General features: G+C 40.2%; 3 protein-coding genes across 4 annotated transcripts; all 3 read right to left on the bottom strand.

Moving 5' to 3' along the window:
• Positions 1 to 5,910: 5,910 nt before the first annotated feature.
• LOC114643462 (zinc finger protein OZF-like) lies at positions 5,911 to 25,874 on the bottom strand. Its single transcript, XM_051925946.1, has 3 exons — positions 25,726 to 25,874; positions 18,967 to 19,400; positions 5,911 to 8,709 (listed from the first exon to the last, which is right to left on the bottom strand). Exons 2-3 carry the CDS (start codon positions 19,367 to 19,369, stop codon positions 7,490 to 7,492), a joined length of 1,623 nt encoding a protein of 540 aa, XP_051781906.1. The 5' UTR covers positions 19,370 to 19,400; positions 25,726 to 25,874; the 3' UTR covers positions 5,911 to 7,489.
• Positions 25,875 to 50,398: 24,524 nt separating this feature from the next.
• LOC114667618 (zinc finger protein 665-like) lies at positions 50,399 to 83,597 on the bottom strand. 2 transcript variants are annotated; one of them, XM_051925194.1, is made up of 3 exons: positions 83,511 to 83,597; positions 64,398 to 64,825; positions 50,399 to 52,981 (listed from the first exon to the last, which is right to left on the bottom strand). In XM_051925194.1, the coding sequence occupies exons 2-3, from the start codon at positions 64,786 to 64,788 to the stop codon at positions 50,946 to 50,948; spliced, it is 2,427 nt and encodes an 808-aa protein (XP_051781154.1). In that variant the 5' UTR covers positions 64,789 to 64,825; positions 83,511 to 83,597; the 3' UTR covers positions 50,399 to 50,945. The 2 variants fall into 2 exon arrangements, with proteins under 2 accessions (XP_051781154.1, XP_028678824.2); XM_028822991.2 differs by lacking the exon at positions 83,511 to 83,597 and adding an exon at positions 78,517 to 78,670.
• Positions 83,598 to 84,761: 1,164 nt separating this feature from the next.
• LOC114666738 (zinc finger protein 721-like) lies at positions 84,762 to 126,126 on the bottom strand. Its single transcript, XM_051933307.1, has 4 exons — positions 125,589 to 126,126; positions 118,733 to 120,110; positions 92,823 to 93,253; positions 84,762 to 86,658 (listed from the first exon to the last, which is right to left on the bottom strand). The coding sequence occupies exons 1-4, from the start codon at positions 126,028 to 126,030 to the stop codon at positions 85,463 to 85,465; spliced, it is 3,447 nt and encodes a 1,148-aa protein (XP_051789267.1). The 5' UTR covers positions 126,031 to 126,126; the 3' UTR covers positions 84,762 to 85,462.
• Positions 126,127 to 131,146: the final 5,020 nt, after the last annotated feature.

Below are 131,146 nucleotides of genomic sequence, written 5' to 3'. Positions count from 1 at the left end.
AACTTTGACAAACTCCTGTGTTGCCTCAGCAGTATGTTTGGTTCATTATCTAGTTGTAGGATGAAGTGCCGTCCAGTGAGTTTGGAGGCATTTACTACAACTTGAGCAGATCAGATGCTTTTACACACCTCAGAATTCATTGTGCTTCTGCTGTCAGCAGTTCAATCATCAATGAAGAGAGGGGTGCCAGGACCTGTGGCAGCCAAACATGCCCAAGCTGTAACACCACCAGCAAAGGAAGAGTTTCCCACAATAAAAACTCTTTGTGCTTTTACACTTGTATCCTACCCTGTTTGTGTCAGGTGTTTGGGCAGCTGGAGTGCCTCCTGGTGTCCACAAGTGGTACCCGACATCTATGTGCTTGGACCTCTGTCTGTTCACTGGGTTCCTACTTTGTACAAAAATCAATGGTGAAAATGAAGAAGCTATTGCACTATTAAAAAATCGCTGTCCATACCATTTAGCCACTGGATTAAATATATGCTTTCTTGAGTTGAGGATGCTATCTCTATGTATTCAGCCTCACATGTGGATAGTGCTACAGTGGCTTGCTTCTTAGACTTCAATGAAATAACAGGGCCGTGATTGGTCAGACTGAAACAACAACCAGTAGTGATGCAACTGCACATTGTATCAGATTCCCAATCTGAGTCATTGAAAGCAATTTGATTCAAGTTCTCTTCAGATTTCCTGAAACAAAGCTTATAGTCTATGGTGCCCTTTAGATAGCTTAGCACACGTTTAGCATCGATTGGGTCTCCTGTTTGGGGGTTTGCTATTGATTATGAGATCCTACTGACTATACACCAAATATCATGTCTGGTACACGTCATAGCATATATTAGGCACCCCACAATTTCCTGGTATTCTTTGTGACTGACAGTACCCTGGATGTTATCTGTTTTCGGCTCACATGGGGTAAACCTTGGCTTGCAATCTGTCACACCAAATCCTTTCAAGCATTTTAAGGATATAGTTCTTCTGATTCATTTTGATCCCACCGTCTTTTTGCTCAGAATGAATGCCTAGGAAGTATAAAATGTTTACCAAGTCTTTCATGCTGAATTGACATTTCGTGTTCTCTTTGAACTCACTAAGTAGTTTGTTGTTGTTTGCTGCTATGATTAAGTCATCAACCCAAATGATCCGTATGATTAATTTATTTCCAATTTGTTTGTTTTTTTTTATATGCACAATAATCTGCTTGATTTCTGCGGAAGTTGTTTTGTACTCGGTGACCATTCAGAACATGGGACCAGTTTCTGGCAGACTGTTTCAGACCGTAGAGAGATTTCTTCATCCTGCACATGAGTTCCTTTCCTGTCTTTGATTCAGTCATGAGGCCCTCAGGTTGTTCTGTGTAAACTGTTGGGGTGTGTGAGTATGCTGTTTTAGTGTCCATTTGATGAACTGTAAGGTCATTCTATACTGCTAACTGCTTTAATGCTCGTACTGATGATGTGATGCTGGCTGAGGGAGAGAAGGTTTCTTGATAGTCTATTCCCTCCACTTGATTGTAGTTCTTAGCAAACCACCTTGCCTTAAAGATTTTTACCACCTGTCCATTTCCTTCTATGGCAATAAATCATCTAGCCACACTGCGTCTATACCCTCAGGTAAGGCGGTTAACTCAAATGTATCATTTTCGTTAAGCAAGTGGAATTTTTCACCATTGCATGTGTACCCACGTTTGTGATTTGGAAGAATTTAGGGCCTCTCAGTAAGTCTGAGGAGTACCACATATCATCCCATAGCAGTAGTCAATTGTGATGTTAACGGAGTCTTCTTCAAAATCAAAGGCATTAATCATTTAAATGTTTTGGAGCCGTTCCCCTCCTTCTTGGATAAGCAATAGTTTTCAATGTGATTTAGTCTTAGGTCAGAATTCCCCCCCAACACTTTGCACTGCCTTTTCCCCCCCCCCATCACATTTTGTTGTAAATTATCAGTCCTCTCCTTGGCTCCCTCTGTTTTGGTTTCTTCTACTATTGCGACAATATACATATTCTTAAGTCTCTGAATTATAGTCATCCGTTTGTGTCCGTTTCACAATATCATTTGTTCTGATGAATTTCATGAGTCTGCGTCTGAACACTTCTGCTTGACTGGGTAATAAACTAGATAGGTCAGTCTGTTCTTGTCATACCCCAAGAATATACTCTTTCCACATCTGGAATCCAGTTTCTTGTGATCGTGTTTATACGTTGTCGCAATATGGCACAGGAAACATCAAAGGTTTGGGGCAGTCACCCATATGATATCCCTGGCTGCAAAATGGGTATTTTTTCCATGAGTTGTTAATGGTACAATGTCCAAAACAGAACTGATTTGAGTTGGGTAAAATGGCGGTTTTAAAGGCCGTGACTGGAAGTGACATCATCTGGACTGGAACTGGAAGTGATGTTATTGAGACCGGAAGCGACATCCAGCGGAGCGCCGGTACTGGAAGTGGCGTCTTTGGGACTGGAAGTGATGTCATACATGGCGCCTAGTGGTACCTAGTGGGATTTCCCGAGGATAGTCTACAGCGAACGAAGAGAGAAAGTTAGCGCAGCTCGCCACCCCCAGTCTGGCATGATACTACTAATACTTAAGCCCTCTAGCTGCCTCCCATTCACATATGCATGACAATCCCATATACAGTACTGTGCAAAAGTTTTAGGCAGGTGTGAAAAAATGCTGTAAACAAAGAATGCTTTCAGAAATATAAATAATGATTGTTTATTGTTATCAGTTTACAAAATGCAAAGTGAGCGAACAAAAGAAAAATCTAAATCAAATCAATATTTGATAAACTGAAAAATATACATATCAAAATAAAAGATAACATTTAGATAACTTCCGTACCACTGCTTTGTGTCAAATGAGCGGTTGCTGGCAGAGTTCCAAATGAAGCCCATTACCTGCAATGTTAGGGAGAGTCAGTTACTGCACAGTGGCCATGTGGCATGATTCCCTGAGGGTGATCTGGCTCACAGGATCCTCATTGTTGAGGACCTGAGCGGCAGGACCACCAGGTCAAGGGGATGCCCACGTAACACCTGGCTGTGGCAGATAGAGGGTCATTTTCAGATGGGGCGACTGGACCACGTGTCTTCCCTAGGGGGTTGCCAACCAGGATCCCGAGCTGTTTCATCATGTGGTGGGTGCAGCAACGCATCATACCAGTACCTGCTCCCAGACCTGCCCTGCCCTAAAAAGACCTTAGATAACAAAGCAACAATAGAGAAAATCAGGAAGGGGTTAAATACATTTTCACATATACTGTATAGGTACAAGAAACAATCATGCATTAACCAGTATGGTTGGCTACTAAGTGACTTTATGACCTTTGGATCAAGACTGTCATGCAGAGGTGCCACTTCTACTACTGCCATTTGAAGTCTGAGTGGTGCAGAGCATCACTCCATGTTTATTAATATGGAACTTTTCCTCTGTTGAAGTGAATGCTGAGCAATGTTTTGTGTGCTAATGCCACGATACGAGAAATAAATTACAGATTGAGAAATGAAGCCCATAACGATATATTAATGACATTCAGGCTGGTGCAAAACTCTTAGCATTTCTCTTTAGCCAGGTGTTCAGAATAGACAGCATGTCCTCAGCTTAGATGACAGTGCCCAGCGGCAGGACATGCTTCATAGAAATGAGCTCTTTTCCAGTTGCAGTCATACTAGAAACAATGCATATTCTTCATAAGGAACCATGGCAGAAATACTAAAAAAAAATAATAGGAAGGATAGATAGATAAGATAGAGAGTATATGTCACAGTGGCTGCACGGGCATCCCTCGTTTGCCACAGAGGAGGGGATGGTTCCTTACCCAGACAGGAGACTCCTAACAGGCATTCCCATTAGGGATGAGAAAGCGATCAGTCCCAGAAGAGAGGTCTAGACAGGATGGACAGACAGCCCACCGGAACTGGTAGATGTTGCTGGGGACGTTTTACTCCCCCAGTGTGTTTAATGACAGCAGCCCTGGATATCAGTGCCCAGTATGGAACCAATAGAGCATGCCAACAAGTGTAGTCCAGCAACATAGCTCTGCTGGGGCCCCTGGGTGCCACAAGGGGGCATTGCAGGGAGATGAGCTCCCTAAAATGGGACTTCTGTATGACCCGGAAGTACTTCCATTGGGCAGTGGCCCTGGTACTGGAAGTACTCCTATGTCCTTAATAAAAGGGATTGCACTCCCTTGTTCAGGTGATTCAGAGCTGGGAGGAAGGAAGGCAACACTGAACTGGAGGAGGGCAGTGCAGTGGTGAGAGGAGTTGGAAGGAGAAGAGAAAGAAAGAAAAAGAAACATGTGCTTGTGCCATTAATAAACAATACTTTATTTGAACCCAGGACACTTTGTGTGTTCATGTTGGGATTTGGGGCTCGCTGTTGGCCTGGTTTCCATCACAATAGATAGATTTTGATGTCCATTTCGACTGACGTAGCTTCCATGAGTGTGGGACGGTCATTTAAACCCTCACCACCATCCTTGGTTCCATTCAGTTTCTTTTGCCCAGTGCTACATGTGGATTAGGCTTTCTTCATAGCAGTTTAGCACAATCGTTGACCATCTCTCTCTCAAAAGGTAAAGCAGAACAGACCACCAACCCAACAAGTCTGGAGACCTTACAACTGAAAAGGTGTCCAAACTTTTGCAAATGCCACATGTCCTCTTAATTCTTCAAAATGTTAAGCTCATCAAATACAATGCACATTAACATTTTAATAAAAAAAATGAATGTTTTATTAAGCTCGGTTGCTGTCCAAGATGCATTTACTTTTTTTTTTTTTATCATTATTTCAAATTTCAATAAAAGTTGTACTTTGGCCAAGGCTATGCAAACTTTTGTCTGGGACTCTACTATATGTATACTAAATACAGATATATTTAGAGAGGTCTACCATTATTGCATATTTTACCCTCAGTACCTTTTAGTTCTTTAAAGGTAGCAAGCGGAGTGCTGCAAAAGATTCTTCTGCTTGTGGCCTTAGAGTTGTATTTATGTTTCTAAAATGTACAGACTCCATGAAAACGTCACATACGTTGCACTAAACATCACCCAACTCACAGCTCACCCTGTCACATACGGATCACTCAACTCCAATGTTTCAGTACATAAGACTACTCTGTTAAATCTTCCTTTGGGGCATTCAGTCTTTCAGCCAGCATCTTGTCACTCTTTAAATTGTCACTTTGTCGATCCAAATGGAAATGACTTATCTGCAGTTGTCAAACTTGAGTAGCAGCACCATCCAATATAAACATAGGTCAGCTTCACAAGTGATTTTTACATACATTCACCAATCATTAAATTAAACAAATCCCAATCCACAAACAAATCAGGCTCATTTAGGACGAGTTTTTTTTTTTTCCCTTTTTAATCTGTCTGTTATCAACTATGCTAGAATGAGAGTTTGTGGAGTAGCAACATAAAGCTGTCCACCTGCAGGAGAGCCGCTGATGGCTGGTTGAGATGTCTCTGCTGATCAAGTGAGGAGACAGCTTGGAAGACTATGCACAAACAAGGCTTCAAGATCCAATGAAATCGACCCCCAAGGTGCTAAAAACACGTGCCGGCCAGCTCTGCAGGGTCTTTTGGCACCCATCCTCCATTTCCTCGAATTCCCCAGCTGTGGAAAACACCCCGTAGGGTCCCAGTGTCAAAGAAAGGGCGTTCTAGTGAACCCAAGAACTTCAGACCAGTTGCTCTTCCCTCATACAGCATTAAGATCTTTGAGAGGCTGGTCCTGAAACAACTAGCCGGCTCTGCATGAGCATGTAGACGAGAGCATCCTATGCACCTGTGTGTGTGTCTGGTAGGCAAACTGCAGAGAATCCAGATGTTCTAAAACTACCCGGTTTCAGAACATCTGGATTCTCTGCAGTTTGCCCTACCAGATGCATATAGGTGCGGAGGATGCTCTCGTCTACATGCTCCTCACAGTCAGCTCCCACTTGGACAAAGCTGGCACCACAGTCAGGATGATGATCTTTTGACTTTTCCAGGGCTTTTAGCGCCATCCTGCTTCATCAACTTGGGAACTAGCTTAAGGTGTCGAATCGTGATGCCACCCACAATCTTCTAGAGCATGGAGAGCAACAGACAGTGGTTTGTGAGACTGAGGGACTGCGTGTCACAAGTGGTGGTTTGTAATACTGGAGCACCCTCAGGGAACTGCCCCGTCAGCCTTCCTGTTCATCCTCGACACAACACACTTTCAGATGACTCGTCCAGCGTAGACCACATTAAAAATGGAGACGAGTGAGAGTACAGGAAAGTCGTGGAGAACACTGTCTGGTGGAACTGAGTTTATAAGGCACTGTGCAAAATGTATATTTGAAGAGAAGTGGAGATTCAAAATTCTGTTTTTGTCTTGCTTTAATTGCTCTAGCACTTGCTGTCCTTATTTGGATGATTGTCAATTAATCAATTAGCCCCGCCATCTTTTATACCAAATGCAGAACCGTCACCGGCTTGTCAAGCTAGTAAATGGTGTTATTACTAACAACAACATGGCGACGGATAGTATGCAAGCTGGTGGTCTCTCTCAGAAAATGACACAGTGGGGGGAAAATCAGTAAAATAATGGAAAGGATTATCAACGCTCACAATAAACTCCAGTTAATTGACTGAAAAGCAACCAGAAAAATGCAGATTTCCAAATAAAATTCCAACTACAAACAAAATTCTGCATTTTCCTTTCTGCTAATTTTTTTTTTTTTTTTTTTAAAACAAATTATTAAATGCAAACTACTGGCATCATGACAAATACATAAACAACTTTATGTAGTCTTCAGTTTTTTTCTCAATAAAATATAGACAGACTACAAAATCAAGTAATATTTCACTTGTAGGCCCACTTTGCTATTGGGGTACCAAGTGGGTGTCTACCACTGTGTAAACTGTCTGCACCAAAGAGGTACAATTTATACAGAATAATTCTTTTGTACTTTCAGAAGCAGAGCTGCGGTGGTCAGTCACCGTGCTGCTTGTCCACACTTGCTGCATTCCCAGATTTTCATCCCTGGCCAGATTCTTGTGAATAGGCGTTAGATGGTCAAGTCCATAATTTTGCAATGGTGTCGACCTGCAGTCTTCTAGTTTGCTGCAATATGGAGTCTGGCTGATGCCTCTTAATTGATTAGTTCTAGTCATGAGAAATGCACTATAGTTGCCCTTTCCTTTCTGCTTTAATGTTCCTCAGAGATTTACGTCAAGAAGATGTCAGTTTGCTACGTAAGGTGGTACAAGTTATTGCTAGCTCCAGTGTCCAATTAGTTTGAGTGGGCAAAAAATTCCTTCTGCATCACCTGTCTTTATCCAATGGACTTCTTACTCTTGCTAGGATTCTGAATGTGAAGTTTCTGTGAAGTGCAGACCCTTGTGCTAAAACCCAGCACTGCAATTTTACTTAGTATGGATTCTTCCGTGACTCTGAAGGCCTCTACCGTTAAGAGAATTTTTCTCAAATTCAGAACAGCGATACACACCTATTTGGCATGATTCCTTGCATGGTAAAGAAAATTCCGCCGATTAGTGAACCGTTTGCCACATTCCGAACAGCAATATGGTTTCTCTCCAGTGTGTACCCTTGCGTGACTTTGAAGATGGCTTGCTGTAGAACATAGTTTGCCACAGTCAGAACAGCAATATGGCTTCTCTCCAGTATGAACTCTTATATGCGTCTGAAGACTGCTCTTGACAGAGAACCGTCTTCCGCATTCAGGACAGCAATATGGCTTTTCTCCAGTGTGAACTCTGGTGTGGATGTATAGATGGTAACGACTCGCCCATTGTTTACCACATTCAGAACAGTGATATAGCTTTTCCCCAGTATGAATTCTGGCATGGGTTAGAAGATTGGTCTTATCAGCAAATAGTTTACCACATTCCATGCAGCTGTATGGTTTTTCTCCAGAGTGAATTCTTGTGTGAACCTTAAGATTGTATTTTAGAAAGAATCGTTTGCCACATTCAGAACAAGAATATGGCTTCTCTCCAGTGTGACGTCTCCTGTGACACTGAAGATTGCTCTTATCAGAGAACTGTTTGCCACATTCAGGACACGAGTATGGCTTTTCACCAGTGTGACATCTGTTGTGTTTTTGAAGATCTCTGCTCTCATAGAATTGTTTTCCACACTCAGAACAGCAATATGGCTTCTTTCTTGTATGGACTCTTGTGTGGGTTTGAAGGTGGCTTGCTTTCCTAAAACATTTGCCACATTCAGAGCAGCAATATGGCTTCTCTCCAGTGTGAATTCTTCCATGGTTCCATAAAGTACTACTATGTGAGAATCGTTTGCCACACTCACAACAACAAAATGGCTTCTCCCCAGTGTGAACTCTTGCATGGCTCTTAAGGAGGCTCGGTTTTGAGAACAATTTGCCACATTCAGAACAACGGTGCGACTTGCGTTTCATAAAGCTGATCGGTACACTTTTGGATTTAGATATGTTTTTAGGGTTTTGTTGTTGCTCCTGACACACATCCAAAGGCACAACATTTGCACTTTTCACACAATATTCAGAAATGATAGAGTCTATCCTGGTTAGTTTCACAAAAGGCAAAAAACTGACCCCCAAAGAAGCTGGTATCAAATTCTCAGATCCAGACGTCGATTTCTTCATATTTACCGCAAGTGGAATTCGCTGTGGTCGTTGCTGAAGAGAAGCCTGAGCAAATGTGTGCCTGCCACGTTCCTCTGATCCTGTGATAAACAGATGCATAAGAAAATGAAAATTTAAAAATGCATCAGATACAAAAGGTATAAAACACACTCCCTTTTGTTTGTTTTACACTTTGCTTACTTATAGATAGGACTTGAAAAACAACAGTGAATTAATGAAGACTAATACATTCGTTGGGTTCTTATTGTATATATTCACTTCACTTTTCTATCCTACCTTTGGGGAAAAATTCAAAATGGTTATGTTTGTGTGTGCCTTTGGTTAGGTGGTTTTGACTTCACTCAGCGTATTTAAAGTAGACCCGTACCGTACCCACTCCCCCATAAGTACTTTAAATTAGTTTGGTAGATCTCACTTTTGGACTCACCCATTATTTGCATTTAAAAAAAACAATTTCTATCCTTGTGATAAAAGTTAGAACTCTCACTTTTCATTTAATGATCTGCTTCAGTCAAAGTAATTTCTATGTTCAGGTTTTCATTTTATCTAATCACACCATTAAATAGAAAAAAAGTTTAGTTGAAATAGTCATTTGACAAGTTGGCTTGAAACCACAGTTCCAACGAAGTAAACCATCAGACAGACAGACAGACACAGAGAGAGAGAGAGAGAGAACACAAGAACTTTATTTGTCCCCAGGGAATAATTGCTTTTAGCTGAAGCTCTGAGGCTACAGTCTCTTACACCCTGAGTGGCCCGGTACTGTGAGGAGTGATTATTTAAAAATCTTTCACCAACATTCCAATATACATCAATAAATAATTGTTTAAGCAATTAGATTCAACCAGATTTGGAACTCAAAACATTCACATAGCTGAAGAGCGACCCTACAAAGACATCAGGCAGAAGGTGGCATAGCTCTACCTAATTTTCAGTTTTATTACTGGGCAGCAAACATATAAGCTATAAAAACCTGGACACAAATAGATGAACATACACAGGCCTGGTCCGCAATAGAAATAAAATTCTGCAGTACTTCTCTATATTCCCTGCTTTGTGCAGTTATCGCAAATATACTAATAACCCAATTGTGCTTCACTCACTCAGGACATGGAACCAATTTAGAAAGCATTTTAAGATGGAAAATCTTTTATCTGTGGCACCCCTGCAGGAGAACCACCTCTTTTCAACCCTCGCAAACATCTAGTTTTTAATACCTGGAAAAGATTTGGGATTAAATTGCTCAGAGATCTTTATATTGACAACATCTTTGCATCCTTTGAACAATTACATTCCAAATTTAACCTCCCAGCTACACATTTCTTTCACTATCTTCAAATTAGAAACTTTGTTAAACAGAACCTGCCCAATTTTCCTCATCTCGTACCCTCCACCATGATGGAAAAAATACTGCTCAATTTTGAGGACTTAAGACACCATTTCTGCAATATATAAAATTTTATTAGAGTCCCTTCCTTTCAAAAATCCAAGAGGACATTGGGAAAAAGATCTCTTAATATATCAGAAAAGGAGTGGAAGGTAGCAATGCAGAGAATTCACTCAAGCTCCATATGCGCAAAGCATACAATTATTCAACTCAAAATTATATATAGAGCTCATCTGTCTTGCTTAAAACTGTCCAAAACATTTCCAGGGCAGGATCCATCCTGCGAACGCTGCAACCAAGCTCCTGCCTCACTAGGTCACATGTTTTGGGCCTGCACCAAACTAACAGCATTTTGGACCAAAATTTTTAAGTGCCTTTCAGACAGCCTTGGTATCACAATTCCTCCTAACCCATTAACAGCTGTGTTTGGTGTTCTTCCAGACGGACTTGAAGTGGAGAAGGACAAGCAAATGGTGATTGCATTCACTACACTTTTGGCATGCAGACTTATTTTGTTAAATTGGAAGAATCCTAACTCTCCTCTAATAAGTCAGTGGGAAACCGATGTTTTATATTATTTGAAGTTGGAAAAAATCAAATTCTCAGAGGATCTGTACAGAACTTTTTCAAAACTTGGCAGGATCTAATCAATAATATTTTAGAAGAAGACGAAATAATTATCTTCGCATTTCTTTTTCTTCTCCATTTATCTTTATTGCCCTATTAAACTCAACAATTTAGGTATGTTTACAAGCTTTAAATATTACTTTTTTGGCCATGCTCTCCTTCTCAGGGGTGGGGTTTGATTTGTTTTCAATTCTATTTTTTGTAAAAATTGATCTATTTGTACAGAATGATTACAATAAAATATATATATATATATAAAAAAATCTTTCACCATGACATATAGGTGAACTATGCTACACACAGACAAGCAATACCTTGTCTGCCAGTGATGGGTGTTGACTTTACACTCCTGGGGCCTCATGTATAAACGGTGCGTACGCACAGAAATGTTGCGTACGAATGTTTCCACGCTCAAATCGCGATGTATAAAACCTAAACTTGGCGTAAAGCCACGCACATTGGCGTATGCAGTTTCTCCGCTTGGTTTTGCAGACTGGCGGCACCCAGCGTCAAAGCAGTGCTACTGTTCCTGTGTGATCACCCTTTCTTTCTTAGCTCCACATTCCTGACGCGGCTTTATAAATACACTGAAATTAACTGCATATTGTTTATTAGTGTAATGCATCGGATTGTAATTAACCTGTAGCAATATAATGGTCCAGGGAATAGCCATAGTATTCCAAATACCATAACTGCTTTAGTGTTGTTACGCTCACTGCATCTTGTTCTTCTTTTTGCTGCTCCTGTTAAGGGTTGCCACTGCGGATCATCTTTTTCCATATTACTCTCACTGCACCACTCGGAGTATTTATATCACTGTATCTGAGTGTGAAACACAGTAGCAGCTGATCAGAAAGAGAATTATCGGTATACAGTTTCAAGTACACACTACCTCAACCACGGCAAAAAGCGTCAAAGCCTTTCCTGTACGGACCTCGCGTTTCAGAAACAGTTTCATCCCAAGAACTATAAACGCACTCAATCAGTCCATCAAGTGCTCCTTGTAGAACTGTTTGTACTTATAAGTACAATTACCTCACTGTAAACTTTCACTACAGTTATAATATTGCACAACCTGCGCTACTTTATAAAGCGCGTATGATGACAATATCATTTTTAAGATGAAATGCAGCAAAATATGTTGCTTGTAGTATACAGATAAAACTAACTTCATTTAAATAATCTGCATTGTTAATAATTAAACATGTGAGGACACGGTGCCGCAGCGTATAGCTGGTTCACGGATAGCTCCTGCCTTGCGCTGTATTATTGCTGGTGCTGACGCGACACTGGAAGGATAGACGGATAGAATAATTAAACATGTACTAAGAAGATATTTCAATGTTCCTTAAAAGTTTTGAAGAATCGGCGTTCTAAGCTTACAGATGGCTTAACGTCTATTACAGAGCTGATTGTGTGGCGATTGGGTATTTGGAGAAAGAAAAGTATGTTTGAAAGAGACAGTACTTCTGTAATAAATTATTTCATTGAAGGTCGCACATGGCGCAGCAAGTCTCTTGCGTGAGATATGAACAATCACTGCGCCACCGTGTTCCCATGTTTAATAACATGCTTTCATTCCTATCATCATGAAAAAGATATCACGTATACATCTCAGTATTTTAATTATTCAGAGAGCTGTAATATCTCGAATGTAATGGATTCTGTGTCCTGTCGGAGAAAGAGAAAGAACGGAAGCACGTAGTGATTCACACACAGAGCACATAGAAGATCAAATACAGAACAAAGCATTTAACGTGCTACTTGAGAAACTAGTAAAATAAACAATTTTAAGATGAAGTTTATGATGTTCTACTTTAATGGCAAAATAAACTACGTGATTAAAGTGGAAATTCCGAGATTAAAGTTGACATTTCGTGCTTTTTTCCCCACTGTGTGCCTATTTGTTTTGTCTGTATCCTAATAAGCTTTCATATGACACTCAGACGGTGGGCTATGACTTGCCTTTTCACGGCAACTTTGATATGTGATTTCTTTATTTCGGGCACTGTGCGACTTTGTGAACTTGGATCTTTCCAGTTTCTCCGACACTCTGTCACTCGATCAACTTTCTTTTGTTGATTATACCACTGTTTAAACCAACAAATAGTACGTTTTTCCTTTGCCTCCACTTCGTATTCGCTGAAATTCTTATATTTTCCCCTGTGCTTTTCCCATTGTCTTTTCACAGAAGGCTATTTATATTGATTTGCATATTCAAAGAGGCGTAATTCTGGGAGGAGTTGGGGCGGGACAGAAGGCGCGTGCACGTGCGTTACTTTTCACGCTGATCGGGATTTATGTAGTGGAAGAACATGAAATTTTGTGTGCACACAGATTCCTGCATCTGGATTTTTCTGTGCGTACGCACAATCCCGCTTTTGTGCTTACGCCATGTTATAGTGTGAGTTCTACGCACGGCGTTATACATGAGGCCCCTGGTGATCAAATTGTTATAATATTTATGGTTGACTTTTAATCTGGTATAAAATCAGACACTGACACAAAAAAAAATGAAAAAAATTCATAGTAATTATTCTGTATAAGGAATACCCACGTGTTCTACATCAATCAAAAAGTTCCAACCATTAAATCTTAACCAATGCGATGAAACCTCCCACTGGATGAGCAAACATGCGCTATAGGCTGAAAACTGGAAACAGCAGTACACTAGTCTTCGGATTTTTCGTGTGCTCTCGCATATTACTTTACAAAATGACAGCAAAAATCTACAAGCGACACATCCGTACTTAGAGTAGGTTCTCCTGAACAAAACAAGTCCAAGCACATTATTGTACAATGCATCAATCATGAGGTAGCCTCCAAATAAGGAGGAGGTGCAGGCCATCTTTGCCAAATACCACTTCACATTTCTGGTCATTAGCTCAGACTCAGCAGGTCACACACACTCGCAAAATTTACCATTGAATGGCAGTGACGTCTCCATTGATATGCAGATGTCCACTGTGGACCTCTACAACTGGGCACCCCAACCTGGCACAGACAGACAGAGCGCAGTTTTTTTTTTTTTTTTCCCATCCATCCATCCATTTTCCAACCCGCTGAATCCAAACACAGGGTCACGGGGGTCTGCTGGAGCCAATCCCAGCCAACACAGGGCACAAGGCAGGAACCAATCCTGGGCAGGGTGCCAACCCACCGCAGGACACACACAAACACACCCACACACCAAGCACACACTAGGGCCAATTTAGAATCGCCAGTCCACCTAACCTGCATGTCTTTGGACTGTGGGAGGAAAGCGGAGCACCCGGAGGAAACCCACACAGACACGGGGAGAACATGCAAACTCCACGCAGGGAGGACCTGGGAAGCGAACCCAGGTCTCCTTACTGCAAGGTAGAAGCGCTACCACTCGCCACCGTGCCACCCACTTTTTAAATTTTATTTTCCCTTGTGGGAAGTGCCTTCCTCATTCCCCACAAATAACACAGTCACAAAAGCACACACACCCCACTCTTCTTTTCCTCTCTCTCTCACTCCACCAATCAAGCTTCGTCTCCCTCCTCCTGGCTCCTTTTATAAGGCACCCAGAAGTGCTCCAGGCACTCATTGGTCTACTTCCTGCAGCACTCGTATTCCCAACAGGGCTGCACCAAACTCCAACTCCCATAAAGCCCTGCAGAAGTCCTAGGCACTGCTGCAATCTAGGTGGGCTGCCATCTAACACTCCGGGGGAGGCAACATTCTGAATAGGCTGGCTCCCTCGGGCCTTCCAGTGTGGAGACGTCCTGGCCGGGCAAGGGTCCCAGCCATCCACCACACCATATAGGGACTTAATCAGACACAGCTGAAGGTGTGTAGAATGTTCCTGCTTCAAATTGTGTATCTTTCCCAAACAATGTAAATAGTTTCATGCAAATGTGGGGGCGGGGATGGTAATTGGGTGTAAGTGTATTAGGGGATGGGGCTCAGAGTTTTTATATGATTCACTGTTATGTGCAATAAAATTGTTCTGAACCTGGATCCCCATTGAGAGAAGTTTTGGATAGCGGAGGGGGACCCATGGTGCCAAATGCCGTAACTGTGAAGGTCTTTGTGTTAGCAACATGAAACTTCAGACAGGTACAGCCGACATGTCTGGGAAAGCCACAGTGCTGACAAAACTGCCCTGGCATTACTTGTATATGAGATATACTGTATCAGAAAACAAAAATACAAAATATTACTGTGAACAACTTTTTTTCCCTAGTTTTGTAGTAGTTTCTAACTAAAGGAAAATGTTTACATTTAACACAAACACAGAGTTTCACATTTGATAAAACCTGCCAGACAACAGATAACTAAAAAAAGAATTATCTGTCCTGCCTTTATTTTTTGAATAATAAGGCTTTATTCTGGGGTATCCCCCACCACCAGGTAGAGATTGCTGAAAAGTGCTAATTTATTTTAAAATAAATAGGTAGATAAGTAAATAAACAAGCACACACATTTTGCTCTGAACATACAGTGGAACGAGTATAAAGCTAGACAATTAAAAACAAAGAAATTCTGACTTGGCAGTCCCAGTGAGGCATTATGCAGACGTATTGGTGTTGGCATAAAGGGACCCCGGTGCATTTCTTCACACACTTCTGCTGAGTAATTCAATGGCTGAAAGTCCTCAGTTTTGGTGTGTCAGAGTGAGGATGTGCTGCATTGTTCATAATGGCACTCAGTTTGGTTTTAATTCTCTCTCTTTGCTACAACCTCCAAGGGGTCCAGAGCATGTCCCATAACAGAGCCCGCCCTTTTAATCAGCTTGTTTAATATAAGCATTTGGAATAACAAAGTTGCACGTGAAAAGTAAAGCTAACTGAATATTGTTGCTGCATTTATTAACTAAACACTGTGGCCAAGAACATGCGATACTAACCCAATGTACGACGAGATTTTTAGTGAAAGTGGAAGAAACAAGCTTCCCTGTGGCATGGGACAGAGCGCTGTATTCATAAAACATACTAATAAGCTGTGGCTCAGCGTCGAATGTTAGCTCCACAAATGGACCGGGGTATGTGTTGAGAAATGAACTGTGTAAAAGGTCCACACAGCTACTACTATGACAAGTTAACCACACAATCACAACACCAATAATTTTATGTTCAGCTTTTTTAAAAAAAAAAAAATCATTCAGCATACATTCAACATCAGACTCTGAAGGGAAAAACTCATTTGAAATTTCAGCAGAATAAACCCCATTGCATTCACCTTATACGATTTCTCTTCTGAGGGGGATGATAATCTGGTCACTTTGAGGATGTCAGATTACTTGACAAGGAATCACAGGGGATAACACTTCACATGACTGTGTGCAGACAACACAATTTCACTTGTCCAAACTTGTGTGCGCTTGCTGCATTCTCGTAGCCAGTAACATACTGCCTGTGTGAAACTCCCCACTTCATGCTCAAGGTGGCCAAGACACGCCCCATAGGACTAGCGCACATGCACTGCGTTTTGGTTCATCCATTGTAAGGCACCATACGACTCTGCCTGCTTGTTTGTGTTTTCGAGTTAAAGTTTGCTGCTACCTTTTCTAACTGTGTGTACTTTGGACTTGATAAGACACAGTGGCGCAACACCAGCAGATGACATGGCTCCTCAAATCATCACTGACTGGAAACTTCACACTGGACCCTCAAGCAACTTGGATTCTGCGCCTCTCCACTCTTCCTCCAGACTCTGGGACCTTGATTCCAAATGAAATGAAAAATTGAGTTTCATCGGAAAAGATGTCTTTGGACCACTGAGCTGTTAACAGTCCAGTCCCTTTTCTCCTTAGCCCAGGTAACACACTCCTGACGTGGTCTCTGGTTCAGGAGTGGCTTGACACCAAGAATACTGTGACAGTTGTAGATCATGTCCCTGATACACATGTCTGTGTGCGGTGGCTCTTGAAGCACTGATTCCAGCCACAGTCCACTCCTTGGGAATCTCCCCCAAAAATTCTCAAATGGGTTGTGCTTCACAATTCTCTCAAGGCTGCTGTTCTCCCTGTTGCTTGGATACTTTTTTCTGCCTCACTTTTTCCTTCCACTCAACTTTCCATTAATATGTTTGGACACAGCGCTCTGAACAGCCAGCTTCTTTAGCAATGACCTGTTGTGGCCTACTGAACCGACTGAGAGACCATTTCAAGGCTCAGAACACCTTTGAGGTGTTTTAGGTTAATTAGCTGAGTAGAATGGGACACCAGGAGATTACAATATTGAACTTTTTCACAATATTCTAATTCTCGGAGATACTGGATTTTTGGTTTTCATTAGCTATAAGCCATAATCAGCAAAATGAAAAGAAACACTTGAAATATATCACTCTGTATGTAATGAATCTATACAAGTTTCACTTTTTGAATTGAATTACTGAAATATAACTTCACGGTGGTTCAGATCTAATTATGCAACTGTTCAACTGACAACCGTCTCCCCGCCATTTTGGAATGCAGGGCAGGTTCTGCCATCTATCGGCAACAAAAAGAATTATAAGTGAAATCTCTACGTGCAAGGCAGGTGATGTGAATTCTATATGTAATAAACTTCGTAAGTTATAGCATAATGAAAATTACATAATTAGATCTGCACCATCCTATATATGATGGTATTCTAATTTATTGAGATGCATCTGTATACAAAGGCAGTCTTGGGCCTTATACCACACCTTAAATCAGAAAGTAGGGTAATGGTGCCATCTACTGGTTGGCTTAAAGTTTTGAGGAACTGATATTTTGCAATTGCTCTCCCCCACTAATATATAATATTTCATTCCGACATTTCATTGTTCTTATATCTATTTCATCTGTACTTGTATACTTATTGTAATTTATGTCTTTCTGTTTAGAGACCATGCATACACATACATGCACAGACAACAACAACAAGTACTTGACACAAGCCAGAAAAGAGGCCCAAACTACTCGCTGGTATGTCTGCTATCCTTTCTAACTAAACAATTAGGCCAGCAGGGATACATCCAGCCTAGTAACGTACAACTGTCCATCACACTGCCAGACAGCACCAGTGCCTGTATGAAGGCTTCTCAGGAAAGTGTAGCCACAGATGGATGTGTCTCTTTTCCGTTTCCACTTTCCCCATTTCCTTAGGGTTACAATTTCTGAGGCTAAGGATCCATACTGGTATCTGAAAAGTTGCCGGTTCAAATCCTGTTACTGACAAAAGGGATCTTTGAGCAGGGCCATTAATCTGAAAATTGCTCCGGGGTACTGCACAATGACTGACCCTGCAATCAAACCTCTAAAAAGTCATTCGCAAAAGACCATTTCCCCTTTGGAATTAAAACAATGCACCAAAAATATGCATTGTACTTCTGGCTAAGGGCTCACTATATATCAGCTCTCTCTACAGAAATCATGTTAGTCTCTTTGTTATACAAATCAATCTAACTTTAAGATAACCAGAATATATTTTAAGATATTAAAGATTTAATCTATTAAAGATTAAGATAACCAGAATATCTTTTCAGGGAGAACCAGAGCCTAATATGGCACAATTTCCACATCTGGTGACCAGCAATGGGCAAGATCAACACAAAATGGCAACACCCATATTACAAAAAGTGTATTGTTACAAATATTAAATCTATCAAACCACCAATTTAGTTTATTGGTGTGGAAGAATAATTTTAGGGTAACACAGCATTCATCTTAAAGAAAAATAGCATAAAGGCTTAATAAATGTGGGAAACCAAATAAAGGTCAAGTGAACAACAAAATGTACACTGAAATGTAAGAATTGGTTTAGGAAAAATACTGAGATGGTCAAGTAAAAGAATGTACCAGAACAAAGGTAGATGTAATATACAAAATGTACTGAAGGATGACGAAGAGATGACTAAGAAATCAGCAGATGTCCTATAAACACTGAGAATGGACAATTGTTATATGCACAGATATTTCAAGGGTGGTGTCTCATCTCAAAAGGTACAAGAAGAACCAGAATATAATAGACATTTATTTTATATAAATATATGGGTGTAAACCAACACACCAACCAGAGTAAAATGTATGCACTGATTGACACTATGTATATTTAACAGTTTATAAATTGAACCTCTATCCTTTGTTTCTCTGACCATTCTGACCAGGCTGTAACAGACTGCTTTTGAAGAATGCTTCCTCCGAGGCATTTTGCTGAGGAGTAATTAAACGATACAATGAAGAGCTTTTCTCCAGCCTGATAACTGAATGTCCTATTAGAGGACGTTTCTTTCTTTAACAAGATGTTAAATTTTGAACACAATGGGCACAAGGACTCTCTTTTAGGTAAAAGCAATGACTGCAAAACATTCATTTTAATGTTACACTTACTTTCTGATGGCTGATCGTCTCGTTTCCTAATTGACAAGACTGTCTCATTCTTCTTCTGTGTGTCAGGTAGCACTGTTCCAGACCTCACCTTGATAGAAACTTCCTGAGATGAAGAGTATCGATCCCGAGACGAGTCAAATATGGTTAGATCTCCATCTTGACGACCATACTGAAGGATGGACAGCGACTTTAAGTCCTCTTCCTTGATGTTTTCTATTGTTTCACGGTTTTGCATGTCAGAGATAGACATTTCCACAGGCTCGTCTTTAATGTCCACTGAGCCCAGCACACAGTCTTCACCATTAATGTACAGACTCGCCTGTGTCTCATTAATATTTATACTCTTTTCTTCCATATGATGCTTGTCAGCCTGATGCATCTCTTCTGTTGCAATCATCTCCATGTAACTGAAATTGGCAGCTATGTCTACCCCTCTGTTAAAACAAAAATATACACACAAACTCCTGGTCAAAAGTTTTAGAACACTTCAGTTTTTTTCTTCAGATTAAAACAGTTGAAATGCAATGAATGACTTAAAATGGCGAAAAGGTGAGCAGTAACCTGCCAGAGGTTTAAATTTTAGGTTAGGAAAAACTGAAAAAGGGAAATTTCAGAATATTACAGAGGGCCTTCTTCAGGGGTCAACTAATCGTTTACAACCTACAGATGTTCTGCAGCAATTCAAGTAAATGAAGCCTTGCAAGTTGAGGCAAATAATTTGCACAGGTGTCCCAACTTCTGTTGATTACTTATAAACCCTCGGTCTGTCTTTCTGTCTTAAAAGCAGAGTTGGGGCAGACTGTGTTAATACACCCTCTGAAGTACTACTTTGACAATATTCAAGTGATAACAGCAAGAAAGCTGCAAGTAACAAATGAAATGAGACAGAACATTATTACCCTAGAAGTGTAGGCCTTTCATTTAGAGAAACCGAAGGGTTGGGGGTGGCAGGTATTTGGGGATCAATCAATGTGTCAGCGAGTACACTGGTGTCCTATACAATCCAAAGGCCTTGGGAAACTGGAAGAAACTCTGATAGGAGGGGAACTAGCAGAGCCGAAGTCACAAGCCAACCAGAAGACCGGTTTCTGAGGGCCAACAGCTGGAGTGACAGGCGCCTCATGGCACAACAGCTTCAAGCACAGCTGAACAGTGCAGGTCGAAACAAGCAAATGTTAGTTTGTCCTGTGCATAGGAGACATTGTGCTGCAGGTTTGACAGGGCGAGTGGCAGAAAGAAACCCATTCCGTAAAGGAAAAGATAAGTCCATGAAATACCAGCTGTGGACTACTGCAGGCTGGAAAAAAGTCTTATAAACTGATTAATAACAATTTGAAATCTTTGGTTCATCACACAATGTGTTTGTACGTTGTCGAGTTGGTGACAGGATGGTTCCTCAGTATGCGACACCAACTGGCAAACATGGAGGAGGAAGTCTGCTGGAGGCCAAACTGGCAACTTACACAGAGTGACTGATCTTCTGATTAAAAGGGTTATCACAGTTTGGCCTGTTTAGCCACCTTTTGTTGGTATCTTTTGAGGAATAAAAAATTTGAATAAAATTGTTTGCACTCATTTATTCCTTAACTTTTATTTGCCATTGTTTATTTTTTCTATTCCTTGATTTCATGAAAAACAGACATTAAATCACATGTATTTCCATAAAAACTGAAGTAACTGAGGTGTTCTATACATACACACACATACCAGAAAAGCACCAAAAACACAAAAGTTTTTAATTGTTATGGTATCTTCTTAGTTAAGGAGTCAAGTTTGGAGAATATTACAACAGTTTTAATGAGAACAGACCATTCAGCCCAACCGACTAATAAATCCTACGCTCCTCATTTCTCTAAAGTAACATCAAGTTGAGTTTTGAAGATTCTCATTGTAGCTGTGGTTCTCTGGGTGAGGAAACTACACTATAGCACATTCACATTAATTCATCACATTTCACACCAAATTAACAAACTTACAAAGCTTTAGTAAAAGGTAAGATAGACTGGAAGGAGAGTGGGCCACCAGTGGTTACTACTTGGTATTTCCTATAATATTGGAAAAGTACGCTATGGCAGGCCGCCAGATCACAACATGTATTGCTTTAGGGGTGTCATGAGTATTCGTGTTATTCAATTAACTCGGTCTAGGAAAATTCCACAAACATTTGGGGAGCCAAGGCTCCCTGCTGGATGCAAGTGCTGTTTTGTAGTAAGCAGGACTGCAAAAACAGGATAAATTGTATATGATCAGCAGAATGAAAAAAATTCAAAAACCCCAACACAAAAATGTGACACACATCAGAAGGGATCCACTTCACACCTCACAAATTTCAACAAGAAAGATCACCTTTAATTATAATCTTGCCTGAAGAAGGGGCCGGAGCTGCCTTGAAAGCTGGCATATTGTAAACTTACTATTTAGCTAATAAAAAGGTGTAATTTTGCTTGACTTTTCACTAGAACAATAACGGTTAACACAATACAACACCCTAGTACTACAAACAAGAAAGATCAAAAGGAGTTAATACACAGGAAATCATTTTCAATTCATTTAACTTGACATGTTACTTGAGCAGCTGCTGCCTACTACATGGGTGTATGAATTTTTGCTACCCGATCCCAATTCCATAACCTGAGATTTCATAAAACCGATCAGACACTTCAGTGAATTGACTGCAGATTCCACAGCACTAAACTTGTTTGTGTGTACCTTTCAGTTGCATACCCCAAGTGCAATGGGGGTGTGGTTCTAGTAAACAATAGGGGTGTAATATTTGTTATGTGTAGGAGGCAAAAATGAATGTATAACTCCTGTTTTAAAATCAACACTGTTAAATGACTCAGGATAAATTGTCCACAATAAGAGCAATTCTGGGCAGCACGGTGGAGCAGTGGTATGCTGCTGCCTCACAGGAGACCCGAGTTCGCTTCCTGGGTCCTCCCTGTGTGGAGTTTGCATGTTCTCCCCATGTCTGCGTGGGTTTCCTCCCATAGTCCAAAGACATGCAGGTTAGGTGGATTGGCAATTCTAAATTGTCCTTGCTGTGTGGGTGTGTGCCCTGTGGTGAGCTGGCACCCTGCCCGGGGATTTGCTCCTGCCTTGCACCCTGTGTTGGTTGGGATTGGCTCCAGCAGACCCCTGTGACCCTGTGTTAGGATATAGCGGGTTGGATAATGGATGGATGAAGAGCAATTCTGACCTAACTATCAATACTTATGAAACTGGGCTTTGAAAGTGGTTTAAAATAGAACCATTTGAAAAAAAGTGCTTAATGATAAAAGGCAGTAGCTAAATTAAATGAGTTCTCAATAAAAATAAAAATCCAATTTTTGTAAAGAGTGACTGAATGTTTTACCAGTGCTGGGTTTAACATGCTAACCGAAAACCACCCACTCATTTTACGAAAGGACAAGAAATGGTTTACGTGACATTTGACTTCTATGTGATACAGATCTCTTCTTTTCAGGAATACTTTTATTATAATCTACAATTCTGCACTTGATCTTGTTCCATTTCACTCTTTAAAACTAACTGGGCACTAAGGATTCTTTTTAAAATTGTTTTAATGCTCCTTAAAAGTTTACAGATGATGTATCAAAATTTGTTCTTTTTTTTTTTTTTTAATTGAAATGGAATTTAAAAATATTTTGGAGACACACCCCTATTGTATACACTAAAACACTAGGAGATATCAGCTCCATGAGGTGTTTGCCTACATACACTCACGAGTCCAACACACAAAGTTATTTGAAAATCTTTTCATTTGAAATCATGCAGAAAAAAAAAGTATCAGAATTTGAATTACTTTAACACTGTTAATGAAAGTATGCTTCAATACATTCGATAAATTTTGACGAGAACAGGCCATTCAGTCTATCAAAGTTGCTTATTCTATTCACTTAAGATTGTCCAAAATAATATCAAGTAGAGATCTCCACCACACTGCTTGATAATTTATTCAATGCATTTAAGGTTATTTGCTTGAAGAAAAAAAACTAACATTTTTGTAAAATCTGCCTTAAACAAGTCTCCAACTGTGTCCCTTCTTGCAGAACTCATTGTCAAGTAACAACTGGTAACCACTGTACTAATATTAAACACTGACCATCTCACCTCTCAATCTCCGTCACTTTAAAAATGTGACTCTTTTGACATCCATGCACACATTTAACATTTTGACAGCCACCAGTAAATAACATGAATGCATGCCCATATCAATTCCAATGAAGCCTTTTTGCACGGACACACTTTTCAGGTTGATGGTGAGACAGTGTGTGCCAATCCAATACAGCCCAAGTAGGAGCTTTTAGACAGAGATGGCAACACCTTGAGCATGGCAATGGCACTATATAAATAAAATGTTGTATTACTATTAGACACACAACTGGTTACATTTCTTTTGCTTTTCCAATTGGGGCACAGGCAGGTGAAGTGTCTCACAGTAAAAGTCATACAATGTCTGTAGCTGGATTTGAGCCCACCTGGTCAGATTTTGTTGAGTGCGAGCCATAGCAGTAATCGGATATCTGCATGCACAGATTTGGGCAAGCCGTGTACATCACCCTCTCAAAAGGCCTCTTTCACAGTTTGCTAGATAGCTGCCATTATCATTTAAGGAGGTGATTCATCTTCCAATGAAAAGGTATGTTGTAACTGACTACATAGCGAGTTCAATTAGTTAACTAAATATGTACTCCACTGGTGTTAAAAGCTACAAAGAGCCTCTTTTGCACTAATTTTAACCTACATTTTAAATTTTAGATTTATACTGGCCACACAGTATCTATCAAAGCCCGAGGAGTTTGTTAATGTGTCTCTCTATCCCCCAAGCATGTTCTCTTAAAGCCCATTTCTCAGACTTATTTTCGAGAAGCCTTTCCTGCCTCCTGTCCAGTTTTATGCTTTCCTTCTTTAAAGGTGACTCTCCCAATGTGCATCTTTACTCCACCAAAGCCAAACTGACCAATTTAGATTGCTCGGAGGGTCTGGACACACAGACCTTAGTGTTTTATTATATAGTAGATAGATAACAGTCAATGTTGTGATCTATTTCTACATTGTCCCAACAAAAGCGTCATTGCGTTTTTCTTTTTGTGCTTAACTTAGAGAAAAGAGGTCGTTCTGAGACAGAATCGCAGGCAAGGACAACTTTAAAAACAACAAGTAGGCCAGATCACTCGTTAATTTAGGATAAGACGGAGTACTACTTTAGTTACCAAGGGCTTTGGGGAAATACTCGTAAATTAACCAACGATCATAAGTATGAGATAACGAAATATTAGGCGTTACGAAGCTGTTGGGAAATGCATCACTATTGGAGTTTATCCTAGCCCAGGGTTGGCAAACTCCAGGCCTCGAGTGCTACAGTGGCTGCAGGTTTTCATTCTTACCACCTTCTTAATAGTGACGAGTTTTTGCTGCTTATTACTTCTTTTAATTAACTTGACTCTGGCTCCATAGTTGTTTCTTTTTCTTTAATTAGCAGCCAAACAATAATGAGACACAAAACAAGCCACCACGTGACCAGCTCCCCTGTGTCCATTACACAATATCTGAAATTAAAGAGAGGTGATGGTGTTGGTAATGTTGATCTCTCAGGTCACCATAACATTTTGACGGTGCTCTTAGAACAGAAAAACAGTTGTCGAAATGTGTGCTGTGGCAGAATGAGTGCAGCAACAAGCCATTGAATTAAATAACGGGTTTAATTAACAGCAAGAATTGGCTTCTCATTAAAGAAAGTGATTGGAGTGAAATTGGTTTGAGTTTGAAGCCCCAGTTTAGCTGGTCATCTGTTAGCTTGTTTCACATCTCATTTCTGTTTGGCTGTCATTTAATGAAGAAAGGAATCAATTCAGAGGGCTGAACTCTTCTAATAGGGCTATTAAAGTGATGGGGAAAAAAAGTTAATTTGCAGTGAAAACTGGTCACCGATTAGGAAAAGGGTTAGAATTAAAACCTGTAGCTGCGGCACTCCAGGCCTGGAGTTCGCCACCCCTGTCCTAGCCGGTCGCAGTCGCTGGGTATATCACATTAGACTATCAGCTTCAGGAGAGCAAAACACCCACTGCCTAAGATTATGTAAATGAAGGCTATGACTCATTCTTTATCTGACTGTTTGGTGTTTTAAATGGAATGAACATATGTTTAGTTGAATATCTGCCGCTCTGTATGCATTATTATTGTTCCATTGGTGCAGAGTTTTGTTTCCGTCTTTGCCCCTGGCTAAGGTGGCCGATAAGTGCAACGAGACTGCGTGCTTATAAGAGAACAAAATGGCTAAGCAGATTACAAACAGGGTGGATGGATCATGTCCACTATGACTCCCACCCAGACACAGAAGATCTAATGCTTTCACGTTTATCGCGTTCTAAAGGTAAAAGTGGGACGCAGGACTCCTTACAGGCCATCTAATGAACAGGAGAGCTCCACCGGACAAAGAAGTTGGAAGACTCCAGCGAAACCCAGAAGTTAAAAGGCCGTTTTAGTAAAGAAATTACGCTTTCGCGAGATTGACATGTGCAGCAATGCCAGGTAAACCACGAACGCAGAAAGGGCGGTTACTGTCCGTCTGAGCGCCACGTACATGAAATGGGTCTTGACAAGCGCAAGTAAGCCGAACACGAGACATGCGGGCCGCGGCTGGCAGACCAAGAAAAGCAAAGAGGCGCGTGGCTGAACGTACCGCTCGTAGTTTGTGGAGTAGCTCCAATTGGAAACCATATAAAAAACAAAAGTTAAAGAACTAGGAGTACTCACCTCTTTTTCTCTCTACCAAATAAAACTCTTTACGGGTGTCAACCCTCCAAACCCGATCTGCAACTACCAATGCATACAAAGTCGCATGCAGCGTTAAAGACTCGCGGGCAGTTTTAATACCTGCACGAGGTACAAGAGCGTAACAGCTACTTCCGGCGCGCGGTGATGTGTCAAAGTAAAAGCCCTATCAAATCCTCATCATTACAGTATTTGGCGTGGAATGACCTGATTAAAAGTTCGGATAATTCAAACTAGGGTTGCGCAGTGGTGACGCTGCTGCCTCGCAGTAAGGAGACCTGGGTTCGCTTCCCGGGTTATCCCTGCGTGAAGTTTGCATGTTCTCCCCGTGTCTGTGTGATTCCTCCCACAGTCCAAAGACATGCAGGTTAGGTGCATTGGCGATCCTAGTGTGTGCGTGTCCTTCCCGGGATTTGTTCCTGCCTTGCGCCCTGTGTTGGCTGGGATTGATGTTTGGATATTGCAGGTTGGATAATGGATGGATAATTCAAATTCCCCAAAGGAACAGATGTACGAAGATACAAGGACAGTGCGTTTTAGAAGAGCAGATTTAGTCAGTAAGATTTATTAATTTATGGTTGTTATGAATAAATCATACAAGTAAATGGCAAGTCAAAATAACACGTAGTTATCTCAAATTGAATGCAAGGTGCTTCTGAAAACACTTTTTGGCATTTAACGTATCTGAATCTCAATTCAAGATATCTCAGAAATAAATTCCATTAGTTTTTAAGCTTTTATAATATTAGAACAATTTGTGCATTCAGTCAGCTGAACAAAATCCAACAATACTAATCAACTATTTTGTCAGTAGCAACATATTGAGATCTGAAGGTCCCTCAAGTTCTGGTGTCTACCATGGTATTCGGTCTCTTATTCCACGTGTGTGAAGAAACAAGTTAATATAAGAGCTTCTATAAAATGCCAAATTTCCCATGGGGACCAATAAAGATCTGTTTGTGCCACAGTTACCATTAGGTTTAGGTTTTATTTATTTATATAGCACATTTAAAACAATTAGAAGTTAACCAAAGTACTTTACATATAAAAGGTAACAGCATGAAATAAAACCCAGATAAAGAATTATTAAAAAGAAAAAAAGAAAACATTATACATAAATCAACACACAAACATAAATAGTTTATGTAACCTAACCCCCTTGCACGCTCCGATCACCCCTGCTCCAGTTCTCCTCCTCTCCCGACTATCTTTGTGTTCTGGACACTTTCTATCCGATAGTGCCGGTTTCGGATTTGCGTTCATTTTCGCCCCCCTAAATCTTTTAACAACTTATGTTTTCTCTCTCTCTCTGCGCACCAGCGTTTTGCCGTACGTTTCTTTTTTTTTTCTACGTTTCAATATATTACAGTTTTATCTTCCTCGTCAGCGTTATGCTGCCACTTCTCTATTAGTTTAGTGTTTCGCTAAAGCTGCCTTCTGGTACTCGGTGTCTAACTTTTTTTTCCTGCTCTTACGGCGTTCAACTCCACTCCACGTGTCCTCTGTCTCTTCTCTTTACTTCCGTGTATCTCCAGGGCTTCCTTTTTCCTCCAATCGCGTCCCTGTATCTACCTGACACTGCCTGAGGATGGACCAATGAGGGAGCACTGTCAGGTATTAGGCTTTATGCCTATGCTCTGTTTTGGGTTACTATTCGCAACCACAATTATTTTAGTTATGGGTTTAACTTTCTGCCCTGTGTTTTTTTTTTATCCTTATCTCTTAAAATCTACCCTGGTTACACTTAGATAAAATTGTGTAAAATAAAATGCGGGTGGCGCAGTGGGTAGCGCTGCTGCCTGGCACTTAGGAGATCCGGGTTCGCTTCCCGGGTCCTCCCTGCGTGGAGTTTGCATGTTCTCCCCGTGTCTGCGTGGGTTTCATCCGGGAACACCGGTTTCCTCCCACAGTCCAAAGACATGCAGGTTAGGTGCATTGGCGATTTTAAATTGTCCCTAGTGTGTGCTTGGTGTGTGTGTGTGCGCGCCCTGCGGTGGGCTGGCGCCGTGCCCGGGGTTTGTTTCTTGCCTTGCGCCCTGTGTTGGCTGGGATTGGCTCCAGACTATAGTTAGGGTATACCGGGTTGGATGATGGATGGAAAATAAAATGCATAGGTAAGATGAACACAGTATAAACAATATACATAGAAAGATTTAACCACTCAAACTCATAAGCTAAAAAGAAAATGAATAAAAATGCCTTTTTAGCATAAACTTAAAACTATGAAGTGTGAGAGCTGACCTTATTACAAGGAACAAACCGTTCCACAATTTAGAACTAGCAGCCACAAAAACGCAGTGGCCCCTCAGCTTCAACCATGTACAGTGGTGTGAAAAACTATTTGCCCCCTTCCTGATTTCTTATTCTTTTGCATGTTTGTCACACAAAATGTTTCTGATCATCAAACACATTTAACCATTAGTCAAATTTAACACAAGTAAACACAAAATGCAGTTTGTAAATGGTGGTTTTTATTATTTAGGGAGAAAAAAAAAATCCAAACCTACATGGCCCTGTGTGAAAAAGTAATTGCCCCCTGAACCTAATAACTGGTTGGGCCACCCTTAGCAGCAATAACTGCAATCAAGCGTTTGCGATAACTTGCAATGAGTCTTTTACAGCGCTCTGGAGGAATTTTGGCCCACTCATCTTTGCAAAATTGTTGTAATTCAGCTTTATTTGAGGGTTTTCTAGCATGAACCGCCTTTTTAAGGTCATGCCATAGCATCTCAATTGGATTCAGGTCAGGACTTTGACTAGGCCACTCCAAAGTCTTCATTTTGTTTTTCTTCAGCCATTCAGAGGTGGATTTGCTGGTGTGTTTTGGGTCATTGTCCCTGTTGCAGCACCCTAGATCGCTTCAGCTTGAGTTGACGAACAGATGGCCGGGACATTCTCCTTCAGGATTTTTTGGTAGACAGTAGAATTCATGGTTCCATCTATCACAGCAAGCCTTCCAGGTCCTGAAGCAGCAAAACAACCCCAGACCATCACACTACCACCACCATATTTTACTGTTGGTATGATGTTCTTTTTCTGAAATGCTGTGTTCCTTTTACGCCAGATGTAACGGGACATTTGCCTTCCAAAAAGTTCAACTTTTGACTCATCAGTCCACAAGGTATTTTCCCAAAAGTCTCGGCAATCATTGAGATGTTTCTTAGCAAAATTGAGACGAGCCCTAATGTTCTTTTTGCTTAACAGTGGTTTGCGTCTTGGACATCTGCCATGCAGGCCGTTTTTGCCCAGTCTCTTTCTTATGGTGGAGTCGTGAACACTGACCTTAATTGAGGCAAGTGAGGCCTGCAGTTCTTTAGACGTTGTCCTGGGGTCTTTTGTGACCTCTCGGATGAGTCGTCTCTGCGCTCTTGGGGTAATTTTGGTCGGCCGGCCACTCCTGGGAAGGTTCACCACTGTTCCATGTTTTTGCCATTTGTGGATAATGGCTCTCATTGTGGTTCGCTGGAGTCCCAAAGCTTTAGAAATGGCTTTATAACCTTTACCAGACTGATAGATCTCAATTACTTCTGTTCTCATTTGTTCCTGAATTTCTTTGGATCTTGGCATGATGTCTAGCTTTTGAGGTGCTTTTGGTCTACTTCTCTGTGTCAGGCAGCTCCTATTTAAGTGATTTCTTGATTGAAACAGGTGTGGCAGTAATCAGGCCTGGGGGTGGCTACGGAAATTGAACTCAGGTGTGATACACCACAGTTAGGTTATTTTTTAACAAGGGGGCAATTACTTTTTCACACAGGGCCATGTAGGTTTGGATTTTTTTTCTCCCTAAATAATAAAAACCATCATTTAAAAACTGCATTTTGTGTTTACTTGTGTTATATTTGACTAATGGTTAAATGTGTTTGATGATCAGAAACATTTTGTGTGACAAACATGCAAAAGAATAAGAAATCAGGAAGGGGGCAAATAGTTTTTCACACCACTGTATGTGGGACAGTAAAAATAGCTGACATGAAAACCTCAGCTGCCTGGCTGAAGAATATGGAACAATAAGATCAGCTAAGTATGGTGGAGCTGACCCATGTAGAGCTTTAAAAACAAACACTAAAATCTTAAAATTCACCCAACAGGAAGCCAGCGAAGACAAGCCAACACTGGAGCGATGTGATCTATTTTATTTCTGCTGGTCGAAACTCTAGCAGCTGCATTCTACATCATTTGCAGGCAAGACCGTGTCATATGGGATATCCCAGCATAATGGCATTACAATAATCCAAATGAGGCATAACAAAAGCATGAATGAGCTTTTGTAGGTCATTGAATGACAAAAACGGTTTGGCTTTATTAATCACCTTGAGGAACAAAAACACCTACTCTTCACCACATTGATGAGTTTCTATCCTTGTCCATGCTTTCCTGTTGAAGAACTCATTGGTAACACTTTAGTTTAGCTACTGCAAAAATGCATCAGTTGTTCATTTACTCTTATGTCACAAGACCTTAACAAAGGCTTCTTTTGGTCTTCCCGACACTTTTATAAAACATCAGTAGATGGGCTATTCATGTCTGTGCAGTGTGAGATACTGACACCATGTCAACATGACTTAATATGAAGGATTCACAAGTCTTATACTAAATATTTAATGTTAAGAGTAATGTGTCTCACTTAAGCCACCACAGACCACTCCAAAGTGAAGGTTCAGTTACATTTCAGAGATGAATAAACACTTTACTGATGCATTGAAAGTGTTAGTTTGCATGTTCTCCCCGTGTCTGCGTGGGTTTCCTCCGGGCACTCCGGTTTCCTCCCACAGTCCAAAGACATGCAGGTTAGGTGGACTGGAGATTCTAAATTGGCCCTAGTGTGTGCTTGGTGTGTGGGTGTGTTTGTGTGTGTCCTGCGGTGGGTTGGCGCCCTGCCCGGGATTGGTTCCTGCCTTGTGCCCTGTGTTGGCTGGGATTGGCTCCAGCAGACCCCCATGACCCTGTGTTCGGATTCAGCAGGTTGGAAAATGGATGGATGGAGTCTACCAGTGTTTTATCGGTGAAATGGGTTAAGTATCTTGGGGCTGAATATAGCACAGATTTGATTGTTTGCACTGAAGGTTCTTACGAAATTCCAGTGTTTCACAAAATAAAAGCTATTGTAGTAATAGATGAACAAGTATTAGTTGATACAGCTTTGGAGACTATATGTTTTAATGAACATTTGCATGCATTCCATGTTGAAATACCCAAAACATTGTTAATGTTGAACAAATTTTGTTCCATAGATGTTTTGATTTGCAAATGACATATAAGGCAGATGAGTATAGCTGGTTTGTTGTGCCATATTGTCATTTATTTTAACTCTTTCAGGGCGGATGTCGACCTTTGTCGAAATTCAGGGGTACAGGATGGTAATCAGCTAGCTGTAAAACTTGCTGTAATGTTTTAGTTTGACCCTTTTTTCTAAAAGGAAAGTTAGCTTCATTAATTTGACCTCGATTGTGCATGTGTGAGCAGCGAAGAGCAAACAACCTCTATAAGATGGCATCGACATCTGGCGAGAGACAAAAGCAAATGCACAAAGCAAAATACTCTGTGGATGACGTATTACGTATTATTGCCGAATCGGACTCTGAATTGTTGGAGTCCGATTTTCAGGCAGGTGATCTGGAGGTGGAGATTGAAAACGAAAGTGAGGTACCAGCTTCAGCTAATCGGTCCCCAGCTGATCATGGTGCTGACCGCCACTTACGATGAAAAAAGGTACTAGCCAGATTGCGTTGCACTGCCACACGAAGACAGCCAGGTAGCCAGCCCGCCACACATTCCTACCGCCCATTGAGCTGCCCCTACACAGCCACCAGAGACCCTGAACAGGCGCCAACAACAGCTGCACTAACAGACGTTTTACATTGATTTACATGTGAAAACTTTGCTTTGTGTGCTTTTCAGAAAAGTGAGTTGCATGCAAAAAATATTCAGCCCTCGAAGAGTTAAATAAACAAAAGTTGGATTAAAAAAATGTAATATTTGCCAGGTTCCCATGAATAGTTGCCATTTTTGAAGGAGAATATGTTTTTCAGATCAATTTATTTTTAAGGTAGCATTAATGTTACACAAGATGAAGAATGAGCCAAATAAGTGCAATAAAGATAACATCCCACACCGGCAATGGTAGGCTACCTGGACATTCCATTCTGCATGGTCTTTGAGGTGTGTGGTACTGTATGTTAGTACATGTCCTAGAAATAAATTGTCTCTGTGCTTCATTGTAAACAGAGGTTATGGATGGCAGGCAGGAGGTCAGTGAAACCAGTATGTGCTGGTAGGTGACAGTAGTTGGCTGTCATATGTAAAAAAAGGTAGAACTCTAACCAGAAGCTGCCACCAAGATCATGGCACCCATTTTTTCCAATGGTAGGGTCCCACATGTAAACTGCCAGCTGTTGGCCAAAAGGGGTTTCCCTGCCCACCTTTCATGACCTCTTACCATGGTGCACAAAGAGCACTTACTTTTGGGACACCTACTAAATGTACAGGACATTCAGCCCTTTGGTAGTCCGTGTATGTCTGAGCATGTTGTGGTGGTATCTGCTGTTGGTGTTTATTGTGGTCTTGCCTTTCTTGTACTGTGTGTGTCTCTGGTTTATATCTTTACACACTAAATGATGCATGATTTTATTGCAGCTTGTATGTGACTTTGCATTGAGGGAAAAGTTAATTTTTTGATAAAATGAATGAAAATGCGTTCTTAGAAGCAGCATATTTTTTTGTTTTTATCAAAGGTTATGACATTCTTTATGATAGGCCTTCATTTATCTAAAGATGTTAAGCTCCTATAAATTTATTTTGTTTCAAGATATATAATTTAAGTAAAGAGCGTGTTTCTTTTTGAATAACAAAGGAGGATTTTCTTTTTATCAAACTGCGTATATGTGTGCACATATTTATGTATATAAATATAACACTGAAGAACAAATCATATTTTTAACAATTTACATTTTTGTATTTCACTTTAAATGAATGGATAAATCTTTGTATATGTACATCTCAAAAAGCAAAATTTCAATTAATAGTGCAAAATTAAGTTAAAGCTGAACATTATCATTCATTAGATACACTAATAATACATTTGATTTTTATAGCGCCTTTCCCATGCTCTTGCAAGAGCTACATTTTCAACTCATTACAAGGAGCTGAAAAGTTAAAAAAAACACTTGAAAGAGTTGATTTAACTGGAGTAAAATTGTTCCAACACCAGTCCGTGTTATGCAGTGTTAATTTTTAACACTATCTGGTGTTGAATTAAATCTGAAAGTTTAACACTGGAGGTAGAGTTCAAGTTACACTAGGAGGAGTGGGACCATATGTTATCTGAGGCAGTGTTGAAAATGACTCTGTGGGAGTTAAACCAACACTTGCATTTTTACTGTGACAGGGTATTGAGTCATGAGCTGTGCTTAGTGTTTCACACATGGCTTCAGTTTTGTTAAATAAAGAATGAGATGGTGGAATCTGTGGTGTGTTGTTTTACACCTGAGGTCAGATTGAAATAATTGTAGAACCTGGGATGGATGGATGGATGGATGGATGGATGGATGGATGGATGGATGGATGGATGGATGGATGGATGGATAGATAGATAGATAGATAGATAGATAGATAGATAGATAGATAGATAGATAGATAGATAGATAGATAGCATGCACTATATCAAAGAAAGAAAGAAGTATAGGCCACAGGGACTGTACAGGCATCCAGGCCAGAAGAGGGGATGTTTCCTTACCCAGACAGGAGAGTCCTAACAGGCAAACAGGCATTCCTGCTTGGGATGAGAAAGTGATCAGACCCAGAAAAGAGGTCCAGCATGTTCTATACTCCCTCTTCCAATCTTGGGAGCCTCTTGAACCCAACACTGTCGGTAATGTAACCAGATGAGCTGGCAGATGAGGACAAATCACACTTGGAGCAAGGGGATGGTGTAAAAGTGTCCCCTGCTTTTATTATTAAAAAAGAAACCAAAACAGTATTCAAATAAATAATGCTGTTCTCAAAGATCTAAATTACTAAACGAAGGTTGTATATATGCACGGATGCCAGAGGCCAGACGCACCAAAGCGCACGTGCACTGCGCCTCAGCGCCCCAGAGTCAAACCCAGTGGCTTCCCAGACTCAGTAGGTGGCTCCCAAACAACACAACACAACCTGCAAACTAAACTTCAGGTCACAATACAACCGCCTCCCAAACGCGAACACCACCGCATATACAACCTTCGTTTAGTAATGTTTACAAAGGTTGTATATATGCATGGATGCCAGATGCAACCCGTGCCGAAAGCGCCCACGCACTCACACAGCGCCTCAGAGTCAAACCCAGCGGCTTCCCAGAGTCAGTAGGTGGCGCCCAAACAACACAACACAACCTGTAAACTAAACTTGAGGTAAAGCGTGCACGTCAACAAGTTGCCATGGTGATATATTTAAACATAGACATAGAATAACTAGACACCTCATGACTAGCAGAATCGTACGTCAACGCCGCCGACATATTGTGAGTGGCACTGCTGTGGAGTGAAGTAATGAATAATGTGCTGCTTGGGATTGTACAAACCGCTGTACGCTCCAAAGCAGATCTCAGGGGATTACATTTCATAGGTAAGGCTGAACAATTGTTTTGGTTATATTTGGACATTAGAAAATACCATTTTATAATCTTAACTTTAGCTACGCCAGGCTAAGATAGCAAAGCTATGCATTTATGTGCTCAAGTGAGCCTCCAAACAACGTTTTGGCTAAACGTATTTAGTCACTAACTATGCAGATTGCTGTTAGCTGTTAACATTTCTCAAACTTAATGATGTGTTTTTTCTCAAGGAGCACATTGAGGAAACACAGTTTGAAATTGACAACCATCATTTTATGCTCATGTCTTTAGTTGTGTCTGTCTTCCACAAACTAAGGCTGCACTATATTGCCAGACTGAATACTCTCAAATTACAGGATCTGAGTGAGCGAGAGGAGTGTAAGTCTGTAGGAGATCAGTGAGGCTGTGGAGAGCTTTAAATGTTAAGAGCGGTATTTAGTATTGTATTCAGTAGTTAACAGGGAGCCAGTGAAGTTGAGAGAGAATCAGTGTAATATGTTCAGTGGATTTTGAGCAGCAGGTTATTATCCTGGCAGCAGAATTTTGAAGAAGTTGTAAGTGATGAATAAGTTTTTGTGGGATGCCAGATAGAATAGCATTACAGTAATCTATACGTTAGGTGACTAGGGCATTAACCAATACTTCAGTACTGTGTTGCATAAGAGCAGGACAAAGTCTCGAAATGTTTTGGAGATAGAAGAAGGCAGTCCGAGATTAATTAATAATTAATTAATAATTATTATTATTTAATAATTGCTATTATTAGTGTATAAATACAAATAAATAATTGCATTTAAACGATTTTCCAAAATCTGTTGTATGTAAACGATACTGTTTTAAACGTTATTGTTTTTTTCATCAGAAAACCCCGGTTTCCACGTCTACCTGTATTAGTTTAAATGGCACTTTTGCCACTCACAATAAGGCTGACGCTCTGACGTATCGTGTCTACTGGGAAACACAGTGAATGCGCCGTCTATCTATATATGTATGTATTTAAACTTGAGGTAGTGGTGACTACTGACAGTGCCAGCAGTCAGTGTTCTTCACTCTACAGTACCACCAGTGCTCCACTCCACAGTGCCAGCAGTCAGTGTTCTCCACTCCACAGTGCCAGCAGCTACTCCACTCCACAGTGCCACCAGTCAGTGTGCTCTAATCCACTTTGCCAGCACTCAGTGTGGCAGCTGTCAGTGTGGCTTATTTGAATCACATTAAGGTAATTCAGTGTTAAAAGTAAGTTCAATTATGAATCCTGACAGCAAACAACTTCTAGCTAACAACACACCCATAGAAAAACAAAAACAAGACCGCATGGATAAAAACAATGAATGAAGGCGCCTACAACACGCTTCTGAAACACCAGAACCAAAGGAGTCACGGCTCCAAAAAGAAACAGCTTTAGTACAAATATATTTATTTAATTAAATGAAAACTTTCCCACGACGCTCCCACCCTCCATGATTTTTCATCCCTACAAAGATCAAAGGGAACAGAAAGTAATTGCCATTCTTGGATTTGCGATTCTTTAGAGAATCTGGGGTTTACTAGTTAATAAATAAACCATTAAAACATGTGCAAAAAGTGGAAGTTAAAATCCATAATAAATAAATCCTTTAAAAACGAGGATAAAAGTAACAGGCTGGAAGCAATTCCTTTTTAAACACCCTTTGCTTTCTTCCTTCTAACTGGCGGCTCCCCTGCTTATCCCTAGCGGGTATTGCAACAGGGGAGTCACCCTACCTGCAGCTGCAGCTGAACTTCTCCTGGTCTGGTTGCCTTCCATCCCTTGGCTATGTACAGCTGTCTCACCGGACCAGGACTTGGGTTCCACCAACAGCCAGGGAGCTCATGCTGGGGCTCATCTTCCCAAGCCTCCCTGACTCCCACGGCCTTATGCGGCAAGCCATCAACCTTCTTGGTCACTCCAGCTCCTAGAAAGGGCTCAGCTGGAGCTTACAGTGCCGGCCACACACTCTTTCCGGGGCTCTACTGTCAGCTGCCTGCTTCTCTGCAGGGAGCCTGCTTTCTCCCTCACTCCAGCACTGGCTCTCTGCACCTCCTGCCTTCTTCTTCCTCTAACCTTCACTCTCTCTCTTTCCTTTCATTTTTTTCCTTCCTCCCGCTTCTTGTTGTGGCAATTACCAACTCCCAGCAACAATTGCGGACATGGGTGATCTTGTATCAAGACGGCCTAGTGTGCATCAAGACGGTAAATTTTACACTTCTAGGCACAGATTGTACTAAAGGTGGAGAACTGGGCAGCAAACATCATGTGTATGCAAATTATGAAATGGATTTCTTTATTTGATATCATAACAATTGTGCTTTATCAGTATTTCTTATTGCTCCTGACCTCTCAACCTGTTTTTCTCTCTGTGCACAAACAGATGGCCCTCTGAGTAATTTAACGAGCCAGTGCTTCCGATTCTGTCCAAGGACACTCTTTGCTGGTTAGTGGATGGGATCACTTTTTATCATCATTCAAAACAGCATTCACTAATGCATTCATTTATAAATTCACTTTAGTAATTTTCAAATTGTTTTCACTTTTTTTACTTTACATTTTTTTACTGCACATCATCTGCATGATTTTCATTTTATAGTGTGATGGACAGCTGGCGTTTCAGTCTGGCCGGGATGTCCCTCAACAGAGGAAAGGAGGAAAAGTAGCCTTTTCAGGGCACTGCATCCCCCAGGACACTAGATGGCAGCTTCCCTGGACGGAAATGGTTCCCCGGATTCCCTCAGAGCATCATGGGACATGGAGTCCATTTCATCAGCCCTGTTGGATGCCGTGGGTGCCACCAGGGGGAGCTCACCAAGAACCTGGGGACTATTATTGGTACAACAACCCAGAAGTACTTCGGAGTCATGAGGACGGAAGCCGCAGTACTTCCGGGATACTTGAAGGATGATGATGTGGCGTTTGACCTGGAGAAGGAACACTTCCGGGTCATAGACTATTTAAAGAACTCCGGGAATACCAGCAAAGAGCCGGAGTTGGGTGGTAGAGAAATGGGAGGCTGCTGGGAGTGGAGGATTGTATTATTGATTTATTATTGGAAGAATTGTGGAGTGTGCGTTGCTTTGTGCACTATAACTGAAGTATCCATCCATCCATTTTCCAACCCGCTGAATCTGAACACAGGGTCACGGGGGTCTGCTGGAGCCAATCCCAGCCAACACAGGGCACAAGGCAGGAACTAATCCTGGGCAGGGTGCCAACCCACCACAGGACACACACAAACACACCCACACACCAAGCACACACTAGGGCCAATTTAGAATCGCCAATCCACCTAACCTGCATGTCTTTGGACTGTGGGAGGAAACCCACGCAGACACGGGGAGAACATGCAAACTCCACGCAGGGAGGACCCGGGAAGAAGCGAACCCAGGTCCCCAGGTCTCCCAACTGCGCCACCATGCTGCCTATAACTGAAGTATGAAAGAAATTATTATTGATGTTTTAAACGTGTTTCTTGGACGTCTGTCTGGTGGGTTCAACGGGGCAACAGCGCCTCTAGTGTCCACAATAGGAAAACTTAACATTTTCAATCATTGTGACATAATTAGAACAGATGTAGTGGGAATTCTCCATAAACTGACAAACAAATAAACATCCACTTGTAATAAAGAAGCTAAGGTTGGCACCTGTCTTATGCTCAATGCATGGCACCCAGTCGTACCAACATAAACTGGGCAAAACAGGTGCAGAATAGGGGAAAAATAGATGAGTGGATGTAAAGAAAGATCTGTGTAATTATTCAACTTGGAGAGATTTATAGGGACCATTACAAAAAAATATAAAAAATATATATTTTTTTGCACATGCAATAACATACATACAAGTCCTTCAACATCTGCAATAAGATGCTGCAGATGTTCTATCAGACGGTTGTGGTGAGCGCCCTCTTCTACGCGGTGGTGTGCTGGGGAGGCAGCATAAAGAAGAGGGACGCCTCACGCCTGGACAAACTGGTGAGGAAGGCAGGCTCTACTGTTGGCATGGAGCTGGACAGTTTGACATCTGTGGCAGAGTGACGGGTGCTCAGCAGGCTCCTGTCAATCATGGAGAATCCACTGCATCCACTAAACAGTGTCATCTCCAGACAGACGAGCAGCTTCAGTGACAGACTGCTGTCACTGTCCTGCTCCACTGACAGACTGAGAAGATCGTTCCTCCCCCAAACTATGCGACTCTTCAATTCCACCTCTGGGGTAAACGTTAACATTATACAAAGTTATTGTCTGTTTTTACCTGCATTATTATCAATCTTTCATTTAATATTGTTTATTGTATCAATATGCTGCTGCTGGAGAATGTGAATTTCCCCTTGGGATTAATAAAGTATCTATCTATTTATCTATCTCTATCTACATGAGAAACTGTTGACTTGTGTACTGTGTTAGAAGTACAAGGGGAAATGAAAATATTACATTTTAAATCTCATTTATAGAGTTATTAGTGTATACACACAAAAACTGACATCCTGGATATAAAAAGGGACATATTTAGATTTATTTTGCGGCTCGGGGTAAAATCTTACTTATCCTGGCAAATCGCAATACCAGTCTATTCCCGGCCTAATACCCCTCGCGCTCCCTAGTCACGCGCCTGGCCTAAACGTTATCTGTGCCGACTGCGCTTACGTGTGCGACTCTCCGCACCACGTCCTTCTCTTATGCCCGCGATCGGCGTCGGCCACGCGACTGTCTGTTACTCCGCAGCGCCGCGGCCTCCAAACACTACAGCCTCATCAGAAGAACAGCGGACACGCGCCCCAACCCGTGGGCCGTTGGCATGGAAACACACGGCCGTCCCACTAGTGTACCCGAGGAACAAACCGGTAAGTAACATTTTCATTTAAGGACGGTGCCTGCAAACAAACAAACTTGGAGATTGAGAGGCGTTTCTTCACAGGAAGCTGATTGCATTCCAGTGAAACATTCAAAAATGGATCCAATATGGACGCTTCCAGGAAAACCTTTAATAATAATAATACATTTTATTTATATAGTGCCTTTGTTGTGTTTGTTCTATCGGAATCAACAGCAGTTTATAACAACACATCACGCGGTATCCAAACTCTGTAGCAACATGTCCAGAGCTATAAGCCGTAAGCACTGTGTGTACGATTCAGTTAATGTGACACAAATAGACCCAAGTGCTAATAACCAGTGTAATACTACAAAGTAACACAAGGGGGCGTTCCAATTGAACATTCTGACTGGGATCTCGGAAATACCGACTTCCCCCTGCAAATGGAGTGCAGCATTATTATAGCTTTACATTCTTGGAAAACGTCAAATCTGCAGTACAGGAAAATTAACCATTCGTCGTTTAATAAATGGGCAGTTGGTACCACTTGATCATAATTTGCCGCATATGCCGTTTTATTTAATTTTTAATTGACTACTGCTTTGCAAATGAACTAAAACGTATTTATGGAGGACTATTTCGGACAAAATTAAATAAATAAATAAATGCGCAAATAAATTAAAGTTCTGTGAAATGTGAGCATAAATAAATAAATGTATCATGAAATGAAGCCTTAATAAATAAATGTGCCATGAAATGAGAGCATAAATAAATAAATGTGTCACGAAATATGTTTTTTGTTGCTTATTTATTTATTTCATTTTGTCCGTAACATTCCTCCAAACCATCATGAAATACGACTTGAAATAAAACTGTCACTTTCACTCGTCAAAGTTGAGAGGGTGGGCTCTAACACACCCTCTAGTTATTGATTTGTTGCGTGTTACCTTCAGCCTAGAGTAATCGAACTATGAGCCATATGATTCTCAAGGTACCAAAGCGCATGCTTAAAGTTGTGCTTGTGAGTGTCCATGGCGAATATGACTGCTACAAAAAGTTGCCCAGAGTTGCTACGTGAAGCGGCAGTTTTAATTCAGGAAGCTCTAACCTCTTCATCCCCTCAGGAATCAGCACATGAGGTTTCAGCTGTAAGTGCCCCACTTGATAGCCGAAGACCTACCCCCACTTTGTCGAGTACTCACTCTACTCCTGTTCAAGATATACTACTGTATTTTAGGTGGCTGTGCTAATAGCGCTGTAAATTTGCAATAGTTATTTGTCTGCAAAATACAAACCTGCCTACAAGTAAACAGAAAGACCTGACGGTAGCCACATCACAAACGAAATATCAGTTGCTGAATACTGAAGAGCTATTAAATCTAACAGAAATATTTTGTGAATGTCGCACAATAGTTGAGTTGGAGCCATCATTTTATAAACATACTCGCCTCTTTATATTCACTTTGTTACACTAGCCAGGTTTCCATCCAAGGAGTTTTTGCGAAAAAATATTTAGCGCTTCAAATTTTTTTACCGATATAGCCGATGGAAATGCTAATTATCGATAAAATGTTGTACATGTCGACATAATATTTTTCCGTTTAACTTTAGCGCATAAATTCTATATCGATACTTCAGATGTCGCAAAAACTACATTGGAAACAGTTTTTGTCGGAAAAAAGGGCTTTAACGCAAATAAATGTGTCACATTTTCATCATCAAAACAAGAATGGCGGAGCGGTTCGCATGGTCTGATGAAGAGAGTTTTTTTTTTTGATTAAACGTCGTTATTTTGTATTAATTCAAATTTCAGTTTTAATTAAAAACCTTAAGGGAAGCAGGTTAATTCAGTTGTTATCGCACTGTGAAGGGATGTTGAAAGGTAGGCTCACCTGTACAGATCCGATGCTGCAAACACAGCTGCATCATGGGCACTTCCAGGAGTGCCAACGCAAATGTCTCGTATCATGCACCTGTCATCAACAAGGGCCTGGAGAACAATAGATGGCCACCCTTTGCGATTAATGTAATCGCGGTAGCCTTCCGTCGGGGGAAGAATAGGCACAAGCGTGCCATCCAGCGCACCGTAAATCTGTGGCACAAGATGCACCAAGGAATTGCGGTATGCAATTTCATTGGTCTCCGCTTCAGTCGGAAGTCTGATATAACGCCGCATTAATTTTTCTTTAATAGCGGTGCACACAGCATATACACATCGATGGACGGTAGTTTTACTAACCCCGAAAGTTTCTCCAACTACTCTATACTCGACGCAGGTTGCCAGCTTGTAAAGGGCGATGGCAATCCGCTTTTGGGTTGGAACCGGTGGTCGGTGGCAACCTGTGATCAGGACTGATGAATCCACACAACATCTCAAACATCGGCCGTGTCATTATAAAATGTTGCAGCCAGAGATTTTCTGTTAAGTCTCTCCACCACCTCCTCCCAGAAGGTCTTATTCCGTCGTCTCTCCCATACCCGTGGGTTTCGTCGCACTGGGGTACTTTCTTCGAGCTCTAGGGCTATCAGACAAGCAACTGCTTCATTCTGCTGTCGTCTTCGGATATTATGTACAATTCCAATTATTTGTGAAACTGAAATAACAGTAAGCTGGCAAATTTCAAAAAACTGTCTGAATAATCTCTCCATTTCTTTGTTTCTTTGTTTAGTGGAGGGGTGTAACGTGGAAAACAAAAGGTAGATAATTTGCGACATATGTATGGAAACGGCTCAAGGGCAGATTTTTTTCGCGATACAACAAAAGTTATGCGACAGTTCGTTTTGGGGGGGATGACGTCATCACGCACACCATTTTATCGATAAAAAGCCAGTTTGATGGAAACAGGCTGGAGACAGCAAATTTCGTAAATTTTTTTTACGTATATTCTGTTTGTCGATAACAAAACCTCGCAAAAAACTGGATGGAAACTTAATGAGTATAATTGAACAGTGGTTATCTTAAAATGCAGTTTTCACCTACTGTCAAGTGATTTTGGTAGACTGAGAATGCAGAAATTAATTTGATGCAAAGGATGTGGAGGAAACAAAACAGGTTTATGTGCATTTTTAGGATAATAAACTTTAATATGAACAGTTGTTTTTCTTCTCACTTAACGGTATGTTATACACATATATTGTTGCAAGTGTTTGTTTTAGTACATTCAGTAACCCACAGCAGAAAGACTGTGGAAACAATTTTGAGTTAATTTTTCATGCTATTAAATAGCTTTCCGTTACTAATTTCCTATGTTGTTATGCATGTATTTTTCCTTGATTTCTCAATATGTGACTGTATTTCATTTTTTACTTTTTTCTTAATTATTTTTCTATGTTTACCAATATGTTCTATTTTCTTATATCACATTGTTTATATTTTTCATGTAATTGTATTTTTAATTTTTTATTCTATGTAATTGTTAGTCTACTACCTTTGCCTTTTTCTGCTTTTTCTACCACTTTTTATATATAAAAATTTGATTCATTTTCATTTCAGTTTGTATTCTTCATACAATTGGTTTCTGGGTTTTTTTTTTGTTGTTGTTCTACCTGTTTTTTCCCCCCTTTTCGTAATTAAACAACACCTTTCTTTGTTTTTCACCACCCCCCATAATTACTGTTTAAAGTAGGTTTTAAACATTTATTTATACTCTCTCTCTCTCTTTCTCTAAGACCTGTGGTTCCTTGCAGTTTAGTGAGCATATTTTTTATACAGTGTTTCCTGGTATCCTGATTCAGTTTCACCCTTCTGTAGTTATTTGTAGTATGTTGCTACTTCTAGCTTTCCTAAACAATCCTCAAAACATGGTGCCCACATTCCAGAAAGGATGATTCTCCTCTACATTTAACTGGGCTTTCAGTGTTGCAGTGAAAGAAATACAGTGATGAGCACATTTATTGAACACATTCAATTTTATCTTGTTAAAAACTATATTGCTGCATGTCAAAAATTAAATGTGTTGCTTCTTTTAATTAACAGCAGAGGTAGCACGGCTATTTGCCCCGTATGGGGGCTCAAACAACCCAAGGAGGCAATTTAGGTCTACTAGAAGGATGCCTTCTCCAAGCATAGTACATCACATAATGTACACACATAATTTCTGTTGTCTAAGTGACCAGACTTCTACCAAAATACCAAGTGTGTTTGTCAAAGCAAGCCTTGCTGCCTCTGGACTTGGAGAAAAGAGGATCTCCTTCACAGGTATGTAATATTATTAGACCACAAATAAGTAGCCCAGTTAACATAATGTAAAGTATGGAAGGAGAGAAATAATTTTGGTTTTGCAGAATAATGTCAGCAGTGTGAAAAGATCATAAATGTGAAATTACATGGTTAAGTAAAATGTGTGATATTTAATTCAAACTGGAACGTCGGTCTTCTTGCATTCTTCCATTTCTCTGCAACAATTCCATCCATCCATCCATTTTCCAACCCGCTGAATCCGAACACAGGGTCACGGGGGTCTGCTGGAGCCAATCCCAGCCAACACAGGGCACAAGGCAGGGAACCAATCCTGGGCAGGGTGCCAACCCACCGCAGGACACACACAAACACACCCACACACCAAGCACACACTAGGGCCAATTTAGAATCGCCAATCCACCTAACCTGCATGTCTTTGGACTGTGGGAGGAAACCGGAGCGCCCGGAGGAAACCCACGCAGACACGGGGAGAACATGCAAACTCCACGCAGGGAGGACCCGGGAAGTGAACCCGGGTCCCCAGGTGTCCCAACTGCGAGGCAGCAGCGCTACCCACTGCGCCACCGTGCCGCCCTGCAACAATTCTCTCTCTGAAATATGTGATATCTTCGGCAGAATCCATTTCATCGGCAGTAGTAAGCATTTTTCTAATTAATTCTTGTGCTATCTCGTTTACTTCCATCTCACACACAGCCATGTTGAATTAGGCATAGCCAATCTACAGAAGTCGATTAACCAATCAATAACTAGATGGTGTGTTAGAGCCCACCCTCTCAACTTTGACGAGTGAAAGTGACAGTTTTATTTCAAGTCGTATTTCATGATGGTTTGGAGGAATGTTACGGACAAAATGAAATAAATAAATAAGCAACAAAAAACATATTTCGTGACACATTTATTTATTTATGCTCTCATTTCATGGCACATTTATTTATTAAGGCTTCATTTCATGATACATTTATTTATTTATGCTCACATTTCACAGAACTTTAATTTATTTGCGCATTTATTTATTTATTTCATTTTGTCCGAAATAGTCCTCCATACGTATTATGTTATCAGGCCGTTAATTAAATGGGGCTGTCGTTCCCTCATTTACTTCATGAAAGCCTTTGTAGTTCAGCAGTGCTCAGTTATCTGCACAGAACACTAAGCACTCGTCCATGCGGGCGGAGTGGTGGCTCTGAGGCTAAGGATCTGCGCTGGTATACACTATAGTAAAGAAAAAGCCCCAAACGCCTTTCCAACAGATCATACACAGTCTTCAGGGGGCAGATGTGTGTGTGTCAGAGATGACTATCTGAAGAAGACTTCATGAACAGAAACACAGAGGCCACACAGCAAGATGCAGACCACTTCTTAGCCACAAAAACAGGTTGGCCAGATTACAATTTAAGAAAAGAGCTGGCAGAATTCTTGAAAAAGGCCTTGTGGTCAGATGAGACAAAGATGAACCTTAGCAGAGTGATGGCAAGAGAAAAGTGTGGAAACAACAAGGAACTGCCCAAGATCCAAAGCAGACCACCTCATCTGTTAAACATGGTGGTGTGGGTGTTACGGCTTGGGCATGTATGGCTGCCACAGGGCCTGACACACTTCTCTTCACTGATGATAGAACTGGTGATGACAGTGGCACAATGAATTCTGAGGTGCAGAGAAACATCTGATCTGCTCAAGTTCCAGTAAAGGCCTCCAAACTCACTGCTGAGGCAACACAGGAGTTTGTCAATGCTACAAAATGGAAAATTCTTGAATAGCCAAGCCAGTCACCCGATTTCAATCTAACTGAGCAGGCCTTCCATATGCTGAAGAGAAACCTTAGGGGGACAAGCCCCCAAAAACAAGCAGGAGCTGAAGATGGCTACATTAGAGGGAATAACCAGAGAAGACCCTCAGCACCTGCTGATGTCTATGAATCGCAGACTTGAAGCAGTCATTGCATGTGAGGGATATGCGACAAAGTGCTAAATAAGACAACGGCTTTAATAGACCTGCCATTGCTGTGTCCCAAACATTATGGTGCTCTGAAATGGGAGGACTGTGTATGAAAACTGTCGTCATTTCTTCATGGTGTGACTGAAATGTCTGTAAATACCCTTAAGTGAAAGTCTGCAATGTGCACTTTAGTCACGGTGTCTGAATTGTTTGATTTGTAATTGAAAACTGTGGAGTAGAGGGGTAAATCAAAGAAAAATGCGTGTTTGTTCCAAAAATTATGGAGGCCTCTGTATGACCACCAAATATTTTCCAAGAAGCAAAACCTTTGAGAAAAATGGTTGCCCTTGATTAGCCATATCCAAGACTGTAGCTGCAGCGTTCCCCCCCCCCCCCCCCAAGCACTTTGGGTCACGATTTCATTGCCTCACTGGATTACAGCTTTTGCCTAAGGTCGGGTTTATACTTCACACGACACGAGACATGCTCCAGCGGACGCTCCTGCTACACAAGTGTTTTACTGTTCATACTTGGGCGCGTATTTTATGTAAATCTGGAAGAATCCACCAGGTGGCAGTGCAAGATATTATCATGGTGAGAGCAGGTCCGACTTCACTGTGTTGTGAATTACCTGGAACACTCATTAAATTCCGATGACACCTTACCACAATATTTCTGAAAAGGATGTTTAATGATTAAATCCATCAATCCAGGGATGTATCCATTCCAGCAAGCATCAAGCGCGAGAAAGAAACAAAATCCCTAGATGGGGCATCAGCTCATTGCAAGGTGAATACAAGCGCGCGCACACACACACACACACACACACACACACACACACACACACACACACACACACACACACACACACACTAGCATCATTGTAGCTTCACCAAATCCCCAAACCTTCATCTCTTTGAAAGGAAACCAGAGCACACTGTGGAAACACAGCAGGAAAACACGTAAACTCCAGGCAGGGAACACCAGGCACGTGACTCTCTGAGAGGCAGACCGTGCTGCCAAAACGTGTAATTATTAACAGTGTTCATTATTTAAATGAAGTTAACAACTTATCTGTACAATGTCACATAAATACTTTAATGCATTTCATCATGAAAGTGATATCAAGTATAACTAAGGATTCTAAATGTGCAGAGAGTTGGAATATCATACATGTAATGTGCTCTGTGTGGTGATCTATTGCTGTTTGCTGCTGCGGTCAGGTCAGGAGGAAGCCCCAGAAAAAAAAAGTTGGCAAAGAAGATGGCAGGTGAGATTTTAATAATGAATCATGTCATTATGATGGGAAATATGTGATGCTTGAATATAAAAGCACCAAAGAATGCATCTGTATGTCGGCATTTTGCTTCACCACATCAAACATCGAAGCGCGCACATCGATCCCGTAGGATCTACAGTGACTTTCTGTCACATGTAGGTGGTAAACAGACACTCAGACGTCACATTCCAATTTTTATCACACTAAAACCCCTGACTTTTTGTTGGTACTGCAACTTGCACACGTGTCACGTTAATTTCTGAGGACCTGCTCAGAGGACACGTCAAATGAATGCTGGGAGCACGTGGCAGCCATGATGTGTGCGCGTACGCATTCTGCGCGTGAAGTATAAATGAGCCCTAAGAGGACGTTGTGTTGTCAGTTCTATCAAGTCATGTGGCATTTCTTAAAGACAGACACTTTTTCTGCTTGTTTCCATCTGAGAAATGTACCGGTCATCCAAAAGAGGAGTATGCTAATGTGAAACCCTTAGTGAGTAATGTTCTTTTCTTTCCATCCCTTAAAAACCTCAAAAAGTAATCTTTCTACTGATTGTGAAAGTGCATGTGAAATAAAACTGTGTGTCAATTTTCTGGAACTCTCCTGTTTCGCTCATCACTTTCCATTATATTTTGTGAGGTGATGTTATATTTTCCATAATCTAGAGAGCAAGTTCTGTGCACCAGCTGGTTGCGGAGTGAGGTCTCCATATTACAAACAAGATGGCGCAGTGGAGAGCGACTAGGGAGGACTCCAGGACGGAGACGTTTGAGCTAGGAGGAGAGATTCAGGGAGGTGAACTTTTTGGGTTTAAGCAAACAGAGATAAAAAGGGGACATACTTGAACTTATGAAAATTATGAAAATAATTACAGCAGTGAATGAGGCTGTTACTTTACATGAGCTCAACAAGAACTCAGACACAGGTGGTTATGGGAACATTTATCACAAATAATGGAAAGTTTTTCTTCACGCAAAGTGCCATAAACACACAGCATACAGTTCATTATCAAGTACGGTGGTAAACAGTAGAACTTCAGGGGTCTTCAAAACCTGACGATGTTATCTTGGTTAGTCTCGGCAAAGGGGATGGGTGAGCTTGTTGGGCTGAATGATCCAAAGGTGTCTAATTTTAATTATCATGCAGATGCCCGTTAACCATAATTCCACAACATTACAAAGTTTAAGGGCATTTTGGAAATTAATAAGGTAATTCTAATGAGATAAGCCTATCTTCTAAATACATACAGTAGGAGGACACAGGACGCTAAAAGTGAAATGCTCATTTCTAATATTTATTAGTTCATTTCTATCAGACTCTTCCTTATTGCTGTCATATTATTGTTAATTTATTTTGCTTTAACTGCCTGGTAAATATTCAGTCGTCATTTCTTGAGAACTGTGTGTGTAAGAACTGTGGCACTGCTCTGCACATCATCTCCTAGGCCTGGGGGATGGAGGCATGTCCAGCAGGGGGCATTAGCTCTACAAACAGAGCAGGGACGATGATGGGGAATGTGTTCATTCTGCTGACAGCACCACTTCAAAGTGACAAAATAACAAGAACAAAAAACAATCACACTAAATCATCATCTTATACTTAGCTTGCACTAAAGAATCATTCAGCAAAATTAATATGTTCTGGCAGGAAAACTCCACTGAGTATCCGACAGAATGAAAAGCAGGCACTACAGTAAAAACACTCGCTTTCTCTCAGGGGCTTCATCCACTATCTTCTCCCATGCAGACATTTGGAAGGTGGAAAGTAATGGAGGGCAGCAAAGAGTTGAACAAAAAAGTGGTGGTGGTGCTCCATCAATTGTGGGACTAGAAGCGAGGATGTGGTAACATTTGTTATACATTTACAATATTTTGGTGCAATAAATACATTTATGTTTAACTTGGAACATCTCGCACACACACACACTTTTTTCTAGAAATCTCTGGAAACAAAGACCTCATTCAGCATTTCTCATGGCACAGCCCAAGAAATGTTAAGGCTGAAACAAAACAATATCAAAAGCAATAGATGATAATGTACAATAAAAATGAAAAGCAAGAAACGTAACAAAATTAGAAAAATGTATGGTATATAAAAGAATAAAATGTTGTCAAAAGCCTGTAATGAGTGCAAACCATACAGAATCCAGAGAGTGCAGTTACATAATGAGTACTGAATGACCTTCATAGCTGCCTGCGTCACCACATCTGGACCTGAAAGGCTCCTGGGGTCAGCTCTTCTACATTTGGTTTCTACTTCTATTACACCTGCCGCTGTGATTTCTATGCCTGCCCACTCTGCTTCTTCAACATCTAGTCTGCTGTGTCCATAGGTGCACTTGTATCAATGTTGCCCCCACATCCACCATTTACTCTTCATTCCTATAAGTGGTGTTCTCTACCATCTCTCTCTCTATTTTGTATATTTACCTCCTTAACTTCAGGGCTTTCCTTAATTTTTTAAGTTGTCTGAATCATAGAACCATAATTGGCTGTTTGCAGACTGTACTCATTGGTATGTTGTTCCTTTTTGCTTCTTTTTCATGGATTAGAGAAGCCACATTCAGCTGGTAGCTCAACTATTCAGGCTCTGTCAGAACGTTTCACTTTAGATGATCAGATCTGCACTCCGAGTCAGACTTGACCAAAACCTAAATAGCCTAAATACTTTAAAAAAGGCTTGAGGCCCAACGTTCACCAAAAGCAAAACGAAAGCATAAAAACCCTTGCCCACAAATAAAGCCTCGACTTAACAGTTCAGTTTCATTTTATTAAACAAAATTAAAAGAGTCCAATCAATCAATCAAAAAAGTCAAAACAAGTGCTAAATATCAAAACAGATTGTTGTCTGAAATCCACAGAAGTAACCTGCAACACAAAGCCAAGAAGTGCAAAATCAAATCAAAAACACAAACCTAGAAAGAGCACCAGGAACACTCCATTTTCTTTCATTTACTGTATGCGTTTTCTGTTTCCATTGGTAGTTCGCTCATCTACGTTGCTTCTTTGTGTTCTTGGACCTCTTCCTATACGTTACTCCAAAGTGTTTGTTTCTATTTTGTCAGGTGGTGGAGTTATTTCCAGGTTGCCCCCTGCTCATCATTCTACGGAACTTTTTCAGACTGTCTTTGTATATCCTATTCTGTACCCCTTTTTTGTATTTCTCTCTTAACTTTTAAGATTCTGCCAGAATTCCGAGTTTGTCGTTAGCCACTGTAGATCTTTCAGGTGTCATCATGCGATTCTACAATTTCTGCTCTTCTACATTTCATTAAGATTTTGTGATTCCACTTCTTTCACTTCTTTAATAAATGTCACCTCTTTGCATAGATTCTTTACTTTTTCTTCACGGCTTGTTTCACCAATGTGGTGTCTAATTGTGTTGCTATTTCCTTACTTTGATTTTCTTCTGTGCTGTTACTTTAGAGCTGATGTGTTGTGATGCACAATATCAGATCCTGTTTTCTATGAAATCAAGTCCATTATATGTGGTTAGTGTTGCTTTCTCTTAGTTATAGCTTATTAAATTTATTTGTAGTACTTCATGTGGTATGGTTTCTATACATATGTCCTGGGGCTGCTCTTAAATTTCTTGGACCCTTTAGTCCTCTTACGATGTCATTCTCTTCAGTTGGTTTATTCCTTTTTGGGTCAGGGTGATTCTCAGTTGATTTTTACATTCCTGGTTGCTCCTCTTCTTAAGCCATTGGGGTGGAGCTTCTTACGAAATTTCTGGACAATTTCTGTTAATTTCAATGTTTGTTGTAACTTTCAGTCTGCTGTATCTTCATTCCTTCTGCCATAACTTCTCTTTAAAGATGTAACTTTTGAGGTTATTCCACTTCTCAGTGATAATCACCTTGATTGTAGATTGCTGATGGCTTCATTAATACAGCACCATTCGATGTCTCTTTTATCTCATCCTCCCAGGTCTTGTCCCTTTCTATTCTCACATCTACTGGGTCTTGCATGTTTATCATGTATTTGCCACCAAACAAAAAAAAAAAGACAGCTATAATTTTTCTTGACTTATTTTCTTTTTATTTGATTATTTCTGGACTAGAAAACTACCCATCCAGACTGACATCAAATTAGATGTCTACACCTGAAGATTGTACACCATTACAAACACCATAACCTACTATAGTGTAGAGGCAGAGTGTGGACATCTTTCTATCCTGCAGCTAGCTAATATGATGGTCCCTTTTCACACGGTGCAAACAGACTCATATTATAAGATTTGGTAGTGATCTCACACAATGAAGCTTATCCTGTAGAGGTACTAATACTGTATCTAGACCTGGAATTAGGAGAGTTACTTTGGACTCCTTCCTCCCTTTTTCTCCTTCTAACCTACTCCTTCGGGGCTTCTCTTAATGGTGAATTCTTTTGTGTCTCCGAAGATGACTGCTGTCAGAGAATTGTTTCCCACATTCAGAACAAGAATATGGCTTCTCGCCAGTGTGAATTCTTATGTGGGTCTTAAGAGTGACCCTTTGTGTAAACTGCTTGCCACATTCCGAACAGCAGTAACATTTCTCTCCCGTGTGAATTCTTTTGTGTTTCCGAAAAGAGCTGCTGTCAGCGAATCTTTTCCCACACTCAGAGCAGGAATATGGCTTTTCTCCAGTATGAACTCTTATGTGGGTCTGAAGAGAGTGCATTTGGGAGAATTGCTTACCACAAGTAGAACAGCAATGAGGTTTCTCACTCAAATGAATTTTTAAGTGGGTCTGAAGACTGCTCTTGTATGGGAACTGCTTACCACATTCATTACAGCCGTATGGCTTTTCTTCACTGTGACTTTGCTTGTGGATCTGAAGACCACTCATTTGTGAAAATTGCTTGCCACATTCATTACAGCTAAATGGTTTCTCCCCAGTATGAATTCTTGTGTGAACCTGAAGGTGGCTTAGTTTTGAAAATAGTTTGCCACATTCTGAACAGCAATATGGCCTTTCTCCCATGTGTGTTCTTGTGTGATTCTCTAGACTCCTTAATTGTACAAACTGTTTTCCACACTGCTGACAACTATGTAGTGTTTCTCCATTGTGAATTCTAGAGTGTCTTTGAAGACTACTTCTGTCAGGAAATTGTTTGCTACATTCCGAACAGCAGTAACATTTCACTCCCGTGTGAATTCTTTTGTGTCTCCGAAAACAGCTGCTGTCAGAGAATCTTTTCCCACACTCAGAGCAGGAATATGGCTTTTCTCCAGTGTGAAGTCTTGTGTGGGTCTGAAGAGTGTATATTTGGGAGAACCGTTTTCCACAAGTAGAACAGCAATGAGGTTTCTCACCCAAATGAATTTTTAAGTGGGTCCGAAGACTGCTCTTGTAAGGGAACTGCTTACCACATTCATTACAGCCGTATGGCTTTTCTTCACTGTGACTTTGCTTGTGGGCTTGAAGACCGCTCATTTGTGTAAATTGCTTTCCACATTCATTACACTTAAATGGTTTCTCCCCAGTATGAATTCGTGTGTGAATCTGAAGGTGTCTTAGTTGTGAAAATAGTTTGCCACATTCCAAACAGCAATATGGCTTTTCGCCCGTGTGAGTTCTTGTGTGCATCTGTAGACTTTTTAATTGCACAAATTGTTTTCCACACTCTGCACAACCATGTAGCTTTTCTCCATTGTGAATTCTAGAGTGTCTTTGAAGACTACGTCTGTCAGAGAATTGTTTGCTACATTCCGAACAACAGTAACATTTCACTCTCATGTGAATTCTTTTGTGTCTCCGAAAACAGCTGCTGTCAGAGAATCTTTTCCCGCACTCAGAGCAGGAATATGGCTTTTCTCCAGTATGAAGTCTTATGTGGGTCTGAAGAGTGTGCATTTGGGAGAACCGTTTACCACAAGTAGAACAGCAATGAGGTTTCTCACCCAAATGAATTTTTAAGTGGGTCCGAAGACTGCTCTTGTAAGGGAACTGCTTACCACATTCATTACAGCCGTATGGCTTTTCTTCACTGTGACTTTGCTTGTGGGCTTGAAGACCGCTCATTTGTGTAAATTGCTTTCCACATTCATTACACTTAAATGGTTTCTCCCCAGTATGAATTCGTGTGTGAATCTGAAGGTGTCTTAGTTGTGAAAATAGTTTGTCACATTCCGAACAGCAGAAATGTTTCTCCTTTGGAATTAATTTCTCTCCAGTGTGATTTTTGCTGTGCCTCTGAAAATGGCTCCTATCTGAGAATTGCTTTTCACAATCTGAAGAAGAATATGTTTTTTTTTCACTGTGAATTCTTATGTGGGTCTCGAGGGTGACCATCTTTGAGAACTGTTTACCACAGTCCAAACAGCAAAATGGCTTCTCTCCAGTGTGAATTCTCGTGTGACACTGAAAATTTCTTAAACTATAAAATCGCATGCCACATTCAGGACAGCAATGACGTTTGTCTCCTGTATGAAGTTTAAGAGGAAAAAAATAAAAGCTTATTTTCTAGCCTCTATTATTTACTTTAAATCTTAATATATAAAGCCTTGTTAAAATTATGGAAATGATTTTAAAAGCATAAGCAATTGGAAAAATTAGGTTGAATATAAAAAGACTCTCAACCCCCATACTCACCGCATGACCACAAGTCTGTAGCCAAAATGTTAAAATGCAACATTCAGAATTAGACCACGTGTAAAAAAAACTAAACAAAAGTTTATTGGTCACATTTTCTCAGTTACACTAAACAAATGCATTATTATTTTGCCAACAAATTCTTAAAAAGTATGCTATTCAAATTTTTTGTTGGTCTCGTCCTTTACGGGAGGTGGACGTCTGAGGTGGAACTCTGTTAGCAGCGGTGTTATTTTTTTCTCTGTTTTTAATACTTCCGAGGTATTCTATATTTACTCAACCCGAGGTTGTTCAGTTACTGTAGATACAAGCATATATAAGCACTAGCAAAATACCCGCGCTTCGCAGCGGAGAAGTAGTGTGTTAAAGAGGTTATGTAACCATATATATACATAAACATATATACATATATCTACATACATACATTCACATATATATAAAATTATATATATATATAATTTTATATATATATATATATATAAAAATATATATACAGTGATCCCTCGCTATATCGCGCTTCGCCTTTCGCGGCTTCACTCCATCGCGGATTTTATATGTAAGCATATTTAAATATATATCGCGGATTTTTCGCTGCTTCGCGGGTTTCTGCGGACAATGGGTCTTTTAATTTCTGGTACATGCTTCCTCAGTTGGTTTGCCCAGTTGATTTCATACAAGGGACGCTATTGGCAGATGGCTGAGAAGCTACCCAGCTTACTTTCTCTCTCTCTCTCTTGCGCTGACGTAGGGGTGTGTGAGCAGGGGGGCTGTGTGCAGCTGCTTCCTGAAGGACATGCTGCTAGGTGCTTCGCATACTTAAAAGCTCAAAGGGCACGTATTGATTTTTGACTTTGTTTTTCTGTGGCTCTCTCTCTCACTCTCTTCCTGTTCCTGATAGAGGGGGTGTGAGCTGCCGCCTTCAACAGCTTTGTACCGGCGGTGCTTCGCATACTTAAAAGCCAAAAAGCCCTATTGATTTTTTTTTTTGACTGCTTGCTTTGCACTCCTTTGAAAAGGAAGATATGTTTGCATTCTTTTAATTGTGAGACAGAACTGTCATCTCTGTCTTGTCATGGAGCACAGTTTAAACTTTTGAAAGAGAGACAAATGTTTGTTTGCAGTGTTTGAATAACGTTCCTGTCTCTCTACAACCTCCTGTGTTTCTGCGCAACTCTGTGACCCAAGCATGACATTCTAAAAATAACCATATAAACATATGGTTTCTACTTCGCGGATTTTCCTATTTCGCGGGTGGCTCTGGAACGCAACCCCCGCGATGGAGGAGGGATTACTGTATATATATATATATATATATATACTGTATATATACATATCTACTTATTGGCTCCTGTATTTAGGATATAGCGGGTTGGATAATGGATGGATGGACATCTGTATGCATAGCCCTATTTGCCCGTTTTCGTTTTTTTTCTTTCTTCAGTAATATTTCAGTAAACCCGGAGCTTGTCAGTTCAAATCCTGGTACGGACACCACTGTGTGACCCTGAGGAAGTCACTTCACCTGCCTGTGTTGCAAGAAACAAAACAGATGTTGCAAGTTGCTGGAATAAAGGCATAAGTAAAATAGATAAATATGTATTATACACATAGGAACTATTAATTTATTTTCAGTTAAGTCATCTGCAGCAAACCTTTATAAATGAGGGTTTCTCCTTTTTAGATAGTGCAAACTGTTTCTTCTTCATTGACGTTTTCTCTTGGAGAGCTTTTTTCATTTCATTGAAAATTAAAGCAGCAGCTGCCAAAATATGTAGCTTTCTTATTAATTTTTCAACATTGTGTAAAATAAATTTATAAAGTAACATAAAAGGTTTAAATACTGGTTACCCTTTTACACTAAAATATTACTAAAGAGATACAAAAAAAGAAAATGCATATGTTCTTTTTCTTTAAGGAGATTAAATATTACTGAAGAAAGAAAAAAAAACTAAAACAGCCAAATGGGGCTATGCATACAAACTTAAAAGGTTTAAATAAAACAGAAATATATACTTTTATTTTTACTTGCTTAACTTGTGGAGGGTGTTTCCTGTAGCAAAGCCCTAACTTTTTTTGTGAAAGCCCGTTTCAGTCAATAAGTCTTAAAAAAAGGTGTAAAGATATTGACAATAAGCTACGCAAACCCAGCAAGACATGGAATCGTTTAAATCAAGTATCATTACATCTTCCTTTCTTAAAGAGAAGTAAGGCAGTACTTATAAGCTTACACACATATATATATATATATATATATATATATATATATATATATATATATATATATATGAGAGAGAGAGAGAGAGAGAGACATACATACATATCTATATCCGAAGCCGTGCAAGCACACTCTTGAGAATGCAACGTATAGTTGTACAGGAGAAAAGCAATCTTGCCTCAAATCAATGGCAACCTTTTGTAGGTCTATGAACTTAATTTAAACTTTAGGTTTACACGGTGCTTTCTTTCCGATGTACCTGCACTCATGAATATGTCTGTATGTGTCAGTCGGTCAAATCCACACGCTTCGCACCGGCGAAGTACCGCTTTTAAATTTTTATTAAGAAGAAAAGAAAACCTTTTTACATTCAGGGAAAATATACTAATAACAGTTTGTTAAGTATCTGTTTTTTTGTGAAGCTGCCTTCACTTGAGTGTTCACTTCGAGCTGACTTGCTGGCCAACTATAAGCGTTACCTGGTAGGTAACCACCCATACAATCAGATTGTGAATCAGACTACGAATGCCGTGAATGTAATTACCCCGATCTACATGTTGTCAAAATAAACGAACCACACGCCGTGGTGCAATTTTAGGGGCTTCGCCTGTAGCGCTGACATCCGAGGTTCGATTCCCATAAGGGAGTGAAGTGAGTGGCTGGTTACCTACCAGGTAATGTTTATGGTTGGCCAGCAAGTGAGGTAACATCAGCCACAGTGCCTTCAGTTGTGAGAAGCAGATCATAGAATGGTTGAAAATAGTTTACTGTCAAATAATGCAAAGAGTACGCGACACGTCTTTCCCCCTTATTCTTGGCTCATCAGGTGTACACACTCACTGCACTCACTTACGGTAATCAAACCTCGGACGTCAGCGCTAGAGGGGCTTCGCAGCGGTGAAGTATTGCTTTTAAATTTTAATTAAGAAGAAAAGAAAACCTTTTTAAATTAAGTCTTAAAAAGAGGTGTAAAGATATTGACAATAAGCTACGCAAACCTACCAAGAAATGCAATCGTTTAAATCAAGGCGCGAGTCGAAAAACACCATCCCATAATATTAGTTAACGATTAACACATTTCTATATGTATTGTAAGCATACAATACAACTGATAATATGTTGCGCTTATTTATCTGGTGTACCGACATTTTTGCGCGTTTAACGTCTGAAATCTAACGTGGTTTGTGCCCTTCAGAATGAAAACAGTTTGCATTTACCTTTTTAATAAAAGGTGAGCTTTTAAGCCTGAGAAATCACCCCGTAAACGCACACGTTTAATTGCACATGTGTTAATATGTATGCTTACACAGTATTAAAAGACACTCAAAAATTAACGTCATTTACCTTCGTTCCCGCGTTTGACTCGTGCTGTAAATCTCTTCCTTGTTTTTAGTTCACGTGATACGTAGGAGGCGTGATGACGCGATACGTGACTCCGCCTCCTCCATTAGAGTATATGGACAAAAAACAGGTTCCAGTTATGACCATTACGCATAGAATTTCAAAATGAAACCTGCCTAACTTCTGTAAGTAAGCTGTAAGGAATGAGCCTGCCAAATTTCAGCCTTCCACCTACACGGGAAGTTGGAGAATTAGTGATGAGTGAGTGAGTCAGTCAGTCAGTGAGGGCTTTGCCTTTTATTAATTAGTATAGATTAATGGTAGAAAAAAAGGCTCAAAAAGAAATGGAAGAGACAGCTAAAGCTTCATCCAAGTCTAAACAGTTATCAAGTTCAAGCTCCAGGTACGGCCTGCCAGAGACTGACCTGGAACAGATAGACAATAGCACAGATGTCCCAGGACCTGATGCTGCTGCATAGTCTCTAGCCGTGAGCAATGGTGGGAGCGAATGTGCAAGCGAGTCAGGTCAGGATAACAAACCAATTCCAGAATGCTCATTTAAACTGAAAATGGCTTTACCTTTCGTGTTATCATCTATCCCTCGCAAGCCAGTAACACTGAATCAAACTGGGCTTGCTACTTCACCTGTGGAGCTTGGAGAAGACCAAAACGATCTGTCCGAGCTGAAGGCAATGATCGCCACAATGGCCACCACTCAAGACATAAAGGAGCTGAAGAATAATATAAAGAAGGATATAAATGATATAAAAAAAGAAATAAAGGACATACACAAGACAAACGAGAAGATGTTTCAGGATATTAAAGACCAGGAAAAAATGTTTAAGTACTCACTTTGAGGTAACCTTTAAAAGGTATGCTAGAAAAAAACAGGAAAACTTACAGGAAAATGCATTTCAGTTTGAGAATAAACTTAGAGCACTTGGCGCTCAGTTTGAAGACTTTAAACAAACGTTCATGACTCATATTGAAATAGCTGAACAACTGGCATCTACCGCTGACGGAAAAGCAATGGCTGCAAATTCCGAATGCAAAGTGCTTGGAGACAGACTAGCTGCACTAGAAGATGGATGCAGAAGGAATAAATCAGAATCGAAGGCCTCCCTGAAAATCTTGAAAGTCCAAACCTAGTGAAATTTATAGCTGAACTATTCTCTAAGATAATTCGAGAAAACTTTAAATCAGACACCGTGATAGCAGCAGCTTACCACATACGTCGATCGAATACCTCAAAACCTAGGACAATCATTGTGTGCTTTTAAAAATTACACATAATGTTACTTCTCAGATAGAAACAAGAGTTTATATTTGAAAATAACCACATTCATATTTTCCCTGATTTCTCACCTTCAACAGCTGTTAAACATGCCACATTTTACAGAATTAAAAAGCACTTACGGAAAGCAGAGATCAGATACAGCCTCTTCTATCCTGCCAAACAAAGTGGACATTCAAGGCAAGTTCTTAATTTTTACTTTTATGGAGGAAGCAGAAAAAGAGCTAAGAAAACTGATCCCGACACTTTTTGAAATACGATCATGAGTCGCATTTGGTCCTGGCATGGCAAAGAAGATTTTACCTCGCTGGCAATGATATGGGTACCGTAATTATACATCCAATTTTCTTCTCAGCCACCTCTTGTTTATGTTTTAATTACAATTATATGCATGTATGTATGTGAAATTTTTCTTTATTTTTTTAAAAAAAATTTTTCATAAGGGACAGTTTAACATCACACCCTTGGTTTATTGTATTAGGGCTTACTGTCAAATGTTGCTTATCCAGGGCTACTGTTTAACCTCATTCCCTGGGTTTGCTGTCTAAAACTGTTTAAGATTACATTTTATGTTTATAGTATTTGGACTGTACTGTCAATAGATATCTTTATTTCAATCCTTATAAGCCACTGCTGGGGGGGTGGGCATGTTTTGTTTTGGACGTTCTCGGTCTCTAGGTACGTCAGAGAACTGGGACTTTGTGAACTGTGGTCCAGCCTCACATGGGGAGGCAAAAGGGCAGGGGGAGAAAGACAGCACGCTATATCTATGCTCACCTTTTATGGAAATGTAACAATAGGCTTCACGGCAATAACTCATTTGGAAATTAATAATCAAAGCTGTCTTATTTTCAGTTAAGACTACAAAATGACAACAAAAGTTCAGCAGCAATTTATCCAAGACTGGACAGTTAACTTTGTGAGATAGAATGTTAAAGGTCTCAATTACAAATCGAACAGAAAGAAAGTATTCTCTCACCTAACAGGTCTAAACGCTAAAATAGTATTTTTACAGGAGACCCACTTATTAAGCAAGGATCAGTTTCAGCTGCACAGAGACTGGACTTGCCAAATATTCCATTCAAGCTTTACAAAGAAAACTAGAGGTGTGGGAATTCTTATACATAGAACAGTCTCATTTGTAGTATCAGATGCAATATCCGATCCTGAAGGGAGATATGTGATTGTCATGGGTAATTTATTTAACTGTAAAGTGATTTTAATAAATATCTATCCATCCAATGTGGATGATAGGGACTTCATCCAAAATGTATTTGCATCCATTCCAAATGTGAACACTCATAAAACTATAATGGATGGGGACTTTAATTGGGTTTTAAATCCAGACCTAGATAGGTCTCCTGCCACAGGCGCGATGACGTCTAACACTGCAAAGACAATTACACAGTTTGCAACTGATCAGAACTTATCAGACCCCTGGACATTCATAAACCCAAACTCAAGAGCATATTCCTTCTACCCACCAGGGGCCTCATGCCTAACATCGTATGCAGAATTCACACTATAACATGGCATACGGACAAAAGCGGAAATGTTTGCACGCACAAAAAAAATCCAGATGTATAAATCTGTGCAAACGCCAACTTCCACATTCCTCCGCTCCATAAATCCCGGTCACCGTGTAAAGTTACACACGTGCACGCGCCTGCTGTCCCACCCCAACTCCTCCCAGAATGATGCCTCTGAATATGCAAATCAATAGAAATAGCCCTTAAGCTCAGCCTTCTGTGAAAAGACAATGGCAAAAGCACAAGGGAAAATAGAAGAATTTCAGCGAATACCAAGTGGAGGCAAGGAAAACCGTACTATTTGTTGGTTTAAACAGTGATATAAACAACAAAAGGATGTTGATCAAGTGACAGAGTTTATTTTGTCATTAAAGTAGAACATCATAAACTTCATCTAAAAATCCTTTAATTTACTAGTTTCTTAAATCCCATCGTAACTAAAGTAGCATATGTTAAATGCTTTGTTTTGTATTTGATCTTCTATGTGCTCTGTGTGTGTGAATCACTATGTGCTTCTTAAACCGGCTTTCTCTTCTTTCAACAGGGCACAGAATCCACTACATTCATGATATTACAGCTCTCTGAATAATTAAAATACTGAGATGTATACTTGATATCATTTTCATGATGATAGGAGTTAAAGCATGTTATTAAACATGGGAACATGGTGGCACAGTGATTGTTCATGCCTCAGGCAGGATGCTTGTGGCGCTGTGCGCGACCTTCGATAAAATACTTTATGGCAGCAATACTGTCTCTTTCAAACATACTAACCTCCAATTCTTGTCCTTCCTTTTCTCTCTCCAAATACCCAATCACCACACAATCAGCTCTGTAATAGACATTAAGCCATCTGTAAGCTTAGAACGCCGATTCTTCAAAACTTTTAAGGAACATTGAAATATCTTCATAGTACATGTTTAATGCGCCAGTCCCAGCAAGAATACAGCACGAGGCAGGAACAATCCGTGAACAGAGTGCATGTCCTCACATGTTTTTCTATATTAACAATACAGAATATTTAAATGAAGTTAAAGTTTTATCTGTATATATAATAAACATATTTGCTGCATTTCATCTTAAAAATGATATCGTTATCATATGTAAATACGCGCTTTATAAAGTGGCTCAGATTGTGCAATATTTTAACTGTATGGCAAGTTTACAGGGAGGTAATTGTACTTATAAGTACAATCAGTTCTACAAGGAGCACTTGATGGACCGATTGAGTGCATTTATAGTTCTTGGGATGAAACTGTTTCTGAACCTTGAGGTCCGTACAGGAAAGGCTCTGAAGCGTTTGTCATATGAGAGCAGTTCAAACAGACAGCATGGCTGAGGCAGCGTGTGCTTGATGCTGTATAGCTGCGATTCCACACTCAGATACAATGATATAAATACTCAGTGGTGCAGTGAGAGTAATATGGAAAAAGATGATCCGCTGTGGCAACCCCTAACTGGAGCAGCTGAAAGAAGAAGGTGCAGCGACAGTAACAACGCTAAAGCAGCTATTGTATTTAGAATAGTTTGACCATTCTGTGGACCATTATATTGTTACACGTTAATTACAATCAGATGCATTAAACTAATACAAAATATGCGGTTAATTTCAGTGTATTTATAAAGCCGCGTCAGGGATGTGGATCTAAACAAGAAAGGGATACCACACTGGAACTGCAGCACTGCTTTGACGCTGGGTGCCGCCAGTCTGCAAAACAGAGCGGAGAACTTGCGTACGCCAGGGTATGAGCTACCGTGGAAATGTGCGTGGCTTTATGCCAAGTTTAGGTTTTATACGATTTGAACGTGGAAACGTTTGTATGCAACATTTTTGTGCGTACGCACCGTTTATACATGAGGCCCCAGTTCATTATTGCTACACAAGAATTATTGCTTTATAGATAACAACTTCTTGCCTATTATTAAATCTTGTAAGTAAAACACTATTGTTATCTGTGACCATGCCCTTTTGATCATGGAGTTTACTTCATTATGCCCCACATACTCATTTTGCAGATGGTGTCTTAACCTATAGACAAGAACTGTACAGAATTTATATTCAAACAAATCGATTTTTTTTTTTTTTAAACATTCTCGGAGGTCTCTGCAGGAATACTCTAGGAAAGTCTGATGGCTTTCTTAAGAGGACAGATTATTTCGTATCTTTCTCACAGAAATAAATTGGAAACCAAGAAGGTATCAGAGCTAATTAACGAAATTACTAGAATAGACCAAGAACATGCCAGGTGTCCAAATGAGGCGCTTCATAGGAAAAGACAGGCTCTGCATTCACAATTCAACTTCTTGACAACAAAAGAAACTGAACAACTCATTTTTAAATCACAACATCATTACTATGAACATGGAGAGAAAGCTAATACAATCTTGGCTCAACAAATCCACAAGCAGGAAGTTCGCAATGCAATCACCAACACAGAGACAAATTCATTGACCATAAAAATATAATGCACACATTTACAGACTACTATAAATCCTTATATTCTACTCAGTTTAAAGAAGACAAGACACAACCCAATGCGTTTTGGATGCATTACAGACACCACAACTAGATACTCTCAGTGCAGAGGAATTGGATAAACCTCTGGCACTATCAGAATTACCAGATGCTATCAAGTCACTTCAGAGTGAGAAACCAGCAGGCCCTGATGGCTTCCCTGCTGAGTTTTATAAAACAAAATCTCAATTAAGTTAGCTTCCCTTTAATTAGCAACATTTACAGATGTTAGAAACAATAAAATTCTACCAAGCATTAATTACTGTCTTTCCTAAGCAAAGTAAGTTCTTATTACAATGTGCATCATACAGACCAATCTCACTTCTGAATAATGATGTTAAGATACTCTCCAAAGTCCTTGCTAGAAGGAAAGGGAAAGTGCTTCCATCAGTAATATCATAAGACCAAACTGGATTTATTAAAAGCAGACACTCAGCTTCAATATTCGACACCTGTTTAATGTAGTATATTCACCCACAAAGTCTAACACCCTGGAGATATTATAATTGTTGGATAAAGAAAACGCATTTGATATGGTTTTCACTGCATTTTGGCCCAAACATTTGTGCATGGATGAAACTACTGTATACCAGTCCTGAAGATTCAGTTTGTATTAACAACATTAATTCAGACTACAGTGGAACCTCGGTTCACGACCATAATCCGTTCCAAAACTCTGGTCCTAAACCGAGTTGGTCGTGAACCGAAGCAATTTCTCCCATAGGATTGCATGTAAATACAATTAATCCGTTCCAGACCGTACGAACTGTATTATATATATATATATATATATATATATATATATTAGTTTTTAAGCACAAATATATCGTTAATTATACCATAGAATGCACAGCGTAATGGTAAACTTAATGTAAAAACATTGAATAACACTGAGAAAACCTTGAACAACAGAGAAAACTAACACTGCAATAGTTTGCGCTATAGTGCTAGGAACCGCTCACTAAAAACACTTTTTTTAAATGAGTTTTAAGCACAGGGGAAAAAATGAACATTTGAAAAATCCGTAATTTAATAAAGTAACATTGCAACAATGCAGGCTACGAACCGATCACTGTAAATAGAACTGAAAACAAAAACAAGCCTTCTCTACCTTATGTGTCCCTCGCTCTCTCTCTCTCTCCCGCACCTGTGTGTGTGTGTGTGTGTGTGTGTGTGTGCGTGCGTCTCTCTTTTGCGAGCCTGGAGCGCCTGTGTGTGTGTGCGTGCGTCTCTCTTTTGCAAGCCTGGAGCGCAAAGAGCACGTGAGCCCCCCCACCCCTCTCTCTAACAATGCAGCAGTATAAACACTTTTTAAATGAGTTTTAAGCACAGGGAAAAAAAGGAACATTTGAACATATCTGAACTTTATTTAAAAGCCAACCAAGTTCACACGAATAGCATTACAACCCGATTGCTGTAAACACACTTTTTAAATGAGTTTTAAGCACAGGGAAAAAAAGGAACATATCCGATCTTTATTTAAAAGCCAACCAAGTTCACGCAAATAGCATTACAACCCGATTGCTGTAAACACACTTTTTAAATGAGTTTTAAGCACAGGGGGAAAAAAAGGAACATTTGAAAAAAGAGAAAAGTAACATTGCAACACTTCTCATAATTAAGTCTCAATAATTCTCACCACTCTTCACTTGCTTAGAAGCCATGGTTAACTGCAAAAGCACACAAAATACTGTATAGCACAAAGAGTTCACAGGTAAAGCACGCAAGTCTGACTGAGAACAATGAACAGGGAGAGGCTGAACACGTGCTTAAATACAGTAATCGGAGCGTACGAACCGGAAGGGAAATGAAATAGAGCACAAAGACTTCACAGCGAAAGCACGCACGCACAGAGAACAATGCGACATGTCCGGCGCACAAACCGAAAGGGAAACTGGCTTGTTTGTATACCGAGTGTGTGGTCATAACCGAGGCAAAAGTTTGGCGAACTTTTTGGTCGTAAACCGAGTTGTACGTGTACCGAGACGTTCGTGAACCAAGGTTCCACTGTACTTTAAACTAGAACGTGGTACTAGACAAGGACTTGTCACCACTGCTTTTTCCAATCACCATTGAACCACTGGCAGTTCACTGTTGTAATGCTTCCGAGATAAAGGGGATTATCAGAGAAAGACTTGAACAGAAAGTTTCTCTATATGCAGACAATATGGTACTGTACATATCAGACCTACAAAATATCATGCCTGCGAAGCTGCAGGGGATGGCTAGTTTAATAATAAAAATATTAAAACTCATTATATTTCAAAATTTTACATAAAAAGTAAGAGACTTCCCTTTCAGGCCTATACCCCTAACAGTAAAACATGCACATATTTTTAAATTGTACACTTACTTTCTCCAGACTGTTTTGAAGGTGATGGTTGAGTGTCCAGAGTTTTACTAGATGAAAATTCCTCTTTCACCCTTATAGTGTCAGAATGTAATGATTCAGGACTCTGTTTGATAGATGGAATCATTAACCCAGTCACGGCTTCATCTTGACACTCATGATGAAGGGTCAACTCTGAATGAAGGCGATCTTCCTCACCATGCTCCATAATTTTATACTTGGGCATCTCAATAGCCTCTTCTTTAATGCCTGAAGTTGCCACTTCACAATCTTCATCTTTAATGCAGAGGCTGCCCTGTTTAGGCTCCCATTCACAGTCCTCCTCTTTAGTATTTACAGTTGCTATCTCCATGGTATTAATGTCAGTCTCGCACGGCTCCTCTTTCACATTCATTTTGGTATTACAGTGAATGGTAGCTGCCTCTTCCTGGCTGTTGAAAGAAGAAGAGTTAATTTAGTCAAAAACTGAACAATTCAAAGCTAACAACATGTGAAGGTCCTTTCACACCACCCTCTCAATTAAATCTGACCACAAGTCAGACAGTTTAAAGAAATCACAGCTCAGCATGTACACAGTAGTTCATCACTCTTTCTATCACACTTGTGTGTGGACGGCTGGTGCAACAAGCTTGAAGAGGACCATCTCACAGAGGTGTGGGTTGTCAGTATTCAATACGTGGCTTACACAAATTCCATTTAAAAGTGCTGCAACGCAAGCCACTAGATTAGCTGCATGTTGAGGTTTTAACTTAAGATGTGATTATTGAATCTCTATGAAAACTTGGTAGAAGCAAAGTAGTAGCATGGGCCATAGTAAGTAAACTTTATAGGCTGACAATCAATTTTATTTTAAACAGAATCACTAAGAGCAGCTGCCATCATAAACATTTTGCAGAGTAAAGATTCTAATGCAAGGTGAAATAAAAATGATTGGAACAACAACATCAAAACAGGAAATGGGAGAAAAAAAATTGCAACAAATGTAGACATCATAAAACATTGGAGGTTAATGTCACAGATTTAAACAACAAGTAAGAAAGGTTTTCAATATCAGCCTGGGACAAAGAAAGAAAGAAAGAAAGAAAGAAAGAAAGAAAGAAAGAAAGAAAGAAAGAAAGAAAGAAAGAAAGAACTCCTTTCATTTTTATATTTTATGTTGTAGTCTTATGCTAAAACCATTTATTTGCATATTTATTTTTCTACACATCAAACAACACTGAATTCCCCAGAAAGAGAAATTGAAAATGGGATTTTATACAATTATGAAAATGTATTAAAAATAAAGACGTGAAATCTATTCAGACTAGTGTTCTATAGATACGAAAATGCTGAATTCAGTATTGGTACCAACTCTTGGAACTTAGTAGTTGCTACTAAAGCAAATAATGGATATCTCGGCACAAACATCCTGTGTATTTTGCCACACAATTGAACAATTTGGTCAACCTACGTCCACAAGACAAAAGGGGGGTGTCTTACACGATGGCTACTTAGTCACAACCCCTTATTCACTACTCAATATTCAACTCCAACCAGCTAATTCTGACACTTTGTGCAAACTTTGTCAAGCTGCAGTTGAGCTTTTCCTGACTCAACATGGGTACCTGTGGCAAATGGACTGGCAACCTGGCAAACTCCTATATCAAATGAATGGAATTTATTGTTGATGCTTAATGGGCAAAACAAAGGGTTAAAAGTGTTGGGCCACTGCAATTGTCACATGTTTTGTAAAATGACAGATGCCTTAGTTAAATTTCAGTTGAGTTTTGCCAGGCCCAATGTAGGTACCTGGGTCAAAAGGACTAGCAAAGCTGGCACACTCCTACGGGATGAACCGAGATGTTTGAATGGCACTGAAAAGGGTTACAATGCATTAAACAACCTCCTTTGTCACACTTTTGTAAAATGTAGTAGTCACATGGAGCTTCTTGGAATAAAATGTTGTACATTCAGCAGTAGATATATGCATGACTAAATAAATATTTTAAGTACTAAAATTTTTGTTCAATGAGAACTTATATATATTATTATATTGTAAAGGAAGATAATCCTTTGGTTTGTGTAAAAAAACATTTACACAGCAAAATTGTTAATCGAGTAAAAGATTTAACAAAACATATCTGTAAAATTATGCATAGCTACACAGGCCAGAATATTATTAATCAAAATCTAAATGGCATATCTAATAATAATAATACATTTTATTTATACAAGGCGCCTTTCAGAGAACTCAAGGACACCGAACAAACAATAAATAAATAAATAAAAGACACAATTATAAACAACTTAAAACATCAGAAAATCTAAAAATGAAAACCAAACAAAACCACTATAATCAGAAGGAAAAAGAAAAAGCCATTTTAAACAGATGCGCTTTAAGTTTGCATTTGAAAAATGAATATGATTTGATGTTTGGAAGTCTGCAGGTAATGAATTCCAGAGCTTGGGAGCAGAACGGCTGAAAGGGACGGTCAGATGGGTGGAGGAAGAGGATCTAAGGTTACGGGAGGGAATGGCAACATGAAGAAGGTCAGATAGATATGGAGGGTCAAGGTTATGGATGGCCTTAAATGTTAACAGCAGAATCTTAAAACCAGTACGAAACTTGATCGGGAGCCAATGAAGCTGCTGCAAGACCGGAGTAATATGGTGAATAGATGGGGTTCGAGTGATGATACGTGCTGCAGAATTCTGGACTAACTGAAGCTTATGAAGAGATTTATTAGGGAGACCAAAGAGGAGTGAATTGCAATAGTCCAGCCGAGAAGTGACAAGACTATGAACAAGAATGGCAGTGGTATGAGGAGTGAGGGAGGGGCGAATGCGATTAATATTACGTAGGTGGAAGTAAGCAGACCAGGTGATGTTATTAATGTGACATTGGAAAGATAGAGTACTGTCGAGGATGACACCCAGACTCTTGACCTGAGATGATGGGGAAACAACAGAGTTATCAATAATAAGAGAAAGATTATTGGTTTTGGATAATGATGAATTTGAACCAATGAGGAGAACCTCAGTTTTGTCACTGTTTAATTTAAGAAAATTCGAAGAAAACCAGGATTTAATTTCAGAAATGTAGTCAATAAGCGAGGGTGGTGGAAAAGAGGAGGTGGGTTTACCAGCAAGGTAGAGCTGGGTGTCATCAGCATAACAGTGAAAATTAATGTTATATTTGCGTAAAATATTGCCAAGGGGAAAAAGGTAAATAATAAAAAGAAGAGGCCCCAGGACAGAGCCCTGGGACACACCAGAAGTAACAGCGGTGGGTTGGGATGTGAAGGTTTTAAGCTGTATGAACTGAGTGCGACCTGAGAGGTAGGATCTAAACCAATCAAGTGGAGTGTGAGTAATGCCAATCAAAGATAATCTATTAAGGAGAGTGGTATGACAAATAGTATCAAAGGCCGCATTCAGATCCAGGAGTCAGCAGCCATAAGGAGGTCATTGGTAATATTAACAAGTGCTGTTTCTGTACTATGAAGAAGCCGAAAACCAGACTGGAACTTTTCATATAGATTATTGTGACATATCTGACAAAAATATCTGATTATTGTGATATATCTGACAAAAACCTAAACTTGTTACCAAGCCCAGTTACTTAGCGCTTGCAAGGGGTCCTTACACCATATCTACATGCCAGTTTGAAGGTGGTCTGCCCTGTGTTGTTCATTACACTTGTGTCAGTTGGAGATGCCACAGCTCTTGACAGCCCCTTAAGCTCAATATCACTACCATCTTCACTTGGTATTCTTGACAGAAAGTAAACTTTTTTTTATAATAAAACTAGGAGGCTCTGCCCCCTGCTTGCTTTGCTCACCAACCACCAGGTTTAGTTAACTGGATATACAATTTAAAGTTAAACAATATTTGGAATTAACTTTTCATCAATATTGCATTGAATTTTGATTCTGTAATTGGACTTACATCGCGACAATGCAACGTATAACTGCCTGTGAGTGAATATCGTTTCTTTCTCTCTAATAAATAAAACTACTTTTACAAATGTTTGTCCATGCTTTTTCTTCTTCTCTTAGTCATTGACGCGTCATCTAGAATGTATAAAATTATTGTCCTGATAAAATTTATAAGAGCTGAGAGCGCATGAAGTATGTCTGCCAAAAACATTCACACAACTGAGAGGTTAGATGCCCGTGGTCTTGTTTGAAAATGGTTGTAAGTATGGCATGACTTGAAAGAATCTCATGTTAAAAGTCTCCCTCTCACAGGACTAAATACCGCAACAACATTTTTGGAATCTTAATTCTTGTTGGCAACATGAATTAGACGATTTACAAGTCTCTAACTTAAAGTTTCAATCCAAATATATTTGATCTGTTTTCGCTGTTCCATTATTTCACCGAGTAATAATTTCCATTTGTTTGCGCTAATGCAAGATAGATAGATAGATAGATAGATAGATAGATAGATAGATAGATAGATAGATAGATAGATAGATAGATAGATAGATAGATAGATAGATAGATCATACATACATACATACATACATACATACTAAATTAAAGAGTGATAACAATACCGGTATACAGACAGAAGGACGCCAGCCTTCTAAGGAAGTATAGTCGGCTCTGTCCTTTCTTACACAGAGCATCAGTATTGGCAGTCCAGTCCAATTTATCATCCAGCTGCACTCCCAGGTATTTATATATTTTTTTTTTTTTTTTTTTGAGACTTTTGAATTTTCGTACTTCCATTATCTCTAACCTGCTGTGCATGTGTACCATGCCTCATCTCACGGGATGTGTATCTGTCTTTCTGAGAAAATCACGTCTTGTGTCCTTCCAAGATTTTTTTTTTTTTTTAATAATAAAGAGATTTGAATTTTCTATATTTTCTTGCAGTTTGAAAAAAACGAATGAAATATTTCAACATCTTTATTATCAGCCCATGAGAATTTGTTTTATTTTTTGTTCTTGTTGCCTTCCCTTTAACAAATCATATTTTGCATCCAGAGTGGGATGTGAATTGACTGAAAAAAAAAAAAAAATAAATAAATAAATAAATAAAAAAAACACATATCAAGTGTGTGATTTTCCTCTCTACGATTGTAGGCCAAGCAAAGAGTAAGAGGTGTTTGTCTGTATGTTGAAAACTTACATAAAGTAAAAGAAAGTTAATTTATTTATTTAACAGTGGTAAATTCAGATCAAATAATAGGAAAAGTTGTTTTGTCATGGGGGTGTCACAAGGGGTGACCCACACATTATAAAGTCCCAAACCCTATCAATTACCCGTTTGTGGGGGTGGTTGACGTGTGTGTTTGATGCCAGGCTGTGGCTCTTCTGGGACATGTAACCGCAGGCAGACCAAACCAGGATTGCCTGCACTTATTTCTCATTAACTGACAGAAAAACAGTATGTAAGGCAACCAAGCTGGGCAGCAGGTACAACTTTTTATTTACTAATTAAAAATCTTAACATATACAGTAGAACCTCGGTTCACGAATGTCTTGGTACATGTACAAATCGGTTCACGACCACACACTCGGTATACGAACAAGCCAGTTTCCCTTTCGTTTTGTACATGTTCAGTCTCTCCCTGTGCATTTCCTGTGCAGCGAGCGAGAGAGCGCGCGACACACACACACACCACAGGCGCGCAAGAGAGAGAGAGAGCTGGACACATTAAGGTAGGAAGGCAGTTAAAGAATGCACTGGGCTTGATTTTGTTTTCACTTCTGTTTCCAGCGATCGGTTCGTAGCATGCATTGTTGCAATGTTACTTTTCTTGGTGGTTTATTAAATTACAGATTTTTCAAATGTTCCTTTTTTCCCCTGTGCTTAAAACTCATTAAAAAAAGTGTTTATACAGCGATCGGGTTGCAAGGCTATAGCGCAAACTGCTGCAATGTTACTTTCTTGGTTGCTTGTGGTTGGTTTTTAAATAAAGTTCAGATTTGTTCAAATGTTCCTTTTTTTCCCCCCCTGTGCTTAAAACTCATTTAAAAAAGTGTTTATACAGCCATCAGGTTGTAAGGCTATAGCGCGAACTACTGCAATGTTACACAGAGAGAGAGAGAGAGAGAGAGAGAGAGAGAGAGTGCAGCTGAGCAGGGAGCCTGGGTGTTTGTGTCAATGTTATTCAATGTTTTTACATTAGTTTACTATTACACTGTGCATTCTATGGTGTAATTAACTATATTTGTGCTTAAAAATCTTTAAAAAATATATATTTACATACAATTAATCCATTCCAGACCGTACGAACTGTATTTACATACAATCCTATGGGAGAAATTGCTTCGGTTCACGACCAAATCAGTTTACGACCAGAGGTTTGGAATGAATTATAGTCATGAACCGAGGTTCCACTGTATGTCACTAATTCTCTTCGTGTCAAAGACTGGATAGTCAGTTTATCAAGTTTTAGGGTGGCATTGTCGTGTGTTTTGAAGTGTGATGAACCACATAAGTAATTAAAACTCTCCTGCTAAAGTACCAAGTCAAAGTATACACTGGGTATAAAAAAAAGAACACCCCCCCCCCCTTTGAAATATTCTCCTTTATTTTGCTTTACAGTCTTAAATGAAGATGCACACACAAAATATTTCTTCCCACCTTTACAAACTCAATGCAATCTATAACATCCAAGTGAAAGATATAACAGCTACAGTTCAGAAAAAAATATAAAAAATCAAAAACAAGACATAATGAAATTAATAAAGGATCGTCACCCAATGTCAATGTCATTTTGTTGAAGCACCTTTTGCTTTAATGACAGCCTTGAGTCTGTTTGGATTCTTTTCCACCAGCTTTGCACATTTAGATTGAGCTATTAATATTTGCCCCCCATTATTCTTTACAGTTTAACTGTTCAAGTTTGGTCACATTGGATGGTGAGCGTTGGTGGTCTGCTATCTTCAAATCTTTCCACAGATTTTCACTGTGATTTAGGTCTGGGCTCTGACTCGGCCACACCAGGACATTCACATTTATCTCCTTCAGCCACTCTGTGGTCAATGTTGCTGTGTGCTTCGGGTCGTTGTCATGTCGACAGGTGAACATTCAGCCCATCTTCAACTTTCTGGCAGAGGGTAGTAGGTTTTCCTCAAGAACTTGACGGTATTTTGCCCCATCCATTTTTCTTTCTACCCCAACGAGAGCCCCAGGACCTACGGCAGAGAAACCCCCACACAACAGGACGCTGTCACATCCATGCTTTACTGTAGGCGGAATGGTGGCTCTAAGGCTAGGGATCTGCACTGGCAATCGGAAGGTTGCCAGTTCGAATCCCGTAAATGCCAAAAGAGACTCTGCTATGTTGGGCCCTTGAGCAAGGCCCTTAACCTGCAATTGCTGAGCACTTTGAGTAGTGAGAAAAGAGCTATATAAAGGCAAAGAATTATTATTATTAAGAATTATAGGTATGGTGTGTTGAGAATGGTGGGCTGCATTGGTGTACCGTTTCTTATTGAGGCCAAATAGTTTGATTTTGGTCTCCTCTGACCATAAGACCTTTTTCCACTTGGCATCAGAATCTTCAAGGTGCATTCTGGCAAAGCTCAAACAAGACTTAAAGTGGCCTTTCTTGAGAAGCGGCTTTTTCCTTTTGACCCTCCCAAAGAAGCCACAATTGTGGAGTGCTTGTGAAATGGTTGTTACATGCACACAATGACCACTCTTTGCCATAAAATCCTGTAACTCCTTCAAAGTGGCCATTGGCCTCTCGGTAGCCTCTCTTACCAGTTTCCTCCTTGCTCTTTCATCCAGTTTGGAGGGATGGCCATATCCAGGGAGGATCCTAGTTGTATCAAACACTTGCCACTTCTTTATTATGGACTTTACTGTGCTCAATGGGATTGATAAGCCTTTGAGATTTTTGTATCCATCTCCTGCCAGCCTTATTTCTGTCCACAACTCTATACCCGAGATCTTTTGAAAGTGGCTTGCCACCCTTAGTCAGTTGTTTGGTGTCAGTTGCACTACCAAGCAAGGGAATGAATGCTCCAGGAACAGCTTCACTAATCACACTCATTACAATTGATCACAGGTGGAAGGACACCAGTAACCATGGTCTGCAATAGAAATGGTGGGCACTTACATCTGATTGAGTTTAGGAGGGGGGTGATCCTTTATTAATCTCAGTATTTCTTGTTATTGATTTTTTAAATTTCTTCTGAACTGTATGCTTTCACTTGATGTTATAGATTGCATTGAGAAAGTAAAGCTGGAAAAAATATTGGTTTGTGTGTTTTCATTTAAGGCTGTAAAGCAAACACAAAAATGGGAATATTTTCAAGGGGGGTGATTCTTTTCTATACCCACTGTACATGTTTCCTTCCTTTAAACCCTAAATTTGTCTTTTTTTAATTTTATTGAATTTATTAAAATCAAATATCATTCCATACAAATAACTCAAGTTTAACAAAAAGAAAAAAAAAAAGGTTTGAAACAAACCAACCCTAAATTTTTCTAAGCATACATTTTTATCACTTTTTGAGATACACATCTAAGCATAAAATATCGAAGATAAAATGCAAAGCAACACAACACATAATTGTTTGATGTCAACTGTGAGGGACCGGCATCTCAGTCGGAATTGGTTTGGGACCCTTGCCTGGCCGGGATGATAATATAATAGAAGGACAGTGGAGAGCCCTATATTCAGGTTAGTGTCCTCACCCATATGCTAGGTGGCAGCATCCCTGGGCTCTGCTACCCTTTCAGACACCCACAGGGATTTCAAGGAATTGTAGTCCAGTAGCACAACCCTGCTGGGGTCCATGGGTGCCACTAGGGGGTGCTGCAGGGAGCTACACTCCCTATTCTTTGGGACTTCCAAATGGCCTAGAAGTGCTTCCAAAGGAGAAGCCCTAACCCCAGAAGTACTCCTGGGTCTTTAATACAACAGGATGCACTGCCTCGTTCAGGGGATCGGAGTGGGGAGCGGAGACAGGCAACACTCACCTAGGAGGAGTAGCACATATCGTGATATGAGAGAGAGAGAGAGAGAGAGACAGAGACAGAGTGAGGAGAAGAGACCACTTGTATATTGTTATACAGAGATATTTTGTAATAGTACCCCTTTGACTGAACCCGGGACTCCATTCTTTATTCCATAGGGCATGATTAAAGACATTTTAAAAAATAAAACCAATGAAAATGGCATGGTTAAAAATTACCAGGACGTCATTGGAGTTAAAAGCCACAGTTGGACTGCAGTGTCATCTCAAGCAGACCAATGACGATAATTAGCATCACAGGCGTCTATAATTGATCACTCTGCCAATATGAATGGAGATCAGATGCAGTGTCAATGTGTGCATCACACTGAACATGGTATACTGCAGACAGAGTTCCTCCACATACGGAAGCCAAGAGAGGACGTGCAATATCGTTATTTTTTTAAACCGTTTTCTCGAGAAAATGGAATAATTGTATTGAGATCTCGATAAAGCTAAAGATCTCATTTTCTCGAAATTATGAAATAATTGTATCTAACATTTAATGTTTAGCTTATTGAAGCCACATCGTGTTTGAAATGGCCAAAGAGCAGAACTGTATTGATCAGCTTGTCACATTTTTGTTCAATCAAGGGCTGACGCAGGCTGAAATACGTTTATGCCTTAGTTAAGAAAATAATAACGTTAGTGTCCATCATTTAAGAAGACAGTTAGCAAGGCTTCAGCTGTATAGGCGTCGCAATCTAAGTGAGCCTGATGCCAGGAGCAAAGGTTAAGTTTCGTTTTCTCAAGGTCACGATAAAGTTATTCCGTTATCTCAAAAAAACAAATTTTCGTTTTTTGACATCACGATAAAATTAGTCTGTTATTTCGAGGAGACAAATTCAAAAAAACAATGATATTACATGTTCTCTCTCGGCTTCTGTATCCACCGTATCTCTCACTGGTGAGTTATTTTTGCTATTTTGAACTTTAAATATTTGGGTTCTCCATTTCTGGGCCTTGTCAGACTACAGCTTACTACAAGCAAATGGAGTTACGGTAGTTGGACAGGAGGATCCTGGCCTACTTGTATGATCTTTTGGAAGGTGGGAACGGTGGGGAAAGAACCAAGGAAAACCTCAAGATGGATATAGACTGACCTCCAAGATCAAGATACAATTGTTTTCAGGTTGTACCGCCCGTTGCTGTCTGAATGAAAGTGGAATTCACTTCAAAGAGACCCCCACCTGAAAGACAGACACTAAAAAAAAGGGAGAATATCCTTGGGATGGAGGAGCTTTTGGCAAGTCCCAGCATCTCTGTGTCCACAGAACGCCAGGTGCCTTGCATCAGTGTGGGGCACAATGAAATTAGAAGAATATTAGGGTATTTTGAAGCAAAATGGACAGCCCAGTGTCAGAAAGACAAGTCTCAATTCCAGGTCATGAGTCTTCCATCAGAATAATGACCCAAAATACAAGGTAAGGCATAAAGATCTCCCACATTGCGAGGAAGAACTGTGCAGGCTGTAGTGGGGTTAGAGGGGTGGGGTAGGTGGTCTCATTTGGTAGGTTAGGCTCTACCATTTTCAGTACCCATCATGAATTGTACCGGTGAACATTGGGGCTTTGTTGTTCAAGTGTATTAAGAGAACCACCGTTCTGTGATAGCGACGCAGACAGCGTTCCGTACATGCTTCGCACTCGGTCGAAATGCATCTGTACCAGATCAGAAAATGATTTTGCTATGGATTTCCTAACCTTTCGGGCAACTGGGTCCACAATGAAAGAAAAAGAAAAAAAAATCACCTGGCAGACTTCAGACAGAACATGTGTGGTTTTAATAGGATAGGGCCACAGCTCACACAGGACGATGTTCGCTCGGAGTGTGGACAGAAATGTACCTAAAGGTACAAACCAGTAGCCATAACATACAACATTGGAATCCTTTTTGTGCGTTTCCTCCACTTATCAGCCAATAATCAGTGGTGTTTGTGGTAGAAATGACCGATAAGCAAAGACAGGCAAGAGGAAGTTTAAATCATATACCACAATCTTTATTACACAACTCTTCTACTAGCTCTTTGTTCCATTACCTAATGTCCTTACCCTGTGAAAGGGTCCAAAACTTATTCATTGATCAATTCCCACCATTAAAGTTGAATTGGCCTTACGTTTTTCTTACAGTGCACTGTCCTTATCTTTTCATTCTCTCACACTGGCGCTTTAAGCAAGCAAAAAAATAAAAGGCCTGCAAGCCTTATGTAGACAAATAAATGGTGGCTTTTCAGTTACTTAAAAATACAGGCATAACCTTTTCATGTTTTACTCTAACTTGACCTAAAGCAAGCTATTACAACATGTTTTGCTTAAACCTGTTTAGGAATGTAATGTTCCTTAAGTTTAAATTCTCTATAAAAGCAGCAAATACTAAGACACTCTTATCATCAACACCAAAGATTAATCATCAATTAGGTGAATTTCACACATTTTATGATGGATAAAGAGAATTAAACAACCCTGGCAGTGGAGACGTGGTCACTACACCTAAACTACTGAAGGACGTTCTTAAACCAGCAGTCACAATGGGACACATGCTTCCGATACATCAAAATGACATTTCAGTTGACGTCATAAAAGTTTCACTCCTTAAACTTTGCCTGTTTGTTTATTCTAATTAACAAACGTACATTAACAAAATACATATCTAAACTAAAGTTGTGCAATATATATACAGTGGTGTGAAAAACTATTTGCCCCCTTCCTGATTTCTTATTCTTTTGCATGTTTGTCACACAAAATGTTTCTGATCATCAAACACATTTAACCATTAGTCAAATATAACACAAGTAAACACAAAATGCAGTTTTTAAATGATGGTTTTTATTATTTAGGGAGAAAAAAAATCCAAACCTACATGGCCCTGTGTGAAAAAGTAATTGCCCCCTTGTTAAAAAATAACCTAACTGTGGTGTATCACACCTGAGTTCAATTTCCGTAGCCACCCCCAGGCCTGATTACTGCCACACCTGTTTCAATCAAGAAATCACTTAAATAGGAGCTGCCTGACACAGAGAAGTAGACCAAAAGCACCTCAAAAGCTAGACATCATGCCAAGATCCAAAGAAATTCAGGAACAAATGAGAACAGAAGTAATTGAGATCTATCAGTCTGGTAAAGGTTATAAAGCCATTTCTAAAGCTTTGGGACTCCAGCGAACCACAGTGAGAGCCATTATCCACAAATGGCAAAAACATGGAACAGTGGTGAACCTTCCCAGGAGTGGCCGGCCGACCAAAATTACCCCAAGAGCGCAGAGACGACTCATCCGAGAGGTCACAAAAGACCCCAGGACAACGTCTAAAGAACTGCAGGCCTCACTTGCCTCAATTAAGGTCAGTGTTCACGACTCCACCATAAGAAAGAGACTGGGCAAAAACAGCCTGCATGGCAGATTTCCAAGACGCAAACCACTGTTAAGCAAAAAGAACATTAGGGCTCGTCTCAATTTTGCTAAGAAACATCTCAATGATTGCCAAGACTTTTGGGAAAATACCTTGTGGACTGATGAGACAAAAGTTGAACTTTTTGGAAGGCAAATGTCCCATTACATCTGGCGTAAAAGGAACACAGCATTTCAGAAAAAGAACATCATACCAACAGTAAAATATGGTGGTGGTAGTGTGATGGTCTGGCGTTGTTTTGCTGCTTCAGGACCTGGAAGGCTTGCTGTGATAGATGGAACCATGAATTCTACTGTCTACCAAAAAATCCTGAAGGAGAATGTCCGGCCATCTGTTCGTCAACTCAAGCTGAAGCGATATTGGGTGCTGCAACAGGACAATGACCCAAAACACACCAGCAAATCCACCTCTGAATGGCTGAAGAAAAACAAAATGAAGACTTTCGAGTGGCCTAGTCAAAGTCCTGACCTGAATCCAATTGAGATGCTATGGCATGACCTTAAAAAGGCGGTTCATGCTAGAAAACCCTCAAATAAAGCTGAATTACAACAATTTTGCAAAGATGAGTGGGCCAAAATTCCTCCAGAGCGCTGTAATAGACTCATTGCAAGTTATCGCAAACGCTTGATTGCAGTTATTGCTGCTAAGGGTGGCCCAACCAGTTATTAGGTTCAGGGGGCAATTACTTTTTCACACAGGGCCATGTAGGTTTGGATTTTTTTTTCTCCCTAAATAATAAAAACCACCATTTACAAACTGCATTTTGTGTTTACTTGTGTTATATTTGACTAATGGTTAAATGTGTTTGATGATCAGAAACATTTTGTGTGACAAACATGCAAAAGAATAAGAAATCAGGAAGGGGGCAAATAGTTTTTCACACCACTGTATATATATATGATATTCTTCATTCTTCTATATCTCACCAAATATGCCTATTTGGACAGGAATGAACAGTGCTGAAGGACATGGAAAGGGCAAGTCAATGGATGGACAAAAACAAAGATTTATTTACAGGTAAAATATGTAAGCATTCAGTGCTAGAAATGGAACATCAAGATGCTGTGCATGCAGTTACAAAATTGGAAGACGGCAAAGACTGATGAAGAACAAAGGGAAGAGAGTTTAGAGTTGTGAAAAGTAAATGGAAAAGGCTCTAAGAAATGGAGCCATTTCTTTCACATACAAGGGGCCACCTATGACTTTATGTTTTCACATCATTAACCATGTGTGTAAGTACATTTATGTAGTTTTACACATCATAAAAATGTTAACCTATAACTAAAGTGATGTTTGTGAAAAATGCAGCATATAGTATGTTTAGAGTTAAGTCACTTTATTTTAAAAAAAATACCAATACAAACTCTGCCACCTAACTTGAATTGGCCCGTGCAAAACTGGGCATCGGCCTTTTTCCAAAAGTGCGACAACTGGGGTGGCCCGGGGCTTTTAATCCTTTACGTTCCCCTTTGAACATCAACGATAAATCCCATTCATTAGAAATAGGAGTGTGTCAATTTTGCCAGTCACTTTGACCCAGGTACCTACGCTGGACCAGGAAAAGCTCAACTGCAGCTTGACAAAGTGTCAGAATTAGCGGTCTGGAGTTGAATATGGAGCAACGTATAAGCAGACAGGCGACTAAGGAACTACGAATACAGTAGCCATCTTCAGCCGCGTGTGTTTTACGCACCTGCAACCGTGACTGGAAGGAATTAAAATCCCACATCCATAAAATGACAAGAGAATTTACCTTCTGACTCTGGATGATGTGATATTTTTCAAGGCGGACTCACTCGGTATAAAGTGCTTCTACTATCTTTCACTGCTCACAACTCCCCGCAGTCACCGGCAGCACGCCGACTGCAGTTCCGGCGCCCTCGATGACGTCACACGACACGTTGCTGTGAGGACTAAGTTTGAATTAACTTTAGTGTTGCCTAAACACAGAGAGTGCAAAGTCATAAAGTGAAGTGACTGGACTTACTTACCCATGACTTTCTTAGGGACGTGATGCTTCAAAGTGACTCGCACTCCTGGCTCACCGCACACAGCTGAGCTGACGTCCAGCGGGGTTTGGTAGTAAAGCATTCGCGCCAAAGAGACACGAGTCGCACTCAGTTATCGTCATTCTGATGACGACACGCACTTTCATTTGACAAAAATGTTAAAATAAAAAAAAAAAAATTAAAAACACACACGCTTTTGTTGTTGCGTTGCAGCACTCATGGAGCCAAGGTTTTGTAACTGGGAGGTGCAAATCTTGTTAATGGGACCCCTATGGGTCCCACCATCCGTCTCAAGCACTATATACCGGTAGTAGGCAGGTAGTTGTTGTATTGGCCGGTGATTTCCATGATGTGGTGCAGAGGGAGGTTGATTGGGCAGTATGGTTTCCAGTGTTGTGGGATGTCAACTGTGGAGGATAGTTTCTATTCAATGTGGGTCGGGGAGATAGTTGATGGTTGGTTGCAGAAAACTGTTTCCAGGGGTGTATGACAATCTGGGGATGATGTTGCTCCTCAATATTTTCTGTCATGTTTGTGGCCCCCAGGGTCAGCAACCCATCCCCACTGTTGGCTCTGCCACTGTTTTACATTAATTCCTTGACATTCATATGTCTGCTAGGTGCTACATAAGACTGCAGGACCTACAGTGGCATGCAAAAATTCAGCCCCCCTCCCTTAAAATGTCTGTTACTATGAATAGTTGAGTATTAGTAGAACTAATCACCAAAAGGCATACATTTAAAGAAGACACATTTCTTTTCAGCATTTTATGCAAGGTTAGTGTAATGTTTTTGCTTTTTATAATTGTACAGTGTAAACAAGAGAGGAGCAAAAGTTTGGGCACCCCAAGATATTTGAGATCTCAAATAATGTTTATCAAGGTCCCGGATGTTCATTAGCTCATTAGGGCTATGGCTAGTTCACAATCATTGTTAGGGGAGAAACTCCAGCTGATGCAAATGTCAAAGCTGAATAAATTCTCTGACTCCTCAGACCTTGTCCCAAAAATCAGCAGCCATGGCCTCCTGTAAGCAGCTGCCTAGCACTCTGAAAAATAAAATAGTTGATGCTCACAAAGCAGGAGAAGGCTACAAGAAGAGAGCAAAGCATTTTCTGATAGCTGTTTTCTCAGTTTTTAATGGTATTAAGAAATGCCGGCTAACAGGAAAGGTGGAGGTCAAGTTGACGTCTGAAGACCAAGGGAACTTACTGAAAGAACTGCTCAGTGTATTGCTAGAAAGGCAAATTAAAACCCCCGTTTGACTGCAAAAGACCTTCAGGACGATTTAGCAGACTCTGGAGTGGTGGTGCTGTGATTGTCCTACTGTGCAGTGACACCTGAACAAGTATGGTAGAATCAGCAGAGGAAAACCATTCCTGTGTTATCACCACAAAATTCAGCACCTGAAGTTTGCAAATCAACATCTAAACAAGCCTGATGCATTTTAGGAATAAGTCCTGTGGACTGAAAAAGTCAAAATAGAACTTTTTGGCCACAGTGTGCAGAGGTATGTTTGATGAAAAAAGGGTGCTGAATTCCAGGAATTGAACATGTCCCCAACTACTATGCATGGCGGTGGATCAATCAGGCACAGGGAATGTGGCATTGGTAGAGAAGAATTGATTTGAATAAATACCAGCAAATTCTGGAAGCAAACATCACACCATCCGTAAAAAAAAAAAAAGAAGTTAAAAGAGATCTACAACAAGATAATGATCAGAAACACCCTTCAAAATCTACAATGGAATACTTCAAGAGGTACAAGCTGACGGTTTTGCCATGGCCCTCACAGACCCCTGACCTGAACAACACTGAAAATCTGTGGATTGATCTCAAAAGAGCAGTGCATGCAAGATGGCCCAAGAGACGGTCTAATTGTAAGGACGAATGGGCGAAAATACCCCAAGTAAGAGCTGAAAGAACCCTTAGCTCACTACAAAAAGCGTTTCCAAGCTGTGATACTTGCCAAGGGTGGTCTTACTAAGTACTGACCATGTTGGCTTTTGCTTCAAGCCCTAAAAAGGAAATCTTGCTTGAAATTCTAAAGAAATGTGTCATCTTTGATATTATACCTTTCGGTGATCAGTTCATCTTCTACTTACTTAACAATTCACAGTAAAAGACGTTTTAAGCAAGGGGGTCCAACATTTGCATGCCACTGTATATTAAGTCTATATTAGTCATGAGGAAAGGATTTAAATGACCAAGAAAATTTGTGCTGTGACACACCATGGCTGACGGTTAGTAGTGATAATGCAGGAACTACACTTCCTGTCAGGCACAAAAAAACCCCTGCTGAGGTTGATGTACAGCAAAGATTTTGATTGCTAAGCTGTAATAGGCGTATCACAAAAATCACCTTTAAACTTTCCTATAATACTAATAATAGTAATAATAACTTTCCTTAATCAAGTGTTTTGTTGTTTTTTTGGTTTCCTCTCATATTTAAAGTCTACTAATACAGTATGTTACCCACAAAGTAAGCCCTTTTGTTTAGTCATGGCATGCATTCAATTCAGGTTGCCTAACCTACAGTGGATATGCAAAGCTAGGTGTGCCTTGCAAAACAGACTATATACCGTATGTAGGAAGTAAAAATGTTAGGTTTGAATACACAATGGGAGGTCTGAAAATCGAGAGCACACCTTATGAGAAGGATTTACGAGTCTTAATGGACTCTAAGCTATCAACTTCCCGACAGTGTTCAGAAGCCATTAAGGAGGCTAACAGAATGTCAGGTTATATAGCGCCTTGATGTGTGGAGCACAAGTCACAGGAGGTTCTGCTCAAGCTTTATAACACACTGGTAAGGCCTCATCTGGAGTCTTGTGTGCAGTTTTGGTCACCAGGCTACAATACGGACATAGCAGCACTAGAAAAGGTCCAGAGAATAGCGACTAGGCTGATTCCAGGGCTACAGGGGATGAATTATGAAAAAAGATTAAAAGAACTGAGCCTTTACAGTTTAAGCAAAAGAAGAATAAGAGGTGACATGATTGAAGTGTTTAAAATTATGAAAGGAATTAGTCCAGTGGATCGAGACTGTTATTTTAAAATGAGTTCATCGAGAACATGGGGACACAGTTGGAAACTTGTTAAGGGTAAATTTCACTCAAACATTAGGAAGTTTTTCTTTACACAAAAAATGATAGACACTTGGAATAAGCTACCAAGTAGTGTGGTAGACAACAAGACTTCAAGGACTTTCAAAACTCAACTTGATGTTATTTTGAGAGAATTAGGTGGATAGGAATAGTGCGTTTTGTTGGGCTGAATGGCCTGCTCTCGTCTAAATTGTTCTGATGTCCCAATAAAATGGGACGCTGTATTCAGACTATAAAATGCACTGGGAAGACCATATCTGGAGTAGTTTGTGTCAATCTGCTCTCTACACTACAAGAAAGGCATTGATAAAGAAGATCCAGTTGAATTATTTTGACTGAATACTAAATTGTGTACTTGAGGACCCTAGTGTAAACAATTACGAATGGAGTAATTCTATTGAGGCAAGGCTATCTTTTAAATTCATGAGGACACGAGATTACAAAAGTTAAACGCTCATTTATTTCTTGGATAACATTTATGAGTTTATTTCTGTCAGACTCTTGCTTATTGCCGCCATATTATTGTTCATTTATTGTGCTTTAACTGCCTGGTAAATATTCAGTCGTCATTTCTTGAGAACTGTGTGTGTAAGAACTGTGGCACTGCTCTGCACATCATCTCCTAGGCCTGGGGAATGGAGGCATGTCCAGCGGGGGGCATTAGCTCTACAAATAGAGCAGGGAGGATGATGGGTAATGTGTTCATTCTGCTGACAGCACTGCCTCAAAGTGACAAAATAACAAGAACAAAAACACAATCACACTAAATCATCATCTTATACTTAGCTTGCACTTATAAAATCATTCAGCATAATTAATATGTTCTGGCAGGAAAACCCCACTGAGTATCCGACAGAATGAAAAGCAGGCACTACAGTAAAAACACTCGCTTTCTCTCGGGGGCTTCATCCACTATATTCTCCCATGCAGACATTTGGAAGGTGGAAAGTAATGGAGGGCAGCAAAGGGTTGAACAAAAAAGTGGTGGTAGTGCTCCATCAATTGTGGGACTAGAAGCATCAAGTCTGCGGTGTCCACAGGTGCACTTGTATCAATGTTGTCCCCACATCCACCATTTACTCTTCATCTCTATAAGTGGTGTTCTCTATCACCTCTCTCTCTATTTTGTGCATTTACCTCCTTAACTTCAGGGCTTTCTCTAATATTTTAAGTTGTCTGAATCATAGAACCATAATTGGCTGTTTGCAGACTGTACCCATTGGTATGTTGTTCCTTTTTGTTTCTTTTTCATGAATTGCAGAAGCCATTTCAGCTGGCAGCTCAGCTATTCAGGCTTTGTCAGAACATTTCACTTTAGATGACCAGATCTGTGCTCCAAGTCAGACTTGACCAAACCCTAAACAGCTTAAATATAGGCTTGAGGCCTAAAGTTCACCAAAAGAACAGAACGAAAGCATAAAAACCCTTGCGCATAAATAAAGCCTTGACTTAACAATTTCATTTTATTAAACAAAAGTCCAAAATGAAAAAAAATAACAATAATGAAAAGAAAAAATCCAAATAAAAAAAGCAAAACAAGTGCTAAATATCAAAACAGATTGTTGTCTGAAATCCACAAAAGTAACCTGCAACACAAAGTCAAGAAGTGCAAAATCAAATCAAAAACACAAACCTAGAAAGAGCACCAGGAACACTCCATTTTCTTTCATTTACTGTATGCGTTTTCTGTTTCCATTGGTAGTTCACTCATCTACGTTGCTTCTTTGTGTTCTTGGACCTCTTCCTATACGTTACTCCAAAGTGTTTATTTCTTTTTTTGTCAGGTGGTGAAGTTATTTCCAGGGTGCCTCCTCCTCATCATTCTACAGAACTTTTTCAGATTGTCTTTTGCATATCCTATTCTGTACTCTTTTGTGTTTCTCTCTTAACTTTCAAGCTTTTGCCAGAATTTTGAGTTTTTCGTTAGCCATTGTAGATTTTCAGGTGTCACTGTGTGTTTCTATGATTTCTGCTCTTTTGTTAAGATTTTGTGATTCCACTTTTTTCATATAAGCTTTAATTAATGTCACCTCTCTGCATAGATTCTTTACAGTTTCTTTCACCAGGGTGGTGTCTAATTGTATTGATATTTTCTAACTTTGATTTTCTTCTGTGCTGTTACTTTAGAGTTAATGTGTTGTGATGCACAATACCAGATCCAGCTTTCTCTTAACTCAAATCCATTAAATGTGGTTAGTGTTGCTTTCTCTCAGTTATAGCTTATTAAACTTATTTGTGGTACTCCACGTGGTAGGTTTTAATTTTATTTTTGGTCATTTCCTCTTCTATACATATGTACACAAAACTGCAGTCGGTCAATTACGTTCTGGGGCTGCTCTTAAATTTCCTGGACCCCTTAGCTTCTTATGGTGTCATTTTTCCCCTCATTGGGTTGTTCTCGTTTAGTTGAATTAGAGCTTTTTGAGTCGGGGTGACCCTTAGTTGATTTTTCAAATTCTAGTTGCTCCTCTTTTTAAGCCATTAGGATGAGCTTCTTATTAAATTTCTTGACAATTTCTGTTGAATTGACATTTTTCTTGTGACCTTCAATCTACTAAATCTCCAATTCTTCTGCCATAACGTTTCTCTTTAAAGGTGGTACCGTTTGAAAATCTGTAACTTTTGAGGTTATCCCATTTCTCACTGATAATCATCTTGATTGTAGTCATTTGTAATTTAGTGCTTATTCCCAAATTTCCTTACGGATAGGTCTGTTTTTTTCTTTTTACTCAGTTTTGCTGTTGATGGCTTCATTAATTCTGCACCATGTGATGTCCCTTTTCTTCTCATCCTCCCAGGTCTTTTCCCTTTCTATCTATTCTTTCTACATCTACCATGTCTTGCATTTTTATGATATATCTGACACCATCCCCCCCCCCCCCCCCCCCCCAGTTTATTTTGGTAATAGAAAAAATGGCCATCCAGATGGACACCACAGTAGATGTCTTGTGTTCTGTATCTAATGATTTTACACTATCACAGACCCCATAAAGGGTTGTGCAGTGGCGCAACTGCTGCCTCGCAGTAAGGAGACCAGGGTTCACATCCCAGGACCTCCCAGCATGGAGTGTGCATGTTCTCCCTGTGTCTGTGTGGGGTTTGCTCCAGTTTCCTACCACATTTCAAAGACATGCAGGTGAGGTAAGCTGGCGATCCTATATTGGCCCTAGTGCATGGTTGAGGTGGATGTGTGTGCATGTATGTGTTCACCCCTGCAATGGACTGGTGCCCGGTCCAGGGCTTGTTCTTGCCTTGTGCCCTATGCTGGCTGGAATAGGCTCCAGCAGACCTCTGCAACCCTATTCAGGAGTAAGCCAGTTAGAAAATGACTGACTGACTGCCTGACAAACATCATAATCTAGTATAGTGCAGTGGCAGCGTGTGATCATCTTTCTATTCTGGAGCTAGCCAGTATGGTGGATCCTTTTCACACAGTGAAAGACGGCTGACATTATGAGAAAATTTGGTAGAGATCTCACACAATGAAGCATATCCTGTAAAGACCTAGAATTAGGAGAGTTACTTTGAACTCCTTCTTGCCTTCTTGCCTTCTTCTCCCTCTAACCTACTCCTTCGGGGCTTCTCTTAATGGTGAATTCTTTTGTGTCTCCGAAGATGACTGCTGTCAGAGAATTGTTTCCCACATTCAGAACAAGAATATGGCTTCTCGCCAGTGTGAATTCTTATGTGGGTCTTAAGAGTGGCCCTTTGTGTAAACTGCTTGCCACATTCAGAACAGCAGTAACGTTTTTCTCCCGTATGAATTCTTTTGTGTCTCCGAAAACGGCTACTGTCAGAGAATCTTTTCCCACAATCAGAGCAAGAATATGGCTTCTCTCCGGTGTGAACTCGTATGTGGGTCTGAAGAGTGGCCATTTGGGAGAACCGTTTGCCACATGTAGAACAGCAATATGGTTTCTCCACTACATGAATTTTTAAGTGAGTTCGAAGACTACTCTTGTAAGAGAATTGTTTCCCACACTCATTACAGCTGAATGGCTTCTCTGCACTATGACTTTGCTTGTGGATCTGAAGACTGCTCATTTGTGTAAATTGCTTGCCACATTCCTTACAGCTAAATGGTTTCTCACCAGTATGGATTCTTGTGTGACTCTGAAGGTGACTTAGTTGTGAAAAGAGTTTACCACATTCCGAACAGCAATATGGCTTTTCGCCTGTGTGAGTTCTTGTGTGCTTCTGTAGACTCCTTAATTGTACAAATTGCTTGCCACATTCTGGACAACTATATGGCTTTTCTCCAGTGTGAATTCTTGCGTGCGTCTGAAGATAGGCAATTCGTGAGTAACGCTTGCCACATTCTGGACAACAATAAGGTTTCTCTCCATTATGAATTCTAGAGTGTCTTCGAAGAGTACTTCTGTCACGGAATGGTTTGCCACATTCAGAACAGCAGTACGGTTTCTCTCCTGTATGAACTCTTATGTGGTACTGAAAATGGCTCATTAACAAAAACTGTTTACCACATTCTGAACAGCAGAAACGTTTCTCTTTCGGGGTTAATTTCTCTCCCGTGTGAATTTTTCTGTGTCTCTGAAAATGGCTCCGATCTGAGAATCGCTTTCCACAATCTGAACAAGAATATGGCTTCTCTCCAGTATGAATTCTTATGTGGGTCTTAAGGGTCACCATCTTTGAGAACCGTTTACCACAGTCCAAACAGCAATATGGCTTCTCTCCAGTGTGAATTCTTGTGTGACACTGAAGATTTCTTAAATTGCAAAATCGCTTGCCACATTCAGGACAGCAATGAGGTTTGTCTCCTGTATGAAGTTTAAGAGGAAAAATAAAAGCTTATTTTCTACCCAATTATTCAGTTTAAGTCACACTATATAAAGCCTTGTTGAAATTACAGATAAGGTTTTAAAAGCATAAGCATTTGTAAAAATAAAGTTGACTATAAAATGGCTTCCAACCACATAATCATCACATGAGCACAATCTCTGTAGCCAAAATGTTTAAAAAGAAAACTAAAAAATGTAGAATTATATCATGTGTAAATAAACAAAATTTTATTGGTCATGTTTTCTCAACTTTACTAAAGAACTGCATTACTACTTTGCCATCAAGTTCATAAAAATGATTTTGCTCAAATTTAACGGGGTTAAATCTTCAGTTACCACAACTATGGTTGCATTCCAGGGCTACAGGGGATCAGTTATGAGGAAAGATTAAAAGAGCTGAACCTTTTTAGTTTAAGCAAAAGAAGATTAAGAGAAGACACGACTGAAGTGTTTAAAATTATGAAGGGAATTAGTCCAGTGGATCAAGGCTGTAATTTTAAAATGAGTTAACCAAGAACACGGGGACACAGTTGCAAACTTAGGAATACATTTCACACAAATGTTAGGAAGTTTTTCTTTTCACAGTGAACCACAGACACTTGGAATAAGTGACCAGGTAGTATGGTAGATAGTAGGACTTTAGGGACTTTCAAAACTCAGCTTGATGTTACTTTAGAGCAGGGACCCCCAACTCTGGTCCCAGAGGGCCCCAGTGGATGCAGGTTTTCATTCTAACCTTTTTCTTAATTAGTGACCTGTTGATGCTAATTAACTTCTTTTGAATTAATTTTAATTGACTTGTTTTTAAAGATTTGTTCCCCTGAATGTCTTCATTGTTCCTCTGAATTGCTTCACTTCATACTTTAAGTGGCACCCAAAGAGAAATGAAAAGTAAAGTCAGTGAATCAAAAGAAGACCAACTAAGTCAGGGCCTCAAACTCCAACCAATTTCACTCCAACCAGCTGCTTAATTAGGGTCCGATTCTTGTTGTTAATTAAACCTGTTCTTTAATTCCATGGCTTGTTGTTGATCTCATTGTGCAATAGCAGACATTTCTGAAATTGTCAATTTTCTCTTTTCTAAGAGCACTGCTCAAATGTTTTGGGGACCTGAGCAGATCAGCATTCCTGCATCCTTCGCCTTTTCTTTATTTTGAGATATTGCATGATGGACAACAGTTTGCTGGTCAAGTTTGTCTGGCTGCTAATTAAGGAAAAAAAGAATCAATTAAGAGGTTTGAGTCTTCAAGAGCAAGTCAATTAAACTTACTGTATATGTGGTTACTCACTCTATGGAACCTGTTAAAAATGTAAATTAATAAATAGTTCTTTCTGGAACCTTCACGTGGCTGGGTCTTTTGGCAACCAAAAATGGTTCCCTCATGGTATCACTCTGTATAACAACTTTGGGTCCTTTACTTTTAAGAGTGTGTGTACAAATAGGTAAATTGGAAATATTACAAATAAAAGCATATCATCAAACAAAGTGTCTGCTCTGATTTGAACTCTGCTGTCATGCAGCAATCAATTAGGCATTCTAAACTGTGGGTCATAATGAACAGTTCAAATTGTCCTGCTTCATACTGGAGAGAAAAAAAAAAAAAAAAAAGATTGGCTTACATATGGAACCGTTATTTATTGTTTACTAGCTGTCCCCTGTGGCTGCCCCCACGTAGTAGTGAAACAGGACAAACGTTAAAAAATAAATAAACAGGTATAGCTAGCTAAGTGGAGGCAAGTTATGCTCCAAAACGCAGAGGTAGACCGACTCAAACGGAAGCTGGCGTGTGCCTGGCTCTTGATGCCGCGCTTCCCCCTTCCCTTGGCCTGCAGCCTCTGTCTCGGGTTATTGCAAATAAATCGCTCCTGCAAGCGAACGAAGATTCTTAGCGCAATCAGAGAAGTCGCAAAATCAACCGGAATGTTCAAACAAATTCTAGCAAAAAGTCTGATCTAAATCCGTTAAGTAGTTCTGTCATTCGCTAGCTAAGCGGAGGTAAGGTACACTCCCCAAGGCTGCCGCGTGAGTGAGGAGGGTTCCGCCCCCCTCCGTCTATCTCTGATTCGTGCAAATAAATCGATACTGCAACCGAACTATGATTCTTAGCGCAATGAGAGAAGTCACAAAATCAACCGGAATGTTCAAGCAAATCATAGGGAAAAAAAAAAAGAAACCATCTAAATCCGTTAAGTAGTTATCTCATTTGCTAGCTAAGCGGACGTAAGGTACACCCCAAGGCTGGTGCGTGAGTGTGGTCTCTCTCAGATTCGCACAAATATATCGCTCCTGCAAGTGAACTATGATACTTAGCGTGATTAGGGAAGTCGCAAAATCAACTGAAATGTTCAAGCAAATTACAGAAAAAAAAACCATCTAAATCCGTTAAGTAGTTCTCTCGTGAAAAGCAAACAGATAGACAGCCACTGGATTTTATCTTTCATTCATTCATAAATTCATACATTCATACTTTATTAATCCCAAGAGGAAATTCACATACTCCAGCAGCAGCAAACTGATAAAGAACAATATTAAATTAAAGAGTGATAACAATGCAGGTATACAGACAGACAATAACTTTGAATAATGTTAACGTTCACACACACACACACACACACACACACACACACAGTCATATGAAAATGTTTGGGAACCCCTCTCAGCCTGCATAATAATTTACTTTCAACAAAAAAGATAACAGTGGTATGTCTTTCATTTCCTAGGAACATGTGAGTACTGGGGTGTTTTCTGAACAAAGATTTTTAGTGAAGCAGTATTTCCATCCATCCATCCATTTTCCAACCCGCTGAATCCGAACACAGGGTCACGGGGCGAAGCAGTATTTAGTTGTATGAAATTAAATCAAATGTGAAAAACTGGCTGTGCACAAATGTGGGTCCCCTTGTAATGTTGCCGATTTGAATACATGTCACTGCTTAATACTGATTACTTGCAACACCAAATTTGTTGGATTAGCTCGTTAAGCCTTGAACTTCATAGACAGGTGTGTCCAATCATGAGATATAAAGGTATTTAAGGTGGTCAATTACAAGTTGTGCTTCCCTTTGACTCTCCTCTGAAGAGTGACAGCATGGGATCCTCAAAGCAACTCTCAAAAGATCTGAAAACAAAGATTGTTCAGTCTCATGGTTTAGGGGAAGGCTACAAAAAGCTCTCTCAGAGGTTTAAACTGTCAGTTTCAACTGTAAGGAATGGAATCAGGAAATGGAAGGCCACAGGCACAGTTGCTGTTATACCCAGCGGGTCTGGCAGGCCAAGAAAAATCCAGGAGCGGCATATGCACAGGATTGTGAGAATGGTTACAGACAACCCACAGATCACCTCCAAAGACCTGCAAGAACATCTTGCTGCAGATGGTGTATCTATATATCGTTCTACAATTCAGCACAATTTGCACAAAGAACATCTGTATGGCAGGGTGATGAGGAAGAAGCCCTTTCTGCACTCACGCCACAAACAGAGTCGCTTGTTGTATGCAAATGCTCATTTAGACAAGCCAGATTCATTATGGAACAAAGTGTTTTGGACTGATGAGACAAAAATTGAGTTATTTGGTCATAACAAAAAGTGCTTTGCATGGCGGAAGAAGAACACCACATTCCAAGAAAAACACCTGCTACCTACTGTCAAATTTGGTGGAGGTTCCATCATGCTGTGGGGCTGTGTGGCTAGATCAGGAACTGAGGCCCTTGTTAAAGTCGAGGGTCAGATGAATTCAACCCAATATCAAGAAATTCTTCAGGATAATGTTCAAGCATCATTCACAAAGTTGAAGTTACGCAGGGGTTGGATAATCCAACAAGACAATGACCCAAAACACAGTTCAAAATCTACAAAGGCATTCATGCAGAGGGAGAAGTACAATGTTCTGGAATGGCCGTCACAGTGCCCTGACTTGAATATCGTCGAAAATCTATGGGGTGATTTGAAGCAGGCTGTCCATGCTTGACAGCCATTAAATTTAACTGAACTGGAGAGATTTTGTATGGAAGAATGGTCAGAAATACCTCCATCCAGAATCCAGACACTCATCAAAGGCTATAGGAGGCGTCTAGAGGCTGTTATATTTGAAAAGGAGGCTCAACTAAGTATTGATGTCATATCTCTGTTGGGGTGCCCAAATTTATGCACCTGTCTAATTTTGTTATGATGCATATTGCATATTTTCTGTTAATCCGATAAACTTTATGTCACTGCTGAAATACTACTGTTTCCATAAGGCATGTCATCTATTCAAAGGAAGTTGCTACTTTGAAAGCTCAGCCAATGATAAACAAAAATCCAAAGGATTAAGAGGGGTTCCCAAACTTTTTCATATGACTGTTCACACACACACACACACACACACACACACACACACACTAGGGGGCTGCTGCTGCCGTCGAGGTGCATGTTCAGCTTGTTGCGTTGCGTGTCGATCATTTAAAACCCTGTGCAGCAGCTGTCCTTTTCTCTTGCAGGACGTTACGTGATTTTTCTTGGAGACACTTTATCATGGGATGTTAAAGTGTCTCAGAGAAAATCACATATCATGTCCTTCCGAGATGTTTTTTTATAATAGTATTATATTTATATAAGGGCAGCATGGTGGCGCAGTGGGTAGCGCTGCTGTCTCGCAGTTGGGAGACCTGGGGACCTGGGTTCGCTTCCTGGGTCCTCCCTGCGTGGAGTTTGCATGTTCTCCCCGTGTCTGCGTGGGTTTCCTCCGGGCGCTCCGGTTTCCTCCCACAGTCCAAAGACATGCAGGTTAGGTGCATCGGCGATTCTAAATTGGCCCTAGTGTGTGCTTGGTGTGTGGGTGTATTTGTGTGTGTCTTGCGGTGGGTTGGCACCCTGCCTGGTATTGGTTCCTGCCTTGTGCCCTGTGTTGGCTGGGATTGGCTCCAGCAGACCCCCGTGACCCTGTGTTCGGATTCAGCGGGTTGGAAAATGGATGGATGGATATTTATATAAGAGAAAGAAGAAGGCCTGAAGAAGGGGCCCGAGTTGCCTCGAAAGCTTGCATATTGTAATCTTCTTAGTTAGCCAATAAAAGGTGTCATTTTGCTTGGCTTTTCTCTACATTCATAATGGCTAACATGGCACAACACCCTAGTACTATAAGAGAGAGAGAGAGACAGGCACTGTAATCCTGGTTAAGATATTGCCCAAATGTCAAAGTTCAGGATGCACCAAGTCACAACCCAGTAATAATAAGAATTGTCACACTGCAATGACATGTCTCAGCTTGACAACAACAGAAAGATGTACTGCTCCAAAAACAGCTTGCATTTTAGGCTGTTAAAACATATTTAGATTTGAATGACTAAGTTCTGTCAAGTTTCTGTTCAGTAAAATGTCTTATTTGAAAATGGTTGTAAGTAGGGCGTGACTTGAAAGAACCTCATGCTAAAAGTCCCCACGAAACGGTCCGGGGACAACAACAATCTCGTCTTTTAATGGGGACGGTCCGGGGACAACAACAATCTCGTCTTTTAATGTGTCTTTCTGTGAACATCACGTCTCGTCTCTCTATCTCCAAGATTTTATTTTTTTTTTGATAATAGAGAGACAAGAAAATTATCACTGGTATTAATGCTAATTTTTCCACACTCTCAGTGGCCAATGATGACATTTAGCCCTTTTATTACGCAGACTAATGACATTGGAGCGTTTTGAAAAACAATGACTCCAGAAGATTACTTGCCCACGTAAACAGAGATTTTTGGAGAAAACCAGCTTTCTGCCTCAATCCAGTCATTCGCCTTAATCCAGTTATGCCCGTGCATGTAAACGCACAGAGCTAGTGAGCGTTCTAAACCCCTCCTAGTCTGGCACTCTTGCCGCTCTCTATTACCATAAATACACTCTAATAAGAGCTGAGCTGAATCTTGAATGTTGAATCCCATGCACGCCAAATCTCTAGTGTGATTTTAATAAAAACCGGCAGCTCTTACATTGCCCAAAAACAGTATCTATTCTGCCTGTTAATTTACAGTAAAAAACATGTGTCCCCACTTTTAACTATTAATACATTAAAACTCATTATGATTCAATTTTTTCCATAAAAAACTAAGGGACTTCCTTTTCAGGTCTATACCCCTAACCATAAAACTTGCACACATTTTTTAAATTGTACACTTACTTTCTGCAGACTGTTTTGAAGGTGATGGTTGACTGTCCCAAGTTCTACTAGATGAAATTTCCTCAACCCTATTGGTGTCAGAATGTAATGATTCAGGACTCTGTTTGATAAATGGACTCACAGATGAATGGCCTCTGCTGTGACAAAACGTTAACCCAGTCACGGCTTCATCTTGACACTCATGATGAGGGGTCAACTCTGAATGAAGGTTATCTTCCTCACCATGCTCCATAATTGTATGCTTGGACGTCTCGATAGCCTCTTCTTTAATGCCCACAGTCACCACTTCGTAATCTTCGTCCTTAATGCAGAGCTTGCCCTGTTTAGGCTCCCATTCACAGTCCTCCTCCTTAATATTTACAGCTGTGATCTCCATGGTATTTATGTCAGTCTCGCACGTCTCCTCTTTCACATTCATCTTGGGAGTTTGGCTGTTGAAAGAACCAAGAGTTAATGGAGTCAAAAGTGCACCATTCAGACCTAACAACATTTGAAGGTCTTTTCACACCATCCTCTCAATGAACTCCAGCCGCAAGTCTGACAGTTTAAAGAAATCATGGCTCAACACGTAGGTGGTAGTTCATCACTTTTCCTATCACATTTGTGTGTAGAGTGAAGGTGCTACAAAGCCTTGAAGAAGACTATCTCACAGAGTTGGGGGCTCTCAGCACTAAACAGAATGTGTGTAAGCCAAGAGTTGAAAAGTACTTAAAGCAGGCCACCATATTTGCTTCATGTTGAAGTTTTAACTTAAGATACAATTACTGAGTTTCTATGAAAAGTTAGTGGAAACAAATTTAAAGTGTGACCATTCTTATTTTAAACAGCATCATTAACAACATAAGGAGCTCTGCCAAGTAAAGATTATTATACAGGGTGAAAAAAAAACTGATCAGTACAACAGAATTAAAGCAGCAAATGGGGGGGGGGGGGGGGGGACAAATGTAAACATCAAGATAAACTGAAATTAAACCTCACAGATTTTTAACAGCAAGCAACAAAAGGAGTTTTCAAAATCACATATGGCTGCTTGCCTGAGACATGAGGGGTATTGTAATCAGAACATAAGTTTAATATGTCACTGTGCTCTGTGCAAATATTTTAAATCTGCTTTTCTTTTCTTTCTACATGCACAGCTCAGCCAGATTTAGTACAAAGCTCAGCATTTAGAACTGCTAGGCCAAGTACAGAACAAGATAGACAAAGACAAATGGGCAACATGCACTATTTCTGTGTGTTAAGAGTCAGCATGCCTCTCTTTGCCTTGTTTGGAATGGCACGATTTACCTAAGTAAGGGCCTGCACATGGAGAAAGAGTATAAAGCCTTGGTACATTGCCCGGCACACCTTGGAAGCCGACGGACAGATGGGAGATTACGTCATCCGATCCTGAAAATCCTTCCAGCGCAGCGACGAAAATGGCAGACTATATACATCGAGATCCCACTTCAATAATAGTCTTGCTGTGGCTTCCTCGTCTGTTATGCCGCGTAAATCGTCATTAAAGGAAGCTAAGTTATTTTCTCTTGTGTGATTTCTTACCGCCGTATCACTATGGGAGGGATATCGCCTCATTATAATATATCTATTCAGGTTCAGGTTACTTAAAACGCCGCAATTAAAAAGAACTTATTCTAACCAGGGAGCTACTGCTCCCTAGAGGAATACAGGTATACAGCTACTGTGTCGAGTTTCTGTAGTGGAATCAGAAAGTATTCACACCCGTTCACCTTGAAAATGTTAAATGTTATGATGCAGTCTCAGGCTTAATCCATTTATATTAACTCTTTTAGGGTGGATGTCGACTTTTGTCGACAGGAGGGGTTGAAGGCGGATGTCGACAATCAGCTGTTAATGGCGACAAATCTCACTGTCACGTCACAGGCATTCCCTCTGTGCTTGGAGGAATGCTAGACTCGTTGACTTGGCAAATAAACATTGCATGTGCATGAGTTGTGAAAGGCAAGATGGCACCGACATGTGAAAAGGCAGCGCAGCAAGTGCAGAAAAGAAAACACTTGGCAGACAATGTTTTGCGCGTTATCGCGGAGTCGGACTCTTGATTTTTCAGAATCGGACTTTATTGGCAGTGATCAGGAGATCGAGCAAGAGAGTTAGAAGCAGGCATCAGCTGATCAGACACCAGCCGATGCCGCGCCAGCGGATCTGCTGCCAGTTGAGTGCCTTCGCGCAGCCGATGCATCTACGGCAAGGTTCGCATGGGATAAATACACAGACATTGATCCGTTGAGAGCCGATCTGGCTATCAGAGTTTACAAGATGGCATGGCTTGCTGTTGGACGCGACAGATCACCAGCTGCTGTACTTCAGGCTGCTCTCTCCTGATGCTGCTTTTCAGCTACTGTCAGACGAGACAAACAGGTAGGCACATATTTTTTTTGAATCGCGGGCTGCGTTTGCATCGCATTCTCGTTTTTCAAAGTGGAAACCCACAACGAAAGACGAGATGAAGCGTGCTGTGGCATTACAAATAGAGATGGGACAGAACTGGTGATATAACTTCAGGGAGCATTGGTCCAAACGTGTTTTGTCCCCTGGTGGCTTAGGTACGTGCTGCTGCAAAGTTTTATTCACTTCTGTAATAAACGGAAGCAAATCCCATGGGGTGAGCCAGGCTATAATGTCATACATAAAGTTCATAAAGTTTCAGAAGATGAAAAGAGGTGACAATACGGTTTTCATGCAGGCAGAAAACTTGGTGGCAGTGGCATGGCACGATGGCAAATGGGTGACTTGTCTCTCTACAGTACACACTAACAATATATGTGAGAAAGTGCAGCAACAGACAATTGAAAAATAGGCACCAAAGCAACACATAATATTGTAAGGAGTGCAATGTGGCAATGACTGAAATTGGCTGCTTTGAGCGAGATCAGACTTTGCTGTGTAAAATGTATGTGATATGTATGTGAAATCATAGAGTATACAGGCTCATACAACATGCAAGACAGTAACATTTGTCAAAAGTAAATATTTTTTGTTGATTTGATATGTTAAACAATTGCTTTGTCTTCTTTTTTAAAAAAATGTTAGTTTTTGGAAAAATATTCAGCCCTGGGAGAAAAGAAACAAAAAAAAAAATTAGCCCTAAAAGAGTTAAAGTTTCTCCACAACACTCAATTCACCCAGAATGACAAAGTAAAAACAGGATTTTACTCCTTCTTGAAAATTTATTAGAAGTAAAAACCTGAGGTCTCCCATTGACACAAGTATTCAGACTAGTTTTGGATTGGTACAAAAAAAATTTGACTTTGGTATAAATACCAAGTTTTCAAACTCAGCATTTGGTTATTTTACAGTAACTGTTAAACAGTGTGTGCGTCAAACTGGTGTGTATGTGGCACCACATCCTAATCCTCGATAAAGTAGGCCAGAATGAATGTAGAATGACTCCACCGCTGAGCGTTGCAAAGGAAGGATTTGTTGCAATGGCTTTGTAAAGGTAAATATTTATTTGCAGGTAAATGTGTGTGTGGTTTCTGAAACAGAACAAATACAATAACATAAAATAACTGTCACAAAAATAAAAACTCACAGAATGATAAAAATAGGTAATACCCAAAAAGGTCACTAGATGGCGGCAGAAATTAACAGAGCGCTATGACGTGCCGACGTTTGCAAAGGCAATGAATAAAAGTTACTAAATGCGTTGGCACTGTACAGACTAAAACAAACCGCTACTTAAAACAGCCATTACCAAGTCTGTTTTCTAGAAACTCATATATTAATAAAGAAAAGACATTTCTAAACGTATTTTATACAGTTGTAAACGTTAAACTGAACACACTTTATGTCTGATATAAAGGGTTACCTGAACACGTCAGTAAAACATCGCTAAGAGCTTAATCATGATTGCAGAAATATTTCTAATAAAATGAACAACAAAGTGTATAACTTACATCAAACAGATGCACACAAAGTCAACAAACAAATCAACATATGCGGCCACGTGCAGACTCCTGGGGGGTATTTTCCGTACGTCGCTTAAATCATCCGAGATCAGGTGCCTCATTTGGATAAGTTAATGTCGGTGAAACTCATCCGGGATAAGTCGGTTTTTCAAACGCAGCCGTGTATTAGATTAGTCGAGCTGGATCTAATCATACGAGATGAATGCGCGTGCCCGCGCTGAGTGAAAAGCCTATTGAGTCTAGAAAACATGATCAGCAAGTCTTTGATAGGCTGTAACAAAATGATGAAAGAACGGGCGCATTTTTTTTTTTTTTTTTTTTTTTTTTTTTTTTTTTACACACGTGGCGCAAGACCTTTTATTCGAAGGACATGAAGAATTTCGAGATTTAATATGCACAAAGGGTAACACTGCAAAAGCAGCCCAAACCAGAAAAGACGGCTGGCAAAAAGTGGCCGACACTTTAAACGCTAAGTAGTGTGCATTGTACTTACTGAATGCAGCATTTCATTTCCTATGTGTCAGATTAATTATTATTTAATATGTCATAATTCCAGATCAAACGTGCGCACAAGGAGAACATGGGAACAGGTTAAAGTGAAGTACAAGAATATACTTCAAACTGGTAAATATTGGTATATAACTATTTAAAGAATTGTTGACATAAAGAATCATATATAATATAAAAAAACATTAATTTTAAAGCTAATAAGAAGGCAGACAAGCAAAAAACAGGTGGAGGTCCATGCGGTCCAGACCTAATCCCTGCAGAAGAGTTGGCTCTCCAGCAAAATGCCCATCGCTCTGTTTCTGAGGGCATTCCAGGGGGAAGCTCCTCCTCAGAACTAGTGGCAGGATGCAGTGGTCACTTCATTTCAGTAAAGGATGGTCATTGCATATATTTGTCCTCCATGTGTGCCATAGGTATGTTCCATATAGCCCTCTTTTTTGTTGGGTCAGTTGCAGGGAATGTCATATCTCTAGAACTTGTGTCTGACCAACGAGATATTGACGAAGGTCAAATATTTGATGAAGACACCGTGTCTGATTATTCATCAGGAGGAGAGGTACATTTTCCAAATGTTTGATCAAACTCCACATTTGGAAACCCTGGGTAATGAGAATGTTAGGCTGATTGTGAGATTCTTCATGGAACTGTGGGTGTTTTTGCCTGTGTATTACCTACCTGCAATGGCATGAAATGCCTCTTTTATTGTCTGCACACACAGGTGTCCAGGAAACACTATGAAAACCCAAAGGAAATATTTCAGAGCCAAACAGACTTTACGAATTGCCTGGCAAACTGCACTTTTAGATAGATTTTCCGCATCGCCTACAGTATATAAAAAAAATGCTGCTTGTAAAAAACCTCAAAGCAATGCATACTGTCTGTGTGGTTGTGAGAGCCCGACTTCGCTGAGTTTGACTTCAAATATAAGGTGCTAATAAATCTTCGAGGTACAATATTCCCCCTCAGCTAAAGCGGTATCTTTCGAAAAGAATTTCCTCCGGGAACAATAAAGGATCTTGCCGATCGCATAAACCCTCTCTATATGAAATTCTCTTCTTATAATTTGTGCACCGATATCAATTGGTCGCTCATTCATGAATGGTGAAGCTATGACTGAATGAATTCCACGCACGGACATTGATTAAGTGTGTGAGCTAATCCTTGTTTACGTCGAACAAACCTGCAGGTTTGAGGATTTGGATGTGCTGCTATGACAACACATCCAGGATCAGGCCAAATCGTCAAAAATTATATCCGGCTAAACGAGTACAGTGGAAGTACAGCGTTACTGCATTAATAGTTACAAAACTAACATGTGCGCATGCTCACACATAACCTATGAGCGTGATGACGCAACAGACGGCGTGCTCAGACTTTTGTACAGTAATGATACACCATATGCATTAAATACTTGTGTCACTATTTTTGTAAGATAGTAAATTATTGTATTCAAATAATAAATAAAATTGAAGTATAAACATCTCTCGTTATTTAAAGCAAATGTTATTTCTGAAAAATCACCCATCATCACTAAAATGTACAATGTGTGAAAATGTTAAACATAGGAAGGCTACATTGCTGCATTAAGAAAACAAGAGATTTAAGATGCAAATTTTAAATGACAGTAATGTCAGATTAAGAAGTGGATGTAAACACAACCTGATAGTTTTTATTAGATGGTTATGTACAAGCATTACATATTAATATTTGGCACACTGAAGAAGTATTTAGAATGCAGCATATTGTTACATGCTGCTGCCGTTAGGTCATTTAGATAATGTGCTAGAATACGCACAAAGCACCATCAAATCAAAATAAAGAACAGGACTTTCTGAGTAGCCTTCAAGTTCACTACACACCTACACAGCATTTGCATATTATCAGGACAGGTAATCATTTGTTATCCATATAAAATATGCTAAAAGGCAACAGCACAGACGCCATGTCATGCACTGTATTTAGGTTTAGCAAACATCTCACTGGGTACTCACTGATTGCTAACTGTAGTTTATGGCCAAAGCACTCATGTCTGGTCCAATCACTGACAGCAGTGGTGTTCAGCACTTTCTCCATTTCTTAGGACTGTCACCTTGGTCATGGGGTTCTTGTTTGCTTTACCCATTCTTAGAGCTCACACTTCTACCCACAGCACATTGGTCTACATATCCAACAGTCCTCCATAATGGACTCTCATGAATATTCTAACTAAATGAATGATAACCTTACCTGAACATGTATACCAGAATGCACCACTGAAACCAGGCCTGTGATTGGTGTTTGCTGACAGAAGCCTGATGGGCAGGTAACGAATCACAGAGTCAGGCTCAGCCCAAGAACAAGTTTTGTAGAGGTGTCACATGGGCTTACCATTCCAACTGCGAAGTTTAAGGGTCAGTTGCACTGGCAGTCCATAGTCAGGAAGGACAGGGGTGGGTCCAGTCATATTAGACCTTGGCAATGGAAACTTGCTCTTTGGACATGGATCTTGAGGTTTCTGGCAGGGGATGACGTCAAAAACTCATGAAGGTTAAAAAAAACACTAGCTAGATATATTCAGACTCTCCGGTATACATATCACGACTCTGGAACCAAACTTCTCAATCCCAGGTCATCTCTCTCCTACCCTGAGTAATGTGGAGATGGTCACATCCGGTCAGATGCTGCACAGTTTGGAGTTTATTTTACTGGACCTTTCAGTGATAAAGAGGGAAATGGACTGTGCTTTGTGCATCAGATCTGGATGAGTATCTAAACATACATCCCCCATGCTGTCTCTCAACCCCGGCACTTCACAGGGTACTGTACCAAGTCCCTCCCATCCTCATTCATCTCTGCCTGTGTGATAAGACAAAACTCCAGCTCCATCATGAAATTGCAGCACCAACACAGGCCTGACACCAACAATGAGAGAAGAGCTCTACCTGAAGACTCAGTGGCACCAGGACAACAATTTCAGTCTTAATGTCAGCAAAACCAAAAAGCAGGGTGGAGATTTCAGGAAACAGAAGGCGCAACACACCGCCATTCAAATCAGAGGGGATGCCGTTCAGAGGATTAGTAACTTTAAATTACTTGATGGCCTGAAATGGGCACAACGCATCACAGCTATTGTCACAAATGCCAATCAACGCCTCCACATCCTTAGACACCAAAGTAAATGTGGATATCATCATCAGTTCTCACTAACAAGAGTGTCAACCCTCACAGACTGTCCATTTTACTAATGCTATGAGAGAAGTGGATGATTAAAACATAAGAACAGACCGATCCTAGAAGGGATTATTTTTAAAAAAGGATTTATACAATACCACATTAATCCACCATGTGGGATGGAGTAACTATGCCTTAAATGCACAGAAAACCACCAACTTTTTAACCTTGTACTTTCAAACATCAGATTTTTCATTGGAAGGTTTTTCTTTTTATACAGTGAAACTCAATTGGACTACCCTAATGTAAAATCAAACTCCTCGTTGCTCTTTTAATGGACACCAACCAACCCATCATCTTTAAACAGAGCATCACATACCAAATACAGAAAAATATTACATTATAAGATGTCAGCAACACACTAAAGTTGGTTACTACATTGGTTACCTGTGTCATTTAGAATCAACTTTAAAATCCTGCTTATGGTTTACAAAGCTTTAAATAATCTCACTCCATTTTATATCTCAGAATGCCTTTCACTTTACACTCAAATCGTAAACTTAGATCTTCAAATGAGGGTCTGCTTAGAATTCCAAGAGCTAAACTTAAAAGAAGTGGTGAGGCGGCCTTCTGCCGTTATGCACCTCAAATCTGGAACAGCTTACTTAAAAAACTGCTGAAAACACATTACTTTAACATGGCTTTCTCACAGCTTCATTTTAGTTTAATCCCAATGCTCTGTATATTCAATGATCATTATCATTCCTGGTGGCTCCCCAATCCATACTAACCCCTACTTTCTCTTCTGTTCATTTTCTGGTTCTCTGTGGTGTCGATCTGCACCCCCACCACCAGCTGATCAAAGCACCGTGATGTCCCTACACTGATGGGTTTTTTTTCTCCAGCCCTCTGAAGTTTCTTTGTTTTGGTTTTTCTGTCCTCCCTGGCCATCGGACCTTACTTTTACTCTAAGTTACTTAGTATTAACTAATCATTTTCTCTTATATACAGTTGTGTTTGAAAGTTTGTGAACCCTTTAGAATTTTCTATATTTCTGCATAAATATGACCTAAAACATAATCAGATTTTCACTCAAGTCCTAAAAGTAGATAAAGAGAAACCAGTTAAACAAATGAGACAAAAATATTATACTTGGTCATTTATTTATTAAGGAAAATGATTGAATATTATGTATTTGTGAGTGGCAAAAGTATGTGAACCTCTAGGATTAGCAGTTAGTTTGAAGGTGAAATTCGAGTCCAGTGTTTTCAATCAATGGGATGACAATCAGGTGTGAGTGGGCACCCTGTGTTATTTAAAGAACAGGGATCTATCAAAGTCTGCTCTTCACAACACGTGTTTGTGGAAGTGTATCATGGCACAAACAAAGGAGATTTCTGAGGACCTCACAAAAAGAGTTGTTGATGCTCATCAGGCTGGAAAAGGTTACAAAACCATCTCTAAAGAGTTTGGACTCCACCAGTCCAGTCGGACAGATTGTGTACAAATGGAGGAAATTCAAGACCATTGTTACCCTCCCCAGGAGTGGTCGACCAACAAAGATCACTCCGAGAGCAAGACGTGTAATAGTTGGCGAGGTCACAAAGGACCCCAGGGTAACTTCTAAGCAACTGAAGGCCTCTCTCACATTGGCTAATGTTCATGTTCATGAGTCCACCATCAGGAGAACACTGAACAACAATGGTGTGCATGGCAGGGTTGCAAGGAGAAAGCCACTGCTCTCCAAAAAAAAAACATTACTGCTCATCTGCAGTTTGCTAAAGATCACGTGGGCAAACCAGAAGGCTATTGGAAGAATGTTTTGTGGACGGATGAGACCAAAATAGAACTTTTTGGTTTAAATGAAAATCATTATGTTTGGAGAAAGGAAAACACTGCATTCCAGCATAAGAACCTTATCCCATCTGTGAAACATGGTGGTGGTAGTATCATGGTTTGGGCCTGTTTAGCTGCATCTGGGCCAGGACGGCTTGCCTTCATTGATGGAACAATGAATTCTGAATTATATCAGAGAATTCTAAAGGAAAATGTCAGGACATCTGTCCATGAACTGAATCTCGAGAGAAGGTGGGTCATGCAGCAAGACAACGACCCTAAGCACACAAGTTGTTCTACCAAAGAATGGTTAAAGAAGAATAAAGTTCATGTTTTGGAATGGCCAAGTCAAAGTCCTGACCTTAATCCAATCGAAATGTTGTGGAAGGACCTGAAGTGAGCAGTTAATGTGAGGAAACCCACCAACATCCCAGAGTTAAGGCTGTTCTGTATGGAGGAATGGGCTAAAGTTCCTCCAAGCTGGTGTGCAGGTCTGATCAACGGTTACTGGAAACGTTTAGTTGCAGTTATTGCAGCAAAGGGGGGGTCACACCAGATACTGAAAGCAAAGATTCACATACTTTTACCACTCACAATCATTTTCCTTAATAAATAAATGACCAAGTATAATATTTTTGTCTCATTTGTTTAACTGGTTTCTCTTTATCTACTTTTAGGACTTGAGTGAAAATCTGATTATGTTTTAGGTCAAATTTATGCAGAAATATAGAAAATTCTAAAGGGTTCACAAACTTTCAAGCACAACTGTAATTTGTCTTTTTTCTCTTTCATTGTCCTGTAAAGCACTTTGAGCTACATCAGTTGTATGAAAATGCGCTTTATAAATAAATGTTGTTGTTGTAAAGTTGCTAAACACTGTATATATACTCTATGCTTGTAATTTTGTGAAAGCATGCCTAATTTTCACTCCTTTCCTCAAGACTCTTTTCATGAAATACAAGCAGCCATTTTTGATCAAGATACAGGTTCCAGATTTTATCCACAAATTTCCAACAATTCACCCGCAGATAATCTCACATGACAATGACCAAAGAACATCTGATTAGAACTTCAGATAAGAAGTAGAACTCAGAAAATAGATTTCTCATTGTGTTGTGCGAAGAATATTAAGATTTATACGTTGGGCACACAGCTTGTAGCTAGGCCACATAGGTATTGTTGTGTATACTGTTTGCACCCAGCCGCGTTTCATGCACAGCACCCCGTCTAAACTAATATGTGTCTGTTTAAATGTTGTCCCCATAATGAGAAACGGGGAAGGATAATGTGGGGAGGCAGCGACCACTGGACATGTCAGTACCAGAGTTTTACCAGTTACATCTGGCTCATCATTATTTAAACGATCAGGAGGGAAAGAGGAAAAAAAGGAAGGAGAGAGACGGAGATTTCAAGTACCGACAAAAGATCATCATTTTTCTGCCATTATTTACATCATGCCTTGTTCAAGTTTGCTTCTCATTCCACCGGAATCACAACAGCACCATCATCGGCAGAAACCCCGGGATTGGACATTATTATCCACCATTTGCCGAGGAAGCACGGTGAGGTGGTTCTGTTTTATTCAGGAGATTCAAACACATCCATTTTTTGATCAGTCATCCGGATTCTGGACAGCGATTTACCCAGACTCAATTTCACATTCATTGTCATTCAGGACTCATCCATTGATATTATTTGTGTTTGTTATACGTTTTCAGGGGCAAGGGAGGTTTTGTTATTGTACAGTGCATCCAGAAAGTATTCACAGCGCATCACTTTTTCCACATTGTTATGTTACAGCCTTATTCCAAAATGGATTAAATTCATTTTTTTTCCTCAGAATTCTGCACACAAACACCCCATAATGACAACGTGAAAAAACGTTTACTTGAGGTTTTTGCAAATTTATTAAAAATAAAAAAACTGAGAAATCCCATGTACATAAGTATTCACAGCCTTTGCTCAATACTTTGTCGATGCACCTTTGGCAGCAATTACAGCCTCAAGTCTTTTTGAATATGATGCCACAAGCTTGGCACACCTATCCTTGGCCAGTTTTGCCCATTCCTCTTTGCAGCACCTCTCAAGCTCCATCAGGTTGGATGGGAAGCGTCGGTGCACAGCCATTTTAAGATCTCTCTAGAGATGTTCAATCTGATTCAAGTCTGGGCTCTGGCTGGGCCACTCAAGGACATTCACAGAGTTGTCCTGAAGCCACTCCTTTGATATCTTGTCTGTGTGCTTAGGGTCGTTGTCCTGCTGAAAGATGAACCGCCTCCCAGTCTGAGGTCAAGAGCGCTCTGGAGCAGGTTTTCATCCAGGATGACTGCAGCAATGTACAGAGACATCTTTCCCTTTATCCTGACTAGTCTCCCAGTTTCTGCTGCTGAAAAACATCCCCACAGCATGATGCTGCCACCACCATGCTTCACTGTAGGGTTGGTGCCTGGTTTCCTCCAAACGTGACGCCTGGCATTCACACCAAACAGTTCAATCTTTGTCTCATCAGACCAGAGAATTTTCTTTCTCATGGTCAGAGTCCTTCAGGTGCCTTTTGGCAAACTCCAGGCGGGCTGCCGTGTGTCTTTTACTAAGGAGTGGCTTCCGTCTGGCCACTCTACCATACAGACCTGATTGGTGGATTGCTGTAGAGCTGGTTGTCCTTCTGGAAGGTTCTCCTCTCTCCACAGAGGACCACTGGAGCTCTGACAGAGTGACCATTGGGTTCTTGGTCACCTCCCTGACTAAGGCCCTTCTCCCCTGATCGCTCAGTTTAGATGGCCGACCAGCTCTAGGAAGAGTCCTGGTGGTTTTGAACTTCTTCCACTTACGGATGATGGAGGCCACAGTACTCATTGGGACCTTCAAAGCAGCAGAAATTTTTCTGTACCTTCCCCAGATTTGTGCCTCAAGACAAACCTGTCTCAGAGGTCTACAGACAATTCCTTTGACTTCATGCTTTGGTTTGTGCTCTGACATGAACTGTCAACTGGGGACCTTATATAGACAGGTGTGTGCCTTTCTAAATCATGTCCAATCAACTGAATTTACCACAGGTGGACTCCAATTAAGCTGCAGAAACATCTCAAGGATGATCAGGAGAAACAAGATGAACCTGAGTTCAATTTTGAGCTTCATGGCAAAGGCTGTGAATACTTATGTACATGTGCTTTCTCAATTTTTTTATTTTTAATAAATTTGCAAAAATCTCAGGTAAACTTTTTTCATGTCATTATGGGGTGTTGTGTGTAGAATTCTGAGGAAAAAAATGAATTTAATCCATTTTGGAATAAGGCTGTAACATAACAAAATGTGGAAAAAGTGATGCGCTGTGAATACTTTCCGGATGCACTGTGTATGTGTTGTTTTCACTTTGCTGCTTTGTTTGCTAGTCTTTGAACCGTCGATTGGGGAGGAGGAAAAATATTATTTGCCAGAGGTACGGCTTGGTATAGATAGGTAGGTTTTCTCAGTAATTCATCCAGGCCACAGGTCCTGGTAGTGTGGCTGCCAGCTGTTTAAGGGGTCGGCCGTTACAAGCTCATGGAGAACTCTAAAACATATCCAGTGCTGCAGAGGCTAACAACAGTTTGTCGTTATATAAAGTTAGACATCCAGTCGGCCAAGGTATTCTCCATTAGTGAATCATAATAACCATTTACATCCACCCTCTCTGTGCGGGACTGTGAGTGATCCTGGGCCAGTGATGATGCTTCAGAAGACACCAACCTCATTAGGTTATGTTTTGGGAGTGCTACACTCAGATCATTTTGGCCATAAGTTTTTGCTAATCTTTCACAATGGACTACATTGGGGTAACATAAGATGGGATAACTTTAACATTGGAAAACAAAAGGTAAAATACCACTTCCGGTTAGCGGAAATAGCCCAAAATTTGAAAGAAAACTACATTTTGTACCTAATACATGTATGAAAAATTTGGTTGACGTAAGTGAAAGTGTACTCAAGTTATCATGTTTACACACACGCAAACATAATTGTCGAGATTCATCAAAATCTCGAAATTGACGTTTTGAAGGATTCCAATATTTTGCATTTACTTCGTAAATGAGAAAGTCAGAGAGGTCTAAAACGTCAAGATTCATCAAAATCGACATCGAATTTTTGGACGATTCCAATACTTTCGCTATACTTCGTATACGAATAAAGAAAAATGGTGATACCCTGCAATAAATAGCTCGCATGTACACTTACTTTGCTTAATTGTAAGAATCCAATAAGGCAATGAAAAAGTGGTATTTTGTTTAATGTTTTAAAAAGACAAATTCTTTTTTTTTCCTTCAAGAGATTTACAGTATCTCCATCATATTTTTATTTATGAATTAATTCATTTTTGATGCTACCCTGCTGGCTTGGTGGGTCTTCGCTTGACTTTTGCTACTGTTTTAATAAATATGAGGTATTACAACGGACACTTTGACATATTACTGTCTGATGCGAGAAGTGAGATTGTGTCAATTTCCTTTTTATTTCATCGACTTTTTCTCTTTTATTTTTATTTATTTTTTTCGAAGTGAAACAACAGCTGTACCACCGAAATACTTTAGCAAGTGTATCTTTAACAGCATTGTGTGTTTTACTCTCTTAAAGAAAAACGAAATGTACAAATCAAAGCGCTGTTTTGTGTGAAATCGCTATCCCCTCGAGCTCCGAGTTTTGCAAACACACAAGGATACCGACTAAAGGAATTTAGGGGAAGAAATGCAAATTAATCAGAGGCGATATGCCCGGACGTTTTGATGTAGAAATAGGACTCAACAACTTGAAGTTAGCCAGCTACAAACAGTTTAACAAATGAAAAGCACATTGGAGGATTTCTTCAACCAAAGTCCCCAAGACAAAGGGGGTGTATAACGGAATCGCGGTTGCAGCTGTTTCTGGAGCGATTTAAAATCCCACGTCCAAAAAGTGACAGACCGGAACTCGGATCACTTACCTTCTGCCTCTGAGCGATGTGATATTTTTTTTTACAGCAGACTCACTCGGCACGAAGTGCATCTACTATCTTTCACTGCTGGCCGTTCACTGCTCACAACTCCCCACCGTCTCCAGCCGCACGCTGACTGCAGTTCCGGCGCCCTCGATGACGTCACACGACACGTTGCTATGAGGAATACCAAGATGCAAAAACAAATGTGAATCTACTTTAGCGTCGCCTAAACATAGACAGTGCAAAGTCGTACAGTGAAGAGGCAAACACTCAGTTTACTTACCCTTGACCTTCTTTGTGACGTGAAGCGTTTAAACCGACTCGCACTCCTGGCTCACTGCACACATTTGAGCTGACGTCCAGCGAGGTTTGGTAGTAAACTATTCGCACAAAAGAGACACGAGTCACGCCACCACTACACAGTTACCGTTATCTTGACGACGACATGTACTTTGATTGCACTAAACCACTAAAATAAGGAAGAGTCAATATACAGAACAACTCGCGTGCCCTTTCACTTTTCGACATGGCGCGTGCACGATATCCCAATCGAGCGTTCTGCTGCCCGCCATTTCCATGCACGCGCATTCGCTTGCCTCATAATCACTGGGACCTGTGCGCCGCTGTCAGTTCGCCGATTTAACGCAACGGTTTCTGAATTCAGGATTAGGAAATACATGTATTGTAAAAAGAAGGGTGTGCGCTCTGCAAATGTAACTCATATGATTCTTTATTTTTCTTTACTTTTTTTCTTTTCAAAATTTGTTGACTCAAGAGACAATAGTTTTTAAGGGATTCTGTTTTTCAACACACTGATAATACAACCCAAACAACAATTCAAACACTTGCACGCTTAAAGGAAATGATTTGGAATTGCAATTAACCGTATCTGGGGGGTAAGGGAGCAAAAAACCACGTCCAAATGAAAAGAATGTTTGAAACTCATTACAAAAAAATGACCAGGCACGTAGTGTATGCTGGAAATGTGTGGCTGCAGCGCTAACCACTGAGTCACCATGCCGTACTGTCCGCCTTTATCAAAACAATCCGTCTGTTTGCTTATTTCTGTGTATGGTGACCAGACGTCATCTTTTTTCGAGTCACTTCCTCTTTTTGACGCCTAATTTATCGGTAAATCAGTCTAATAGCATGAGCTCAAGCGCGTGCAGAAGAAACTCCGAGTCCAGCTCAGGGCGGCGAAGGAGCAGTACAGGAGAAAGCTGGAGCAGAAGTTGCAGAATAACAGCATGAAGGAAATGTGGGATGGGATGGGATGAAGATCATCAATGGCTGCAGCTCGAAGCGGGGGTGCCACCATCGAGAGAGATGTGAAGAGAGCAAACCAAATGAACAACTTTTTTAACAGGTTTGACCACCCTAACCCACTCTCACCTCGGAGTACTGCACTCTCCACCCATCCTTCTGCTGATACCAGCATAGGAGAGACATACCCACCCATAATTACAACAGCGCAAGTGAGCAGAAAGCTGAGGAGACTTCGTGCCAGCAAAGCAGCGGGTCCAGATGGAGTATCGCCACGACTGCTGAAGGTCTGTGCATCGGAGCCCTCTACATCGCATCTTCAACCTGAGCCTGGAGCAGGAGTCCCGAGGCTTTGGAAAACATCTTGCATCACCCCAGTCTCAAAGGTATCACGTCCTAGTGAGCTGAACGACTTCCGGCCTGTCGCTCTGACGTCACATGTGATGAAGACCATGGAGAGGCTGCTGCTTCACCACCTGAGGCCACAGGTCCACCACGCCCTCGACCCTCTGCAGTTCGCATTCCAGGAGAAGTAGGGAGCAGAGGATGCCATTGTCTACATGCTACACCGATCCCTCTCCCACTTGGACAGAGGCAGTGGTGCTGTAAGAATTACGTTTCTGGACTTCTCTAGCACCTTCAACACCATCCAACCTCTGCTCCTTAGGGACAAGCTGACAGAGATGGGAGTAGATTCATACCTGGTGGCATGGATCGTGGACTATCTTAAATTATCTTTGAATTTCCCATTGGGATTAATAAAGTATCTATCTATCTAAGACAGACCTCAGTATGTGCGTCTCGGGAACTGAAGGTCTGACATTGTAGTCTGCAACACAGGAGCGCCACAGGGGACTGTACTTTCTCCGGTCCTGTTCAGCCTATATACATCAGACTTCCAATACAACTCGGAATTCTGCCACGTGCAAAAGTTCGCTGACGACACTGCTATCGTGGGCTGTATCAGGAATGGGCTGGAGGAGGAGTATAGGAACCTCATCAAGGACTTTGTTAAATGGTGCGACTCAAACCACCTACACCTGAACACCAGCAAAACCAAGGAGCTGGTGGTGGATTTTAGGAGGCCCAGACCCCTCATGGACCCCGTGATCATCAGAGGTGACTGTGTGCAGAGGGTACAAACCTATAAATACCGGGGAGTGCAGCTGGATGATAAATTAGACTGGACTGCCAATACTGATGCTCTGTGCAAGAGAGGACAGAGCCGACTATACAGTACTTCCTTAGAAGGCTGGCGTCCTTCAACATCTGCAATAAGATGCTGCAGATGTTCTATCAGACGGTTGTGGCGAGCGCCCTCTTCTACACAGTAGTGTGCTGGGGAAGCAGCATTAAGAAGTAGGACGCCTCACGCCTGGACAAACTGGTGAGGAAGGCAGGCTCTATTGTTGGCATGGAGCTGGACAGTTTAACATCTGTGGCAGAGCGACGGGCGCTGAGCAGGCTCCTGTCAATCATGGAGAATCCACTGCACCCACTAAACAGGATCATCTCCAGACAGAAGAGCAGCTTCAGCGACAGACTGCTGTCAATGTCCCGCTCCACTGACAGACTGAGCAGATCATTCCTCCCCCACACTATGCGACTCTTCAATTCCAACCTTTGGGGGGGGGGGGGGTATAAACGTTAACATTATTCAAAGTTATTGTTTGTTTTTACCTGCATTTTTATTACTCTTTAAATTAATATTGCTTTTTGTATCAGTATGCTGCTGCTGGAGTATGTGAATTTCACATTGGGATTAATAAAGTATCTATCTAATTGTTTCATTAATTTGTACCGCTCTGTCGAATTGTACTGCCGTATCCCAAATTGATACTTATCTCTGTCGATCTGTGGTACTGTATTGAAAAATACACGGCACACAGCAATTTCATCCTATTTTTTATTAAACACTTGGAAAAGTTCAACTAGGACACATTGACAGCAATATTTCCTTTATCATGAAATGCTGTCAAGTAAATTTTAATAAAAAAAAATGTTTGAGTGATTCATAAAAAAATGATAAACTGGATAGCATAGCTCGACAGTAGAAAATGCGTTATTAAGAAGCAAGCATCAATGTAAGCTACTCGGTAACATTCCAAATGGTCTCAAGAAATGAACACATTCACCAAGAGGCTACCTCATTAAATCTCCCACAAAATAAAAAGAAAACTAATTATGTGCATGTATTACATTAACCAAGAATACATATAAGAACCAATGAGCCACGTTAATGGCAAAGCTCACAGAAGTGTTTGTTCAATTTTAAACTAAGGCATTTATATTAAGTATGAAGTGTATAAAAATCCATAATTATCTAACAAACTATTTTGATAATCCTCGACAGTCGTAATTACAATATATTAGAAATAAAAGACAAAGAGTAGGACAGCTGCTGTACAGGCTTTTAAATGTTCAAAGTGCTGCACGAGATGCAGATCACACAGCACAGCAGCAGCAGCAGCAACAAGCCAGCAGCTGTCGAGCAAAGAGGAGATTTAAAAAATAATCTACTGTATTTGTTTCCCATTGTATCTCCGTTTAAGATGGGGTTTCGGAGGAGCGACTGCGTCTCCTTGCGGTGCCTTCAGCCCCCACTTCACAACACGAGTGGCAGAGACACAAAGTGGCTGGCGAGCGAGGCGAACAGGGAGGAACCCCCTAGTACAGCATTTTTTCAACCTTGAAGTATTTGCGACCCGAGTGTTCATAACAGTTTTAATTGCGCCCCCCTAACGTTTTTTGAAACCCTGATAAAATTTATTCCTATATTTTTTGCTGCTGATACACTGCTACAAGTTTAAAATTTTCCTACCAATAGCGAAATTACGCCATATATGGCAACATTTGCGCCCCCTTTTTTGTTACTACACAGTTTGAGGACCGCTGCCCTAGTGTATATACTGTATATCTATTATAAAAAAAAATCTTGCAACAAGACGAGATCTTTGGAAGATCTTTGGACGAGACAGTCAAGTCACGTCATACTTACAACCTTTGGAAGAAAGTCCCATAATAAACATGCAGAGCAAGTTAGAGACAATGGAAGTAGGAATATTTGAAAGTCTCAAAAAATGAGAGTAAAGATCGCATTAGCGCAAACAAATGGAAAATATTACTTGGTAAAATAACGGAACAGCAAAAATAGATTGAATAGTGTTTGAGGATGTCTGGGGGACAAGAGAGACAAGACTGTGAGACAAAGGACAGCTGCTGTACAGGCTTTTAAACGTTCGAAGAGCCGCATGAAAAGCAGGTCAAGCGGCATGGCAGCAGCAGCAGATGATCGAGCAAAGAGGAGGTAAAAAAAAAAAAGGAATTTGTTTACCATTTTATCACCATTTAAGAGGGGTTTGGAGGATCGGCCGCATCTCCTTGGAGTGCGTTCAGCCCACCTCTTCACAGCAGCATGTAGCACTGGCGGGTGAAGCAAGCAGGGGACAAATCCCCCTAGTGTATATATATATTTAGTTCCATCCCCTAAATGACAGGTGGCAGTGGTCCTCCCGAGGCATCTCAGTTCAGGTACCTGCAGGAGTACATGGGAAACTGATTCCGGAAGTGTAAGCATGTTGGGGTCCCTGGATGCCATTAGAGTGTACTCTCAGGGAATGGGGGACCTTCCTGGTTTTTATATGAGCCAGAAGTGCTTTAAAAAGAGGACACACTGGATGAGTCAGAGTCGGAGGGAGTTAGGGGAATGGGTGACACTCAAGAAGATGTCCAGATGGAGAGAATTGAGAGACAGTTGTTTTTATTGTGGTTGGGTTGTTTTGGCACATTTGATAATTTATTTATGCAAATAAAATGTTATTTGAACCCAGGATTGTATTACTTGACATTATGTCTTAGGTTTGGGGCTCAGTTGCTGCCCCCCCCCCCCCCCTTGTGGTAACAATATTAGCAACATGTTTATATTAGTTAGGTGTGATTAGGGATGACCCCAAATGGCTCATCCTATAGAAGATTCAACATTTGCAGAGTCACATGTATAACCCTGGCACAAGGCTCCATCTACGGAGACACATCTACTAAATGAACCTCCTAAAGCCCTGGATAGATCATGAGGATATGGCCGACGCTATGAAGAGTGGGGTATTTCTAGGGAGCACTGGTGAACTCAATATGAGGGAGATCCTAAACCCCCCTCATAGGCATGGGCAGGAGTTGGGCCTTCAATGCAGTGGGGAAATTGGTTGCCCCAATCCTGGATGGAGCTCATTCATACCTCACACCATCATTACAGAGCCCCAAGTCATGGTAAGAGAGCAGCCCCATTGCCTCCCAGAGGAGAAGAGCACCAAGATGGAGCTGGAGGTCAGATGGATGTTTCACTTAGAGGTTATCAAGGAAAGCCATCGCTCGCTCTTGGTCCAATCAGATCATTCTCATCCCCCAAGCTGGACAGAAGCTGTTGGTTCTGCAATGACTTCCACCAGCTCAACCAAGTCTCCTGCTTTGACGCCTAACCCCATGCCAACAGCTGATGACCTTCTTGAGTGAATGGGAAATGCCAGGTACTGCATCTATCCATCCTTGACATGACGAAGGAGAAAGAAAAGATCAAATTTACCTCCCCTAGTGGACACTGACAATACTGCATTCAACCTTTTGGGCAGCAACCTTTCAGCTTCTGCAAGACAGGCCCCATAATGGCCATTGTGCTGCCCACATCAATGATGTAGTCATCAATTCCAGCACCTGGGAAGAGCACACGTCATATTTTAGCTGTTCTTTGCACCAGACTGAAAATTAACTGTAGGAAATGCTAAGTATTTGTGGTACATAAAGGGCCAAAGGCAGATAAAACCACAGGGTTCAAACATTGCAGCTATTGGTGACTGGCGCCAATCACAACCTAAAAGGCAAATACAAGCCTTCTGGGGACCTGCAGGTTATTATTGCTGGTCTGTATCTCGATTCTCTGAAAGGTCTACCCATTTAGTGGAAAAGACTCAAAAGGGGGCTCCCAATACAGTGATATGGACACCAGAAGTAGAGGTGGTGTTTAGTAATCTAAAGCAAGTACTGACTTTGGCTCCTGTGTTAATGTCACCTAAATTTTTGCTGTTTTTTTCTTCTCCAGAACAACACCTCCGACACAGGCCTTGTCACCGTGTTAAGTCAGATCATCAATGGAGCTAAACACACCATGACTTACCTCAGCTGGAACCTGCTGGACCAGGGGAGAAGGTACGCTGCAGTAGAAGATGAGGCAATTGCTGTAAAGTCAGCTATGCTATTACCTTCTGGGAAGAGAATTCACACGGGTGATGGATCATCAGGGGCACAAGGAGTTTAATCTCCGAGTCACCCGATGGTTCCTGGACAGACACCCCTACAATAACAGCATTGACATTTTTGGCTGATGCCTTTATCAAAGGTGACTTAAAACTCTTGAGATATAAAAGGTTGCATTTCTTTTGAATTTCCAATTGGAGCACAAGCAGGTCAAGTGACTTGAAGTGGGTTTTGAACCCACAGCCTCAGTGTTTCAAGTCCAAAGCCTTAACCACTATGACACACACCAGAAAGGAGCCTTCCACACTAATCCACATGTCCTGTCACAGTTCTGTGACCTCACAGCTTGAGCCACCCTTGTATTACACATCTGCAATCAGGGAATCACCTGAAAGGCTCGGGTAAGCCCTTCAGTATCCCACCATGGCAAGAGGAGGTAGGCTGATGACATCTCCCGATTCTCCTACAGCACTGAGCAGTTCCCAGGCGTCAATGCTTAACCCCGCCCCCAGCGGGCACCCGAAGCCCCTCCCCTTCTGGGCGTCATTTGACCAGAGAATGCAGATGAGCCAGCGCTCCCTAACCAATGTGCATCAACACTTGTTTGTTTTGTTAAAGTCTGAAAGTTTGTCATTTTTGTTGATTAAAAGGGGCAACTGTTGGCTTGCACAAAGTTGCATACTTGTCTGGTGATTCTCTCACAATTTACATACCCACAGTATATATTAATGTTGTGAGGCAGGAATGTGTTAACACAACAAGTACCTTGAATTACAAGAAAGAGTAAAAACAAATTAAAAAAATATTACTAAGTAATAAAGTAATAAAAATATTACTAAATTATTAAGGTTTCCATTAGTATTCGTATGCAAAGAAATATTGTTACTAATATCTAATTTCATATAATAAGAGACACAAATACACCCTAGAATATAGGCAAATTACAGCATGCATCAAACTGGAGACCCCCCAGCCCCCTGTACTTTCCCCTTCCATTGACTTAATTAAAGCCCCACATTTTGCAGTGTTGCACAAATACTGCAAACCTTTAATCTATTTTTTTTTTAATATGTAATTAAAAAAAAGTACTGATCACTTATTGAAGGTACAAAAACATCCCTTTAACAGAAAGTGACTCCAAACAAAATATCACTTCTTTTGAACAACAGAGAGATTTTTGTTGTATGTAAGGTATTTCTGCATTTATGACAACAAGGGATTTTACCGTTGTAATATTTTATCATTGAATTTACAGACATTTTAGACTCTACAAGAGTTGTAATTTCTTGAAACATGTTCATGTACTTACCCTGTAATGAACCTGTGGCCTGTCCAGGTGTTGTTTCTGCCTTGCACCCAATGCCTGCTGGGATCGGCTCCAGCTGCCCCCTAACCCTGCCCTGGATAAGCAGGTTTAGGAAAAATGCATGGATTTTCATGTACTTGTTGAACACTTTTATGTCATCAACCTTTATTTTTTCCAAAGAGTGGAAACAGATGATTATGAATAGAACTGTGAAGACTAGGGGTGCTTCCATGTAACACAACTATTTAGTGGGGCTGCCTAATAGTTGTATGTACACTCAAGTCCAGATCTATACAGGAAATAGATTAAAAAAACATACAATAAGCAATACATATAATGATTAAAATATTCCTTAAAATATTTGGGGGAACATTTACCATGTATGTAATAAAAACCTTTCCTATAAGAACCTTACCCCCCCCCCCCCCCTTATTATTTCATATTATAAGGAGTGATATTTGATCTATGAGAAAAAAAACATGAAATAAACAATACATACAATAATTAAAATATTCCTTAAAATATTTGGGGAAACGTTTACCATGTATGTAATGAAAATCTTTCCTATAAGAACATTAGCCCCTTTATTATTGAATATTATAAGGAGTAATATTTTATTGAGCTGAAGAATGGGCCCCTCGCTTAGAGAGGGAATGTGAACACTTTGGCTGTAAATAACTGTGGCAAACGCCAGTTAAAAGGGAGTAAGGATAAGCCTCGTCAAACAGAAATGATGGACAGCGAGGGGTTTTGACAACCCCTCAGTCAAGAAATATTAGTAGAATTAATTAGTGGCAGGACTAGAGCAGTGGAAATGATAGGAGGCCGATGAGGTAGAATAATGGCTTATATGATAAGAATTGTAATAAAAGTAAAAGGTGCCTAAGGCTGAATGCTTATTCCCATCTTGTGTGTGCCTTACAATCAAACCTGATTCTGCTGTCTGTCCTGAGTCTCTAAGTGACTTCAATGGGGCTGAGGGCGCCTACGTCAGTCTGCTTCAATAATAGCAGAACTGAGAGCAATCAGGGCATGGGAAATTCAGGAAAAGAGAGAGTTGTTAAAATGTTCAAATTCTTATTCAAGACTGAGGAATATTAAAACTACATCTGCTTGCAGATTTGATGTATTATTGGATGTTAATTAGATTTTATTTAGCTTGTAAAATGTTGGCTACTGTGTGTGTGAGTGTGTGCTTTTGGTGGGTTCCTACCCATAAATGTGTTGAAAGGAGTTGATTGTATGGCTGAATAAAAACTGTTAAAAGCTCCAGTGTGGATACAGAAATTACAATTAGTAAATTGGAAGATGAAGGATTGAGAAAGTCAAACATTATTAGATTAGAAATGTATGGGATAATGCATGGTAACGCTTTGAGTAGTGAGAAAAGCGCTATGTAAATGTAAAGAATGATTATTATTAAACATTGGATTTGTGGGTGAAGGGAAAAAAAAAACAAGAAGGACTGGAATAATTCTGACAAGATTAAGAACTGGACACACAAGGGTTAAGTAACTCTAATATAGTACTACAGTAGGGTGTTGTACTGTGTTAGCCATTATAGATGTGGCAAGAAGTGAAGCAAAATGACACCTTTTATTGGCTAACTAGAAAGATTACAATATGCCAGCTTTCGAGGCAACTCAGGCCCCTTCTTCAGGCAAGATGTAATTAACTCCCATATCTACTAGCCAAACGTCAATGAGGGTTATTTTGGCAGTGAGATCAATATGAAATAATAAAGTAAGTAACATCTCAGAGTGAAGCATAAAAAGAAGAAAGGAATCATCTTCAGGCAGGCGTTGGCGGTTAATAGTTTTACTTTGAAAAATGACCTACAGAAATAACCTTAGTTCATACCACAGAACTGTTTTGAATTATTTCTGATGTAAGGGGTGTAAAATGGTAATTTATTATTTGTCTAAAAGAAAAGCTTTTCTTTCTTTCTTTCTTTAATTCATGCTTTGTACCACACTCTAGACAAGTTGGCAGCACTACTGCAACAAAATTGGGTTTTCAAACCGCTATAAAAGGAGGAGAAGGACAAGAAGAAGGACCCTTCGGTGGTCCATTGAAGTTCTTTTGTAAAGATTAATTTTCTTCTTCATTTATTCTCGCTTCTGTTTTGGGGATTTGTTTGCTCTCCGCTGCCTTTTAGGCAAGAGTCGATGTCGAGATTTTGATGAATCTCGATGTTTTATACCTCCCTCAGTCCGTAAATACCATTTTTGAAATTCTCTGTGTGTGTGTGTGTATCAACACGTTAACTTGAGTACGCTTTCATTTAGGTCAACCAAATTTTGCATACAATTATTAGGTTAGTAAACGTAGATTTCTATTAATGTTTGGGCTATTTCCGTTAACCAGAAGTGGTACTTTGCCTTTTATTAATGCAGCTGCAGAGTCCAATTTATTCAACTTTACTTTTATAATAATTGTTCAATATATTATTAATTTGATTTGTTGTCGATGGTTCTTTAATGTTCATAATATAAAAAATATAATCATTCTGTTGTGGTTTACTCCTCAAATGTCCATCCCCATATCTGAGTATAGGAGAAAGTCCAGGGGAGACCACTCCCGATTTTTTTTGTTAATTCAATTGATCCAGGATTTACCAAAACTTTAAAAATGCTTAAAATATAAGGGCCTAAGACTGAAGTTTCATTTGAGAACAAAACCATAAATCCCTGGCCCAGAAACAACAAAGCCTAAACTTAAAAGATTCAACTTAATTTTATTAAATTCAAAAAGTCCAAAAAACAAAAAAAAATAGAGTAGAAGATCTGAATATCAAAACTGCTTTTCAAAGCAAAGTGTTCTCTGAAACCCACAGAACTGATGTCAGACACAAAGCAGTGTGTCAAAACGTCAAGCAATCCAAAACCAGTTTAAAAACACAAACCTGAAGAACACCAAGGAACATTCCATCTTTTTTAACTTGAGTGTGTCGGGTCACTTTTCTCCAGTCATTCTCAAATATCTTTTTAAATATGCTTTCATTAATGCCAGATCATGTGAAAACCCTTTTCTTCTCATCCTTCCAGGTTGTTTCCCTTTCTATTCACATGCCTACTGGGGGTTAGGGGTGTCTTGCCGTTTAATCATGTATTTCTTCTTTTTCTGTTTGGAGTTGTTCTAATTTCTCTTGATTTGTTTTTAATTATTCCAATTAGATCATACATTTATAATCAGTTATCTAATTTGCAATTCAATATTATCTTCTTGGACTATACATATATGCACAGGACCTCTCGTCATGTTCTTTAGTTGTAAATTCAGGATCGGCCGTGTAGAAGTAGCAGTATGTGATCTCCTTTTTATATTTAACTGGCCACTGTCCTAAGTCCAGTCCTCTTGAACTGTTGTGCTTTTGCTTCCTTGTTTGTTCCATTGTGCTGGAGCTAGCAAAACTATAAATCCAGATTGACATCACATTGGAGGTTTTTGGTCTTTATCCAAAAATGCTGTACTCATTACTGCCACCATTACCTACCACAGTGCAGAATCTGGACACTCTTCTATCCTTCAGCAAGTATGATGGATTCCGTCACACTATGAAAATAGATTCATATTATAAGAAGATTGGTATGGATCTCAAACAATAAATTCCCCCTTGTGAACACACTCATCAAGATTTAGAAAGTGAAGGAGGGAGGAAAGAGTTAAAACTAAACCTCTTAATTCTAATTTACACCTTCAGGGCTTCCCTAGCTAGTGAATTTTTTTGTGTCTCCGAAGATACCTGCTGTCAGAGAACAGTTTTCCACATTCAGAACAGGAATATGGCTTCTCGCCAGTGTGAATTCTTAAGTGGGTCTTAAGAGTGGCCCTTTGTGTGAACTGTTTGCCACATTCTGAACAGGAGTAATGTTTCTCTCCAGTGTGAGTTCTTTTGTGCCTCCGAAAACGACTGCTGTCAGAAAATCGTTTCCCACATTCAGAACAGGAGTACGGCTTCTCTCCAGTGTGAATTCTCATGTGGGTCTGAAGAGTGGCAATTTGGGAAAACCGCTTGCCACATGTAGAGCAGCAATGTGGTTTCTCCAATAAATGAATTTTCGAATGGTTACGAAGACTGCTCCTGTAAGAGAATTGTTTGCCACATTCGTTACAGCAGAATGGCTTCTCTCCACTGTGGCTTTGTTTGTGGATGTGAAGACTGCTCAATTGTGAGAACTGCTTTCCACATTCATTACAGCAATACGGCTTCTCCCCAGTATGAATTCTTGTGTGACTCTGAAGATAAGTTAGTTGTGCAAACAGTTTGCCACATTCATTACAGCAATATGGCTTCTCTCCTGTGTGAATTCTTGCATGACTCTTAAGACTTCTCAGTTGTATAAATTGTTTGCCACATTCTGGACAACTGTAAGGTTTCTCTCCTGTGTGAATCCTTGTGTGTATCTGAAGGTAGGTGATTCGTGAGTATCGTTTGCCACATTCCGAACAACAATAAGGCTTTTCTTCATTGTGAATTCTACAGTGTCTTCGAAGAGTACTACTGTCACAGAATTCTTTGCCACATTCAGAACAGCAGTACGGTTTCTTCCCTGTATGAGCTCTGGTATGTTTCTTAAAATGACTCATTAGCAAAAACTGTTCGCCACACTCCAAACAACAGTAAGGTTTCTCTTTCGGGGTTAATTTTTCTCCAGTGTGAATTTTTTTGTGTCTCTTAAAATGACTCCTGTCAGAGAATTGTTTTCCACATTCAGAACAAGAATATGGCTTTTCTCCAGTATGAATTCTTATGTGGGTCTTAAGGGTAACCATCTGTGAGAACCGTTTGCCACAGTCCAAACAGCAATATGGCTTCTCCCCAGTGTGAATTCTTGTGTGACACCGAAGATCTCTTAAATTACAAAATCGCTTGCCACATTCCGAACAGCAGTAAGGTTTTTCTCTTGGTGTTAGTTTTTCTTTAGTGTGAATTTTTCTGTGTCTCCGAAAATGACTCCTGTCTGAGAATCGTTTTCCACATTCGGGACAAGAATACGGCCTCTCTCCGGTGTGAATTCTTATGTGGGTTTTAAGGGAGACCATTTGTGTGAATCGTTTGCCACATTCAGGACAGCAGTGAGGTTTCTCTCCTGTATGAGGGTTAAGAGGAAAAATAAATGCTTATTTTCAAGCCACTGCTCTGTTGTTGACTAAGTCACATGGCATAAATTCTTGTTAAAATTATGAATAACATTTCAGAGAGCAAAAGAAATTGTAAATATTAAATTCAACACGGAAAGATACACATCTTAATAATTTTACAAATGCTCAACACATGAGCACATTGTCTGTAGCAAATGTTTAAATAGTAAAATAGGAAATGTACACTTAAATCATGTGTGATTTTACTTTTTTTAATGTTTCTTCACACCTTAGTTTTCTGTGTGAAAACAATCCTGTACATTTTACATTATTATTCTGTTATTTCAGAAGTTTCTGTTGTGCTGTTTTCAAAGAACTGTAAATGAATGATTGATCTTTGTTAATGAATTATGAACAAATACAGAATTACAAAATTAATTTTGCTGTCTTTACCTATTGTTAATTAATCTTGACCATTCAAATATAATTTACTACATTAGTCTAATTTTAAGGGTTTATACTTGTAAAACATTAGTATGGTTTCAAACAGCAAACAAATGACACAAATTTAATGTCTGCTTATTCATATTCAGCAATGAAATATGTGGTTTTGCCTAAACTGCATTTCTAGAGGATTACACGTTTCTGTTAACACCGCACACATCATTTTAATAGGGAGATGCACTAAACTGCATCCAAGTATTGCAACACTAAATTAATTTTATTTTGGTATTGACTAATGAAGCAGCTCATTAGCTACTCTGTTTGGGATTTGCTTTGATTTTTACTTGCTACAACTGTTGTTAGAACTGCTGGTAAACAGTCTCCTCCAATATCCCACTGTTCTGTATGTGCAATTGTGGTCGACGATTCTGAAAATGTATACATCAGACAGAAAATTAATGGATGCTTGGATAGATGTGCTTGTTACAATCAGAGAATTAATGTGAAACCTTGCATTGGTACTGTGTAGTGCGATGCCCTGTGCAATGGCACCTTGGCATGTGCTCAGACTCTGGGTATCTGGAGTCCATGACTAAGAGTAAGATGACTGAGAGTCACAGACCAATATTATGGAAAAAGTATAAAAAATATTTATTCCAAATGTGCCAAATCATAATCTTATCCCAAACAGTACAATAGTCAAAAAAAAAAAATCAGTTCATGTGCACTGGCGCAATCAAAAATAAGGTGCAATTAATGAAGAGGATTATGGATGACAAAAATTAATTACTTCTTATCTCTCTTTCTCTTCTCCTGAAAGCTACTTAGGACAAAGAGAAATCGCTCATGTGATGAAAAGAACAGATGACAATGACAAATAGCTCACCATGACAATTAGTTAAGCACACAGGATCACCACTCAATTCTGCCTCCACTTCATCAATAGTTCAGAGGACTTCACCTGCAGACACTGTAGTTTCTTCTCCCTCCCCAAATGGAGTTACTAGCAGAGGAGTTGAATTCATCTAGCACCTTTCAAAACCATGACTTCCTCTTCAGTTAAACACACAGAGTGGAGAAACTCCAATGTAAACACTACAGGGCCTTCCCTTCCCAATAAGGAACAAGGCTGCCAGAAACGGACATACTGCTCAGTTCTACAATGAACACTCCCCTCTTTAGCCACCATAGCACCATTAAATACTTTCGCAGGACTGCAGCAACCAATCCTTGTCAAATCTCTCCCTCTCATGCCTACCTTGTGACTCTCATGCCACCATGTTGCATACAATCACCCAATCACAACTCCTATAATATGGGGCAACAAACCCATGCACACAAAATGGATCCATCTCCTGAACACACTCTCTCCAGGTGGCACCTAACCTTACTCTTTACATCTGTAAGTCAGCGAGTAACACTTAGATTCCGACACCACCTCCCACAAACGTGCACATAGTTCAATAGGCCTCTTGAGCCCTGCATGCTCACCCATAACCTTCACTCACATTGCACCCCGTGCACATGTTCAGCCTCCTTCACCGACACCCCTATTGCACCACTACCCACATTCACGGACAATACCGTACCTGCTCTTTCTGTCAAGGTACAAGTACTTAAACTATTGAATACAGAAATTTGATGTACCTAACAGGCTCAAATTTTGCATACAGGTACCTTTATAGGTGTAGAGCATAACAAAATCAAAATGTGTGGTCCGGGTGACACCACTTGGTGAGAGCAGACCTTCAACAATAGAAAGAAAAAAAAGTTTGCATCTTTGACTTGGAAGTGTGATTTCTGAAAGCCTAAACACTGCAAAGTGTTTTCCATGGAACGGCACCTTTAATGGTTTGACTTCTATATCATACCTTAAATAATTGGCATAATTGATTAGAATTATGAAGGGAATTAGTACACTGGGTTCTGGTTATGGTTTTAAATATGATTTTGATTTGATCTGAATTAGTCAACAAGAAAACCAGTTTGCATATAGAAACTTATTAAGGGTACATTTCACACCCACGGGGAAACTACAGACACGTGGAATAAGTGACCATCTCGTGTGGCAGACAGCATTACCTTGTGAAATTTCAAAATTCAGCCTTAATATCATTTTTGACGAATTAGGTAAAAAGGATTTTGAGCTTATGGCTTCCTGCAAGGCCTGTTCATGTCAAAATTGTACTAATATATATTAAAAAAAAAAAAAAAAGAAAAAGAAAAAAAATATGAATACTGAACTTTTTTAGAATGATACCATAAAACAGAGAAACCTGGAAACAGCTTTTTTACTAAATTTAGAAGTCCAATAAAAACGTAGCCACAGTTAGGGCAGAGAGAGAGAGAGGGAGGAAGACTATATAATGAAGAGAGAGAGAGAGGCACTATATAACAAAGAGAAGAGACAGACAGCGAGAGGCACTATATAATGAAGAGAGAGAGGCACTATATAGAGAGAGGCGGAGTGGTGGCTCTGAGGCTAGGGATCTGCACTGGCAATCGGAAGGTTGCCAGTTCGAATCCCGTAAATGCCAATATGGACTCTGCTCTGTTGGGCCCTTAAGGAAGGCCCTTAACCTGCAATTGCTAAGCACTTTGAGTAGTGAGAAAAGCGCTATATAAATGCAAAAAATTATTAAAAAAAAATTATTATAATGAGAGAGAAAGAGAGAGAGAGAGAGAGAGAGGGGCACTATATAATGAAGAGAGAGAGAGGCACTATATACAGTAATGAAGAGAAGAGAGACAGCGAGAGGAACTATATAAAGGAGAGAGAGAGAGACAGCGAGAGGCACTATATAAAGGAGAGAGAGGCACTATATAAAGAAGAGAGAGAAAGCCACTATATAATAATAGATAGACAGATACAGATTTATTTATAAAAAAAAATAAAAAATTAAGCTTTCTGCCTTTCTTTTGTTTAATGTTGTCTTATTAAAAAGCCTAAAGCAATTTTCCTTTAGCTAAGCTCTCCTTCTCAGGGGTGGGGTTTGATTAGTCTTCAAATTTGTTGGGTTATAAATTGATCTGTTTGTATGGAATGATTACAATGAAAATTAATAAAATAAATATTTAAAAAAAAAAAAAAAAAAATTAAGCTTTCTCAAAATGCTAGGGTTCAGCCCTCCCTCACATTCACTCACCCATGTCAGAGTACAGTCACGGCCAAAAGTTTGAGGATGACCCAAGTGTTGGTTTTCACAAAGTCTGCTGCTTCAGTGTTTTTAGATCTTTTTGTCAGATGTTTCTATGGTATACTGAAGTAGAATTACAAGCATTTCCTCAGTTTCAAAGGCTTTTATTGACAGTTAAAAGTTGTCCATATTTGCAGTGTTGGTCCTTCTTTTTCAAGAACGTGGCATGCCGTCAATCAACTTCTGGGCCAAATCCCGACTGATGGCAGCCCATTCTTGCATAATCAATGTTGGGAGTTTGTCAGAATTGGTGGGTTTTTGGTCACTCACAATTTCGCCTAAGAAAACAGCCATGAATAAAGAATGGGACCAAAACATCCACCGACAGCAACGTCTCCCAATCATCCAAGAACAGTTTGGTGACCCACAATGCCTTTGTCAGCATGATGGAGCACCAGGCCATAAGGAAAAAGTGAGAACTAAGAGGCCTGGGGAACAAAACATTGACATTTGGGGTCCATAGCCAGGAAACTCCACATTGAGAACTTGTGGTCAATCCCTGAGAGGCGGGTGGACAAACAAAAAGCCACCAATTCTGACAAACTCCAAGCATTGATTATGTAAGAATGGGCTGCTGCCATCATCAATTGGCCCAGAAGTTGATTGCCAGCCTGTCAGGGTGAATTGCAGAGGTCTTGAAAAAGAAAGAAGGGCCAACACTGCAAATATGGACTCTGTGCATAGACGTAATTTAACTGTCAATAAAAGCCTTTGAAATTTAATGCTTGTAATTCTACGTCAGTATACCATAGAAACATCTGATGAAAAGATCTAAAAATACTAAAGTAGCAAACTTTGTGAAAACCAACACTTGTGTCATTCTCAAAACATTTGGCCGCAACTGTAGTTAATAAACCAGTTGCTCTAGTATACAGGAAAAAATGACTGCAGTGTGGATCTAAACACACACACACAAAACCACACACTTTAGCAGTATGTTTAAAAAATTTGTAGAAAAAAACATTTAAAGATACAAGAGTTTCTATAATTTAATCTACCCGAGTGTCATTTATTTGTGTTACAAATGTGAACTTGTCATTTGAGATTGGGACACGTCTTGCTGTTTGAGGTCATCTCATATCAAGCACTCAGAGAGAGAAGATGGCAAACTCGTCTACCTGCGAGTCTACACAGAAGCTGAGAGATTGGAAGCATCATTCTGTCATTAAAATTCCTTACAATGGAAGGGAAGAAGCAAAAGGTAATACACAGGAGTTTGAGTGGTGTGTATGGGGACGACACACCTTCATACTATAAAGTGAGGTTTTGAACAGAATTAGCATGAAGATGTGGGGCATCCTCTGGAGGTATCGTAACAAGAAATGTGGCAAAAAATGGATGCCATGATTATGGAATATCATCATGTTACAGCACATGAACTAGATGACATTTCAGCTGGCACAGTTTCCACCCGTACTTATTTGATGATGATAACGTTCAGTTCCCAATGGCTTCCCTTAATGTTGACATCAGATCAGATAAAATGTTAAATGTAGTCACGAAAAGTTGGACATTCTTAGAGAAAACACGTCAAACAAAACAAAAGATTCCATAAAATTCAAGCATATGAGCCCTAAGAAAAATTCGGTGTGCAGTAGTCAACCAGAAAAGCCATGGCAACAGCTTTTTGGGATACAAGGGTATGCTACTGTTGGAATTCATGCCACACAAGTCAACTATCACTGGAGAAACCTGTGCTTCCACAATGAAGAAATGGGAAACTATCACCATAAAAATATTAAAACTCACTGTTTTTCCCATTTTCAGATTAAAACACACACATACACACAGGCCTATAACCCTAACCCCTAAGACTTACAAAAAATATTTCAATTTTCCACTTACTTTCTCCAGACTGTTTTGAAGGTGATGCTTCACTGTCCTGAGTTCTAGTAGATGAAATTTCCTCCATCCTCTTGGTGTCAGAATGTAACGATTCAGGACTTGCTGTGATAGGTGGCTTCAGAGATGAAGGACATACGCTTTGAGAAGACACTAACCTGGTCACTGCTTCATCTTGAGATTCATAATGAAGAGTCGACACTGACCGAAGTTCATCTTCCTCGACGCTTTCTATTATTTTACATTTGCTGGTCTCAGTATTAACAGAGCTCTCCTCCGCCTCTTCTTTAATACCCACAGTTACCAGTTCATAATCGTTATTAATGCAGAGACTGTTCTGTTTAGGGTGGACAGACTCCCATTGACAGTCCTCATCTTTAATGCTTACAGTCAGGATCTCCATGGTATTGATGTCAGTCTCACATACCTCCTGTTTTATATCCATTTAGAGGTTATAGTAAATGGCAGCTGCCTCTTCCTTGCTGTTGAAAGAACAAGCAGAACCACATTACTCAGACCTAAAGACAATTGAATTTCCTTTTATAGCATCTCTCAGCTGAGGGTAATTCCATGTCAAATCCTCACACTTTTGCACATCATTGTCACAGATTTTAACGAATCTTGGCCTGCAGATTTGGTCTTACGAGTAACCCTTGGAACGGAAGTTGCACATGTCATAGATTACCATTATGGTAGATTTAAGCTAAAAAAGTTATTGGAGGGGGATTAGGACTTTGACTGGCTATGACCTCCTCCAGCTGTACAGACAACATTAACGTGATAGTCAAATTCATCCCATGCTCGATTGAGAATGTCGGGTGTCGCTGGACTCACGGGTCTTTCAATGCGATTTCAGAGATCATCCAGTGTGATTGGGAGTGGTGACACTCAGAAACTCTATGACCCCCTCTTTCAGTTGGTATGTGATTGATTCCTAGGTGACTCACGGTTGTAAATGGCACTTTGAAATCGGATTAATCTTTTTGAATCACCCTGTATTAAAATCGGTGCCATGATAAACCAGACCTCTAAAGAGCTTGGTAAACAGCCAGTCTCTTCGGTGTTATCCTTTGGTCTGTCTCGTTTGTCCTGTCTTATACACTACCACTCAAAAGTTTTAGAACCCCTCAGTTTTTCTTCAAATTTAATCAGCTGAAATGCAATGAATGACCTAATCTGTTCCAAATCTGCTGTAAGAGAGACAGAGAGGGTTTTGTTTTCAAAGTAATCAACAGAAGTTGAGACACCTGTGCAAATTGTTTGCTTCAACTTGCCAGGTTTCATTTACTTGAATTGCTGCAGAACATTTGAAGGGTGCAGCCTATTAGTTGTTCCCTGATGAAGGCCCATTTGTAATATTTAGAAATTTCCCTTTTTTCAGTTTTTGCTAACTTAAACTTTAAATATAAACCTTTTTCACCATTTTGGGTCATTTGTTGCATTTCAACTGTGTGGTGCCCGGCGGGCATCCATGCCCGGCTGGGACGCCCAGGAGGAGTGGAGGAGGGCTTGTGCCTCCTCCAGGACACGAGGGGGCGTCCTCCCTGGTTGTATTGGGGGCCACGGGTACAGAGCTTGGAAGCTCTACCCTGTAGGGGCCCGTGGTCACCGCCAGGGGGCGCCCCAATGCCTTGGGAGTGTTGGACCTCAGTACTTCTGCCACACTGGGAAGTGCTGGGGGGAAGAAGAAAAGAGGCACACGGAGTGCTTCCGGAAAGGCAGCCGGCACTTCCGCCACACAGGGGCGTGTCAGGGGAAGATTGCCGGGAACCACCTGGAGCATATCCGGGTGACTATAAAGGGGGCCGCCTCCCTCCAGTCAAGAGCAAGAGTCGGGAGGAGGAAGACAAAGCTTGGTGGAGAGGAGTGGAGGCAGACCAAAAGACTGAGAAAGGCATTGTGTTGTGGCCAGGACTTAAAGGGGTGATTGGTGCTTCGGCACTGAGTATGTGCACTATATATTGTAAATAAACGTGTGTTGGGTGAAACTATAACATCTACCTGTCTATGTCCGGGCTGTTCGCCACAACTGATTACATTTAGGAGAAAAAAAAAACTGGAAAAACTGAGGTGTTCAATTATTTCTGACTGGTAGTGTGTGTCACTATACACACAGTACGTTTTATATAATCCTTATGTTTATCAACAAATTGTATTAGTCTGCTTCTTAAAACAAGTCATACAGTCATATGAAAAAGTTTGGGAACCCCTCTCAGCCTGTATAATAGCTTACTCTACTTTCAACAAAAAAATATATCCGCAGTATGTCTTTCATTTCCTAGGAACATCTGAGTACTGGGGTGTTTTTCGAACAAAGATTTTTAGTGAAGCAGTATTTAGTTGTATGAAATTAAATCAAATGTGAAAAACTGGCTGTGCAAAAATGTGGGTCCCCTTGCTGATTTGAATGCCTGTCACTGCTCAATGCTGATTACTTGCAACACCAAATTGGTTGGATGAGCTTGTTAAGCCTTGACCTTCATAGACAGGTGTGTCCAGTCATGAGATATAAAGGTATTTAAGGTGGTTAATTGTAAGTTGTGCTTCCCTTTGACTCTCCTCTGAAGAGGGACAGCATGGGATCCTCAAAGCAACTCTCAAAAGATCTGAAAACAAAGATTGTTCAGTCTTCTGGTTTAGGGGAAGGCTACAAAAAGCTATCTCAGAGGTTTAACTGTCAGTTTCAACTGTAAGGAATGTGATCAGGAAATGGAAGGCCACAGGCACAGTTGCTGTTAAACCCATTAGGTCTGGCAGCCCAAGAAAAATCCAGGAGCGGCATATCCGCAGGATTGTGAGAATGGTTACAGACAACCCACAGATCACCTCCAACGACCTGCAAGAACATCTTGCTGCAGATGGTGTATCTGTACATCGTTCTACAATTCAGCACAATTTGCACAAAAAACATCTGTATGGCGGGGTGATGAGAAAGAAGCCCTTTCTGCACTCACGCCACAAACAGAGTCGCTTGTTGTATGCAAATGCTCATTTAGACAAGCCAGATTCATTATGGAACAAAGTGTTTTGGACTGATGAGACAAAAATTGAGTTATTTGGTCATAACAAAAAGTGCTTTGCATAGCAGAAGAAGAACACCACATTCCAAGAAAACACCTGCTACCTACTGTCAAATTTGGTGGAGGTTCCATCATGCTGTGTGGCTAGTTCAGGGACTAGGGCCCTTGTTATAATCGAGGGTCAAATGAATTCAACCGAATATAAACAAATTCTTCAGGATAATGTTCAAGCATCAGTCACAAAGCTGAAGATACGCAGAGGTTGGATATTCCAACAACACAATGACCCAAAACACAGTTCAAAATCTACAAAGGCATTCATGCAGAGGGAGAAGTACCATGTTCTGGAATGGCCGTCACAGTGAATATCATCAAAAATCTATGGGATGATTTGAAGCAGGCTGTCCATGCTCGGCAGCCATCAAATTTAACTGAACTGGAGAGATTTTGTATGGAAGAATGGTCAAAAATACCTTCATCCAGAATCCAGACACTCATCAAAGGCTATAGGAGGCGTCTAGAGGCTGTTATATTTGAAAAGGAGGCTCAACTAAGTATTGATGTAATATCTCTGTTGGGGTGCCCAAATTTATGCATCTGTCTAATTTTGTTATGATGCATATTGCATATTTTCTGTTAATCCAATAAACTTAATGTCACTGCTGAAATACCACCGTTTCCATAAGGCATGTCATATATTAAAAGGAAGTTGATACTTTGAAAGCTCAGCCAATGATAAACAAAAATCCAAAGAATTAAGAGGAGTTCCCAAACTTTTTCATATGACTGTATTAGTCTAATGGTCAGAGAATGCCTCCTATAACAGAGAAAGGTAAGGTAAATAAAGCAGGAGCCTTACTAAATTCATTCATTAAGTAATATCATTAATGAAGGGAAGACTGATAATCAGTTAACCAAATACATTTTTCCACATTTCCTATTACATTAAGGAAATTTACCAGGTGTCAATTCCTGTTTTAAACAGCATCATTAACAGCAGGCACCACTGTAAGGTGCTTTACAGAGTAAAGATTACAGTACAGGGTAAAACAAGTTATCCGTACAATAACATCTAAAGCAGCAAATAGAAAAAAAAATTATCAAGAGAAACTGGATTTTAATCTCACACATCTAATCAGAAATCAACAAGATACGTTTCTCATATCAAACGGCTGCATGCCCAGGACTTTTTGGGTTTTGCTGCCACTGTATTATGTTTCTCAACCGGAGTCAGACTTCTCCCTTCTTAAGTAATTAGAACACTCTAGACGAGAACAGGCCATTCAGCCCAACAAAGCTCGCCAGTCCTATCTGCTTATTCTCTTCTAAAAGAAACATCAAGTCATGTTTTGAAAGTTCCTAAAGTCTTACTGTCTACCACACTACTTGGTCAATTATTCCAATCAGACGGGAACTTCGCTGAACTGACAGCAACCTTTGTTTAAATGACGAGTTCAACACAAAAACTGTTTGGTCGGCTACAGTTTTAAGTGAAACGACTGGTGGTAACTCTGAGAAAACAAGCCACAGAATAGAAATGACAGTTTATGAGTACTACGACGACGTCATACAGCCTAAAAGGCTAGGAGCAGAGAATAATGAAACAACTTACCGACAAGATAGTTAACAATAATAAAATTCAAAAATGCAAAAAAAGAACAGTGACCCTCCAACCACTCTTACTTATCAGAATAACTCAAATAACTTAATCAAGGAATGTGGAAGAATAATTTTAGAGTTACATGGCTTTCATTTTATAGAAATAGCATAAAGGGATAATAAATGTCAGAAACCTTTGCGGGCATAACAGGAAATCAAATACAGGACAAATGTACTGAAAGATGACTAAGAAATCAGCAGATGTCCTGTAAAGAACCAGAATGGACAGCTGTTACATGCACAGAAATGTCAACGGTGGTAACTCAACTCAAAGGTATAAGAAGAATCAGAATATAATATAATAGACTTTCATTTTATACAAGTCATTTATTTGGGTGTAAACCAACCAGAATAAATGTACCGTATTTTTCGCACCGTAAGACGCACTTTTTTTTCCCCCAAAAGAAGGTTGGAAATGTCTGTGCGTCTTATGGAGCGAAAATTGCGTCACAGACCATGATGTGTATTACCTGACAAAAGTCAACATCCAGGGATAGAGGGCAACAACACTCACTGTTACGTTACAGGCATTCCCTCTGTGCTTGGAGGAATGTTAGACTCATTGACTCGGCATCTAATCCTTGCGTGTGCGTGAGTTGCGAAATGTAAACAAATGTAAACAAAGGCAAGATGGCATCAACATCTCACGAGGGAGCGAAGCGAGTGCAGAAAACAAATGTTTTGCGCATTATCACTGAGTCAGACTTTTGTTGAGAGTGATCAGGAGATCGAACAAGAGAGTGATGAACTGGTATCAGCTGATCGGGACACCAGCCGATGCCACCCCAGCTGAGCGCATTCGTGCACCTATGGCAAGGTTCGTGTGGGAGGAATACCTAGACATCGATCCGTGGGAGCCAAACTGGCTACCGGACTTCACAA

This window comes from Erpetoichthys calabaricus, chromosome 1, assembly GCF_900747795.2.
Source record: "Erpetoichthys calabaricus chromosome 1, fErpCal1.3, whole genome shotgun sequence".
Taxonomy (NCBI): domain Eukaryota; kingdom Metazoa; phylum Chordata; class Cladistia; order Polypteriformes; family Polypteridae; genus Erpetoichthys; species Erpetoichthys calabaricus.
The sequence above is the reverse complement of the archived record's forward strand: the minus strand, read 5'-3'. Positions and strand labels throughout refer to the sequence as shown.

What these genes read in the sequence shown, in the direction of transcription:
- LOC114643462 (XM_051925946.1), bottom strand. Translation starts at nt 19,369, where the DNA reads ATGGAGATGATTGCAACAGAAGAGATGCATCAGGCTGACAAGCATCAT. An exon ending in AGACGATCAGCCATCAGAAA is followed by an intron (nt 8,710 to 18,966) that starts GTAAGTGTAACA and finishes TGTTTATCACAG; the next exon opens with GATCAGAGGAACGTGGCAGG.
- LOC114667618 (XM_051925194.1), bottom strand. Translation starts at nt 64,788, where the DNA reads ATGAATGTGAAAGAGGAGCCGTGCGAGACTGACATTAATACCATGGAG. An exon ending in TTCAAAACAGTCTGGAGAAA is followed by an intron (nt 52,982 to 64,397) that starts GTAAGTGTACAA and finishes AACTTCATACAG; the next exon opens with GAGACAAACGTCATTGCTGT.
- LOC114666738 (XM_051933307.1), bottom strand. Translation starts at nt 126,030, where the DNA reads ATGGATATAAAACAGGAGGTATGTGAGACTGACATCAATACCATGGAG. An exon ending in TTCAAAACAGTCTGGAGAAA is followed by an intron (nt 120,111 to 125,588) that starts GTAAGTGGAAAA and finishes ACCCTCATACAG; the next exon opens with GAGAGAAACCTCACTGCTGT. An exon ending in AGACACAAAAAAATTCACTA is followed by an intron (nt 93,254 to 118,732) that starts GCTAGGGAAGCC and finishes TTCTTTCAACAG; the next exon opens with CCAAACTCCCAAGATGAATG.